The sequence below is a fragment of the Cupressus sempervirens genome, chromosome 6, assembly GCF_028749045.1.
Source record: "Cupressus sempervirens isolate cs-2001-9-10 chromosome 6, ASM2874904v1, whole genome shotgun sequence".
Lineage (NCBI taxonomy): Eukaryota > Viridiplantae > Streptophyta > Pinopsida > Cupressales > Cupressaceae > Cupressus > Cupressus sempervirens.
Window position 1 is genome coordinate 174,536,982 of NC_143123.1, and position 144,179 is coordinate 174,681,160.

Genomic DNA, 144,179 nt, shown 5'->3' on the forward strand with positions numbered 1-144,179 from the left:
ATGAAATCTTTCTTAAAATTTGGATTCATGAGAGTAGGGGCTGAGGCTATGGCTGCCTTGATCTCTTCAAAACTTTCCTTCCCTTCCTTGGTCCATGCAAAGACCATACCTTTCTTGAGCATAGCTGTAAGAGGTTTCACCATGGTAGCAACGTTAGGAATAAATCTTCTCACAAAATTTATCCTACCTAAGAAACTTTGCAGCCTTTTCTTGTGTTTAGGAAGAGGGAGGGCAAGTATTGCTTTTGTTCTCTCTGGATCAATGGTTAAGCCGTCTTTAGATACAATGTGTCCTAATAATTTTCCTTGGTTAGTAGCAAAGATACACTTGCTTGGGTTAAGGGAAACCCCAAACTCTCTGCATCTTAGGAATACCTGTCTTAGATGATCAAAATGATCTTCTACATCCTTTGAATACATAGTGATGTCATCAAGGTAAACTAAGACAAACTTGTCAATCAATCTTTTGAAAGCCATCTCCATTTCCTTTTGAAATGTAGCACCTACAATGGTTAGCCCAAATGACATCTTAGAATAAGCATAGGTACCCCATTTAGTGGCAAAGGAAGTCTTGTACCTATCAGACTCTTTAACCATCACTTGATTATAGCTAGAAAATCCATCAAGAAATTAAAATCTCTTTGAACCACTGACCTTGGACAAAATCTGCTCCATAGAAGGGAGAGGATGGTGATCTTTAAGGGAATCTTGGTTAAGGTCCCTAAAGTCCACACACAATCTAATTTCCCCATTCTTCTTCCTAACAAGGACAAGGTTTGCTACCCATGATGAGTTCTTGATAGGGAAAATTATATTGGCCTTAATCAATTTGGATAGCTCCTTTCTCATTAGGGGTTCAATCTTCAGATTCACTGGCCTCTATTTTTGTCTTCCTAGTTTTACATCATTAATTAAATCTATGGTATTCTGAAACAAATTTGGGTCAAAGCCCTTTAAGTCATCATATGTCCAAGAAAATACATCATTAAATTCTTGACATAGATGAACAAAATTTTCGTGTTCAACTTTAGAACATACCTTCCCCATGTTTAAGGACTTTCCATTAGCAACCATGACTGGAGTGTAGTCACCTTCATCAGCAGCTAGGTTCATGCCTCTGCCTCTCGCTTGGTCATCAGGATTAAAAACACTCTCTAAAGTAATGAAACCCTTAGGAAACTTTTTAGAACTGAGATGAATAATCTGATCACCATACTGATCCTACAGTCTTGACTGATTTCTCTCTAAAAATTCTGCCTCATTTTGCAAGAAGCTCACAATTTTCTCATTAAACTCAAACACTTGCCAATGGATGTTGTTATCAGGGATGGCAAGCCTTACTACCACTCTGATTTGTTGCTTCTTCTCCTCAAAATTCCCTGGTACATCATAAGATGCGCCTATTGCTGCAAGTCTATCAGCATGTCTATTTTTCTTTCTAGGGATACTTTGAATATTAAATGCATTAAAACCTTCAAACAAATCCCATACTCTATGTTTATAAGACTTGAGAAAACCATTCTTGGTGGTACTCTAATTTCTCACTTGGTTAACCACCAACTCACTATCCCCATACACCCTTAAGGCTTGGATTCCTCTTTTTTGAGCAAGTAGGAGACCTTGAATCAAGGATTCATACTCGGTTACATTGTTAGTGCAACTAAATTGGAGCCTAAAGGAGAAGTAGTATCTTACTTGTGCAGGAGAAATCAACATCACACCAGCCCCTGATCCATTTTTATTTCTTGAGCCATCAAAGTACATACTCCATATCCCACTTATATCTTCTTTAGTCTCCACAAGATTGGGAACTAGAACATCTTTCTCCAATATACAATATGTACTGAGACCTGTCTCAAGGATTTTTGAAATAGGGTCAAATTGATACGCATTAGCCCATTCATCCAAGAAAAAAATAGGTATCTCTACTAGGGAAGTGGTGGGCTCATTCACTATGTCATTCTCATCCATTTCTAGAATAGGGCAATTCATGTTGATGGGGTTGGGGGTGTAAGATTTAGTATGATGGAGGGCTTGAGGCTCTGCTCTAATTGAAGCATTGGCTTCATATCTCATTTTAAAAGATATATATGACCAATCAGAAGATATGAAACCACCTATTTGGGCAGTAAAATCTCTTGACAAACAGATGGCAAAATATGGCTTGACTTTAGCAACAAAGATAGCTTGGGTTAAAGTACAACCAAGGCATGCATGTAAGGCCATCTCCACATTCTTAAGGATCCCTACAGTCTTGACAGTACTACTGTAGACACCTAAAAACCTTTAGAAAATAAATTATTTTTATTTTCTGAAAAAGTCCTGATGACATCATCATTTATTAATTAATTAATTATTTAATTAATTAATTTATTTTTATGCCATTAAATCCCTTTATCTTAATTAAAAATATTTAATTAAGGAATCCCTCCCAAAAATGTTTAAATCTTATTTAAACATTATTTCCTTATTTATTAATTATTTAATTAATAAATTGACCAAAAAACCCAAAATAAATAAAAAATTTATTTTTTGCCCAAAATTTGGCCAATTTCCTTAAGACCACTAACCTCTTCCAAAATCTTCTAAATCCTTCTTTAATTTTGATTAAAGGCTAATCCCATCATTTCCTACCCCTAATCCCAACTCAAAATATTTAATTAAGATTAAATATTAATCCTCATGTTTATTAAAAAAGTTTTAATAAATATCTCCTCAACCCAAACCTTTGAAATAAATAAAACTTTATTTATTTCTTAAAAATCTAATTTATCCTCATCCTAAGAAGTTCTAGACTCTTCTAGAAAGTCTTCATCCTCATCCTAGGAAATTCTAGACTATTCTAGAAAGTCTTTATCCTCATCCAAAGTCTAGACTCTTCTAGAAGATGTCTTTAAACCTAATCCTAATCCCCTCCTAACCTTGTCACATTCCCTAAAAATGGGTTAAGACTTACTAACCCAAGCCAAAGTTAACAAATATCTCCTCCTTCATCCACCCTCATTAAATGCCATCCACTTGCCTATCCCTAAGCTAATCCTAAACCATCCTAATCCATCCTCTAATCATTTGCACAAGCCTAAGCAAGCTTAAAACCTTCCTAATCAAGCCCAAGTCAAAATTGCTCTCATCTTCCTCAAAATATCTCAACCATAAAATTTTATGAAGCCCACTAGGCCATAAATGACTCTTCCAAGCCCTTTTATTGCTCTTACAAGTCATTATGAGGGTCTTTATGAAGATTTTATCCCTTGAGCCTCCTTTGTTGACTCATCCTTCCCCTTTCCTCCATCCTCTCACCATGTGACATGTGTCACTCTTTGATTAGCTGTAAGGAAGCACAATCCATGTGCTCTCCTCTCATGCAATCTGAGCCCTCCATGAGCTTTTTCCCATCCTTGCATCTTAGCCCTCAATCCCTCAAGCCTCTTGCCTATAAATTGGATCCTTCCCCTTTTCAAAATAACACAATCCATGAAGTAAAGTCATAATGCCATTTTAAGAAGCCATTTTACATCAAAACCATACACTCACACCCAAATTCCAACTCCATTTGAAGCCCTTTTTGAAGCATAAAGCTTGAGCATACATCCTATCTATTTAGACAAAGCTACTCAACAAGAGAGCTTCTCATTGAGAGAGCCCATTAATGGCTCATATTCTCAATTGAGGGCTCATCTTAGTCTATCTTGAAGTTTATGAATTTTGTTTAGTTTGTAGAAGCTTTATTTAAATTTGGTTTCTATTAGCATACTAACATTGCTCATATACATTTTGGCACGCCCGGTGGGACCCTGCATGGGTCATCTTCATTAGCTTTTTTAGTCAAGTTTTGTATGTCATTTGCTGATTTTGGCTAATTTTGCTTATTTTTGTGATTGGTAGGATTGTATAAATTGGTTTTGTAGGTCCACATGAGCATGAAGAAGACAAAGGAACTCATAGTATATCTCATAGTGTTTGCAGATTTTTCAAGCTTATAGGTGGACAAAGAACTTGAAATTCTTCTTCCTCTTCTTGTCTATATTCTTCTTATTCCATCTACTTCTTCTTCTTCTTCTTGTGGGAGATCTTGGCCATTTTTTTTTTAAGGAAAAAAAATCATACACACTTCTTTTTAGTGCTTAAAATGAACCCCCAAATCATACTTAAATCCATTAAAAAATTAAAAATTTGCAAAAAAAAAAAAATCTTTTAACAAGTGAAACTAAACCAATCTAATCATTTGCATCCTTGCAACATCAAGGTTTTAGATGCATTCATGCAAAGTTAGGGACACTTCATTTTTGGGAATTTAAAAAGAACTTCAAGTTTCCATTTCAAAAGGTTCAAAATCAACACTAAGTGCACACTAAAATCTAAATCAAACTCAAAGCATCAATCAAGGATAAAATGAACCTCATTTGCAAATATTTTAAAGTTGTTTTAAAAATCTCATGAAAACTAAGAGTCGTAAATGGTTGCCAAAAATAGTCCTAAAAGCTTTGTTATTTGTTCCAAACAAATGTCTTGTTGCAAAATCTTGAATGTTTTTTAGGTTTTTCATGCATCAAAACAATCTAGGAATATCATTTTTGGGCTTAAAATATGCAAACTAGAACACAAAATCTTGAATGAAAACCAAAGTCTAAAGATTCATTTTCACTTTTAAGTCCAAAACAATCTTGAATGATCTAAGGTTAAAACAAAACACTTCAAAGTTCTTAAAATAACACACAAAATCTCAATCTTGAATGCTCAAAGGAAAAAATTTGAATGTTTAACCACTTGTCTTTGAATGCATGTTGCTAAAATCACTCTTGAATGCCATGGATTAAAATCAAATTTTCTTTGAATGCATGATTAAAACAACAAAGCCAATCTTGAATGCCAAGGATCAATTAACCATTGCAATATCAAACACTTCATTTGGAGCTTCTAAAATTGAACAAAACAAATCTCTTTTCCATATGCAATTTAGGTAAAGTTTGATTTTTGGACATTTAAAAAACTTTGTTAAGTTAAATACAAATTTGCAAAATCAATTTGAGTAGTTCCTTGGACTCACCTCTTTTCTAATCACCCATCAATTCAACCACTGGTTGCAATCTCAACGCCATTTATGGGGATGGGTCTACTTGAAAAAGGTGTTAAATGTTCCACAATCTAACTCACTCACTTGGTCCTTGAACGTTTGCTTTAACTTTATCAAAAAATTTAAATGACCAAAACTCTAGATTAAATCGATCACACTTCAAGTTTGGGCACTAAAATTGAACAACTATTGACGTGGAGGGCCTCCGAGCGTGCGCTTGACAAATCGAGTCTCACACATCTTTGCTTTGGGCTTAAAACAAAATCACACCAACTCTTGAATGCTTTAAAGGAAATTAATCAAGACTTGACGTGGAGGGCCTCCGGGCGCGCGAGTTTTCTTTTGTTGACCCTAACTCTTCTTCTTGTTTGCATTCTTCGATTGATTTACTTTTTTTGGCGCTTCAAGTTGGAATTGAACATTGTCTCTTAAACATGAGTGCTTGCAAAGTCTAAATTAGCACACATAAGAGTCAGTTGGTAAAAGAACAAGTGTGTTTTTTTAGCCCAAGGTCATCCAAGTCTTCTCTCCCCTTTTCGTCTTTCGAGGCCATCTTGAGTGCATAAGATTAGGATCCAAAACCTTGTTTTTTTTTAGGAGGCCTGCTTGGAGATTTCATCACCCCTTGGATGACCTCAACTCCCACGTTCCGATGGAGTATAAGAACCGGGAGGTGAATCGAAAGAAACCTCTCTTGGGATCAAGATTTCATCACTCAGGCTAAGCCTCAAGGAACTTTATACCCTTGAGAAGTGAAAAAGGAGAAGTGGGTTACCGCTCCTCTCGGTTGTGTGACATCTTTTTGGTTTTATCTATGGATTTGGGCCTCACGTACCTTGGGTATATCGAGGACTCCCTAACTAAACCAACTGTCAGCCTTGTAGACAACCATCTAGGATGTTAATGTGCTTGAAGTGACTGATCAAAACATTTGTAGAACAAACACACTCCTTGGTGCAAGTATCACATTCTGGGAATCAAAACTTCTATTTGGTTGTTTCTATCTCTTGCTTGGTCTTTTACTTATTGAATGAATGTTTTCCAAACTTTGTCAATCCTAGCTTAGGGAACACTTAGCATAGTCACTGCCTATTCTAGAAGTTGAACAAGTTGAAGAAAAATAGCCGAGGTCTCTCAAAGCCAAGCAGATTCAAGAATTCATGTCAGAGCAACCCAAACCCAAACAAAAGTCTCACAAAGTTAAACTCAAGCCATCTCAGGCATACCAAGAACTTTCAGCCAAGAGAAAAGAAATAACACCAAGCCTACGAATTTTAAAACTCCACAAAGTAGAGGACAAAGCTGCTGACGAAGCACTTCAAGAGGCTTGGTTAGAGCGCACCATCAAATTTAGCCAACATCCAGGAGTTAATCCTGCTTATGCCTTACCAACTAGGCATGATTTCTATGATTAAACACCCTTGTTTCTCCACATCTTCTTGGATAAGCTTCACTTTAGAGTCATATTTGTAGAAAAGCCAGCCATCTTAGGTTATCCCCTTAAGCATTATTAGCTCATCCATCTCATTTAGAATCAAACCATCTAGCCAGCAATCCAAAAACTGCACATCTAAGCTTTCAAAATTGTTGTCACCTTGTTAAAAGTTTGCCATTCCTAAAAACTTTCAAAACCACCAATCTCACCAAGGTTATTCCTTTTGTCAAAGCTTTGTCTAGGGTAATCTAGCTTTGCCACTTGTTATCCCTCTTCACTTTGAGCTAAAGGTTGGGATCCAGAAGTGGTCAATCTCGTGTTCTTCCAAAAGGATCATCAGTCTATCCTTAAGTTGACACAATCACCACCAAGCTTGCACATATGAAAGCAAACCTTTTGTGCTTTGGCAACATATCTTTGAAGTTAGAATCCCCAACCCAATCCTCCTTAGGTTTTGTCATATAGCTTTGTCTCAACCTAGGAAATCATTTGCATAGAAAAGCCTTCCTCCCTTTTGCATCCACCAGCATTTCTTGCATCTCATCCCTAGGAGCATTTTTCATGCCACCCATCACTCGCTTAGCCAAGAAGAAAGAAACAATTGAGCCCTATTATTTGGATCGAACAGCCTCACCCCCCTTGAGCACTCAGCCATCCTTCAGCCCAGAGAAAGCTATGCCATCATCTACTGACATTGAAGCTTTCATGAACCAACCAGGAAATGCAGTATTGGTAAATGCCTTTATAGACAAGAACAAAGAGACAATAATGGCTAATTTTCGAAGGGACAATGTAGGAACCTTTGACTTTGGAAGACCCCCTCCATTATCAGATCCATCTCACCTATTGTTTGGGCAACTACCACCACCCATAGGCTCTTATGATCCAAATTATCCTCAATATATGCCAAAAGAAGAGCCTCCGACCAATCCATATGATCCAACAGACCCAAACATACCATCATCCACCCAAGTTGGAATCTCCATGCAGCAAGCTAACCCAGCCACCACCACTCCATCCTTGGTTCATACCTCTCCGCTCCAAACCCCCTTTACCCAAAACACCTCACCGTTCACCCCCTTCACTATTGGTGCTGCTGCTCCCCAACCTAGCCTTCCAAATCCACCCATCTCCCAAATCAGTGCTAGCATCTTTGGCCAACCTCAGCAATATACAATAGGGATGCTGCCCATGGGGCCAAGTAATCAACCTTTCATCACCCCCAGCTTGTTCACCACATCCCAAAGCACAATCCCATCATTTCCATTAGGTCTTGGAAGCTCAGTGCCATCAGCCACAAATCCACAAGCTACTACCCTCACTCCACAAAGCTATCAAACCCCACAAGCTACTACCAATGTTCTGCCTAGCTTTCAAGTGACCCAAGCTCCCACCACCACTCTACCAAGCTTCCAAATCTAGCCACCAAGCTATCAAACCCCATCAATTCCATTTCCTAGCTTTCAATTCCCACCACCTCCACCACCAACTAATCCATTACCTCCTATTACCAACTACTTTTCAATCCCACTTCTAGGAGGTAACCCACCAATCCAGCCAACCACCAATTATTTGCAGGTACCATCCCAAATGGGGGTGCAACCCACATACCTTGGTCGAACCCCACAAGCCCCCTGATCCTTTCCCCAAGCTTCACAACCATCTTATACCTTACCTCCAAAAAGCCATTCATTTATCCCATAGCTAGCTTATGTTCCTCAATCCCAACCTCAAATCCCATATCAATAGCAAGCCTCGCAGCACATGCAACAATATGCGCCACATCCCCCTCAACAACCTGTCACCCACCATGCAGCTACCCAAACAATGTACAATCCCTATCACCAAATCCCTCACAGCCATCCATATTCAATGGCCCCATCTAGCGTATACCTACCTCAAGGCACTCCTACATTGGGGGCACCCCAGCCATCACCTATCAATTCAAAATGGGAGCAAATGAAGACAGCTCTGAAAGCCATCCAAGAAGGGAATGATCTGAAGACATTCAAGTTTGAGAATGTGTGTCCTTACCCATTTGACAGAGCCATTACCATGACACCATTTCCCGAACACTTTGAGGTACCCAAATTTGACAAATTCAGAGGAAAAGGAGACCCTGTCACACATATCAAATAATTTTACATGCACTTCCAAGACGTGGCATACAATGATGTCTTCCTCTTGCATCTTTTTCCCAAAAGCTTGGCTGGACCAGCTCTTGAATGGTTTTACAGAATCCCCTATAGCACAATTAAAAAATTTGTTGAATTATCTGAGGCATTCGTAGCCCAATATGCCCATCTTGTTGAAACAGAGCTATCAATAGTTGACCTTGTCCACACTAAGCAAAAAGGTGGAGAAAGCCTTGCTGAATACCTGCAAAGATGGCAAAACCTTACCACCCGCATATCCTGCACCTTGCCAGAGCGCCATGTGGTGAAAATGTTTATTGATAATTCCCATCCTAGCTTGGCTCACCACATGACCATGAATTGTTTGCATACCTATAAAGATATCAAAGAGAAAGGAATGATCCTTAAGCAAGGACTCATTAAAGATGGTGTGGTCAAGATTTACAAGGAAGCCAACCAAAATCAATCACATTCCAATGACAAGTCTAGGTATTGGAACAAAAACAAGCATGTTGCAACAGATGGCATCACTGACACCAGACATGTGAATATTGTTGGTCCTTCTCACAACCAGTCCAACCCACCCTATCAACCAAAAAATCAGCAAGCTATCAACTACCAACAGCAGAATAACCACAGCTATCAAAACCACAATCCAAGACCAAACTTTCAAGGGTCTAGCAATCAAGCTAATGCCATCAATGTAGCTGCAGGACAAAAGCCTAGATTCCAACCTACACCTAGAAACTATACACCCCTTGGTGAGCCATTGGATGTCATTTTTGAGAAATTAGTCAAGGAAAACCTCATCAAATTTCCTCCTACCCATAAAATTGACCCAAGCCAATCCAAAGCTGCATGGTACAAAGACAATGAGTACTGCAAATTTCATAGGGTAAAAGGTCACACTACCCTCAGATGCATGAAACTGAAAGACTATGTGCATGACCTCATTGATCGGAAGGAAATCACTGTTGGTGCCCAAATCTCTCCCAATACAGGCTTATAGATCTATCAAAATGCTTTTCCTCCTCAAAACAATCAAAATCCAGGAAAAGCACCTATCCAAACCAACAACAACAACACCAACAACCGTCAGCCAAACCAACAGCATGGGAAGAACAATGACCACACTTCATCCTATATAGACTATGGTAGCCTTATATGTTGTATATCCAAGAAAGAGCCTTCTGTTAATGTTATCAATATCCAAGGACCAAACAATGAGTGTGCAGTCACCACTTGAAGAGCCTGATTTAACATCGCAGGCCCACCCATTTCACCAGCACCATTAGCTCCATCAAAAAGCCAGTACAATATCTTGGAACACCTTGGGAACATGCCAGCCCAAATCTCCATTTTAAACCTTCTTCGCACTAGTCCTGTGTACAAGAACATCCTTGACAGTGCTCTCATAGAATCCCGTGTCCCTTCTGATATCAATGCTACCAATTTTCGTAATCTTTTTGGACACCTTTCATCCTCATGTGCCCTATTGTTCAAACCCACCGACATACCCGTGGTCGAGCCAGATCACACCCTTCCACTTCGCATAGCCATCATGGTATCCAATTTTGTCGTGAAAAGAGTAATGATAGATAATGGATCAGCTTTGAATAGTTGCACCCTAAAATTCATAAAACAAGCTGGGTATACTGAGGCAGATATCATCAATGAGGTTCTCACCATCAAAGCTTATGAAAACTTGGAAAGAACCACAGAAGGAACTATTTTGCTGCCAATCAAGGTTGGGCCAGTCATCCAAGAAACACTCTACCATGTTATTGATCTAAACCTACCATTCAACATCCTCCTTGGTCGCCCATGGATTCATGCCATGAAAGCCGTTCCATCCACTTACCATCATTGCATCAAATTTTTGCATCAAGGCACTAAGGTAACCATCCATGCCGATCCAGAACCCTTTGCTTACTGCAATGCGGTTGAAGCTTCATATAAAAACCATTGCCCTGGAATTGATACCAGCACATCCATCGCAAGATGATGAACTACAAGCTTTGGATCAAGTCCTGGCATGTCCTAATATCCCCTCACCTCACATGTACCCAACACCATAACCTCATTCGAAAATCAACCCGCTATGTTATCATAGCCAATACCCTATATCGTCGAGGTTATCACGATACTCTCTCTCGATGTTTAGACCAAAATGAGGTCGCGATGGTGTTAAAGGAAGTACACTCTGGACTTTGCGGTGCCCACACGAGTGGTATTGTCTTAGCACGAAAAATCCTTAGAGCAGGCTACTATTGGCCTACCATTGAAGAAGACTCCTGTGACTTTGTCAAAAAGTGTCTCCCATGTCAGCAGCATGCAAATCTTGTGCATGCTCTAGCACAGGATCTACAGCCTATTGCACCACCTTGGCCTTTCACTTGTTGGGGCCTTGATCTAGTTGGAACTATCACACCCCTCTCATCTGATGGACATAAATGGATAATAACAACTACAGACTATTTCACTAAATGGGTGGAAGTAGTCCCCCTAGTCTCAGCTACAGGAGTTCAGGTCTCCAAGTTCATCTTGTACCACATTGTTTGCCACTTCGGCATCCCATCCACCATCTTCACCGACTACGGAGGTAACTTTGAAAATATCAACATGGAAGAATTATGCACTTCCCTCCACATCCATCACCGCTTTTCTAGCCCATATTTCCCACAAGGTAATGGCCAGGCAGAGGCAACTAACAAAACCCTCCTCAAAATCCTAAAGAAAGTTGTCAATGATTCCGACCGTGATTGGCACCTACAAATAAATCCAGCCCTATGGGCCTATCGAACTTCCTTCCATACATCCACAGGCACAACTCCATACTCCCTAGTCGATGGTGCCGAAGCGGTACTACCTATAGAGGTTGAACTTCCCTCCTTGCGCATATCTTTGCAAGGGCAAATATCAGATGAAGAATACCGAGTAGCTCAGCTCACCCAGCTAGATCTCTTAGACGAGAAGTGATAACAAGCCTATGATCATCTCACAGTCTATCAAACTCATCTCAAAAGGAATTTCAACAAGAAGGTGCTTCCATGAAACTTTCAGCCAGGTGACATGGTCCTCAAAGAAAACATGAAAGTCCAAGCAGATTGAGAAAAGAAAGGCAAGTTTGAACCTACATGGCTTGGTCTTTATGTTGTCACTTCTTCCTTTGGCTCCGGAGCCTATCAGCTATGTACACCAAAAGGATAACTCTTGAATGATCCTACTAACATCATTCATCTCAAGAATTTCTATGCTTGAACATCCTTGGTATACCCAGCTTTTGAAAAATACAAAAAAAAAAAAAAAATAGTAAAGAGAAATAAGCGTCCAATGGTGAAAACTTGGCAATTCAAGCACCTTGGATAGGTACCTTGGTGAAAACCTGGTAATTCAGGCACCTTGTGTACTAAGACTAATCCATTATCTATCACTATCCTATCCCTCATCCATTCACCCACTATCCCATAAAATACCTACTTGTTCCCTTGGTGTTCCAACCAAATATCCAAAATCTAATGGAGCTTGTTAATACCTCTTGTACAGCTTGTAAAATCTTGTACCTCAGCTTGTAAAATCTTGTACCAAAGCTTGTATTATACCTTGTAAATCTTGTACCATACCTTGTATATCTAAATCTTGTCCAAAGTTTGTACCATATTCTAGCCTGTAAATAATCTTGTATCCTAGCTTGTATACTATCACGTGCACACACAAAACCCCATTTTCACTTAAGCTTTTCGCAAACCATCTACCTATCCACCTATCACCTATTATAGACATCCCATCCTTCACAAACATTTCCATCTCACAAAAGAAAAAACATGAACAAACTTGTACATTTGTAACATATCTTGGTCAATCAGCTTGTACATTCTCTTTAGCTTAGTACCATTGTATCTATCCAGCGTTCGTGTCAGTTCATCTTTGATCAGCATTTTGCACCCATCGCACATCTTGGTTAGTTATTCCAATGCATCCTTTAGCTAGATTTCCTGTCACCAAAGTGTTATCTTTCTTAGTTCAGCTTGCCAGACGCATCACTCATCCAAATCCACCAGCTTAGGTGCTCTCCGATAGGTCCTTGCAGGATATAGCTTTCCTCATGTCTGATCTTGGTCTGTTAGTACCTCATCCTACCCATCTTGTTGGCAAATGGTTCTCTTTTGGATTTTTTCTTTCTTTTGATTTGGACTCTTCCCTGTTGGGTCTTGAAATATCTTTTCCAAGAAATCTCCTTGTTCCCTCCTCTGGGATTCATGTCTGATACTGCCTATAAATTGGATCCTTCCCCTTTGCAAAGTAAGACAATCCATGAAGTAAAGTCATAATGCCATTTTAAGAAGCCATTTTACATCAAAACCATACACTCACACCCAAATTCCAACTCCATTTGAAGCCCTTTTTGAAGCATAAAGCTTGAGCATACATCCTATCTATTTAGACAAAGCTACTCAACAAGAGAGCTTCTCATTGAGAGAGCCCATTAATGGCTCATATTCTCAATTGAGAGCTCATCTTAGTCTATCTTGAAGTTTATTAATTTTGTTTAGTTTGTAGAAGCTTTATTTAAATTTGGTTTCTATTAGCATACTAACATTGCTCATATACAACTACCATCCAACTATAATACATCCCTAACAATGGGCTCATATTTCATTCCCAAAGCATCAACAACACTCCTAGGCATCACTGAACTACTAGCCCTTGAATCAATCATGCAATTATGGACTAGTTTTCCCCCTATAATTAGAGAAACATAGAATGGAGGAGGTCTAACCTTCTTACTTGTTTCTACCTCCCTTGACAGTTGTACTAGACTTGTGGCACTTTCCATGTTGAGCATCTAATCCTTTGGTTCAATTCTTTCCAATTCTTGCTGCAGCAACCTCTTTTGCATGGGTATAGTAGGAATAGCATCCCACATGGAGATATTCACATTTATCTTCTTTATTTTCTCTACCACACTAAATGGCATAGCAGGTGTTTTGGTAGGAGCTTTGGGAGTTACAATTGTATGAGGTTGAGATGGAATAACCTGAGGATCACTTGTATCTTTTTTGCCATGGTTTTGCCTTTGCTGCTGAAAGGTACTTGATTGATTATTTTTTGCTTGCTCATGAGATATTGCATTTGAAGTTGAGGCATGATTGGGAGGAGGAGGGACAACATGTTCCATATCTCTTCTTTTGCTTCTAGTGTTATGAGCAATGGAATCCTAGTTTACATTACAATACTCCTCCATCTGATGATTCATAAAAGAGCAACCACCCTGTCTTTGCATATCTGAGGCATCTTTAAATTGGTCCTCTTTGTATGATTGTTTCACTATAGGTTCTTGGACTATAAAAGCCATAAAAGATTCAGCCTTCTAACACATGCAATAGGCATAGCAGTAATTGCAGGATGGACAAAAATCTTGATCTTGAGCCATATTGTTTTGAGGGACTATGGCCCTACTTTAGTTTACATTTGAGGTTGAAGCATGGCCACCCTTTCTACTCTGATTGAAGTAATTGTTCCAATGATTAGGAAGTGGAGGCCTACCATTATTGGGAGCTTGATATTGCAATTGATGAGGCTCACTACCTTGAGCTTGATGTCTTTCTAAAGTCACCACCTTGTTGCTCATTTTCTGCATCATAAAGAAATTATCCTCCAACCTCTTTCCTTGATCTTCTAACTTTTTCCCTTGATCTTGCAATCTTTTATCACGGTTCTTCTCTCTTTTTTTCATGTTTTTCATAATAGATTTCATCATCTCTTTGATTTCATCTATCCCATTTGAAGACATGGAAGCTTGGGGGACTGGGACAAGGGATTGAGATGTAGAAGTTGTGGGAAGGGGAGCCATTGTTGATTGATGATTTGGAACATCAAGAAAGAAGGGCATAGGAGGCCTTGGAGCTAGCTTACCTCATTGTGTCAATATATTTTCTGCCCTTATCAGTATATCATAAGCATTAGGCAAGGTATCTCCTCCCATAGTTTGGATTGTAGTGGCAATATCACTGTTAAAAGCTCTAAGGTAATGCAAGAAGGCATTATTAGGGGTAGGCTTCACTGAAGTAGGTATTCTATCCCATGTCTTTTGAAATCTATAATTAAAATCAGTCATACATTAATGGGGGGCTCTTTTTATAGTAGTCAACTACTCTAAAAGTGACAAATAGTCACTTTTATCCTCAAAATGTTTGCACAATCCTGCTCCTAATCCATCTGAATCTGTTATAGAACCATGAGCTAAACCTCTATACCATTGTAGTGCTTTTCCTTTCAAGGATGAGGCTAGGAGCCTAACTACAACATCATTCTCTGTAATACCATGGATATTGCAGACATTTGCGACTTCTTGAATGTGTTTTAAGGGAGAGATAGAAGTTTCACCAGTAAACTCTGGTAGACTTTTGAGTGTAGCTACTGGTATTCCATGTCTTTGGGCTAATAAGAGACGGCTCCCACCATTAAAGGTGGCAAAAGTATGAGCTCTAGTCAACGCCATATAGACAAGTGATCTATTGATATGTATTGATGGTAGTCTAGGCTAAGATCTAATAGCAGGACGGGTAGAGATAGATCTTGTAGGTGTATTTGTTACTACTGCACTTCTAACTAGTGATAAAGATATTCTAGTCTTCCTTCTTCTAGGGTTTGAAAATGAAAGCTCTTGGTATTGAAACTTACCTCTAGAAGATGCCCTTGTTTCAGCTCTGGGCATGAATCACTGCAACTTTGGTTTGGAACCAGATATGTATTTGAAGCTCAGAGTCGCCAAGTACTTTGAAGAATGAGCCTTTTGAATGCTTAAACACTGAAGCCAATACTATCTCCTTGGTATTGGTCTTGAAATCTTCCCTTTTGACACTAGTAGGCTTGAAATTTTCAAGATTTTTGTCCCATTGGGCGTGCCAAAAACTGTTGTCACTTAGGTTTGCACCCTTGTCCAAAGCCTATGCATGAGGACAACCTAGTTAAACATGAAAACAACCTCCACGCTATAGGACTTGAACTATGAGGTTGAGTCTTCGGAGAAGGCCGGCTTCCTCTTACTATCAGGATGCACCTAACTAATCTTGGAGAGGAAAAGGGAGAAGGAGAGCATGAAAGAAAATCTACCTAATCTAATCTAAAGAGGTTATGCACCAAAATAGAGTGTCCAGACCAATCTCTGCCCATATATGCACTATTGAACCAGAATGAAACTAAAGATATACACATTTAGACTTGTTTTAATCAAATAATCACATGAAGATCAAAAAATCCAAGATGAATGACACAAGGAAAGGGATATTCACTTATATTATCATTCATAGACTAGAACAAATATAGTCATGTAGATTACAGACTTCCACAAAACAATAGCAAAGGCAAAGAGTTCTTGCACTTTCATACCAATGGCTGAAGGAGATAAAGTAGAGAATCATACAGTTTAGAGGCAAAGGGAATTTTACATTAAAATTGCAAAGCAACAACAGAGAACAACAAAGAATGATTGACCCTTACAAAATTTACAAAAAATGCCTTTATAGTTCAGGCATAACTAAGATTTTCCCTCCAAAACTATCTTGCAACCACTGCCATTAAGTCCTACAGAGAATAATCATGGAACAAATCTAAAGAAAATCTGATCTTGCTATCAAATAATGCCTTGAGAAGATAGAAATGGTGCCATTAAGCTATTCTAACTAGGTATATGGATTGGATTGGAGGGGTGGAGTGCTTTCTTGTGTTTAGCATTCATTTCATGGTGGTTGGAATCGATCATGAAGATCAGATTGATGTAAAATCTTGGCTTTCCCCTATTTTTGGTTCATGAATCAACATGATCAACAGGTCAACATAACACTGGCACCAAGATCAGCCACATGGACCAATCAATTTACTTCATTTTGCCACCTCGCAGGTCTCCCCACGGTTGACCATGCCTCAAACTCTAACTCTAACCGTGACGTTATACTAATCGTCAGCCTTAACCATGCTATCTCTATGTTAATACCCTGGCTGGGGCCACCAAGACATGTGGCCTCCACCCACTTTCCCACATTTTTAAATCTCCTCACATCTTTATAATGCGAGAAAGCCTCAATCCTTGATCTAGGGAGATTCGACAGTGATCAAAACATGTGCGTTCTGAACCCTCGCAATCATCCACTGTGACATCACTTGGGACACATGTCACCAAGGCGTTATGTCGCTATGGGAAAACAACATGAAACTTACCATAGCAACATAACACCAACTGTTGATCTTCCTAAAATTTCACGATCGTGAAGACTTGTTGTAAACCACTTGGCATCTGACTTAGCAATTGTACCACACTGGACAAAACCTAGCATCTAACTGGTGACCCACAGAGACATGTGGCAGCAAAGCACATTCTCGCATTATTTAAAGTCTTCACATTTTGATAATGCGGGGAAGCCTTGGCCATGGATTAGATCATATCTGACGGTGAGGGCTCATCGAGTACTTAGCTGCGAGGAGGGCAGGAAAATGATGTCATCTAGGACATGTGCCCTCCACCCACTTTCTCGCATTATTTAAAGATTGTGCATTTGGAAAATGCGAGGAAGTGGGGAACCGTAGATCAACCTACATCAAACGGTACTTATAGATCTGTAGAACTGTATATCTGGTAAGCTAGATGGACCAATGAGATGCCTTCATCGTACTCTGACTCATCTAAAAACTACCATGGAAGACAAGCTATCGATACTTTCTGAGAAAGTGGGCCCATGACGTCAACTGGGATAGGTGTCACCAAATCGTTTCCTCACATTTTTTAATTTCCTTGCATCTTCATAATGTGGGGAAGCACCAGCCCTTAATCTGGGGAGATCTGATGGTGCTCATAACTCATACTTTCTGGATCTTTGCAACCATCCACCATGACATCATCTGGATGCGTGTCAACAACTCGCTTTCCTGCATTGTTAGAAGGTCTGACAAATCTCAGAATGTGGGGAAGCAGGCACCAACCGATCTGCTAGCTCAGCCACCACCTGTTCATCTTGCGACCCACAAGATGAAAACAGACCCACCATCTATTCTTTTACCGGTCGGGTGCTATGTTGCTAACGGCAAGAAGAACCAATTTCCTAATAGCACCATAGCACCCTCTGGTGCCGTAACTTGCCATTGAAACCTGATGAAGACCTTGCGTGACATCATGCTATCCACACATCATAAATGGGCATTCTCGCATTTTTTAAATATCTCACATCTTGAAAATGCAAGAATGCATCGACCATTGATCCTTTGAGATCTGACGATGCGCAAGGTTGTAGGCCAGCGAAAGGAAATTTAGGAAATAAGGAAATAAAATAAGGTTTTTTCCATTAATTTTTAATATTTTTGGGCCATTAAAATAATATAAAAGCTGGGAACTAGCCGTTGGAACCTGGGCATACAAATTTGAAATTTTGGTCGGGGGGGGGGGGGCAAAAATGGGTAACAGTTACTCCTCCTCCTCCTCTTGGTGATGAGGGGGAAGGCTGTAGTTAGGTCCATGCTATCTTTTGTTCCTTTTTGTATGTTTATATTGATCATGAGATTCATTGTATATTTGATGTATCATTTTGAGACTTGAGATATTGATAGTGCTCTGATTAGCACTTAGTTTTGATCTTTTGATTGTATCACCCCTCTGACATGTCAATGATATATATATGACACTGGATGTGAATTGTCCAATCTTAGAAAGCATTAGAATTATTGATTGTAGTTTTCCCAGTAAGATAATGGTGAGCTTCTGTTTACCTAAATGTCTCTATTTGGAAACTGACACTCAACTTCTCGAACATTTTGTAAAAGTGAAATCGATCAGGAAAATCACCTGTTCTAATGATGAAGATTTTGCTAATGTCAAAGTTCTACAATGCTTTCCTTATTTCGAGGAGTTGTGCGTGCATTCTCCATTATTGGTCGTGTCCCCTACAAGTGTAAGCATTTATGTTATTTTAATCTGCATGAAATCATTTGTTTGCAAGCATTTAAAGTTATGAATTTTTTTTTGGAAAACTCTAACCCAAATTTCATTCTTATAAATAATGCTAATAATTTTTGCTATTTATTTCCACTCTATGATATTTACTGTTTCTTAAACTCTTATACCTTATTTATAGGATCAAAATTATGTGGCATTATTAAAGTGAATGGTTTAAACATGATCACATACTAATTTTCTCAATTTCTACAGTAAAAGTGTTAAAGTTGACTTTTTTATTTTTTTCTATCCTTAATTCTTCTTTTACTGTGTGACTTTTAAGAATAGTTGAAGCTTATCTAAATAGTTTTCTATCCAAGTGTCATCTTTGAAATCATTTGTTGTGGATTTAGACTATACGTAACATCCTCCAAATTATGATGTAATGTTTCTGATCTTCTCAAACATTCTGAATGGTGCTTCACTACTAGAAGCAATCAAAATAAACATAGATTAAGACAAGTCTTAAGTCGTGAGTCTTCTGCTGGAACAATGCTAGGTAGTTCCTATTAGTTGCTAGTTATCTTAGCAAATCAGTGGGGATTTTGTTTCATTTACAACCACCATTTATAAAATCAGTTCCATGCAGTGTGGAGGCTAAAGAAGCACTTGATGCACAAAGGTGATGTCTTTTAAATTGAAAACAAAAAAATACTTACTTTTCAGCTATGGGTAAAAAGGAATGCTACTAAAACAATCTAAAATTTGACATTCGCCCTCAAGTTTATACCTGTTGCAGCCTTGGGGATAAAAACACTTTGAGTGTGGAACCTAGGGATAAAAAATTAATCTATAAAATCTACTAGCTATTTCAACTTTTAGCTTATCATTTACTTTGTGTGACAATGGATAATATAGATTGTCGAAATTCATGTGTAATTTTATGGAGAGGCATGTCAGAATATGGATAAATACTTAGCATGAACTCCATGGATAAATAGCATGATTACACATGTCAATTAAAGGTATGATGCTATAATTTCTTCCCTTTTTTCATATTTTTGGTGGAACATGCTACTTTATGCTAAAACCTTCATACAATATAATAATCCACTATTTAGTACAGATCTTTATATCTATATCATCTAACATATTTCAAACTTTTCATAGGTTGCAGGACACATCAAAGGCAACAAAGGTGAGGCTGGAAAAGGTTGGGCAGCATAGACTTGGCTCTGGGGGATATTCGAAAATCAAAGCACACATCGTAAGTAGCAATCAATGAATTGCAAAGAAAAATTATTTATAAAATATAAATAATTTTGTTAATTAATAAAAAAATGCAGGGTGCTGATTTTAATCTGGAGGCCACAGAAGAACACAAAAAAATTGCCTTCAAGCAAGGCTATGCAGTGGTGGCTTAATGCCTACGGTAAACTTCCATTGCCCCAACCGAAAAGTCTCCTGCATCATGTGCACAAGTAAATATTCCAACATATATATTAGAAATTGAATACTTGAGCAACAATTTATTTGATAATAATGTGGATGACATTGCAATGCAGCCTGTTAATCGTGACATAGATCATACGTAGCATCATGAAGTCCCTGATGTGCATTGTACTATTGATGGAGGTGCTCATTTTTTATTTAAAACTAATTATATAATTAATAATACAATTTAACATCTTTAATTGAATTTGGTGTAACCTTTTTGTGTTGAGGATATAGAATCATGTCGTGCTGAACAAGTGTCAGAGGATGTTCAAACTGATTAGCAGGTAGATCATGTCGCACATTCAGGTAAAGAAAATCTATGTTTTGTTCTTTTAAATTAATTTTTTGATTTATAGTTCTTTTACTTGAATAAAAACTCGTAATTCACTAATATAAAATGGTGTGAATTTAACTCATGAAATACTTGTTATTGCAGCGGACCCCCCTTTGGTGCAACGGCCTCATGATGTTCCTGAACGGATGAGGAGGAGACATGTGTTAGAACTAGTAGAGGAGGGGGATGATGAGGATATTGATATTCCTCTTAGAAATTTTATGAAAAAAAGAAATGGCAAGAAAGCAAAAAAGAAATGATTATTCATGAATGACTTACTCTTGAATATTGTTAATGAATATTGTGTTAATGATTATTATTCATTAATGTTGGGTGTTAATGAATTATTTAGGAATGACTTACTCCTGAATGTTGCATGTTTATGAATTTTGTGTTAATGAATTATTCACGAATGTTGTGTGTTTATAAATTTTATGTGTTAATGAATGTTATCATGTGATTATAATGATTGAATGTTATATTTCAAAAATGGATGAATTGAATGTTATTAATGGGGATGACGAGGACATTGATATTCCTCTTAGAAATTTTATGAAAAAAAGAAACGGCAAGGAAGCAAAAAAGATATGATTATTCATGAATGAGTTACTCTTGAATATTATTAATGAATATTATTCATTAATATTGGGTGTTAATGAATATTGTGTTAATGAATTATTCATGAATGACTTACTTTTGAATTATTTATGAATGTTGTGTGTTTATGAATTTTACGTGTTAATGAATGTTATCATGTGATTATAATGATTGAATGCTATATTTCAAAAGTGGATGAATTGAATGTTATTAAATGTTAATGGGGAATTTAGAGTGATGTTAGGGGGGGGGAGGGGCCAAATCAGCTTCCACCTTCACGTGGTTGGCGCTGTTAAGTAGAGAATATTTAACTATTCTCGAAACCAAGTGAAGCTTAAACTTTAAAGATAAGCTTATAGTTAATAGTGACAACCAATTAGCAAGTCGAAATGAAGTTCTTCGTTACAAGTACCTTTTTAGTTTTTAAAGCACAATATCATGTTTTAATATTGTATAGTTTTTTTTCTTAAGTTAAAGTATTCTTTTACTATAAAAACATAATTTATGACCATTTTTGTAACTATTCTAACATCACTTTATGACAAATCCTATTTTGGCAAAGATGGCGATACGTGGTGCTATCTATTCCTTGGGAGATTGGATTGCACAGGTCTGTATCTCAACATCAACATAGAAAATGGTGTGAAATTTTAGTTTCCTTAGTCGTGGTTGCATACCTACTGCACTCTTTCATTTGAAAAATGAATAGAAATACCATATCTAGTAGCTTCTCTATGTTGTATTCATTTATTGGTAATGATTCAATGTCATGCCATTTGATGGTAGCTTCTAGAGTTTCATTTAGTTGTAAGGTGTGTATTATCTTTTCAAGTTTGTATACTCCATTTGGTAGTTTGGTATTAATTGATGATGTCTAGGATCTTCTACCTTCATTGTAGTCTTCATCATCATCCAACTTGTTGTTTGGTATTTTCCATGTTATCCTCTATTTCCATGGTCTTCAGCATGGTTGTGTATTTTATCTATCTAGTTCAAAGACTCTATGCACCTAAGGTGGAAGCCATTTATAACTAATAGTTGGAGAGATTGTGTTTCCCCCCATAAAACTAGAAAATATCATGAGTTTAAGGTCAAGAAGGAAGAAGTCATAACATTTTGAGTAGCAAAATATGCTTAAAATTACAAATTTAGTTGATTCTTTGGTGAAGTTTCATATTTCAATTCAATTGATTTTGGTTGTCAACCAAATTTCTAACTCCAATGTATATTGTATTTTAGTGCTAGATTTTCACAGGGATCTAAGTAAAATGACAGTTGACTATTATTTATATTTGAGAATTTGTGTTGTGCCTTACTATGATCCTCTAATAATAGAGGACAAATCAATCTGAATTTGTTTCTCATGTCCCATGTTCAATGCTTCTTCTTGTGTAACTAACCGCTTTTGATGTGGGTTATGAACTCTGATGCTAGTATGCTATTACACTGCCATTTATTATAGAGTAGATATAATAAGTATCTCTGAATATACTGTAAGGGTCTCTAAACATGAGTAAAGCAGTATTACATAACGTAGATCTAAACTCAAAATTCATGATGTTTTCCACTCTAGAGAAAGAGGGGAACTTAATATACTCCCATCAGAAGAGATCCATTGGATGGTTTTTGTTGGGGTTTGACTCTCCTGGTGTAGCACTAACCTAGGCTTCTAGGTACTAGGATATTTGCTCTTGTTGGTGGTTCTAGACCCGCTGAATGTTGTAGATAATTGTCTATCAAATTTTGGTTAAAGGAGCTATGCTTGGGCTGTCAAGTCTTATGCAAATTTTGTCCTATTTTGTCGTGATAACATGGAATTTTATCAGTGCAGAAGTATGGTCTATAAATTCTTAGAGTCTCTAGTGCCTCTAAAATTTACACCATTGGGTGACTAATTCTTTGAAGTCCCTAATGTTTGCTGACATTGAGCTATACCTATGTGAGTTATGTTTGGGTTTTCCTTCCTCATCTTCATTTCACTTTTGTGAGTTGTTTTTCTCGAGGCCATTGGAAATTCCCTTTGCTAGTTCCTAAAATTGGATGGATCTAGTACAATTTTGGGCTATTCTATGTTTGTATTCTTGTTGAAATAGAGATCTCTCCACTTCAATCATGGTTGATGAGAGGCCATGGGTGAAGCATTGAATATGAGGGTTTTCCATTTTGTTGTAGAGATTGCATCTCTATAGGATACATGCCTAATGATTGCCATTTTGTGTTGGATAGGTGTTGTCATTTGATGGAGGGCCATGAAAAATGACCATTTGACACTTAGAGCTTTTGATTCTGTTTTAGATTTTCCTTTTGAGGACTTGTTTTCTAATGAAGAAGAAACTTTTTTTGATTATATTGATGCCTCTAATGCTGTTGGTTTGAGCTAGACTTCTATCGCTTCCATTCTTGTCACAATTTTGGATGTTAGACCATATTTCAGGTGCGATGCCCGCTAGCCTTGTGGCCTATGTTGTTGAGTTACTGCTCCAACTTTTGTTTTGAACAAAATTCTACTGATAATGCTAACTCTTAAATAATCACTCTTGGGCCTTGTTGACAGGTTGTAGTGGGGTTTCCTTTATTGCAATCCTAACAATAGCATTGCTTAGACTTTTGTCCAAGTGCATAGGAAAAGGTTTATTTTGTTGTGTTGTTGATGCCCTATGTTTATGTTTTCATCCCTTGTTTGTGTAAAGGTTAACAACCCCTTGTTTTGGCTATTATAGAAAAACAACATATCAATATCATCCTTTCAAATTGAACAATACTAGATGAGTAATGATACTGTCTTGAAAAATACAAGAAGCCAAGACTATAATATACACTCGTTTGATGAAGCAAATAAAATCCTTCCAACAATAATAAGTCAGAACTATCAAAGTGAATTTTTAGGATTGTATAAATAAAATTGGAAAATGGATCAAGAAGATTTCATGTCTTTCTCATGGAAACTTTGGTTATTATGTGTAAAATTGGCCTCATTCTTCTAACAATTATTTTCATGTTATCCGTAGAATTTTTTTTTTATCATTTAAGTTTCTTGTTCTTGCAAGATGAACTACAAGATGCAATGTTATTGGTGTTTGCAAATAAGTATGATATTCCCAATGCAATGAATGCTACAGAGATCATGATAAACTTGGGTTGCATTCTCTTAGGTAGCAACACTTGTGAGTATTACATTCTTTATAATTTTCAGTATTAAAAATTGTAGATACTAATCATCTATTATGCTGCACTATTTCTACTTTGCATATAGTTTATCATCACTCTAGTAAACGAGAAAAAAATTGGAATGTTTAGTGTTGCTTGTGAAATAGCTTGTATCATGTCCTAAGGTATATACAAAGCATCTATGATAGTTTGTTAGAAATAAATCCTTTTATTTTAGTTCTTATGGCTTTTATTTTATTTTGTTGGTTTGAAAGATTATAGTGGAATAGGGTTCAAGAATTTTGTATTACAAAAATGTCTTAGTTCTTTATTGATACAAATAGATTGAGGAGGTAAAAATTCAGTTTTGATGCATACTCATATGTAAGATGCAAACTTATTTTGATGTGACATTATGTGTGTTCTCTTTCACATTTTACTATCAATTTTCTATCCAATTTAATGACCTAAAACTACTGAGAAAAATTGTGAAGGTCACAATTGCTATTAAAATCTTGTACTACCTTTTTATGTTTATTGCTTACCTATCTACAACTCCACAATCGATATTGACAGTCTCTTGCCCTCACTGTGCAGTTGAACTACTTTAGTTTTATTGACACAACTAAACTACGAGTGCCTTTTGTGTTCTTGACAAATCGTAAGCTTTCAACTTTTGTGAAGCCATTACGGATGCAAATGAACAACTTGTGAGGTGTCAATTTTAAGGCAATTTTTTGTTTCTATAATGTACAGTTCAATTGCTAGAAATATTTCATCTAGATTGTTAATTGATAGATTGTTAACTTTTCATGTCATTTTCTACTTTGGTTGGGTAGTTCTCCTTGCATTTGCAAATTGTAAATCTTGCTACAGTTTTTAGCCTAATGACAGTTTGGTATTACATCCAAGGCGATAACATAGTTGATTTAAAACTTTGCATTAAAGAAAACATCAAAGGATAATATTTGAATTATGGATATTTGTAAATTATGTTGGTTTTAGACATAGTTATAGTTATATATGTGCTCTTATGATGATGTGATTGGGACTATAAGTTTTTTTTGTCACGTTTATCTGTTTGAAAAATAGATGAAATTATTGGCTTTCATTCCTGATAAATAATTCTTTCCTAATTTTATTCTTCCCTACAGGAACCAAAATTTAGACGCACTGTGCCAATTATTGCAAAGGCCTTGCTCTCATAGGAGCCCTTTAAACTACACAAAATTTGAGTTGTAAAGCATAATTGCTCAGTGAAGACTCGGGATATCGTGCACATTTCTTCCTCCTTCCCATTGTTTTGTATGAAATAAATCATGTGATGAATGAAATAATGGTGTGGAGGTAGAAATGTGCACGATACCCTGACTCTCATGCACTGAGAAATTATGCTTTAGAATCAAGTTTTGTGCAGTTTAGAAGGCTCCTATGAGAGCAAAGATTTTACAATAAATGGGATAGCTCGTCGAAATTTCTACATATCTTGGTCTCAATTTTGATACAAATGCAATATTTTGGTCAAAGTTTTGACCCAATACTGGTCCCCTTTGGCATCGCTTGTATGGCACCGGTGTAGAAAAGTAAATTTCTTTCGTCACAATTTCAACGCCAAATTATGAAGGTTTACGTTGAAATTTCAACCAGTGCCGCTCGCAAATGAGGAAATACCAGTTCAGCTTGGACCAGAGAAATCAACGAAATTCACGTTGGTAAGTCCACCTTTATGTAGTCAAAATTTTGATGCAGAATGTATGTGGCAAAAAATTGACCAAAAAAGATAGACAGCAATCTTGGTCGCCTTATCGACCTACTCTTGTGAAAATTTTGACCTTTTTGCGTCAAAATTTAAGCCTAAATTTACTAGTGATTGTTTCTTAAAAGTAAAATTTTCAAAGACTTGAGCTAAATATCTCAAGATGTATAAGAGAGAGGTATTGAGGTTGAACAACGAACATTTCTTTTTATTGCAAAGAAGGATGAGGTTATATCTATCTGGAATTGGAGACTATGCATAGTATTACTTGGAGAATGACTACACTCTACCACCACTTGGTCCTATATAGTGGAGAAGATGAAGGAAAAGATGGAATACACCACTTTTATGATTGTGAATGCTTCTACCCTAATTGATGGTGAATATGATGATATCCAAAATTGTGATACTGCAAAGGAGAAGTTGGAAAAACTTGCACTTATTTGTTGAGGTGATCAGATTATACTTAGAGTGAAGGTTGAGAATCTCAAAGGAAAGTTTGATGATATGAAAATGGAAGAATTTGTGAACATTGAACAATGCTGCAACATAAACAAGGAACTCGTTAGTGCTATTAGAGGAGTTGGTGGAATCATAAGTGAAGAAGATATGGTCAGAAAAGTTCTCAGATCTCTCCTACCTATCTGTATTGTGGGAAATGCAAGTCAAGGGTAAGAGCCTAAGTTCATCATATAACCACATATACATATCATAATAAGGAGATGGGACTCAAGGAAAAGAGTCCTTTCAATCCAAATTCTAGAGAAATAGGTCTAGAGAGATTAGCACTAAACTAAGAAAAGGAAAACTAATATAAACTAGATCTAGGAAGAATAAGGGAAATGTATACATTTTTTTGAAAACTCTAGATGAATGTAAGAAACTATGGCTAGATATGTGCAAATATGTTGAAAGGCTAAAGAAGATAAAGAACACACCTTTAAAGTTTTTTTATGCTTTTTTTTAATGATTAGAATGAATGGAAATCATTGAGTTTAGGCCTAAAATTGCACAGTGGACAAAACCCAGAAATGTTTTAGTGATATGTCAAGGGAAAACTAGATCTTAGGAGAAAAATGAACCATTAGGGGTGCAATAGGTCCTTGATTGACTATGTGCAATGTTGATTAAGATTTTGTAGTTCTAAAGAAATCCAAAAAGGGTACTAAGATCTACAACCTATTCATTGACTCAATATTCACAACTTGTAATAAAAAAGGGGTTTTGGCTATTGATGGGGGTTTTTCCTCAATCAAACACTAGTTTAGGAATTAATCTTGAATTGAAATAATTGAAATAACATGAATGTAAAGTAAATGTATGAATTCACCTTACAATAGTTAGATCTCTCAAATTGAATGCAATGTGCTTACTTCACCAATTAATTGGACCAAGAAGATAAAGATGAATGGATTTAGAAGATGCAACAAAGGATCTTGAATGGATTGACTAAGATCTTGAATATAAACTCCTTCAATTTCTTGAAATCTTGAATCCTTGACCTTAAATGGAGGAATGCTTGAATGGATGGTTGAAGACTTGAAGGTCTGAAAACTTGAATTCTTGAGTGCTAGAATGCTAGAGTGCTTGAGTATATAAATTTATGATAGAATGCTTGCATATGAATTTTTTGGATTAGAAATGGAGAAAATGGAAGTGTTTATATAGAGCTCAAAATTGACTAACTCCTATAGGCCAACCTTCCTAGGAATTAACACCCTGAATATATCAAGCTACAATTATAGAAGAAGAAACCCAAAATAGGTCCTAATTAGGGGTGAGTTGCAACCCTTATTGTCCCATTAGGGGTACACTACATCCTTGATTGGTCAAGGTCACACTGCACCCCTAACAACCAAGTTCAAGATTCTCCAATATCCCAAAATAGGTTCCAAATCTCAAGAATTAGGTGTAGAGTTTGAGATATGTTAGAGTGGGGTTGTTGTTGTAGGAAAAGATTGATCTATCAATGCCTGATACAACCACTCAACTTATAGTACATAGGAGGTAGTTAAGCCCTTGTCATGAATCCTGAAGGGAGTACTAAACAAATTTATAACAATCTCCCCCTTAGCATTACCCGAGGATATGAGGATTTGAACCTATGACCAAGATCTAATACCATTTGTTAGAGTGGGGTTGTAATTGCACCAAAAGACTGATTTGTCAATTCTTGATACAACCACTCAACTTATAATACATAGGAGGTAGTTAAGCCCTTGTCATGAATGCTGAGGGGAGTGTTGAACAAATTTCCAACAAGATATAGTTCTTAGAGTGCAAGGAGTAGATTCCAAGTGGATACATGAATGAAAGGAAGGACCTAGTAGGATATATCCTACCTCAAGCTCAACACTATGAAAATAGGAGATTTAAAGATGATCTATTAGGTTATACCCCAATTCCACCTAGGAGGAAGGACAAAAAAGGGAAGAAGGAATGAAAGACACAAGGAGATTGATGCTCTTACACTAGATAGGTGATAAAAATTCATTAATTTGGAGTGCATCCATTTTAAGATGGTACACTATCTATGCTATCAGATTTTCTTGTATTCAATAATTGAGATCCATACTTGGTAACATTCTTAATCTTGATTCTTTGATTGGTAGATTGGCTACATATGAGCTTAACAATTATGACAATAGTGTACCTAAGATTGAAACTTCTTTAAAGACATCTTGAGCTATTGATAGTTCAAGAAAATAAAGTGAAAAGAGATTTATAGATTTTAGAAGGAAGTAGCTATGACAACATACTATTCAAGTATAAAAGAACTAGAGGAATTTGAAGCACTATTGGAAAAGAGGTTGACAAGAGAAAAGGAAAGTATAAAGGTAAATTACCTCTAAAATGTTTTGATTGTAATAAAATTTTTCATATTGCTGCTAGATTGATAGAAAGGATAAGGTGGAGAGAAATGAGTTTACATACAAAAATTTTAGAGACAACAAGGACAAAGGATAAAAATCATGCTACCTAGCTGCGGGAGAAAAAAATTGATGACGAATCTGAAGAAGTTGAGGAAGTTTTCTATGTTTCTATGAAGGAAGATTCAAAAGAGGAAAGGTATGGAGATGAAAAATCTCATACTTATCAAGTTGATAATCTGATACATGGATTATTGATAGTGATTGTTTACATCATATGACTAGTGATGCTGACAAATTTGAGAATATTGAAGAGTATGATGGAGGATGTGTTAGACTTGGTAATGATGCACCATGTTTTTCAAAGGAAAATGATCCATTATTCTGAATGAAAAGATTAGACATGATAATTCTTATTGGGTTCTAAGACTAAAATACAATCTATTGAGTGTGATGCAATTGAACAACACAGGTCATAGACATGAATTTCAAGACAAAAAAGTGAAGATCTATGATGTTGTTTTGAAAGTTGATTGGCATTGATGATCAATCTAACTTGGTAACCTATTCTATTTGAATTCTATTGAAAATACATGTCTTATTTAAAAGAGTGAAGCAAAAAATGAAGATTTTAGGTATTGGCATAAAAGGGTTTGTCATCTTGACTTTGATAACCTGATTAAGTTTACTAAGAAACAAAGAGTTATAAGTTTACAACAAAGTGATCTGTGTAAGGAATGCTAAATTAGTAAAATGAAAAATTCAAGTTTATTACGCAAAAAATATTCATCTAATGATGTTCTAGAGTTTGTTCATAGTAATATTTTTGGTCCTATGAAAGTCTAAAGCTATTATGATGACCAATATTTAATTTTATGTGTTGATAACTACTCTAGAATGATGTCTATAATGTTTTTGAAGGAAAAATATTATGTATTCCAAATATTCAAATGGTATAAGGAAAGAGTTGAAAAGGAAATAGGAAACCAACTAAAGTGCTTAAGATCTAATAGAGGAGGTGGATTTATTTCTAATGAATTTTCTGTCTTCTATGATGAGAATGGAATCAAAAGACAATTATCTGTATCGAGGACTCCACAAAAAATGCCATTGCTAAAAGAAGGAAAATATATATAGTTGACTTTACTAGGACAATATTGATTGAGAAGGGAGTTGCACAAAAATTCTAGAGAGAATCCATAAGTACTATTGTTTACACCCTCAATTGAGTATAATTGAAGAAAGGTACAAACAAAACACCTTATCAATTATGGTATGGGTATACACCTAATGTCACTTACTTAAAAATATTAGGAAGTAGGTGTTACATACTGAAAGATGTTAGGAATTGAAAGTTTAATTCCAAGGGAGATAAAGGAATTTTTTTTAGGATACTCCACAAGAAGAAAACCTTATAAATGTTTGAATAAGGCTAATGAAAGTGAAAATGTAAAGATTTATGAGTTGGTAGATAAGAATGCAAAAGAAATAAAAAAGAAACCTGAAGACTATCAAAGATTTGTATATGTTCAGGAAGGAGTTCCTGATACACTACCCAAGTTACAAAAAACTAAAATCAAGCAACCCATTGAACCTCCACTAAGTGAAGAAAATGTTGAACAACAAAGGAACCAAGCCTGTATTAGCAAAGTATGTCAGAAGGAACCATTCATAAAACTAGATAATTGGAAATAAATATGTAGGAGGTATGATAAGAAGTAAGTTGAGAGAAAAAACATGTTTTATTTCTGAATTTGATCCTAGATTAGTCAAGGATGAACTAGATAATGAGGACTGGATTCAACCATTGAAGAAGGAGATTGACCAAATTGAAAAGAACAACACTTGGATATTGTTATAAAGGCCTAAAGATAAAAATGTTATTGGTAGTAAATGATTTTTAAACAACACACTTAATGAGAATGGAGAAGTGACAAGGAGCAAGGCAAGGTTAGTGTACCAAGGATATGCTTGGGAAGAATGAATTTATTATTGTGAGATATTTTCCCCTATTGCTAGACTAGAAGATGTAAGAATTTTACTTGCATATTTTTCTTACAAAGGATTTAAAGTTTATCAAATGGATGTTAAGTCTTTATTTTTAAATGTAATATTGGAAGAAGAAATATACATTGAACAACCTAAAGGATTTGTTGACAAAGATAAAATGAACATGGTATGCAAGCTACATAAGGCATTGTATAGTTTGAAATAACCAAACTAAGCATGGTATGAAAGAATCCACCCTTATCTAATGAGGATTGGTTTCATTAGAATTATAAATAATGGTAATATGTACTATAAAAGTGAATTTGAAGATAGGGCATTATTGGTTGAAATATTTACAGTTGATATCATATTTAGAGGACATGAGTTGATGTGTAGAATTTTTTTGGTAAAATGAGAATGGAATTTGAAATGTTAGTGATTGGTGAGATCAAAATTTTCAAAAGTTTACAAGTACAACAGGTCAATCATGGGATTAATGTTACACAATCTAAGTATATCAAGGAGATTCTAAAAAGTTTTGGGATAGAAGAGTCAAGACTAGTTGGTACACCAATGAAAATTGGATAAAAATAATCAATGAAAGATGACTCTACCAAGGTAAATGAGACCTTGTACAGATAACTGATTTGTAGACTACAATATGTGGTACATATTAGACTCGATATTTCTCATGGTATTGGTATAGTGGCAAGATTTTCTTATAATCCTAAAGAGACACATATGATTGCTATCAAGAGAATCTTTAGATATTTGAAAGCAATTGAAGATTATATTTTATAGTATAGAAAGAGTGGACATTTTTATTTGAAAATATATATTAATGTCGATTAGGTTGGTAATGTAGATGATAGAAAAATAACAAGTGGAGGAGCTTTCTTTTTAGGAGAAAGATTAGTGACATGGATAAGTAAAAGAAAAGTTAGATTTCACAATCTGCTACTAAAGCTAAGTATGTTGTTGATATTCTATAGATCAAATATATATTTGAAGAAATCAAAAAGGAAGTAAATGGTCCCATGACAATTTATTGTGATAATTTACTATGACTATACTAGTGTTATAAAATTTCTATTATTTGGGTGATGCATTAAAAAAAGAACATATCAAACAACTATCATTATTTGAGAGAGAAAGTTTAGGAAAAATAAGTAAAGCTAGAGTATATGAAGTAAAAATAATAGATTGTTGATATCTTAACAATGCCATTACCTAAGGATAGTTTTGAGTACTTAAGAGGTAAACTATGGGTCATTCTCATATTTAATGTTCAATAGAGGAAGATGCATGCTACATCTATTCATGTTTTATTAGAATATCTATATGTGACTTGATGTTGATGTTCACTCTTTAGGAGCGGCCTAAAGTTGTGAAGAAGGTGAAAGTTGTAAAGAAATAGAATGCAATCAATAGAAGCAAGGTATAAGGTATAACTCCACAAAAATAAGTTTTGGAGATACCTTTGAAATTGTTGTCAAAGGGGGAGAATATGAACAAGGGACATGAATAAGAAAAGAGAGAATGTCTAAGGCGGGGTGAAGCATAGTAAGGTTGATGAGAAGAGTAAAGAGGAAGATGAACATGAAGATGAAGATGAATACTACAAAGAGACTAGGAACCTAAGAATGAGAAGAAAATATTGAAGATGATTGAAGAAGGAGAAGCATAATCAAAGGGGGAGACTCAATAACAAAGAAGATTTGTTTATATGTATTCCTAAGGAAGACTATAGTTGATGATGTTGGTATGGGATGTTATATTTTAGATGTGTCACCATCAATTCCAAAGGGGGTGATTGTGACTAAAAATGATGAATTGATGCTGATAATCAAAGTTAGAAAATCTAGCACTAAAAGGAATGTAGAAGAATTGGATTAGTTTTTATTTTTTCATTGATGTCAAGCTTATTGAGTTTACTAATTTATGTAAGTTCCCAAATCATTTGAAGGATGTGGTGTTGAGAAAACAAAAGATATAAAAGTTAAATGATGAAATGATGAAGTAATGTTATATATATGAGTTTCAATGGGTAATGGTGAATCAATATTTGAAAAGGTAATATTGGTTTGATTGTTTTACATGATTTGATTAAGAGCTAAAAAGATGTGCAAGATAGTTATATTGATTGGTAAGAAAGGTTTAAAGTTATGAAGTAAAAAGATAAGGAATAAGTGTGTGATGTCAATTTGGAAGTGGTGGTCACTAAGAAAAGAAGTTGATTGGTGATAGTGTACTAGGCAAAAATTTGTAGGTGTTAACTGAGAAAGGAAGTGTTATCAAGAAAGAAAGTGCTAAGCGAGTGAACAATATTAATCGGACAAATAAGTTTATTCAGTAAAGGAAGAATACAACTCGATAAAGGGGAACAATTTTGGTTAAATCAATTGTGGGATGACATCAAGTGGGAATCTAGATTACTCTACAAAATTCTAAGGAAGATAAGAAGTTTGTTAGTGATATCTATGGAATAAATTGGTTAGGTAAGATTTGATGGAAGAGATTCAAATAAAGGTTTGTGATCCAAGAAAATTTCAAGTTCCAAGGTGAATTACAGCTTGCATGATGCTCAAAATAGTTTACCTAGTGCAAGATACATTGTATGAAGGATGGAATGTGATCTATCAAATGAGATGAATTCAAGGAAAGTATACTGAAGAAGATTAATATGTAAAACAATGCCTATATAAAGGATGAGGAATAGAGTTAAAGTTGTTAAAAATTGCTAATAGAAGATGAAGAATAGAGGGACATATTGAGAATAGGAAAGTGCAAATCAAGTGAAGGAAAGAATTGAACAAAATGTATGTTGATCAACCAATTGAAGAAGAGTATGAAGAAGAGGTTTAAGTAGAAAGGGGGTCTTAATAGGCAAAGGTAGTTTCTATTTGAAACTAATCATTTTACTATTTCAAATTAATGTAAAAATAGGTTTTGAGGGGACCTGAAACCCCATATAGTAATTAACCAAGATAGAGCATTATGTCCAAAATATTAGCATAAATTTTTTTTTTTACAAGGACCAAAAACCTCACAAATAAAATATTATGATTCAAATCAAAATTCCCTAAGAGTAACACCTTACTGCAATTGGAAAGTACAGAGACTAGAAAACATGACTAGAACCAAAAACCATAATAGATCATTACATTATTGCTTTCTAAATATTGTAGCAACCTAAGCTAAGTGGATCTAACAACCTTAAGGTGAATGCATGGATCCATGTCATCTTTGGGGCCAACTTTTCCAATCTAGCCAGACTCAGTCCAGTTGGAAGCAAACTAGCTAGACCAATTTCAGTTGGATCTATGTGGCACCGACTAGGCACCATGGGGTGCGTACGTGCATAGCGGGCTTCTAGCTGGAACACATTCAACCAAACCAAATGTAATCAGATTGATTTTGGTCAGTAACCCCTAAAACTATATACACTCAAAAATGGGCTCATTTGAATGTGAGGGCTTTGAAGATTGCGGAGCACCACGAGGGCTAGAGGAGTGCTTTGGCCTAAATAGGTATGCCAACATATGTTTTTTAATTTTTTAATTTATTTTATATTTTCTTAGTAGCATAATAGTTTTATGGTATTTTAAAAGATATATATATATATATATATATATATATATATATATATATATATATATATATATATATATATATATATATATATATATATATATATATATATATATGAAAAATTAGAAAATGTTTGAAACTTTAGAAGAATTTAGTAAACTTTAGAAGACATTTGAAACTTTATAATTTTTTGGTAAAATTTAGAAAATATTAGTAAAATTAGATAATATTTTAAAATATTATTTCATTGTTGCTAGAAGAATAAGAAAAAAATTGTTCATTATTATTAGAAAAATTTAGAGAAAATAATAGAAAATTTTACTTTGTTAATGTTAGAAAATATGAGAACATTTTAGAAAATACTTTTGAAAATACTACTTAAAATATTAAAAAAACTAAAAAACTGTAGAAATACTAGAAAACTTTATAGGTAACTAAAACCCTAACATTGAACCTAATAAAATTCTAATTGGAACCCTCACATGGAACTAAATTAGACTCTGACTAAAACCCTCACATTGAACCAAATTAAACTCTAACTCTTACATTGCACCTAATTAAACTCTAACTAAAACCCTAACATTGAACTTAATTAAACAGTAACACAGAACCTATTTAAACTCTAACTAAAACCCTAACATTGAACCAAATTTGACTAACTCTTCTTTTGCATTGAACCTAATGAAAATCAAATGTAAACCCTAACATTGACCTAATTAAACTCTAACTAAAACCCTAATATTGAACCTAATAAATTATAGCTAATTGAAACCCTAAGATTTTACCTAATTAAACCCTAGCATTGAACCTAATTAAACTATATCTTTGAACCAAATTAAACTCTAAGACCCTAACATTGATGCTCTAGTGCTTATTATAAACAAGAATTGATTAGTCCAAACCTTTTGGTTATGCCAAATTTTTTGGAGTAGCTGTAGCAGGAGATATAGTCGCAAATAATACACACATAGATGTTTATGAGAGGATTGTGAAGATTGCATCCCATGTGCATGAGATGTCCACTAACCCTGTACATAGATACATAAGATATTCACAGTCAATAGCTATAGGTGGTCACGATGGTACATCATCTTTAGTTAAATATATATATCAAGAGATTGACATACCATATCCACTAGAGGTCTCAATAGAGTATTTATTAGACTGTTTGAGAGATATGAGCACATGTTTTTCTACTGATATTCTTGTATCCTATCAGGCTATTCACTTGATGACCAAATGACTTCTTAGTGCAATGTCATCATATGTGAATGGTATCATTAGTGGTAGATCATAGGTACAGGGTGGTTAGGGCTAGGAGGATATACCTATAGTAGGTATAGGTTCACCACATACCACAATTGAGAAGGGTACAACTCTGCTTACCTAGGAAGCTTTAGATTCCCTTCTTAGTCACCATGATGATCACTATTCACGGACATGCTCACACATCCTATGCTTGACATCTCAAATTTGAGCTTTAGTGATACTGAACTGAGTGACATGGGTAGACATATTATGGCCATGATGATGGAATATGGGGACCTATAGACACCTACTCACCCTGTGCAGCATGAGACACAAATAAGACTTTAGAACATGTGTACTTAATTTTTATTTAATATTTAATGTATTTATATTATAAATTTGAATGCATGTGATATATTTGTGTACTGCCTACCCTAGCTTACTTTTAGTTATTATTACCAAACTCTTTTAGGCCAGTTTATGTTTATGCTTGATGATCAATGACATTGTTTTCTAGATTATTAGATATCGTTTTCATACATACTTGATTATATGATGAGACAACTTTGGTACTAATTATTTCATGTATGCATGATGATACTTTGATGATGATTCTAGTTATTTAATGATGTTAGTTAGATGGATTATTTATACATGTTTTCTATGGATACTTACCCCATATTGCATGTGTATGGTGTGCATGTATTTTTTTTTCTTATGTGACATTTCTGATGGGGTTAAGGAAGGGAGTCATAATCACTTGCTAGTCGGGATCTACATGATGCACCACTTCCTGCCATTACCTATTTAGTTTAGAATATATGTGTTTGTACATGCGTGGATTTTATGTAGATTGCAGGTATTGGGTATTGACTTCCATGAATTGCTAGGATGATTGTACCCTATCACAATATCTCAATGGTAAGAGAGGGGAGATAAATTCTTGAGTCCAAATCCTAACTTTAAAACCAATTGTCCTAGAAATTAGGACACTTGTATATGAGATATTTACCCTTCCAAATTTTTCATATGACGTAAATTCATGATTATGACCCTTGAGTTTGATCTTGTATGTTGTATTTTATGATGGGTTTTCATATTTCGTCTTGTGGGTCTATGGTGGATTTTTTGTTAATTAAGTCAAATTAAAAGAACATTTAATGATTTAACTTAATGAAAAATTATTAAGATAATTTAAATATTTAATTAATTGAGAAATTAATTAAATAGAAAAATTAAATTTATAGTTCTAATTTTAGAGCGTAATAATATTTATTTACTTTAATAATAATATATTTAGGGATCATTTTTAAATGAATGCTAAATATTATTATTACTTAAGTTAATAAATATTTTATCAAAAAATGCTTCAAAAATTAAATAAAGAGAGAAAGAGAAATTAATTTAATAAAGATATTTTAAATTGCAAAAAGTGTGCATGAATATCCAAAAAGTAATTAAAGATTAAAAAGATTGTGATCAATGAGTTCTCTTGCGTGATTGCATTATCAATGCCCTGAATTTTGGGGAGAACTCCTTATCAGAGATTGAGAGTTTATTTTGTAGGGATCGAGGATTTTGGAGAAGGATTTTCAAAAAGAAGGGTTTCAGAGGAAAGAGGAGTTTCTCACTTTCTTCATGTCGTTGCGTATTAGCATCAGATTCAGGTAAAGTCTTGTGTTTTATTTGCACAATAAATTATATTCTTTGAAATTTTTGTCTACATCATGTTTGTTAGATCTATTTTCAGAGTTTCTTCTAAAATGAATCTTCTGTTGTGAATTATATTGCTATTCATATCGAATTCTGTCTATATTATGAGAATTGAGACATTAAAAAATCCTCATTCTGTAGATTTAAAAAGTTAGTATTTTAATCGGGAAGGGTTTTGAAAAGAAATAGAAATTGTAGAATATTAAATTGACTGGTTTATTGGATTTTCTGTATCAAAGTATTTTCATAAATCTCTCTCTCTCTCTCTCTCTCTCTCTCTCTCTCTCTCTCTCTCTCTCTCTCTCTCTCTCTCTCTCTCTCTCTCTCTCTCTATATATATATATATATATATATATATATATATATATATATATATATAATTATGGAAAATATTTATTTTATCTTATTAAAAAGATAAATTTCATTTTTTACTAGGGGGTTGTTTATTTAAAAAAAACTATATAAATTAATTAAGATGGGGGTGGGGCCACCAAACCCCACACCCCACCCCTGCCTGTGACCATTAAAGGCTGTACGCGACAGGTCTTACTGCTGCATGCAACAACAGTACTATGTACTATTACCTATGACCGCAAGGTTTATAGGTCAATGAGCATTTAAAAAGCTATTTTTTTAATAATTGTTTTTTAAATTTAATTTAATTTAAGTTTAATTTATGTTATATTTAATTTATTTAAATCTAAATTTAATTAAAATCTAATCTAGTTAAATTGTAATTTAATTTAAAAGTTAATTTTTGATAGGTTTTATTAATATGCTTATTAATAAATTTCTTAAATTATTAAAATGTGATTACTCATTTAGGGTTTTATTAAATAATTGTTATAAAAAATTAATTTAATTAATTTAGTTAATAATTAATTAATTATTGATGGGATGTTATAAAAAGTAATTGATTATGGGTATTCTCTATTTAAAATTTAATAATATTAAATAATTACCAACTAATTATTTAAAATTTAAGATCTTTATAGAGATAATGTTTGTGTTGTGAGTTTATGGTAATGAGGTATTCATATTTAAATGTGAAAATGGGTTAAGTTATACGAGGAATATAGTTAATTAACTTTATCAGACCAAAAAATGTACAATGAAATAGAAACTTAAACCTTACTATAGACTCAGATCGTGTGTCTTCAAAATCAAACAAAACTATGAATTGCACTATTTGTTGAGTGTTTTCTTGTATGCTGGAATTGGGGGTTAATCCTAGGATGTTTATTAGAGGCCGGGAAGTGTTGTTTTGGTGATTACATATGAGGTTATGTTTTGATTTATGTGTACCTTCTTGGATTAGTCTTATTAGGATGATCATATTAGTAATGTTGTATTTTGACTAAGTAATTTCTATACTTGTCAACTACTTGTGTAGAGAACTAACGTATGAGTTTTGGTCTTTGAGATATTTTTCTTTGCTAAGCTTAGGGTACGCTATCTATGTGTAATATCAAGAAGTGGCTTGCAATAGAGGCATGAGCCGAAAGTGATTGCATAGGTAACCCATTGTAGGTTATTTTAATAAGTGAAAACAATACCCTAAATAAGAGTAAAATGAACCTAATAAGAGTCTTTATCTTTCCTCAACCATGCCTTGAGTGCTAGTATAGACTAGGATGAGAGTAGAGAGGATGCTTGGTTACGACCATGCATTATTAGTATGCCTTGTTAGTACGAAAGGATACTAGTGCCTCATAGAGTCACTAGGGGGCCGAGGTCAAGTCAAATGCTAGGGTATCATTACAGGTGACTCATGCGATGATACTTGCCCACTTGCATAGTAGATTCCCTACGTGTATTTTTTTGCCTCTGGATTTAGATGTCATTTTATCTTGGAACCTCTAAGTTAGATTACTTTCAAGTTTCTTTTTCCTTGACCTAGTTATTACTTTTTCTTTTTAATTGTTATCCTATTTGGGACTTGATATTATCTCCTCATCATGGTGGGAGTGGACCTTTTTGGCTTACCATGAGGTTGGGTGGTAATTCTTTTTACTTTTACCATTGTGATCCGTCCATTGATCATGTGGCTGGAGTTCCTTGTTCTGCATTTCCTTTCATTCTATCTTTGTGTATTATGATGGATGGTTATATCTATATGATGGGTGATTTTACTTATTGTATTTTTTATCCTGGATCATAAAGGGATGATGTGATCTATTTTATATGATGTATATTCTTTGAGCCTTCCATACCTTGTGACATGTATAGTGGATGAATGTGCATTCTAATTATTGCCAAGTGGCATTAAGAAAAAATGTATATTATTTAAATGGATTTGAACTTGTAGTTATTCTTTAACGTGGATGTGTTATTTATTGGACTTAGTATTATTTAGATTAAAATGTGATTCAACATCTTGGGATCCTTAAGGAATGTAATTTGTTATGTGTTGCTTATGTATGATTGTATGTTATTGCTTCTGCTATTTTATAATTGTTGTTATATGTTATCTTTAAATTTTTTTTTTGGAAAACTTAGTAAAACTTTAGGTTAGTTCTTTTGGATCCCTTGGCGGGGCATTACAATTTGTTTCTTTTATTGCATATAGCTTGCATGTGCAAGTTAAGAGGGTGGAGATGTAAAGAGGCATGTCCACCCTAGTCCTCTTGAGTCACAAGAACATTTATTTATGTGCAAGATACTATTTAGAAAGAATCAAGTATATTTCATTTATTTATATTTACATGTACATGATACATTTGGTCTTCTACTGCACATAGGGTTTGAGATCTCATGGTGATTGATCACAAAAGGCTCTTGTTTAATATTTATACATGTCATATACATGACTTTGGATCATTTGTTTTAGATGTTTGATATTCATGTGTCATGAGACCATTTACATTTATCCCACTTGTTTTTGATATTTCATAAAAACACACCTATTATGTGACATTTTACATTTACAATGCACATATTTGACATATTTGATATTTACATTTCAATTGCATATGTTTTAGAATTTTTTATAGAAAATGTTTTAGATATAAAATTACATGTCCTAGAAATTTTTATAGAATATATATTAGATATATTTGCATTTTTTTTAGAAATTTCTATAGAATAATTTTAAGATAAATTTACATGTACTAAAATTTACATGTTATAAACATTTTATAAAAATATATTTTAGATAAATTTACATGTGCTAAATTTACATTTAAGTAAGGTCTTAAATTTATAGTTAAGTAGGGTCAGTAAACATATAACACATGTACATACATAAACAATATGAATTGAAGAAAATGCATTTAATTAATATAAGAAACACACACTTACATATAAATGAAAAATACATAAGAATTGTAAATCTATCTATGAATACACATAAGAAAGGTACACCTATCTATAAATACGCATAAGAAGTGTACATGTCTATAACAACTTCATCTAAAGAAATGTACAAATATATCTATATTTATACACTTAAAGTAATGTAAAATAAATGCATGTATAAAGTAATGACACACATATGCATATTTAAGAATTACATGTATCTAGACACATGTACATATTAAAGAAACACAACATATATTTCAAAATATCTAGACATGTATATAAAATAAATACATCACAAATGAGATATAAAATTTATACACTTATCTAGACATGACAACTAATGAGAATATATATTGAAATATATTAAAAAAATATAGACACACTTATATATTGAAAAAGCAATGAGAACATCATGTATAATGTTTAAAAGCACTTACATGTGTATGTAACCAAGACATGTGTAGATCAAAGTAATATAGATATATAAGGAATATAGAAAAGTAATGAAATATGAATACTTCATCTTAACATAAAGCTCCCGATACATATGGTCGGCATCCTCTCTATCTTTAATTATATACAACAACTTCTCATGCTCTTCAATAGATTATTTCCACTTTGGTTTGCTATGTCATCTTTTTGGCACTGTATCAAATTGAATCTTTGTGGCTATAACCAAGTGGTTGTAATGTAGAAATTTTTGGCCAGTCATGGATTCAATAATTTAAACACCATGTGGTCAATTTCCATTTGCTGATAATAGGTACCTACAAAATAAGATTTACTCCATTAACTATTATTAATAATCTAGATAAGAAACAAATATTTACAATTAATACATTAATTGATTACTTATATAGATGTCATAAGGGGATAGTCTTTACTTTCAATAACAACTTAACCGGTTGGATATGATTGGTTATCATCATTTGTAGTTGGTTAAGTCAACTTGAATTTTTCTTATGTATATTTTCGTACATAGTAATCTACACATTCCACATTTTTAGGACCCGCATACACAAAAAAGATGTCACCTACAGATGTACAAAAGAATGTAAAATATAAATTAATAATATCAAGAGAATTAAATATAAATGAAACATGTTTGTAAAAATGCACCTAGAACAATGAAATCATAAACATGTTCATAATTAGTTGAATACATAGGATTATGAATGTCTATGTCATTGTCATCTTCTCATAAGGAGGACTTCTAATTGTCTTTTTCCACTTCCATTTTGAGACACCTATTTGCAATATTCTTGCATTGACTCATTTCATTGTTTTGAATGTAGCTATCACAAAAACATGATTTTTCTCTTGAATTACTGGATGTTTGTGTTGTCCTTTAGTCATTAGTTGATGAAATCTTCCAATACCAACAATTGGTCGATAATTGTAAGGATTGGATCAATCAATATCTGTAACACATGAAATTTCCAAACTTCTATGTCAATAATCTTACCTTTAATTCTAAATATAAAAGAAATCATATCAAAGTAAAATATAAAGCTTACCTTTCACTTCCCAAAAAAAGTATCTATTATATGTTGTGTATCGAGGAGAAAAAATAGTTTTACACCATTCAACAACTTGATTTACTTTCTCTATATTTGGACCTGTACGGGAAATAAAATGGTATGATTAAAAAAATAATTATAAACTAATTATATAATATGCTTATATACACCAAATTTGACTAGTAAATATAAATTTTATACCTGAAAGTTTATGTTGGTGAAGTGCACACTTTACACATGCTCCTGCTCCATCATGCTCTCCTTTTCCATGACCACTTTCAAAGAAGTTCTAAATATACTTAACATTACATCTGACAAGTTGTGTTGCTATCCAATTCAATGCTTTTGCAAACTTAAATTGCCTGATGAAAAATACATTTATCAAATTTATGAGTAATCAAATTTATGTACCTAATTCTACATTTAAATAAATATATATGAATTTAAAAGTTTAACTTTGAAATACACATACCTACATAACCTAAAGACCAAATCCATTGTTCTAAAGAATTTATCCCATAATTTGCAAGATCATCAAAGAACATTGCAAAACAATGAGCTATGTAGCTCCTATCGTTAACCCTATCATCACTGATATAAAAAAATGGACCTCCTTGATGTTAATGTGTTCATATGGATCAATACTTTCTATCCCATGCATATCAAACTATGCATGCCTATAGGTAACTTGGTCAAATATTGTAACTTGATTAGAGTGATAATATTTAGCTTGAATTTCAGATTAAAGGGAGAGTGTATGGTTTTAAGAAAAATCTACAATTGACAGAATACATCTTGGTGAGAAACAATTTTTTGAATTCCAAAATTGTTTAGCTTACCATCTTGCACCATGACAATGTTGGGTGTGTGGATCAATCATAGTTTTGAATTTGTTCATAAACTCACCATATGACAAGTTTCTCTTCGTCAATGCAATTTATTTAGATTCATTTCCATTCTTTGTTCGATATGTCTCATGCTCAAATCTATTCCACACAACTAGTATTGAAACATCAATTTGTCCATTTCATATGAATTTTTTTGGAAATCTCCAAAATTTGTGCATGCATTGTTTATGCATTGTACATTGAATTCATCTTAATCTTCTAATATATCACATAAAATAGACTTCAAAAATTGTATTTTACTTCTGGGAATGGTCACATAAGGCTTAAGTGTTGCTATAGATTTTCTATAAGATTGTAGATAAAGATGAATCTAAATATGATTTTGACAAAAAGTTTCATGTACCTTATTCATGAGTGCAAAACAAGGGTGCAACCTCTCAAACATTCTTTGAAAAAATTTCGCATTTGAAAAATCTTTTTTGAAAGTTTCAAACAATTCACTTTGGTCGTGTCTACAAAGTTATTTGGATGTGCAATTTTTTATACCCATCTCTTCATCTTTCATCTATATAGTGTCCCTTCTATTAGAAGAAACATGTGAGTGGCTAGTCCAATATTCAACAACCTATCTTCTAACATCTTCATAAATTCTATCTTTTCAAGGAAGCCTACAAATATTAACCCAGTTCTTTTCAATGTTCTCATCTAGAAAATTTCTCCTTTTGATATATCTTTGAATAATTCTTCTAGATAGATTGATCAATTCAGGAATTTCTCAACCTTTCTTTTTCTATGATAATTTGTTTTTGGTAATCATATTCATCAATGCTCTTTGTGCAACACTTAAATCAGCTACTCAACTCATGTTATCAATAGCATTTAATGCATCTATCAAATTTTGAACTAATTGTTATTTTACATGATCTTTGGAGCTTTTCTTATTATTCACACCCAACAACTCCAGAACATGACTCATTTCTCTTTTCTTGAATAGCTTGACAAATAATTGTACTTTACCAGTTAAAGATTTTTTTTCAAAATATAGCTCCCACATGTTTTTGAGATGTAGCTTAATTGTACTTTTAGGCACAATGTGTTTAGATGTATCAATTTCTCTAAAAAGAGATTCTTCGTCCATCTCCATTAAATTATCCAACCCAAAATCAAGATTTATAGATTTCCTACTACTTTCTAGAATGTCAACATGATCTTCTTCAACTTCAATCAATGACTCTTCAATCAGTGGCTCTATAATATGTTTTGTCCATCATTTCTTCTAGTCATCTCTTAATCGACCATATCTTTTTGATCTTTTTGCTTTATTCCTCATTGCACAAAAACTTGAAAGAGAGAGCTTTGAATCACCTACATACAAAAGATGTTCATATTCATGTACATACAAAATACTACACCATCACTAATTTAGAAGAAATGATCAAGTTTAGAAGCTTGTTGTATTTGGTTGCATGAAAAACTAGAAAATCTCAAGATGAATTAGTTGCATTTAGGGGTTACTAAATTTAGATTAAACAAAATGATTAAATACACTAATTAATTTAGATAAAATAATTTAAACACTTATAATCTTTATTTTTAAAATTTAGATGAATTGGTTGCATGGGTTTGTTATAATTTTTAATGCATGACCAAAAACAATGTAATCATTTAGTATATTATAGTTTTTTAAGTTTAAATTGATTTAAAATAAATAATTTTAATAATTCTTTAAAATAATTAAAATAAATAAAATAACTAATTTAAATAAAATAAAATATTTAACTAATTAATTTTAATATAAAAATAATTTGAATAACCTAATTTAGAAGAATTTATATCATATAATTGGTTTAAATCAATAAAATTTAAATAAATATTCAAAATACATGAATTGTTTTTAATTTAATTACAATTTTTTAAAGAAATGCAAATACTAAAAATAATTAAAATAATGTCAAAACTTAAACTTTTAAGTGGTTAGTCATGTGCATGCAACCATGGGTGGTCAGCGGTAGTTTGGTCAAATCTGTTCTAGTCGAGAGGGTTTGATCGGAACTACCTATATATCATCTAATGTGGTACTTTCTCCCAGGATTTTTGTAATTCTATAAAACTTAGACTTCACAAGCCTATTTGAACATCAAAATCAAGGTTTTAGAAGAAAAAAAACCACTGGATAGAGCTTGGAGTTAGAATTATGCACCATTTTTCAGATGGTGAGTACATATCATTTACAATTATTACAAATTATTGCAAATAGGTATTTCAAAGTTGAAGATTATGTGCATTTGAAAAAAAAAAAAAAAAAAATAGTAGATGATTGTTGGTATCTCTAACTATTGTTGTCTATTAGTGTCAAACACTTAGTCATATATAAGGTAGAGTCAGATAATCATCACCATGATCGAGCTACTCTACATAGGCCAAGTCATTGATAGAATTGTATATAGAAATGTATTTATTGAGCTCTGTAGGAGCCAAGTAATATTTTGGTCGCCAAGTATTTTCTATACAAGCCAAGTTCAATACCTACCAAATAGTTCAAACATATTGATGTCGACCTATGTAGAAGGTGTCAAACATTATAGAGACTGAGCATCACAGGTATATATAGTGTGTGTTGAGTGTCAAAAATAGTAAGTGCCAAGCAACATAGAGATTTCATACAAGTCAGGTTTGATACAAACTTTGAGGTAAACCATTTTAAGCTAACGTGGACATGATATTTAATGTTTGTAGAGGTTGTTTCAGAAGAGGTTACAAATTTTATGATGTGGATCATATATCCTTATGTTTCATGATGAATGAATCAAATGAAGAGGATAAATAAGGAAACATCTAGAAAACTCTTTACAAAACTCTTTCAATAGAGAATATCTTAACTTAGATGTAGAACACAGTGTGTCAGACAAAGCAAAGAGAGGAGTAATATGCGTGTGTTGAAGTAAAGGATCAAGATCACGACAAAATCAAGTAGAAGTGTTTTGTTATTTCTTAACAGAGCAAGCAACCTAATCAGAGTAGTTAAGGGACAAAAAACATTTATCAAATTAGAGAGGGGTCAGTTTGCAAAGAGAAGACCCAAAATCATCTTGTAGAGAAAATTGAGGGTCAAGTACTGAATTAGTTCCAGTTAATTGAATCAGGTTAAAACTCTTAACAAAGTGGTCTTAGCAAATGTATGTAAATCTCCTAACATATTCCTTACTTTATTGTAAGTGTAAAATCCTCTAATAGATTGAGACCTAATAGTCTCAAAATCTTTTAACAAGGAAAACCCCTTATAGGGAAGATCATATTTTATGGTCAAACATTGTAACCCTAACATGTTAACTTTATTACTACAACAGTGAAGATTTGTGGGTGTCATCCCCAACCTAGTTTTATCTTCACCTTGGAGGGTTTCTAGCTAATCAAATATTGTGTTATGTGCTTAGTTTTCATGTGTGTGATAGATTAGATCTACATGTTACAAAAAATTTACTTTTAGAAGTTTCACATACATAAACAATTGGTGGATTGTTAAAAAGTACAAGTGTTTAAGATCCCGATTCACCCCCCCAATATATTGGTGTCCATATACTTCCAACAGATGATAATGATTTTTTTAATAAAATTATCAAATTTTCTAGAGGAGAGAGTCCTCTTCGACAATATATAAGTTATTTATTGATTAACATAGATTTGATAGGGAAAAGATGGTGGGAACCAAAAATAGTTAAATTCTAAAAAGTCAAATTGTGAATAGTTATAATAGGCATGAAGAAACATATGGATTGCAAAAATTCTAATGGCATAAAGAAGTGGCAAGGTTCTCAACATTTCACTTACCACTTATTAATCATATATGATTCCACTAGTAGTTCTAATTGAAGCAACCACTTCTTTCAACCTATAACCATATTGAGTATCATTTTCATGTTTTACCATTTTCATGTCATCATATTTTCCTTTCAAACTTTCAACCCTAGCTCATTGAACATTAACAGCTCCACCATAGATAGACATAATCTTATCCAAAACTTCATGACTAATACTAAGTTTAAGAATATCAATAAATTCATCATCAAATGGAGAACTTACAATGGATTTCCAAGCTAATATTCTTTCTATCTCCACCATCAATTAAACTGCATTGAATGTCTCAATATGTCTAGTATATTGGTGCTCAATATTATTCTAGAATTATGGTCTCATTCATTTTATGCAAATCTTCATCCTATTATACCATATGGATAATTTTTCCTTAGAATATGTTGGACCTTCTTACTTCATCATCATGATCTTTTCCTTAACCTATCAAGATTTGCACAAAGAGGACCTACTCTCTAATACCAATTGTTAATATACCTAAGGTCCAATATTACTAGGAGGGTGGGGTATGAATCCATAATCTACTAAATTTAAAAACAAATCACTTATCAAGAAAAGTTCATCTAGATTAGGTCTTAACCATTAAACCATTCACCACATGCATGAATGTAAACTTGTAAAACTATCCATAAGACAACTAATAAAACATCCATACAAGTAACACAAAGACACCTAGATTTTCAATGTGAAAACCCTTGGTTAGAGGAAAAAAACCATAGTGGGAATTAGTACCCATGAGTATTTTGCACTCTTCTGAAATACACAGTTAAAATCTTAGCCATGTTAGGAGCTTACAATAATGCCTTAATAGGAGTAGACCATGTTAGGAGTCATCAAATTAAGGGATTTTCCTTAAGACATATTAGGATTGTATAATCCTAAATTGGAAGAACTTTAATTTAGTGATAGTTTTGTACCCATTTAATTATGTCTTTGCATTTAATATATATTTTCACATCTCCTTTTATTTCTCCTAGATGAAATTTGGGTAGGATCTACTGCATCCTCCTTGGTGTTCCCAGTCAATGGAATAAAGCTTAAGGTAGGAACCGTCCATTGGGTTTCCTCTTTTTTCATATTCCAATAAAAAAATCCCTTTCCACACCAAAACAAGACTTTCTTCAAAATTTGCATCCCTATCCTAGGACTGGGATGCAGTTTGTCCCTATCTCATGACCTATTTTGGGTCTCCTTCTTGGCCCTTGTTTTAGGATTTATTTGAAGCATCATTTTGTTGCCTAGTCGACCTATAGGAGAAATTTTATTTTGAATCATTTATAAGAACCCTCCACTTCTTCATTTGTAATTTATTCACATCTCCATCCACACACATCAAGCGTTCAAGATCCAAAATTGATATCAATTAAGCATTTTAGGTGTTCAAGCGAATTCTCCATTGTAGATCTAGGATTCAAGAAAATAAGAAATTGAAGGAGTTTATACAAGGTCTTCATAGAATTTTCAACATTCAAGATCTCCCTTTATACATTTAAGATCCTTTGTTTCACTTCTACATTCATCACTCTCTAAGATCTACATCGATTCCTAAGGTGAATTTCAAAAAAATTCCCTCATGAAGGTTTTTTATTTACTTTGGTTTATTTTCCTAGGGTTTTTAATTTGATTCAAGGCTATTGCATCAACATATTTGATTACATTCTAAATTGACAAACATATTCATATATTTACATTTATTCATGTTAGATTTATTTTTACTACTTGCTAACATTTCTATTTCTATTTCAATGTTAATTCCTAAACTAAGGCTTGACCAAGGAAAACCCCCATCAAAAAAATAAAACCATTTTACTTGTAGGTTAGAAATCTTGGAAAGTAGAATAGAGCACAGATCTAGATATCCATTTTGCCAAACTTAAAATATTTGAAATTACTTTTGCAATTTGGCACAAAAAGGCATGGAAGCATTTCATCCTCATCCTTGGAATTTGACCCCATCCTAAGTTGACATCATCGTAAAACATTAATTCAATCCTAAGCTCTAACAACTTTTGGGTTTTGTAGATCTCATAGTTTTAAATCTAGAACCCAAGTTTTAGCATATACTGACACCATTTGACAATATATTTATGTGTTTATAGTCCTCAATATGAATTTTTATCTCTTTTCTATTTTGATACATATTTCTATTCCTTTAGATTCATATTTATATTGCATATGTACCTACACAAAACCCTCTCTTTATAGAGGTGGGGGAGAAGTTATTTCAAGTTATTCACACCTTTTGCATAGGCTACAAATTGACACTTTATCTTGTGTAAATTAGTACTATATTAGGATGAAAATCTTGGATTTCACCCTTCATTTTTGTGTAGGATAGTAGATGCATTTCCCCTCTATACATTTTGATAAACCTAAAACTTACCTCCTTTGTGTAATTTTGGATTTAGATATACTTTTATAAGTAGGAGAGATTTTCCACATCAAGTCAAATTATGATATTTCTATTAGGATTTAAATTTGTAGTTTGTGAGTCAAACTTATTGACCCATGTTTGATGAGTAGTGATTCACAGTAAATCCATCTCTCATGAGAACAAATGAAACATGTATCACTCATTGGATCTAGGTGATGTTCATAGAGGTGAGGCACCAAGACTTCTAAGGAGGTCATCCATCATGTTAGAATGTTTACAATATTTGAGAGGGGGGGTGAATTAGTTACTCAAGGTCCTTAAGTACCACTTGAATAATAAAACATTAAACATTTGCAGTTCTTCTTATCTTGTTGTATCTTAGTCTCTACTAAATATTGATAAACAAAATTACTAGTAGTTCATTGTCTTAATATAACAAAATTAGTTGAATGTAAAAAGTTAAATGTAAAAGACCATTAAACATTCAACACAAGTTGACACTAGGATTTAATGTGAAAACCCAATTCGAGAAAACCACTAGCAACATGTCACCATTTGTTTACTCTTTTGAAGTGATCTCTATTAGGAGCCAACCCTATTAAAGGTTACAATACACATTGTTAAATGTGACCTGGTTAGAGGATTTAATCACCCTCTTAGGAGTGGCCTTTTTAGAGGACTTTGATCATTCCAATTAGAATCTCACCTTGCTAAAGGATTTACATAGACTATTAAGTCCTTCAAATGATTGTTATGTCAACCTTCAATTAAAAGGATTTCAATACAAACTATTCACACTGATTAGAAAGAAAATAATAGGTTTTGATTTGTATGATTACAACTCACTTTGCAATTTCATATCATTGTTCGGCTCATGTGTTGATTCCCTGATAAGCTCTCCTTGTCAACTCCATCTCTGATTTTGTTGGCAACCCTCCAAGCAATCGTCATTCTCCTCATATCAAAAATAAGCCTTCTACTCAGATTCACTTATCAACTTTAGCAACATCTACGCAAGGATTTCCTTTCTCTTGCTTCACTCTCACACACACTTTTGTGTATTCACCCTTGTGTTCCTCTATTCTACCTCTCTTTGTGTGTGTATGGAATTAAGATCTATACCTCCTTAAATAGGTAATTCTAATAATTTTTTAATTTTTCATGATCACCTTAGATTTTAGGGTTTATGATCTAACTCATCAGGTTCATTGTATCTGTCCATCTTCTTCTTTTCTAGAAACTTCTCATCCATTGAATTCAATCTTAGATATTATACCTAATACTCTCCTTAAATTAAATGATCCAACTCATTAATCTTATCTTCAACACACTTTCCATATCCCAAGAAATCAACTAAGTCAGTTGGAAATAATGATTCCTTAAATGTATTCAAAATACTATCACTCGACCACCACTAAGTTCTAGCACTCGGTCATCACTAAATTTCTTGGCCACTATAGAGCTTGGCATCAACACTATCACTTAATTGATACTGATGGTTGGTCAAAACTAAATTTTATCACCTTATATTGTGGCTTGGTTGACACTAGCACCACTCAACATTCCTTAATCTTTTACTCTTTTTCTCAGTCAAGCTTTACATAAGTGATATATCTTGACTTGTATTGTAAAGACTTCAACATCAACATGATATAAACAATCACTTCGTCTTATCAAAGTCTAACTAATCAAATGTCCATTGTATCTTCCTTTTCATAAGTCAACCTTTCCTCTAGGTGAATTTGTTATGAGAAAACTCTCAAATCCTCTTCAACATTCAAAAAGATATGACATTTAGATTAGATAGCAAAATGTCTCATCAAAAGAGCTGACATCAATGAAAAAATAACAATTGTTTCAATTGTATTTTCTAACACATCTTAGTACTAAGCTTGAGCATGCTTAACTATGGAGTTTCCTCCAAGGTTAAACCCATTTTTCTTGCAACACCATTTGCAAAACCTTCACTGACTATTGTACATTATGAACCATTCAATAGATCTACTTTATATGCGATTGTTTGCATTGGTGATTTTTAGATTTCCCTTCACATTGTTTGCATATAGATTTTATTTCATATATTTGCATTGTGAAAATACAAAAAAAATGACATCTAATTCATTTTTAGATTGCATCTCTTAAATTCATTATATCTCCTTTCAATGAGGTTTCTATATTAATTTTCAAGTTTCATTTGTGATCTTCAAGATGTTACATTTCATGCATATGATCAGAGCTTAGTTTTTCATTTCATTAATTCTCATCACACTCCAAAGGGTAATATTCTCAAATATGTTGTTGGACAACCTTTAGTGATTCATGACGTTCCTAACCTGATAGTGATACTATTTAGAGTGAGCCCTTGGATTGTAATATTGAATACTATATCCCTTATAAAACTTTTTTGAGTCATAGTTGTTCCTCCTCTAATGTGTTCTTTCTTCCCTCCTTGGATGATTTTACTATTTGGGATGAACCCTTGGATATGGATATAGATTATTATCTTCCTCATGAGGAAACTTTTACACAACTAGATGATAGCATTATTATTTCTTCTAATGATCAATCACTTTGCATGCATCTTATTCCTTCTATACATGAGTCATTTATGAGTTTTGTTTATCCTTCTCTTACAAGTTCCTTGGAAATATAAAAGCACACCCTTGATGCTTCTTCTCATTCCTCTCAAGACATGCCTCGATTCAAATTAGATCTTGTTGAAAAATGATGATCATCATGACCTTATTTTCACAAATCTAACATGATATCATAAGGACCTTAATCACATTGATCTTATTGATGTCTTCTAAAATATTCAAGAGTCAAAAACCATAGATTTCGCACCAACATTCTATACCAAAATATACATCCTTTATTTTGTTAATCAAACATATTTATTTAATGACTATATACATATTGAATATTTCTCTTTAAATTTCCATCTAATTAGCCATGAGATCTTCTTTTTCTATGCTTCATGCTTATTTTAAATATAAAGAATTCATTTCTTATGTTATATTTTGTATGAATTGCAATGATGACTGGTATTATTTTCATGATCATTTTTCTTGATACATCTATCTCTCAATTATGTCTCTCCTGACTATGCGGCATTGTTATCTAATGTAGTGCAAGGTAGGAGAATCCCCAAATAGGATGTCCTAGCCCCCATCAAATAATCACAAAGCAGAATATAAAAAATAACATAGAGTTTTTGATCCACAAAAATGCCAATTCTCATAATAGAATCATAAGATTTACATCCAACATGCCCAACTTTAAGGCCTTTCAAGTTATGGAAAAATACAAAGTAGTTACAATAACAATCCTATGAGACCTCATAAGATCCAAATCCTAGCTATCCCAAACTCACAATCTGGAAGAAAACCTCAAGAAGAATCTAAACTTGTGCTCACAAGACACTAAGAAACCTTTTTGTTTCCCAATCCCACACTTAGCTACTAGCTTTGCTAAAATTTTCTCCTCTTAGCTACATCATGTTGAATTGAATAACTATGAATGAATGACTCTAGACTTCACAAGACCCTCTACTTATACTAAACCAAGTTAGAGGTGAGCCTAGCAAGTTAAATTAAATAAAAAATTACATTAAATAAACCCTCAAGCTACAAGATGACTTGGCAACATGCATTAAATACACATAATTTATAAATACTTAGGACAAGCCCCAAGTTTACAATGCATAACTAAATAATAAGACCAAATAAGAATGTGCACTCTTAGGCATAAGTCCATGTTCCATCTAACGATCCAAATCAAAGAGTCCATAAGCCAACTCCCACAGATCAAAGCTCACAGAAATAGTCTCCAAATTTTTCCTAGGATATCAAGAACACATTACCAGTAGTGTAATGTCCCCACTTTAGTTGTTTTCTAGTTGTGTGATTGTAAGCCTTTTCTTTTATTTTATTTTATTTTATTTATCCCACATTGCTTGTGAAAAGTGGTCGACCCTATGAAGTAGGAATAAAAGGAGAGCTTGTGGGTATTGTTAGGTAGGTTGGATATGAGAAGAAAATGGATGTGTGAGTTACAAATCTATTTTTGGCATTAGTGGATATTATCCTCTCTTGTGACATTCTAGACGTCATCCCCTTGGGGTTTGGCCTTTGGAATTCATTGCTATCATCTTTATTAACAGGCATCTTGGGCACATTTTCAGCTACAGGCAAATTGGGTATTTGCTCATATCATTCATTCCATTGTGGAGGGATGATTTTATGAGGACCTTGGACTGATTGAAGGCAGTTTTTACTATAGTAGTGTTGTAATGTGATAGTGTGACACTATTCATATTACTATAACAGAAAGATGGGAAGTCATTACTCGAATATCATGTTATAATGTTGGAGTAATTAGTAAGTTAAAGAGTTTGCTATGTATTTAGTTTTATTAGTTTGAAAACAAATATTATTTGAATAGTAGCTCAATCTTTAGTTTGCATAAATTCTTTCTTGTTCATGTTATGTGGTTTTAAATCTATGCAAAGACATTAAAATCTCTTTTGGTAGTTGGTTCAGTTCTTGGGCATTTCTAGGATTCCCATTATAGTGGTATTAGAGCTATAAGTCTTTCCATCCTATGGAGATCTTATAGGGAATTTGGAATAGTCAAATAGAGGGAAAAGTGTTTGACAAAATGTCAAAACACTAGAAGCAGAAATTAAAAGGGCTAAGCATTTATGTTTGAGCATGCGACAGGGGCTTTATAATTTTTGCAATACTAGAACAAGACAAAGTAGGAGTTCAAATTTGCAGAGTGAACAGTCTAGTTCATTTGTGTAGAGGGACATAAAATCCAGTCATAGAAACATAGAGGAGATATTCTTTAAACAAGACAATAGTATGGGTGACTAAGATGATAGGTATACCGATCTAGATCAAGAGGAGGTAATGTTCAGATGGTTACTGGGTACATTAGAGGAGGGGCAACATATGCAACAAGAGTAGAATAGGTGAATGGATATGATTTTGTAGCTTATGGCTAGATAGATGGGCATCAATATTAATCCAAGTGATGCCAACAATGGAAACAATAACAATGGGGGAAACAATAACTATCGGGGCAATGATAATAATGGAGGCCAAGGCAACAACAACGGTCCTAAGAATAACATTAATGGTAATAATGGACATGGAAACAATGGGAATGAGGCTAATAAATTTAGATACATTGCATGCCCAACTCAAATAGTGAGCTTGAGACCTCTTCTACCCACCTTCCCACCCAGAGATCCAGTTTAACCAGTAAATGAACAATAGATTATTGAGGTATAGGATCAGTTTAGGAGGGAATGGGAGGCTAGTGGACCTAAGTTTTAGGCAGACATTTTCCTTAGGGATTATATGGACTTGAGGATGAGACACATGCCTAGAGCAGGAGGGAGGAATCAAAACTTTGAGTTCAGAAAGAAAGTTGTAAAATTTTCTTTACCTTATTATGATGCTTCAAGGAAGATGACTGCACAAGCTTGGGTGCGGAAGGGAGATACATGCTTGCAGCTAAATCCTATGCTTGAGAAGGAGGCTATAAAGTATGCATCTATTCATTTGGATGGACTAGCACATGAGTGTAGGCACCATGGTATGGAAACCTTGGGGAATAATTAGATCACATCTTATGAGGGGTTCATTGAGAAGCTCATAGTGAGATTTGATACTAGGGATCTCGAGTTATAGTTTAAGGAGTTGGCACAAATCAAACAGTAGGGATCATTTGAGATATATATCAGCAAATTTCAAAGGTTAGATGTGCTGGTCATAGATATTTTAGAGAGGAGATTAGTAGTGTTTTTTATGGATGGACTCTCATATCCCTTAAGGGGTTGGGTCAAGGGGCATGACCTAGCTACATTGCAAGAGGCTACTAAGAAAGCTCATGACTTAGCACCTTTTTCTTTTGGGAATAGAGTTCAACATAGGGAATCACATATGAAGAAGGACAAAAAATATTTTCACAAGGATACCTAGCCAAAAAGGGATAATAAGTTGGATAATGACAGCCTAAATGAGTTGAGGAGGAAGAAGCTATGTTTTCATTGTAGAGAGCCTTGGGACTTATCTCATAAGTGTCCTCTCAAGGCTAAGGAAAATCAAGTGGAGTATTTCTTCACAGAGGAGTCACAGTTAGAGAAGGAGGATCAACACTTTGATTCAAATAAGTATAATACTACAGAGGAGAGCAACATTCCTGAGGATGAGAATTCATTGGCACAATTAACAGGGGCTTAGAAGGCAATCACATTTAAGGTTAGGGGTACTATCCAGGAGTAGAAAGTGATCCCACTCATTGACACTGGGGCTACACATAATTTCATAGATGCACAATTGGTAGCCAAGAGAGGTTTACAGACCGAGGAGCACACTGGCTTTAGAGTCATGGTAGCTAATGGTGACAAATTATTATGCACTCAAAAGATATCTAATCTTCACATCAAGTTCGGAGATGGCTATGAGCTGGAGGATGAGTTCTATATAGTAGAGATGGGAGACTTTGATGTCATCCTTGACATGACATGGATGGCCTCAATAGTCAAGTTCACACTCAACCTAGCAAAATTGGAGATGAGGTTCCAACATGAGGAAAGAACTATTTTACTTAGAGGACTTTCAAATGGGAGTTGTAGAGTAGTCTCCCTAACAAGAATGTAGCGACTTTTTTGGCATAATGAGAGTTGGCAACAAAATGTTTCACTATGCTAGCTTCGTAGGAGCCATAGGTGAAGAGTCATCCACTAGATATCTAGGAGATACTTGATAGGTACACTAAGGTATTTGGAAAGATTCTACATGGGGTTCCTCCTGATAGGGGGATAGAGCATGTTATTGAGCTCAAGGAGGGAGCCAAACCAGTTATGATTACTCCCTATCATCATCCTAAGAAACACAAGGAGTTGTTGGAGATGGGGCATATTAGGCCTAGTAAGAGCCCCTTACCTTCAGCAATAGTATTGGTAAAGAAGAAGGATGGGATGATGTGCATGTGCATCAATTATAAGGCATTTAATAAGAAGACCATTAAGAACAGATATCCCATCCCATGGATAGATGAGTTGATTGATGAGTGACATGGTGCATGCTTCTTTATGAAAATTGATTTATAGTCAGGGTATCATTAGATTAGGATGAGGGTGGAGCACATGGAGAAGACAGCCTTTCAGTGTCACTATAGCCACTTCAAGTTTTTGGTTATGCCATTTGGGCTAACCAATGCCCTTGCTACATTCCAAAATTGCATGAATCAAGTATTTAGGGGGTACCTTAGGAGATTTGTGCTGATTTTCTTTGATGACATTTTGGTCTTTAGTAATAATTGGGAGGAGCATTTACAATATCTTGAGATGGTGTTGTCCATTTTGGAGAAAAAGTCACTATATGCCAAGGAATCTAAGTGTGAGTTTGGGTTGACTAAGTTACTATATCTTGGGCATATCATTAGTGTAGATGGAGTTCGGGTAGATCCTGAAAAGACTAAAGCTATTGTTGATTGGCCTACTCCTATGAACCTCACACAACTTAAGGGGTTCTTTGGTCTCTATGGGTTTTATAGGAGATTTGTTAAGGGATTTTCATAGACCATTGCACCCTTGACAGACCTTACTAGGAAAGGGGCCTTTTCATGGATAGGGGCAGCTTAGAGATGCTTTGATCATTTCAAGAAGGTGATGTCATCATGTCTAGTATTAGCTTTACCAGAATTCATGAAGCTATTTAAGCTTCATTATAATGCATCAGGTGATGGGATTGGGGTAGTCTTCATGCAGGAGAAGAATCCCATTGCTTTTGAGAGTAGGAAGCTCCATGGAGTGGATAGGAGCTATTCCATCTATGATCAAGAGATGTTGGCTATTATGCATGCATTGGCCAAGTTTTGGTCCTACCTAGTTGGGGAGGAAGTTTGTTATCAAGACTAATCAAAATAGCATCAAATACTTCGTGAGCTAGTGTGATTTGAATGATAAACAACAGAAGTGGATTACAAAGTTGCAGGCCTATGACTTTGACATTGAGTTTATCAAAGGTAAGAAGAATGTGGTGGTAGATGCTTTATCCAAGAGACCTCATATTTTTTCTCTAGCTAATATTACTAGATATTGGAGAAATAAGATTACCATAGAGTATGTGAGGGACACTTGGGCTTTTGAAGTGATTGCAGGCACCATACAAGATGATCGTTATGTGGTGGTGGATAGATTGATCAAGTTCCAGGGTAGGATATATCTAATTTCTTCATCACAGTTTAGGGAGGTAATACTAAAGGCATTTTATGATGCACCTACAACTGGACATCCAGGGATCTTTAAGACCTACAGGTAGATCCATGAGTAGTTCACATGGAAAGGGCTCAAGGATGATGTTTAGAAGCATGTTAGGGAGCGTGTAGTTTGTGAGTAGAATAAGGGAGAGCACACATATCCTAAAGGGTTGTTACAAGATTTACCCATTCTGAATAGGAAATGGCAAATTATTTTTATGGACTTCATCACTAGGTTACCATGAGTACAGGGGAGAGATTGCATCTATGTGATAGTTGACTGGCTGACAAAGTTTGCTCACTTCTTTGTTATTCCATCCACCTACACACTAGCACAGGTGACCAATCTTTTCTTCAGAGAGATATTCAAGTTACATGGGCTACCTAGTTTCATTGTTAGTGATTAGGATAGTAAATTTATGAGTACTTTTTGGTAGGAATTTTTTGGGTTGTGTGGTACAGATCTTACACCTAGCACTAGTTATCATCTGCAGATAGATGGGCAGATAAAGATTATGAATAAATGGGTGGAAGGATATCTGAGGAACTATGTGAGTACACAACAAAGGGCTTGGGTCAAGTGGCTAGATATGGAAGAGTACTATTATAACACCACTTATCATATATCCATCAAGATGAATCCATTCATGGCATTATATGGTTATGAAGAACCTAGTGTCATGGATTTGGTTTTGGGGGATAGTAGAGTGCCCAAAGAAAAAAAATTCTTGTAGGATAGTCAGGATATTTTGAGGGTGCTCAAAGAGAATATACAACAAGCCCAAAATCAGCAAAAATTGTATGCTGACTAGCATTGGATAGAGTGTAGCTTTGAGGTTGGGGATATGGTTTACTTGAGGCTACAACCATATAGACAGTCAGCACTCAAGAAGAGTAGAGCAAAGAAGTTGAAACCTAGGTTTTATGGTCCCTACAGAGTGATTCATAGGGTGGGTGAGGTTTCCTATGAGATTGAGCTTCTAGAGGACAGTTAGGTGCATAATGTGTTTCATTTTTTGAGGCTTAAGAAAGCCATTAGTCAAAGAGTTGTGCCTTCTATAGATTTTTCACTATTAGATGAGGAGGGGAAGCTCATGTTGATTTTTAAGGCTATTCTGGATACTAGGGAGATGACTCTATAGAACAGGGTGATTAAAGAATATTTTGTTAGATGGAGAGACCTACTAGAGGAATATGCTACTTGGGAGAGTGAGCAGGTGTTACAAAAAATTGAAATAAGATTGCTTGAGGATAAGCAATTTCAAGGGGGGAAAACTATAATGTCCCCACTTTAGTAGTTGTCCAGTTGTGTGACTGTTAGCCTTTTATTTTATTTATACCACATTGCTTGTGAAAAGTGGTCAACCCTATGAAGTATGAATAAAAGGAGAGCTTGTGGCTATTGTTAGGTAGGTTGGATATGAGAAGAAAATGGATGTGTGAGTTATAGATCAATTTTTGGCATTAGAGGATGTTTATCCTCTCTTGTGACATTCTAGACACCATTCCCTTGGGGTTTGGCCTTTGGAATTCATTGCTCTCAATGTTATTAATAGGTAGCTTGGGTGCATTTCTAGCTACAAGCAGATTGGATGTTTTCTTATATCATTCATGCCATTGTGGAGGGATGATTTTATGAGGATCTTAGACTAATTGAAGGTAGTTTTTACTATAGCATCACTATAGTGTGACACTATTCATATTACTATAGCAGCAAGATGGGAAGTCATTACTGGAATATCATGTTATAATGTTGGAGTAATTAGTGAGTTGAAGAGTTTGCTATGTATTTAATTTTTTTAGTTTGAAAATCAATACTATTTCAATAGTAGCTCAATCTTTAGTTTTCATAAATTCCTTCTTGTTCATGTTATGTGGTTTTAAATCTATGTAAAGACATTAAAATCTCTTTCAGTAGTTGGTTTAGTTCTTGGGCATTTCTAGGATGCCCATTACAAGCAGCCACCAAAATGGCTCTAACTCCAACAAGACCACTCAAAACTTCATGTTCACTTAGGAAATGGTTCCCCAATGTACCTCAAATAGATCCCCAACTACATAAACCATAGGTCCACAAATCCAAGCTCGACACTCCTATATACAAGATTGTTGACTACCCTAGGATTCTCTTGCATCAGACACCCCAACTGAGAAGGAAAGATGTGCTAAATAGCTAGAAGAACATCTTTTAGGGTTCAAAACATAAACCTTGAACTGGCTCTTCACATACATTCCCTCCAATTTATTGACTTGTATACTCTTTCCTTTGTTCCACTTCTATAAATCCTTTCTAGAAACAAGTATCTTCACATATATCTTTGGTGTGCCATAGGTATTTTGTCCACATATATCTCTAACCATTTGAGAATCCTTCTTCTCAACTCAACTACTAAGACTCGGGTTCCTCCTTGCAAGCTATGCATTTTGCAAAGGAATCAGGGAATTCTTCATGTCACCCTTCTCAACAGTAAATAGATTCTTGACACAATTCTGCACTTTCATGCAATTATATTTTCAAGGTCTACCAAACAATATGTGACAACTACTCATGTCCACAACATTACACAATACTTTATCCAAATATTGCTCAATTTGAAAATTAACAAGGTACTACTCCCTCACCTCCAAAACATGTCCATCTTGCAACCAACTAATCCTATAGGGACAAGGATGTATCACTCTCTTCAAACTAAGTTTCTAAACCGTCTCCTCAACAACTAGGTTATCAATACTACACCATCCACAATCACACTCCAACATTCACCTCTAGACTTACAATGAGTCTTGAATAAATTCCTCCTTTGACAAGGTTCCAACTTGGTTTTTTTGACTATGCACAACTATCAGAAGACATTTCCACAATAGTTCTATAACTATGAATTTCATATTTATTTAGTATTTGTTTAGCTACTACAAATGTATTTTCATTTCTCATCTCCCTTTATCACAATAATTATTGAACTATGGATTTTATTCATAGATTAGTAAAACTAAGCCACAATCTTTTAACAAATCATAGCTAATTGATAGCAAAGAAGACACTGTGAACCCATATTTGTGCACAATTTTTTAAATATGATTGTTATTAAAACACTCATCGAACTAGCAATTTCTTATCCCCCTTCTCATGCTCATTGACTAAATCCATATTGTCATTCACAACAACTCTTTCATCATTAGGCTTCTGGGAACATTCAAAAGCTCTATGTCCTTCCACTCCACACTTGAAACAAGTACCTTTAAATTCACATCTACCTATTCTCTTCCTATGTTCAGTAGGTTATTGTTCATCCTCAATAATCTATTTTTTCTTTGCCAAGTGATCCTACTTCTCCTTCCCTCAAGAATTACATTGATGTCTTCTCTTCAACTTTTCTTCCACCCTTAGAGTGTACTAATAAGAATCCTTAATTGAATCAATCTTCAGCATACCAATCTCATCATGAATATTGAATCTCAAACTATTAATATATTTAGCAACCTTTTCTTTATGAAGGTTCTCTATGTCCATACTAAATTATTAACTTATAGAACTTCTTGGTATAATCCTTTATAGCCATATTCTTCTACTTAAATTCTACAATATCTTAAACAACTCAAGTTCAAAATTAGTAGAAATGAACTTGGCATTCAATTTAGTTATTATCAATCTCCACCTAGTGATCTTCATTTCACCTTCCTCTTCTCTATCTCTTTGCAATTCTTTCCACCATAAAGAAGCATGTCCTTTGAACTTAGTCTATGCCAACCTCACTTAGAGAAGATCTCCAATATCCTCTAATTCAAAGTAGTCTTTGTAATGCCCCGCCAAGGGACCCAAAAGAAAAGACCTAAAGTTTTACTAAGTTTTCCAACATTTTTTTTTTGAAGTAAGAAACAATAACATACACATCAAACTCATAGTAGCGGAAGCAATAACATACAATCAACTGAAACATACATAATAGGTTACATTCCTTAAGGATCCCATGACGTTGAATTACATTTAAATTTTAATTAATACTAAGTCTAACAACTACCAAATCCACATGAAAGAATAATTAAAAGTCCAAAGTCCATAATATACATTTGTTCTGAATGCCTCTTGGCAAATTAATTCAGAATGCTCAATCATCCATTGTACATGTCACAGGGTATGAAAGGCTAAAAGAATATACATATGTAAATATAGAAATACATCATCCTCTTCAGATCCATGATACAAAGGACAGTAAAATAAATGAAACCATCCACCATACATGATACACAAACATCCCAAGAAGCTCCAGCCATGGTGACTACAGATGGATCTCAATGGTAAGAGTGAAAAAGCACTACCACCCGACCGTGTGGAACCTAAATGGTCCACTCCCACCATGCTGAGGAGATAGTATCAAGTCCCAAATAGGATATCAAATCACATAACACCAAAACTCTCTAATTCCAAGAAATCCTAAAAGTATACTAACTCAAAGGTTTCAACACATAGATCGACATCTAGACCCAGAGGCTCACAAAGACACGTAGGAGACCTACTCTGTAAGCGGGCAAGTGTCATCACATGCATCATGTAGAAGTTACCTTGGTAGCTCCCTTGGGACTCCAGGGTCCCTAGTGATTCCCATGCGGCCACTAGTATCCTCTCATACTAACAAGGCATACTATAGAATGCAAGGTCACAACCAAGCATTCTCTCTACTCTCATCTTAGTTTGTACTAACACTCGAGTCATGGGTGAGAACATACAATTATCTTATTAGGTTCATTTTAATCCCCACTTAGTGTAATGTTTTCACTTATTAAAACAACTTACAATGAGTTACCCTGGCAGCCACTTAGGGCCACGACCCCCATTGCAAGCCACTTCTCGATACTACAAGTAGATAACCTACCTTAGGTTCATAAAAGCACAAATCCATAATCACATAAGATCACCTCAGTCCTACACAAGTGACTGGAAAGCATCAAAAGATAATCCACAATAATCACATCAATTCTCCACGAGCAACTAGAAAGCATCCAAAAGATCATCATCATAACCACAACAATTCTCTATGAGCAACTGAAGGACATCAAATGATAAATCACAATATCCATCGGTTCTCAACAAGAAATCGGAAAGTATCCCAAAGTAAATCACAATATAACTGATCAATGACTCAAAAATGGTTAAGTCAGGTATCTCATAAACATACACCTCAACTTCACACAAGGAAACTGGAAAGCAATAACAATCAATAAATACAAACACATCATAGGGCATACTTAATCACATTACCATGGTTGGGATGAAAAGATCGAGATCAACCAACATAGCATCACAATCACACAACCCTCGAGCCTCTGGTAACAACCTAAACTAGTCAACATCTAATCAACCCCAAAACCCCTAAAGCATAGAGAATAAACAAACAACTGTGTTGGTCATATTTTGGTTTAGTCTTGAATACACATAGTGTCAGTTCACAGTAAAGTTCCAATTTTCATTTCAGTGTGAGTTTTCAAATTTAAAGGGGTTCATCTTAATCCATATAGTTTAATCCCATTTCCCATATTTGAATAAGAGTCTAATTACCCCACTTGATCAATTTTTGAAATTATTTCAAGGGTAAATTATAATTATTTAAATTATTAGAATAATGCTTGTTGATTTTCAAAGAGAATAATCTAAGAATTTATCAAAATCAATATTATAATAATTTAATAAATTTAAAACCCAAGTTAAACAACTTCCCTTCTTAATCAAATTTCATCTAATTAAATTAATATATATAACTTCACAATCTAAGACCCCAAATCATTTTAATAATAACTTAATTAAATATTATTAAAATTTAATTTACTTAATTAAACCATTAATAATAATTGTCTATTTAAATATATAATTTAAATCATTACTAAACAACTATTAATTTAATATAATATCTAAAATTATTTATTGACATTTATAAATTAAAAACTTGTTTAAATATTTAATATAGATTAAATAACATTTAATATACATTAAATGTCATATAATAAAATTAATAATATATATTAATAAATAAATTTTATATAAACTAAATTACATATAACTTTAAAACTTTATTAAAATAATAATAAACAATTTATATAAAAAACAAATTTAAAACAAACTTTAAAAAAAAAATGCCTAAAGTAAAGCGTTTAGGGCCTGTCGGCCTGTCAAGCCGTGCGGCCCACTTTACTGCCCACGCATTACATTGCGATTCCTCAGTGCAATTGTACATGGACGCCGCCGAAATTAAAGGGGTAAGTGGAGGTTAGTTTATTTATTTTATTTTTAAAATTTTTTTTTAATAAAACGTTTTCCAAAGTAATATATATTATTATTTTTATTTAAAAACTTTAAAAAATGTTACCCCAATTTAGTAAATAATATATATTATTTTTTTAAGTTCTTTTAAAATCAATGCCATCTCCTTTTTAACATATACATTTTCAATTTAAGTTTTATTAAAAATTAATAGAAATTAAATTCAAACACTATTATATTTATATATCTATTTTATTTTATTTTTATTTTTATTTTTACTTATTTAAGATTTTAAAGAAAACCTTAAAACCAATCCACTGCCAATAGCATGAACATGTAATTTATTTTATTTTAGATTTCTAATAATAATATTTTAAATAAATAAATAAATTTTATTTTATTTTTAATTAATTAATTAATTTATTTATTTTTTATAACATTTACAATTATAATCTGGTAGAGAAAATTCCATTAACCATTCAAACTTTTCAATCTAAAATCTTCATTTTTTAAAAATTCAAACCCTTCCCAAATTAAAATTCTAATTTCTTTAATCTAGAAAAATGAGGGTTTTCTGATTTCTTTTCTAATCTTCACGTTTGTAGAAGATATTGACAAGCATTTAATAATTTATAATATTGAAATATTTAAGTGTTCATCACAGAGAATTTGAATCTACAATCCACAGGCACGAAGAAGATAGGAAAGGGAATTTGCATAATTAATTAGTGATCAAAACACTAGACCCTACCTGAACCTGATGCTTATACGAAACCACCCGAAGATCATGAGAGAATTCGCTTCTATCCAAAACTTCTCTTTGAAACTTTTTCCAAAATTCTCCTTATGAAATTCGCTTCTAAAATTTGCGTCCAAATTCCTCTCTCTCTCAAAAATGAACCCTCAATTGGTGATAAGGAGTTCTCTCCTCAAATCGAGGCACTAATTGTGCATTCACCCAAGAGGACTCATTGCTCACAAGACTCAACTCAAAATTAACCTTTATTAATCTTTCTTTTTTATCTTTTCATGCATGTTAAATGAGTTATTAAATAACTTTATTAAATTTCCACTTGACTTCTTTTTAATTTAATTTATTGAATTTAATCCCATGCGCACATTATGCAACTCTTATTAAATTCACTTATTTATCTTTTTAATTAATTTCTTATATTTTAATCTCATGCATAAATCATGCGAACTTAAAACTTTTTCATAATTTAATATCTTTTTCACTTTTAATTTATTTTCGAACGTTTAATTTGATAGATATTTATTAACTTAAATAACAATAATATTTAGCATTTATTTAAAAATGAACTCTAAATATATTATTATTAAATTAAATAAATATTATGACGTTCTAAATTTATCCTTATAACTTTTATCTCCAAATTTAATTCTTTTTATTTAATTAATTTCTCAATTTAATTAAATATAATTAGATATTAAACTATCATAATAATTTTTTCATTAAATTAAATCATTAATTTAATCTTTTAATTAGACTTAATTAATAGAAAACTCACCAAAGACTCATAAAACAACATACGAAAACCCATCATAAAAAAATACATACAAAATCAAACTAAAGGGATAAAATCATGAATTAACGTCATCCGATGCATTCAGAGGGTACATGACTCAGATACTTGTCCTAATTATCAATTAGGACAAATGGCTTAAGGGTTTAGGATTTGGACTTGAGAATTTATCTCCCCTCTCTTACCATTGAGCTAATGCGATAGGGTACGCTCATCCTAGCAATTCAGGAAAGTTGATACCCAGTACCTGCAACCTGCATAAAATCCATGCATGTACAAACACAATATTCTAAGCTAAACAGGCAATGGCAGGAAGTGGTGCATCGTGTAGATCCCGACTAGCAAGTGACTACGACTCCCTTCCTTAACCACATCAGAAACACCATACATAAAGAAAACAAACACGCACACCATACACATGCAAGTATGGGGTAAGTATCCATAAGAAAACACATAGGATAATAAACCATCTAACTAATCATCATCAATAACTGAAAACACTATAATAATCATCGTGCATACATGAAATATAGAATACCAAGTAATCTCATCATTTAATCAACTGAATGCAAAACAATATTTGATAATCTCTAATCAGTGCTACTAATCTTCAAACATGAAATTGGCCTGAAAGAGTATGACAATAATAACAAAAATGCGAACTAAGGGTAGGCACTATAGTCTTCTAATTCACCAATCTAATCAATTAGGTATTCAAGATTTAAAGTACCTAAGAAATTAGAAACATCCATCTTATGCTTCAATTTCAACTAAGCTCTAAATCTATCCAATTGGCTATTTTTGTCTTCCACAAGTCTCTCCATCTAGTTATCTTTGTCTTCATTGCTAGATCCAACAACCTCAAAGTCTTCAATAAATTTCTCATAACCATCTTCAGTACCCACATTCTTAGGTACAATAGTTATGGCTCTCATGATCTCAGTGACCATATCATTCTTCATCAATTCCATCTCAAATATGAAATCTTCTTTGACCATCTCTAAAACCTTAGTCTCCATCCCATCACATAAATCTTCAATTTCCCTAGGATCCAATCTTCTTGGAGGCATCTTCTAATATTTCACAAAACCAAAGTAACAAATCCACACAATCAACCAAGACCTCAAGATCAAGTAGCTCCACAAGATCAACCGGCTTTGCAAGATCAACCAACTCCGTAAGATGAATGAACTCTAATACCACTTGATGCAGTGAAAGGTAGGAGATCCCCCAAAATAGATGTCCTAGCCCCAAAAAAATAACCACATAGTGGAATATGAACAATAAAGAAGAGATTTAGATCCATAATAATAACAATTCTCATAATAGAATCATAGGACTTACATCCAACATGCTCAACTGTAAGGCCTTCCAAGTTATGACCAAACATAAAGAAATTACAATAAAATTTCTACAAGACCTTTCAAGATCCAAATCCTAGCTAGCCTAGACTCACAATCTAGTAGAAAACCTCAAGAAGAATCTAAACTTGTTCTTGCGAACACCAAGAATACTTCTTGTTTCCTAAGGCCAAATTTAGCTACTAGTTGTGATAAACTTTGCTCCTCCCAACTACTCCATACTAAACTGAATACTTATGAATGAATGACTCTAGACTTCACAAGACCCTATGGTTATACTAAACCATGGTAGAGGTTGTCCTAGAAAGTTACATTAAATAAACACTCACATTAAATAAACCCTCAAGCTACAAGTCAGCTTGACAACAAACATTAAATGCATGAAATATTTAAACACTTAGGACGAGCCCCATGTTTACATTGCATAAATAACTCATAAGACCAAATAAGAATATTCACTCTTAGGCATATGTCCATGTACCATCCAATGATCCAAATCCAAGAGAACATAGTCCAATTCCCACATATTGAAGCTCATAGAAACAATCTCCAAAGTTTATCTAGGAAATTGGGAACACATTACTCGTAGCCACCAAAATGACTCTAACTTTGACATGACCAATCCAAAAGGTTCCCCAGAGTTCGTTGAATACATCCCCAATTGTGCAAACCATAGGTTCACATATCCAAGCTTGATGCTCCTCCATATAGGATTTGTAACTACCCTAGGATGCTCCTGCATCATTATCCCATCCTTTGTAGGCTCATTGCTCTACTTTGTGAGTGAAATAATAGTAATTTCCATTGTATCCTCCATTAAGGGAAAGGGCCCTATTTCCTTTTTCTATCTATATCATAGGATCCATTTTTTACTCCCTTTTCTATGATGACATCTTTCCTTGCATTCATTTATTGTGTTACTTACAAAGCAACATATGGAGTGCAATCTTGTATTTTCTTGAATTCACATGTCTAGTATAAATTGGAACCACTTAGGGAGACATAATGCATCTTTTCTTTTAGTGTCATTGTGAATTTGCATTCTTTTATAATTTGATATTTTCTCTTCTAAAAATTTATGGTGTTATGTAGGGATTAACATCCTGAGTGCAATCTTATGCTTGTAAGTGCATTTTTATTATAAAGAATCTATCATTTAGGACATATATTAAATTTTATTTCCCTCTTCTCACAAGGACATACTATCCATTTATTGTTCATTTCATGATAACCAAGTAGGTATAATATGCTATCCTTTCATCTCCTTATTTTATTTCTCTATACATTTGTATTATGTTATGGTACATTTTTGTCTGTGCGTATGCAATGCTTTATTTCATGCACAATGTGATTGTTGCTTTCTAATAATTTATTTTCATGCCTTGGATTTTAATTCTTCTCATTAAATAATCACCTATATTTTACTTCATATGTGATATATTTTCTATCATCTTATGTTTTTTGGAATTCCATATCCTATGATGTCTTTTGCTTTAATTTTCTCTATGGTGTTGCATTTTTCTACGATACTTCTAATTGGAGATAGGCATTTTTTTTATGGATGGATTCATTATACTTTCTACTTATAATTCATCTTTATATCTTAAAATATTTTGTTATATGATCCACCATAGACTTCTCTTTCTTGCCTAATACTTGGGAGGCAAGGTTTTTTGTACATTCATTATCTCTTTTAATTAAGGATATACTTTCCTTAGTATAGTGGCATTTGTTTATCATGTGACATTATTTCCATATGAAGAATTGTGTCTTGGTCACGAGTCTCTCTTACATACAAAAGGTGAATGTATTCAATCATCACCTCTTGTTATTTGGAAACTGTGTTCATTATAAATATTTTTCCTTACTATGGGTTATACTATTTTTTGTCCTTGATCCAATTATTCCTATCCCACTTGTAGGAAGGGGGTTGAATAGGTACAATCTATTTTTTCTTCCCCTCTGTCTTGAATTTTTATCTATGTTTATACTCTTATCTTGAAGATAAATATTGTTACTAAAACTAATAAATTGATGATGATGAACACAATTAGAAAATTGGGTACTAAAAAGAATGTAAGAGAATTGGATTAGTAATTATTTTTTCATTGATGTCAAATCTATTAAAGTGAAGGATATTAGTTAATCAATAAGATAGATATTGATTTATGTAAGATGCTTAGAAGGAAAATTTTAAAAGACTTGACCTAAAGATCCAAAGATGTATAAAACAGAGGAACCTAAGTTGAACAAGGAACACTTATTATCATGGAAAAGAACAATGAGGTTGTATCTATATAGAATTTGAGACTATGTGTTGTACTACTTGGATAATCGTTATACTTTACCACCACTTAGACCTATGAAAATAAGAATATGAAGGAAAATATGGAACACAATAACTTGATAATTGAGATAGCTTCTATACTAACCAATGTTGAATATGATGATATCAAGAACTATGTTATATCAAAGGAGATGTGGAAAAAACTTATAGTTTTTTATGGAGGTAATTAGAATGTATTGAGAGTGAAGGCTGAGAGTCTCAAAGGAAAGTTTTATGATATGAAAATGCAAGAGGGTGAGAACATTATACAATAGTGCAATAGAATCAAGGAAGTGGTTAGTGCTATCAGAAGAGTTGGTGGAATCATAAGTGAATAATATGTGGTAATTAAAACTCTTATATATCTCCCACTTGTATATGCTATTAGATTTACTACTATTTAAGAACTCAGATCTATACCTTTTAATATTCCTATTCTTGATGCTTTGATCGGTAGACTAACTACATATGAGCTTGATAATTATGATAATAGTGTACTTAATATTGAAACTAATTTTAAGACATCTCTAACCATTGGTAGTTCAAGGTAAAAAATAAAAATGGTTTACTAGAGTTTAGGTGGAAGTAGCTATGACAACATGCTATCCGAGGAGAAATAACTAGAAGAATTTAAAGCGCTTTTGGAAAAGAGGTTAACGAGAGGAAAATGAAAGCATAAAGGTAAATTTCCTATGAAATATCTTAATAGAAACAAAAAAATTCATATTGCATATAGGTGTCCTAACAATAATAAGAATGATAAGAAGGACATAATGGAGATAGATACAAAAAGTTCAGAGACAACAAGGATAAAAGAAAGGAATCATGTTACCTAGTTGAGGAAGGTCAAACTGATGATGAATCTGATAACCTAGAAGAAGGTGATGTCTATATTTATATGAATGATGATTCAGAAGTGGAAAGGTATGAAGATGAAAAATCCCTTATTTCTCAAGTTGATAAATATGATACATGGATTATTGATAGTGGTTATTCACATCATATGTTTGGTGATGTTGATCAATTTGAAAACAAAAAAGAATATGATGGAGAATGCATTAGACTTGGTGATGATGCTCCATGTTTTGTCAAAGGAAAATGATTCATTATTCTGAATGAAAAGTTAAATTTTATAATTATTATTGGGTTCTAGGACTAAAATACAATTTTTTTAATGTGGCACAATTGAACAACATAGATCACCGACTAGAATTTCAAGACTGAAAGGTGAAAATCTATGATGCTGCTAAAAAGTTTATTGGTACTAGTGATCAATCTAAAGCTAACCCATTCTACCTAAATTCTACCGCAAATACATGTCTTATTGCAATAAATGAAGAAAACAATGATGAAATCTGGTTATGGCATAAAAGGTTATGTCATGTAAACTTTGATAATCTGATCATGAGTATTAGTATGCAAAGTGTTAGAGATTTATCAAGATTAAGCAAGCTTTAAAAAGTGATGTGTACCAAATGTCCTATAGGTAAGATGGAAAAGTCAAGTTTTTCAAGAAAAATTTATTCATCTAATGATATACTAGAGTTGGTTCATAATGAGAATTGTGGTCCTATGAAAGTACATAGCTATTATGGTGATCGATATTTCATTTTGTTTATTGATGACCACTCTAGAATGATGTGTGTAATGTTTTTAAAGGATAAATCATATGCATTCCAAATTTTTAAATGGTATAAGGGAAGAGTTGAAAAGGAAATAAGTAAGCAACTAAAATTCTTAAGATCTAATAGAGGAGGTGAATTTATTTTTGATGAATTTACTATCTTCTACAATGAGAATGGAATCAAAAGACAACTATCTACACCAAGTACTCCATAATAGAATGCAATAGTTGAAAGAAGGAATGGATCTATAGTTGACTATGACAGAATATTATTGATTGAGAAGGGATTTTTAGAAACATTTTGTAGAGAATCCATTAGTATTGTTGTTTACACCCTCAATCAAGTACAATTGAAGAAAGATACAAACAAGACTCCTTATGAACTATGGTATGGGCATACACCTAATGTTAGTTACTTTAAAATATTTGGATGATAATGTTACATATTGAAATATTTATTTATGGAAAGTTTGACTTTAAAGAAGATAAAAATGAATATAGGATACTCCAAAAGAAAAAAAGCTTATAAATTTTTAAATAAGGCTATTGGTAAAATTATGAAAAGTAAAAATGGAAGGATTGATGAGTTTTTGGATAAGAATGAAGAAGATAGAAAAAAGGAAATTGAGAAAAATCAAATATTTATATATGCTTAGGAAGGAGTTCTTAACACTGTATCCAAGCCATAACATGTGGAAACTTAGAAACTAATTAAACCCCCATCGAGTGAAGAAAATATTGAACAACATAGAACTAATCCTATATTAGCAAAGTATGTCATAAGGGATCATTCCCCAAAATATATACTTGGAAATAAAGATATAGGAGTGATGAAAATAAGAAATTTAAGAGAAAATGCATGTTTCATTTCTAAATTTGAGCCCAAATCAGTCAAGGATGCATTAGATAATGAAGATTGGATTCAAGAAATGAAGGAAGAGATTGGCCAGATGGTAAAGAATGTCACCTAGATATTGGTACCAAGACCTAAGGATAATTTTTTTATTGATGCTAAATGTATTTTTAGGAATAAGATAAATGAGAATGGAGAAGTGACAAGAAACAAAAAAGATTAGTGTGCAAAGGATATACTCAAGAGGAAGGCATTGATTATGGTGAGATATTTTCTCTTCTTGCTAGAATAGAAGGTTTGAGAGTTCTACTTACATATGTTTCCTATAAAGGATTCAAGGTATATTGAATGGATGTTAAGTCTACATTTTGAAATGGAATACTAGAAGAAGCAATATACATTGAACAATATTTATTGACAAAGACGAGAAGAACATAGTATGCAAGCCCCAAAAAGCATGTTATGGTTTGAGATGGGAACCTTGACCATGGTATGAAAGACTCTACTCATATCTAATGAGGATTGGTCTCATTAGAATCAGTGAGAACACTAATCTATACTTGAAGAGTGAACTTGAAGATAAGGTATTATTGGCTGAAATATTTGTCCATGATACCATATTTGGAGGAAATGAGCTAATATGTAGATCATTTGTTGATGAAATGAGGAAGGAATTTGAAATGTCAATGATTGGTGAGATAAAATTATTCATTTGCTTAAAATTTCAACAAACCAAGGAAGGAATATACATTACATAGTCAAAGTATTTTAAGGAGATCATAAAAACTTGTGGGATGGAAAACTCAAGACTAGTTGCAACATTGGTAATAATTAGATGCAAATTATTAGAGGAAAATGACTGTACCAAGGTAAATGTGACTTAAAAAATATCAATAATTAGTAAGATATAGTATGTGGTACATAATAGACCTGATATTGCTTATGTTGTTAGTATTGTGGAAATATTTTCTTCTAATCCTAAAGAGACACATATGACTATTGTGAAGAGAATCTTTAGATATCTAAAAGGAACCAAGGCTTATGCCTATGGCATAGAAAGAATGAAAATTTTGAACTGGAAGTGTATACTAATACTAATTGGGCAAGTAATGTGGATGATAGAAACATAAAAAATGGAGGAGATTTATTTTTAGAAGAAATATTGGTGACATGGATACAAAAAAAGTAAAGTTGTACTTCACAATCTATTGTTGAGATTAAATATGCTAATGCTATAATAAATTGTTCAAACATTGCATGGATCAAAAAATTATTTGAAGGAATAAAAGAAGTAAATGGCCTTGTGACAATTTACGATGATAATACTAGTTGATTTAGGTTTGTTTCAATAGTAACCCCTTTTGTGTCTTCGTCTTGGTTTTTTGGATTTGTTTTATTTTTATTTTTCTTTCTTATTCCCTTGATCATGGATTTGGAGTTAGGACCCTTTGTCTACGGGGATCATGCCCTTTGACTAAGTGATGTTCTATCTCATCATGATCATCAAACTCTTTATTATCTCTTTTATTGTGAGTATGTTGAAGTCCCATACTCCTACTAAAGTGGGGGCTAAATATATCATCCTAAATTGGAAGAACTTAAATTTAGTGGTGGTTTGCCACCCACTAAATTTTATTTAATGATAAATTTTCATTTAATATGTATTTGCACATCTCTTTTCATTTCTCCTAGATAGAACTAGGGTAGGATCTAACATATCCTACTTGATATTTCTATTCTTTGGTGAAAACCTCAAGGTAGAACCTATTCACTTGGTGTCCTCATTTTTCATCTTCTAATAACAAAAATCCCTTTCCATGCTTAAATAGGTCTTTCTTCAAAATGTGCATCAAATCCCTCAAAATTACCACTTATTTTGGGACCTCGAGGGAATCACAAAGCTTTAAGGGCCTTAAGACTAGGACATACTATGTCCCTATCCTAGGATTGGAATATAGTGTATTCCTATCCCAAGACAAGGACATAGTAGATACCTATCCCAAGACCTATTTTGGATCCCTTTCTTGGCCCTTGTGTCAAGGTTGATCGAAGGCACCATTTCATTGCCCAATGGACTGAAGGGAGAAAGTTCATTTTGAATCCTATATAAGAACACTTTATTTCTTTATTTGGAATTCATTTCCATCTCCATACACACACATCAAGTGTTAAATATCCATAATTGATAATATTCAAGAATTTAAGTATTCAAGTGTTTTAGGTGTTCAAGAAGATTCTCCATTGAAGACCAAGGATTCAAGAAATTGAAGGAGTATATGCAAGGTCTTTCATACCCTTTTCAACATTCAAGATTTCCCATCATACTCTCAAGATCTCTTTGTTACATCTTCTACATTTATCTCTCTCTAAGATATGCATCCATTCCTAGGGAGAATTTCAAGCACATTCATTCATGAAGTTTTTAATTTATTTTGATTTCCTTTCCTAGGGTTTTAAAGTTGAGTCAATCCTATTTCATCAACATATTTGATTATATTCAAGAGAATGTTCATATATCTGCACTGCTTCATGTTAGATTTATTTCTACTATATTCTAGCATGTATATTTCAGTTTCAAGGTTAATTCCTAAACTAGGGTTTGATCAAGGCAAACCCAACTAGGGTCTGATCAAGGCAAACCCCCATCAAAATAACAAAACCTTTTTTCTTGCATGTTATTGATCTTAAAAAGATGAACAAAGTACAAATCTAGATACCCATTTCACCAAACTTCAGAGATCCAAAATCAATTTTGTGATTGGGTGCAAAAGGATAAGGACACATTTCTTCCCTATCCTTGCAAGTTGACCTAGTCCTAGTCCTAATAGATTCCTTTCTAAATCATCTTGATCACCAATTTGAATCACATATCGATGTAGAAAATAACATCTAGCCATTTGCACTTTTTCCAATGAACATGTTAGACTTTAAGAAAATTTGTCACTATTATTAAGTTATCATAGCCCATAAGTGTCACATCATTTCCACATCTTCATTTGACTTTCCATCTCAAGATATCTACTAGAGTTGACACAAATCCTACCATTTTAGGATCAAACTTAAACTGTTATTAGTATTCTTGTATTTTGTCTTGGACACACTTCAATGAATCTAAAACATCTCTTTAGGTAAAATAAATTGCACAATTTAACTATTATCACATAACGAAGTATATGTCATAAATCTTGAATTATAACATTTGGATCATAATTTTTTTGATAAACTAATCAAATCAGTCATTATCTATCATAAACTGATTATCTTGGTTGCTCTCTCATACTTCAATCAATTAGAATCTCAACACTTGTGTGCAATACATTAAATTTTGCATAAAACATATAGAGACATATTTGAGTCTCCCATATCAACCATGCATTCTAAATAAACTCAAAAATTAACCACAAACTTGATTTGTACTTTGCACAGTCAAGAATTATGTTCCCCGATAAATAGTTAGCTAATAACCTTCAAGTTGACATTAATGAAAACATAATAACTAATAACCTAACATTCAAACATGTATTGTACCATCTCTTTAATATAATTTGCATCAATTTTTGTAACAAAAAAATTCTTACAAACTACTCTCTAAGGATGATGTTTCCTCTAACAACTAGGGTAAGATCTAGAAACCCATTTAATTCCTAATATAATTTTTTCTAATAGAAAACCCTCCACAAAAAATATATTTCCTCAGATAATCTCATAGGATAGTGATTCCAAATGATGAGGATACACAGGGGCTAAATGATCTTTCACCTTAAAATCTTCCCCCAATAGCTTCTCTTTGTCAATTATTTACCCACCTAGGCCTCCTACTCTTACAACAAGGTTTTCAACACTTTCATTCCCCCTTTAGAACAAATCCTATTGGAGACTATAATTGGAACAATTTTTATGTTGTCATTTATTTCATACCTACTAGAGAGACATTTACTAATAGTGTTGAGTGTCATATCAGTCGATTGATGAAGAGAATTTTAAAAGAGAGACAACTAGATGAACTACTAAAGTTTTTGAGTGAAGAGGAGAAAGTATGTTGGAAATACAATGGGCACTTGATCACTTAGTATTTGATAAGATAATGTGTTTTTTAACCATTATATGAAGTGAAGAAGATAATTGAGTTGATGTGTAGAAGAGAAGACAAGAAGTTAAGTAAAATACTAAGCTTGATTGAGTGATAATTTCACTAGGTCAACTAAAGGAGTTGAAGCAGAAGATTAAGGAGCTTAAGAGTTGGCTGAGTAAACAGTATTAGTCAAGTGTTAGTTATGGGTGAGAAAGATGAAGAATAAAATGTAGTACTAGAAACCAAGCATAGTGAAGGAGTGAGCTAGTGTAAGTCAATCGAGATAAAACACTAGCAAACAAGCTACACAGTGTTGACCAAGTAGAAGAGCACAATTATGACTGCGTGTCAATAAATTAATAGTTTGTGAAAGAATTGAGTTTGAGGCTGACATAGTTAAATTTTTAGTTTATTAAAATGCATGGATGATAAGGGTTCATGAGATAGTGTATTAAAATAGATTAATTGAGTTATTTTGATCAAAGGAAAGGATTTAAGGAGAATTTTCTAAAAGTATCAAGAAAGGATTAGTAGAAGGACAAAATGATGGATAGATTTATTAAATCTAACCAAGCCCTAAGATCTACTATGATTTTTAAGTGTAAAAAGATCAAAGCTACATATTTAAGGAGCCATAAGGGATTTTTCTAAGGTTGGTTCATTAGTGATTGGCTATTTTATGGAGAACATGTGAAGAAACAAGTAGTAGAGGAAAAGTGAGAAGATTGGTTAAGTTTGATTTCTTGAAGGGTTGCCAAGAAAATTAGAGAAGGAGATGATAATGAATTTGACTCAATGAACCAAAAAAATGAGCCAAATGGAGATCTAAAATTGCAAAGTGAGTTGTATTTGAATAGATCAAACCTAGTTGTTACTTTCTAACTATTGTGTTAGTAAAAATCCTTTAATAAAGTTTCACCTAACAATCATTTTGTAAATCCTTTAATCAAGGTGTCATTCTAATGGAATTATCCAAAGTCCTTTGACCATGTCACTCCTAATAGGGTGACTAAATCCTTTAAAAGGGTCACACCTAATAGTGTGTTTCCTAACCTTTAGCAAGGTTGTCTCTTAACCGAGCTCACTTCAAAAGAGTGAAAAGTGGTAGCATGTTGCTTGGTGGTTTTTCCCAAATTGGGTATCTATATTAAATCCCAATGTCATATATGTGTGAATGTTATATATGTGATGCATTTATTTACTTTTTTTTATTTACTATTAGTTGGCATATATGAAACAAAGAGTTAAGTGGTGATTGAATATGTTAAGTTGTTGATCAGTTTCTATATGGACCAAGTAGTTTTCTCAGATTGTTTAAGTTGTTCAAAGTTAGTAAAATTTAAATTGGTACATCTGAACCTAAGGATAATTGATCCACCCACCAGCCCCCCACCCCCCCAACCCCCTCAATTATTCTAAATATTCTAACAATTGGTATCAGAGCTTTGGTGTTTGTAAGGAAAGTTTGAAGGACTTAAGGAAGACCAAGATGTACAAAAGAGAGGTGCCTAAGTTGAACAATGAGAACTTCCCAACATGGAAATGACTGATGAAATTGCATCTATAGTTGGAGATTATACACTATATTACATGGAAAATGGTTACATTGAAGTTCCTATCCTAGTTAATGTTGAACAAAAGAAGGAGAAGCAGGAGCATAATTAAATGATGATAGATCAGACATCTTCCTTGAGTTATGTTGAATTTGATAATGTGAAGGAATATACTACTATAAAGAAAATATTGTACAAGTTGGTACAAATCCACAGAGGAGACAAAAATGTGTTGAGAGCTAAAGCTAAAAGTTTGAGAGGCAAATTTTAAGACATTAGAATAAAAGGAGGAGAAATTTTTGCACAGTTGTGTGCTGGAAAAATGTACAAATTGTTGGAAGCCTAAGGAATCAAGCTAATTTAAAAGAAATTCACAAAAGCAACCAAAAAACCAAAATTCCAACCACCTCTACTACTTAATAAGGGCAGCTATGTGTAGCCATTGTTGGTGTATCTTTGATGGAGGGTGTGTTTGGTATGCTCTCACAAACACAACAAATAAGTAAATCCCTTGTGTGGAAGTGCAAATGTGAGTGTAAGTGCAAAGTAAATGTGCAATATGATCCTAGACTATATGAAAAGATGAATACTTTCAAGATATGACTAGGGAGGAAGTCACACTCAAAGGTACTCTATGATGCAATGTACATGAAATGATGAAAACTATCTATGAATGCAAGCTAATAACTAGAATGAAAACTAAAACTAGAATGTAAACTAAATATGGATGCACAACAAAAACTAAGATGCAATATAAAATATAAATCTTACCAACTATCAAATCACTAATATGCAGCCTATGAACTCCATGTGGAAATGTAGCAATAATGCAAGCTCTCAATGTGGTGATTCTAGACTCAAAGTGACGGCGTGTCAATGCAATTCAATAATCCTCTATATGCAATGCTTGAGACAAGGCTTCTATTTAAAGACTCTCAAGAAACATCTAGAGGGTGTCTAAAAGATAAGGATAAGAATTAACAATTAAGCACCTTATCTCATATCCTTAGTTGGAAGGATAAAATGATGAGGTGGCACATGTGTGTAGAAAGTTCTTAAGTTGTAGACACCATGTGCTTAAAAAGAAATGTAAACTCTTATGAGGACAACTCATAAGAGTACACATACTCTTAGGCTTATAGATTAGGATAAAAATTAAATTAAATAAATTTTAATTTAATTTAGGTCTAGAAGAAATTAATAGGATATGGAGGATTTAAATAAATAAAATTTATTTTAAAAAGGGACTAAATGGAGAATCATGTGTTAAATTAAATTTAACACATTAAGGCTAGGAAGTATTTAAATTAAATTTAAATACTTAGGCCAAAAATGAACTTATTTAATTAAAATAATTTTAATTAAATAAGTAGAAGAATGTGACCATTATTAATTAAATTAATAAAGTCATTCGGGACAATTTCTAGTGTCTACATTTTGCCCCTCTTTGATATGGTGTCGGCATGACATCATATCAAAGAAAATAAAATGCAGGTTGCCCCAGAGAAGGAAGGATAATCCTGATGCCCCCTCATTGAAATTGCGCAAGAAATACAAATTTGGGAAATTTTCATAAAAAAAGTCTTGGAATGGAAAGAAGGGAAAGAAGAAATGAGAAAAACAAAATGAAAATATGGAGGAATCATGGGACAGACACAGCTCAGAGCAGAGAAGGGCGCAAACGGGGTCCACAAGACCTACATAAGCTTCCAAGGGACCCATAGGAAGGTCATTGTCACACCACGAGAAGAGCATCCAGAGCAGCTATGGACCCAATCGAGAGATTACAGCTTGGTGAGCACGTTTGAGAGCACAAAAGACCAGCCGCGATGGGGGCACTGGTGAGTCATTTGATCCTCTTGGTAATTTGATAGCTAGACTAGGTTAGAGGCATTTATGATGCCCTAAATGCGACGAAAACTGATCCTGGGCGGAGACGACAGTCTCCATCTTGTCGTCTGCGAAGACGACAAAGAAGGGATACCAGCGCTTGCAGAGATGACAAGGAACATCCTGTCATCTGCGCAGATGCTAAGGCTGCAACAAAACTAACGAAGATGATAGACCATAGTCTTTCGTCTACACGTTAGGGATAGCAGCGTCGGAGATGACAGACCGTGCCATGTCGTCTTCGAGAGCAGAGCGGAGACGAAATACACATTTTGCATAAGCGCAGACCAGCGTCTCTATGGATGTATGTCTGCGCAGATCAGCGTCTCCACCTGACGCAACAGAAATGAGAAATGGTGAGCATGAAATGCGCCATTCTGGAAATAAAATGACTGACTTACTGTATGTCCATGCTGTAGGAGGGCACGGTGCTTTTTAGGTCACGGGAGCACTATCCACCGACCATGGTTATACAGGAGAGACTGACAGATGCGGATTGGGGACATGTGTAGTTGTGTGAACTAAAGCATGTCCACAAGTGGCCAGACTTAAGAGCTCACACAGCATAGCTATCGGCTCTCATAGAGCGATGGCATACGCCCACAGGGAGCTTCCATCTACTGACAGGGGAGGCTACCGTCACTCTCTTGGATGTATGGTAGATCCTTAGAGTGCCTATCAGAGGCACATATCCAGAGTATGTAGGTGAGGGAGCTGATCCCTTCCTGAGAGAGTGCTTTGGTAGGCGATGACAGAGACTACCAGTACAACGATCCTGGCTATCCTGGCGGGGAGACTTGGAGCAGAGACTACCGAGACTGGCAGTATTCCTAGCCTCTTTGATATGGCAAATGCTACCAGATCATGCAGGACATGGGTGGCCTATTGGCTAGGCACGGGTGTTGAGCACCCTATTATAGGAGGATGGCGAGGTTTACTACTGGGGACATACCATCTTAGCAGAGTTATATCATGATCTACATATGTGTGTATACTGAACACAGCGCACGATGGGACCAGGACTAACACTACTGATGGTCTGGTCTTGGGAGCACATTGGGGTTACTCGACCCATCACACGGAGAGAGACCAGGCCGCCTGGAGAGCCATATGCATGCAGCTATCGGCCTCCTATCCAATATACATTGACAGAGTCAGTGGGATTCTAGCGCAGGTGCTTTGATGAGATTATCATGTTTGACTGGACTCCTTATGATGGAGTGGAGCACTGGGGGAGAGTACAGGCAGCAGGAGGTGAGGATGATACAAAGGATCAGATGTATCTCCCATTTACACAGATCGATTATTGGATTATTGGTCGATCCGCTCACGTGATCATGCGATATATGCCTTCTCAGGTGCGATGACAGTTTGGGCATATCCAGGATGTGGTTCTAGATAGATTCCTGTATCCTGTAGTGACTCGCGAGTATGGTCAGCTATGGGGTCGGGGGACGACGCTACGAGTTGCCCAAGCATCATGGTTACCGATGGATAGAGTGCCATGGGTTCATGGTCAGGACAAAGGAGATGCTGGTATGACACCGACATATGCGCAGTGGTGGGCAACACACTAGCTAGTCAGACTGACAATGCCTGGAGTAGTTCCACCAGTAGAGCAGGCACAGGGAGAGGGAGATGGTGCAGGAGATGGGGGACAGGCTACTATTGTAGCAGTGCCAACTCAGGGGGCACAACATGGATCACATGGTCACAAGGCAGTTGCTAGGAGGGGTGTCGTAGCAGCACAGGTGCCACCATAGAGGGGACCTCAGATATAGGCACAGGCACATGCACCTCCACAGGTACCACCACAGGCGCCTCCACAGAGACAGGTACCGAGAGAGGAGCCAGACATAGTCAGGGCTGAGCGGGATAGCCTATGGGCAGAGGTTGCTAGGCTACAGGCAGAGGTACAACTGCAGAGAGTTAGAGCAGATAGCACACAAGAGGCACTAGCAGCTTTACAGGCACGAGTGGATGCAGGGGATTTTGTGGGTATGGTAGTGCGTGTTGATGCTAAGGAGCTAGCGAGGTTACAGGGAGAGGTGTCTACCTTGCATGCCGAGCGAGTGACATATCAGGCTCAGGTCGATGAGTATCACAGGCAGCGTGACATAGCGAGACAGATGGTTACGCCAGGGGCCAGTGTGAAAGTGATGCAGGAGGCCATCTCAGCCAGGCGATCTGAGGCACAGGTAGTACGAGAGGCAGCCTATTACAGGTTACTGTATCATGATGCCGTACTTGCCGACCAGCGGCAGCCTAATTTTGAGAGAGGGGCTAGTTCCTGGACCACGGGTGGCAAAGCTAGATCAGAGCAGTCCGTAGGGCAGAGCCGACCACCTCGAGGGGGTGACACAGGAGGAGCAGGACCCTCATAGCATGGCTCCTAGATTTTGTATAGAGATCCGATATTTTGACAGATATGTGTAGATGATGCATTTGTACTATATGATTCTATATGTATTTGGACTATACAGACATTGATTCTTTTGTGATATATATACATGACATGAGTCGATGATTCTATATGTGTATGAATGTTTATGATGCATATGTATGGATTTTATGTGATGCTTATGAGACTGACATTTATTGATGCAGGATGTGATGTAACTTTTCTATATACTATATGATGCTTAACATGTGTGATGTAGATTGGCTAGCGATTATGAGACTTATGCATTATGATATGTATGTGCCCCTAAATGTAATGCTAATGCTAAAATGAATTAAACTATCTAATGAGCACTAAGAAATGTAATTTGACGAGTAGACTAATGCAATCTATATTGAACAATTAATGTAACTTAAAAGGATGAAAAATGATCACTCCACCTAAAGATGCAACCTAATGAATATCTGTCAAAATCATCGCCCATAAAGATCCAGGAGCATAGCATAGGAGGAGGACATAAATAGAACCTTGTCTCAAGCACGACTCGAATGAAACCCTATATTACATGGACCCTAACTAAGTGAAATCAAGGGATTCTGTTGTGTTTATGTGGAGAGCACACCATTATTTTTATTTTGCAAAAGAGTGTATGCATTATATGCTATAGAAGCATAAATGTTAAAAGCTCCTTTGCGTAATTGCCCCCATTGCGGCAGGCATTAATATCCAAGACAGACACACAGTAAAACCATAAAAGACATAAAGAAAATATGACAAACCAAACAAAAGAGACCTCATGACCAAGTAGTCATTTATCTCATAGTTCTTGCCAAGAGCCTTAAGTCTGGAAAAGTGAAAGTCCCCATATCGCCTACAGGAAGGACTCAACCTACGCGGAAATGTTGAATCAAGTGTTTTGTGATAATATGATTGTGTGATTCCGGCAAGGATTTGTGAAACGAACAAACTTCTCGAATCATTAAGCCTCGAAAAGGTGATTTTATGTGTATTCAAGTGTGGTCACTATCGTAAGAGTGTGCAACAGAGCGCGATTAAACAACCATTTGACAGGAAACAACAAGAATGGAAATGAAAATGAGGCCTCACAGACAAGAGGTCTTTTATTGGATTGAGCAACAAGCGAAAGACTAAGTACTACTCTGCACAAATCGAAAAAAGGAATAATGGTAGGACATGAAAGGAATGGTTTGGATAGACAATGGATTGGTATTTTATTTTTTTTTTGGTTTTTTCAGGACTTTTAAAGACTGTACAAGATCTAAAAATGCTCAAGCATAGAAGCGCTTGAGATGCTGAATATTTATAGGTTCAGGGAGTGGATCCCCCTCAGGTGTAGCAATCTGATATGCCCCAGAACCATATTTGGCTGTAACAACGAATGGACCTAGCCAATTTGCCTCAAATTTTCCTTTCTTTTCACGGTTCTGGAGATTCCTCATATTATGTTGTAGCACTAGATCACCCACTTCAAATTCTCTCGGCTGGACCCTCTTATTATATTGTAGTTGGAGGCGATGTTGATACACGTGGAGGTGGTTAAGGGCGCGGAGGCGTCTCTCATCAAGGAGTGCCAACTCTTGCAAGCGAGCAACTTGGTATTCTTCATTGGATATGAGGTTTTGTAGAGAGACTCTAAGGGAGGGTAACTCAATCTCAATGGGTAAAATGGCTTCAGAACCATAGACGAGGGAAAATGGAGTGGCTCCTGTGGGGTGTGAATGGAGGTTCGATAGGCCCAAAGTGCGGGAGCAATCTGGAGATGCCAATTACGGCCAGCTGCATCAACAATTTTCTTTAGGATTTTCAAGAGGGTTTTATTTGTGGCTTTAGCTTGGCCATTGCCTTGAGGGTAGTATCTAGTGGAGAAATGATGGGTTATTCCAAATTTTTGGCATAACGTGGCTACCTCTTGGTTTTTAAATAGGGTTCCATTATCAGTGATAATATCTTGAGGTATACCAAAGTGGCAAATAATATAGTTTAGGATAAATTTAGAAATTTGCTTGCTAGTGATGTAGGTTAAGGGAATAGCTTCAACCTATTTCGTGAAATACTCAGTTGCGGCAATAATATACTTGTGGCCATTAGAGGAATTAGGATACACTTGACCAACAAGATCAAATCCCCAGCAGGAAAAGGGCCATGGTGTGATGGTAGGTTGTAAGTCTTGGGTGGGAGCGTGTATCAAATCGCCATGCTGCTGACAAGGGATACATCTTTTCACAAAATGATATGCATCTGCTTCCATAGTGGGCCAATAATAACCTATCCTAAGATGCTTTTTCGCTAACGTAAAGCCACTAGAGTGGGCACCACAAATCCCTTGGTGAACCTCTTCTAACACTGTTTGACTTCATTTGAATTGAGTCATCGGAGGAGGGTTCCATCAAAGTGTTTCTGGAAAAGGGTATCACCTATAATGGTATAGCGAGCGGTTCGGCGAATAAAGGTCTTTCTTTGGTTTGGAGTGAGGGTTATGGGAATAGTTTTATGACGTAGATAGGCAAAAATGTCGGCATACCATGGAGACTCAGGACCAATGATTTCACACACCACTTTAGAATCATTTTGCTCATAAGCAGGAGTAACAAGATTCTCAACAAGAAACTCACATTTTGGACTATATTTTGGCATGGAAATCATAGAAGCAATAGTGGCCATGGCATCTGCTACTTTATTGTTAGCCCTTGGAACTTGTTGAATGACAATTTTTGTAAAGTGTTGCTTAAGATTCTCAACTATTCCGTGGTAGGGCAACAATTTCTCATCTTTGGTGTGATATTCATCAGTCACTTGTTTGATAACCAGTTGTGAGTCTCCAAAGACAAGAAGATTCTTAATATTCCATTTAATGGCTTGACGCATTCCTGTCACTAATGCTTCATACTCAACTATGTTATTTTTGCAAGGGAATGAAATTTTGTATGACTTAGGAATTAAATCCCCTTGTGGTGTTACAAACAAAACTCCTGCCCCCGATCCCTTTTGTGTAAAGGATCCATCAAAAAATAGTTTCCATGATATACTAGGGGCTATAGTCATAATGGTATCATCTGGAAAGTCTGCCACAATAGGTTGACTGCCTGTAAGAGGTGCTTCAACTAACTGATCTGCGATTACTTGTCCCTTAATAGCTTTACGATCCTTATACACAATGTCGAATTCACTTAGGATTAAGACCCACTTTGTTGCTCGACCAGTGAGGGTGACTCTTGGCAATAGGTATTTGAGTGGATCAATTTTGGCAATGAGAAATGTAGTATGATTAAGCATATAATGGCGTTGTTTTTGTGTACAAAAGACCACAGCCAAACATGCTTTTTCAATAGCAGTGTAATTCAACTCATAACCAACTAGTGTTCGACTGAGGTAATATATGGCTTGTTCATTTCCATTATCATCTAATTGTGCCAGGAGTGCTCCTAAGGCAACTAAAGTAGCTGAAATGTAAAAGATCAATGGTCGTCCTACTACTAGAGGGACTAAGACTGGAGGATTAGTCAAATATGCCTTGATTTGTTCAAATGCTTTTTGGCACAAGCAATCCCATTGAAACTGATTTCCTTTACGAAGCAAATGTTGAAGGGGATGAACTTTATCAGCTAGCTGTGACACAAATCTTCTAATTGATTGTAATCTTCCTTGAAAATTGTGAAGCTCTCTTAATGTGGAAGGAGGAGGCATATCCATGATGGCCTTTACTTTTGCAGGGTCTACTTCAATTCCTCTTCTGGATACAATGTAACCTAATAATTTACCAGATTTGACCCCAAATACACATTTATTTGGATTAAGGCGCACTTTGTACTTCTCCAATCTTTCAAAAATAGTAGTAAGGACATCAATGTGGGCTTCTCTAGTCTTGGATTTTCCTAAGATGTCATCAACATAGTCCTCCATTATGATGTGTAGAAGATCATGGAATATAGTAGTCATCGCGCGTTGATATGTGGCACCAAAATTTTTCAAACCAAAGGGTATGACTTGATAACAAAAGGTTCCCCAAGGCATGATAAATGCCGTCTTACGTTGATCTTCTTCTGCAATCTTTATTTGGTTATAACCGAAAAATCCATCCATCAAAGACAACATCTCATGTCCAGCTGTCAGATCCACTATGATGTCTATGTTGGGTAGTGGAAAATCATCCTTAGGACATGCGAGATTTAAGTCTCAAAAATCAGAACAAACATGAATGCCCCTAGACGCTTTTCCTACAGGAACAATATTGGAGATCCACTCAAGATAGTCAATGGGTTGAATGAACTTTGCTTCTAGCATCTTTTGTAATTCTGCCTTGACTAGAAGTGCTACCTTAGGATGCATTTTATGAAACTTTTTTTTTACTGGCTTGATTTTGGGATCAACTATCAAATGATGTACCACTAAATCTGTATCCAATCCAGGCATATCCTTATAGGTCCAAGCAAAGTTGATCTTTCCTTTTTTCAAGAATATTGTCATAGCTTTTTGTTCTTCAGGACTCAAGGTGGCAGCAATGTAGGTAATCTGTGGATTATCTTCTGTTCCCAAGTTTATTGCAATAGTATCTTCATTCAAAATGGATGACCTTTCTAGCGGCAAGGATCTGAATGGTAAATTCAACTCTCCCTCTTCTGGTGCCTCTATGAGGTTTTCACCAGAAGATGCATCCTTTATTTTATCTTTTTCATCATCCAAAAGTGCCCTAGAAGGGTTTTCACTAGAGGATGTTTCTTTGATTTTTGTTTTCCTTTTCATTTTTGTGACTAAGAGAGTTGATTTGGCTACCAAAGTAGGCTTTTTCATCATATTGGATCTCATGCTCATAATCTTGAAGATTCTTAAGGCCAAAGAGTGCCATCATTGCCTCATCAGACTTACAAATGTCCACACTTGGTGGTGTATCTTGAAGGTCCCAGTCTATCATGTCAGGGTTAGTGAGAGGTAGATAAACGGATGAAAGGTCATTTACAGTAATGGTATGGACACGATTGTTTAGGTCATCTTCAATGTATTGGAAAGGCACTTCAAAGAATTCCTCCTCTTCAGTCTCAGATTCAGGTTCGACCAAATGGTTGTCAGCAAAGGAAACCTTAGGTTTGAGGGAACCCAAACCACGTCTTTTAGGATAGCTATTAGCTTCTAGGGGTTGTCTAATTCCATTTTCATTTGGGCCAAGACCAGTACCATGATATCCCATGCTTTCAACAATGGGTAATGCTTTGACATATTTGTCCTTAGGAAACTCCACAGGTTCGTCTTTGCCATCATAATATAACCAATCCAAAATATTATCTTCCATGTGTTCATCACTAAGGGAACCCCAATGTTCAAATGTCATTTTGTTAACTTGCACGGTTTCCTTATTAGTAGATTATGGCAATTGTGAAGGCTTTCCAAGGGAACGAGGGGAGAGTGGTAATTGTCTGATACACAAGGCATTTTCAAACTTATACTCTCCCATTCCAAAGTTAGTAAAGGTAGTCTTTTTCCCTGTAGTGCTAACTTTAGCATCCTCAACTTTCTCTTTTCCTTTACGGGAATTTGAACTCTCATGGGCTGCTTCTGGTACTGTAGGGGAAGTAGTTTCTTTAATGATAAGAGGCTTAGGTATAACTGCAGAAAACTCACTTATGGGACAAAGATTTGCCGGAGTACCTTCCAATCTTTTACAAAATTCAAAAGGTGTAGGATCCCCTGGAATTGTAACTTCTTGTCCTTGGTGCGAGAATTTCAAACATTGGTGGTATGTGGAAGGCACTGCTTTGAGAGCGTGTATCCATGGTCTACCAAGCAAGATGTTATATGGAAAATCTAAATCTAGGACATGACATTTAGTATTGATAATGGCTGGTCCAACTTTGAGAGGCAACATAATAACTCCTTTTGATTCCCTTTCTCTTTCATCATATGCCTTTATAGTAATTCTTTTTCTAGAATCAAGGAGATCCTCTAGAAGTCCCAGGAAATGAATCATCTTTAATGTACAAAGATTTAGATCGGATCCATTGTCTATGAGGACTCTTTTTATTTTATTCCATTGTATGAGGACTTCAATATGGAGCGACATATTATAGTTGGGATTGGGAGCTTGGAAATCTTTATCTGTGAAGACCAAATGTTGTTGAGCGGCAAGGTTTCCAATCATGGCAGTGAATTGGGCAGCATTAATATTATCAGGGACACGGGACTCTAAAAGGGCCTTTTCCAAGATTTCCTTATGTACAGGCGAGGTGGTAAGAAGCTCAAGGATGGATATTTGTGTAGGAGTCTTACCTAGTTGGGATAATACATCATAGCATGAAGTGGGCCTTTGTGGAGTGGACGACGCATCAGGCGCGTGTGGAGTTGGTAAATTACTATTATTAGGAGTAGCTTCTTGCAAAGTGAGTCTTCCACGTCGAGTGGTTGCATCACAATCAGCTGCTTGTAAGACAAGGGTATTCACATGAGTGTCTACCCTTTCGATGTGACCACACAAGGAGTCAAAACCACATATATCGTTGGTATCTATTTTACCACACAAGGAGTCAAACCCTGATATGTGGTTAGTAGAGTAATCATAAGGTACAACATTTGATGTGGAGGCTTGATTCGTATTATTGTTACCATCATTGTGATCGGGAAATGGCTTTTGAAATATTTTCAACTTAGCATTCTTAGAGGAAGGACCTCCTTCTACTTCAATTTCTCCATTATCAACAAGGTTTTGGATAAACACATTGAGTTTGAAACACTTATTGGTATCATGTCCTTTGACGCGATGGTATTTGCAATATTCATTTTCTTGATACCACCTAGGTTTTGGTTGATTTTCATCAAAAGGACATGTATTAGGAAACACCATCAAATTATGATCTACTACCTTTTGAAAGATGGCTTCCAATGGTTCACAGAAGTTGGTGAATGTCCTATTTCGATCATAATCACGATTGTAATTGTTACGCGGAAAGAATCGAGTTTGTTGATTACCCTGGTTGTCTTGATTTTAGTTATTGTTGTTACAGTTGTGGTAATTGTTGTTGCTACTTCCTTGAAGGCTTTTGACATCCGTAACACCATCGTGCGTAACACCCCTATTCTTAGACCATGATCTAGGCTTGTTATCATTGTTCGATTCATTATGGGAAGATGAAGAACTATAATGTTTGATGGTGCCTTTTTCTAAAAGTCCACTTTCAATGTTTTTATCCTTTTTGATTAGAGTAGGAAAGTCCTCAGGACTTGCCATTTTCAAGTGAAAGGACATTTCAGGTATCAAATTTTTGATGAACATATCTACAAGATGAGAGTCCTCAATTTTGTATGGCATACAGCTAACAAGATGTCTCCATCTTTACAAGAAATTGGAAAAAGTTTCTCCATTTCGTTGCTTAGTATTACACAAGTCACTTAATGACACCTGATTTTCCATGTTGTAAGAGTATTGTGCTATGAAATTATTTGCCAATTCATCGAAGGTAGTATGAGACTCCTTAGGCAGATTTATGAACCACTCAAATGCAGGGCCTCCAAGACTTTTTGGAAAGAGTCTCTTAAGGTAATCATCACTGTATGCCACCTCTTGACACAAAATATAGAACTCCCTTACATGTGTGACAGGCAATGTTTTTCCCATATATTTGTCAAACTTTGGAATCTCAAAACCAACCGAGAATGGAGTAACAGGAACAGATTTATCAAAAGGACAAATCTCATCAAGAGACAAGTGTTTTACCCCTTTATTGTTTGTGCTGCGCACCTCATTTCGTAGTTCATGAAACATTTGAGTGAGATGTGTTACTTCATAGTTTGTTTGTGTTGGTGATTGTTGGGGTGGTGGAGTTGCTCCATTTGAACCACCCTGTCGATATGCACTCATTGCGTTTGGCACCGATGTTGTTACCATGGTCGTAGGCACATGCAACTGAGGTGAAGGTGTAGGCTGTGTAGAAATAACCATTGGTTGAGTTGATGCTTGACTAATACTAAGTCCTCCTACATTTGAAGTTGTTGAGATGTTTTATGGAGCATTAGGATATGTGGCAAGATTTGATAGAGCATTGATGAATTGTTGAAAGATTTCAAGGTTGGTTTGAAGCGTTGGTTGTGGTAAAGTGCTAGATGTGGGCATTGCACTAGTTGTCACTGTAGGTCCTTTTCCTTTGCTTGATGTTGGCATTGCACTTGAACTAGGTGCTAAGGGAGCACCACCTTTCTTGACTTGAGTAAATAGGATGTTCTCATCAAAACTTGTAGGAACGTTAACACCATCCTTGATTAGATTTAAGAATATGTCGATCTTGTTTTCCTTAATGGATTTCTCCATCATTTCTACATTGTAAGGGTCTGCAAGGAAGGTCTTAACCTCACTAGAAATATCACCAAAATCAATAGGGTCTTCATCTTGGTATACTTCCTCATCATTATCACCTGGATTGCTATTGTGAAAAGGTTGTTGTGGCTCTTGGATACTAGGCATACCAAGATTCAGATTAGAGGGAAGCACATCCCCTAATGAAGTTGCAGTTGAGGGAGGAAGATTCTCCATTTCTGATTGCTTTGTTGATTCCCACAAATGTGTTTTGGGGTTGAATGTAAAACTTCCTGATCGTGTGTTTACCATACAAGAATGGCCAAATGATGAATAAAGGCTTATGAGAGAAATAGAAAATGAAAATGAGAGCTCTTAACCTTAGATGATCAGTGGGTCAACTACCCAAATTTGAACAAGAGACCTTAGTTTAGCAAACAAAATGATATTGAAAGATAATAGTATCCTTTTCTTACCAAAGATAGTCAAATATGATCTTGTAGGCAAGATAAGACATAAAATGGATCACTTACTATTTGGAGACTGACTTGTGGTCCCAAATAAGCAAGGTAAGGTATTGAGTGGACTACTTACTATTTGGAGATTGACTTGTGATCCCAAATAAATAAGACTTGAGTATCTTTCTCTTACCAAAGATAGTCAAATATGATCTTATAGGCAAGATAGGACACTAAATGGATTGCTTTCTATTTGGAGACTGACTTGTGGTCCCAAATAAGAGAATGTGATTAAGATATGGTGTTTGCTTATGGATGTAAGGTCTAATGTCACGATAAAAAGATGTTTTTAGGTTTTTAGCTCTCTTAGAAGAAAGTTTGAAGATGGAAGAAATGGAAATGAATAAGAAAGATGAATGTATGATGGCCACTTATACAGTTGATTCAATTTTCATTTACGGGAAATAAGAACCTTGGGTTTACACCTGGGAAAGCAGACCAGTTCTGAAGTTTTCCGTTATAGGTGATTCTATCGTAGCGATCTTGCCTAGCTTCTTCTTTTTGAATGTCCTTGATCACGTAGCTGAATTGTTTGTCACCGTGTGTTAGTCTCTTCCTTTCTTTGTAGACAGGTGGTTTGGACAGTTTCACTTTCTTATGCTTGGTTTGGTTAACTTTTTTTGTCATGGCAAGAACAAAACAAGACTCAAACCTTTTGACATCCAAAAATAAACTCAACCAAAACTCCAAACGTGACTCTAATGCAAAAAAAAAAATTCCAAAAGATAACTGTGAGTCAAAGAGACATCACCTAACCTATCTTATTGCAAAGGTTCCCTCACAATTTCACTCATTTTTTGGCTTGTTTGAAGTTTTTGATTTGTTTTTTTTTTTTTTTTTTTTTTTTTTTTAAATTTTTTTTTTGATTATTTTGATTATTTGAACAAACACACCAAACACAACAAAAATCCTAATAAGGCTGATACTAGGCTGTACAAGGCTTAGCTAAAGGGCGTCCTTGATATACACTAGGTACGTGAGGCCCAATTCTGTAGATGAAAGGAAATATTGCCACACAGCCGGGGGGAGACGGTAACCTAAATCTCCTCCTTCACTTCCAAAAGGTATAAAGTTCTTTGGAGCTTAGGCAAGAGTGACAATATTTACACTTCCAAGAGAGGTGTCTTTCGATTCACCTCCCGATTCTTATACTCCGTCAGAACGCTGGAGTTGAGGTTGTCCCAAGGGGTGATGAAATCCCCAAGCAAGCCTCCTAATAAAATGAAAAAACAAATCCACTTATTTCTTGTGCACCCAAGGTCGCCCAAAGGCGCGAGGGGAGAGAATACATAAGTGGACTTGGGGTTTAAAAGACACTTGTTCGTTATCCACAAAAATTTAAGTTTTCTACTTCTAACTGAAGACACGCGTGTTTAGAGCATACAAGGTTCTTTCCAACTTTAAATAGCAAAAAATAAAATACTAAAAGAAAATGCTGAAAAAGAAAATGCTGAAATGAAGTTAATTTTCCTTAAGGCTTTAGATGTGATTTCATTTTAAGGCCCAAATCCAAATGTGCTCTATACTAAATGTACCCATTTAAAATGCTCCAATTTCAAATGTGACCAGGCCTTTTTCACTCTAGTTCCTCCTCTAACATAAATCCTCGACTTGCAAACTCACAAAATGCTCAAGAAACAGTTAACTGTTAGTTTAAACCTCAACAATCACAGACGCTAATAGTCGAAGATGCTAAAACATGAAGATGACAAAGTGTAGATCGCAGATGCCAAAATGTAGATCACAGACGCCAAAGTGCAGAGCGCAGACGCCAAAATGCAGAGTGCAGATGCTAGAATACAAATCGGAGATGCCAATTGCAGATCGCAGACGACAGATCACAGTGCGCAAATGACAGAGAAATCTGCGCAGATGATAAAACGCTAACTTAGCCAACAGAATAAATTAGACGGAGACAATAAAAAAAAAAAAAGGAACCTAATTTTTTTTGCGGCGGTGGAGACGCTTGTTCTCGGAGACGTTGATCTACGGAGATGCTGATATGCGTAGATGCGCAACGTAGACGACACTGTGATTATCAGAGATGACAAAATGCTAATCTGAACTGTAGAAAATTTTATTAGCGGACTTCTGAAACGAGATCAGAGACGTGGGTCCCACCGGGCGTGCCAAAATGTGTGCTGGAAAAATGTACAAATTGCTGGAAGCCTAAGGAATCAAGCTAATTTAAAAGAAATTCACAAAAGCAACCAACAAACCAAAATTCCAACCACCTCTACTACTCAACAAGGGCAGCTATGTGTAGCCATTGTTGGTGTATCTTTGATGGAGGGTGTGTTTGGTATGCTCTCACAAACACAACAAATAAGTAAATCCCTTGTGTGGAAGTGCAAATGTGAGTGTAAGTGCAAAGTGAATGTGCAATATGATCCTAAACTATATGAAAACATGAATACTTTCAAGATATGACTATGGAGGAAGTCACACTCAAAGGTAATCTATGATGCAATGTACATGAAATGATGAAAACTATCTATGAATGCAAGCTAATAACTAGAATGAAAACTAAAACTAGAATGTAAACTAAATATGGATGCACAACAAAAACTAAGATGCAATATAAAATGTAAATCTTACCAACTATCAAATCACTAATATGCAGCCTATGAACTCCATGTGGAAATGTAGCTATAATGCAAGCTCTCAATGTGGTGATTCTAGACTCAAAGCGACGGCGTGTCAATGCAATCCAATAATCTTCTATATGCAATGCTTGAGACAAGGTTTCTATTTAAAGACTCTCAGGAAACATCTAGAGGGTGTCTAAAAGATAAGGATAAGAATTAATAATTAAGCACCTTATCTCATATCCTTAGTTGGAAGGATAAAATGATGAGGTGGCACATGTGTGTAGAAAGTTCTTAAGTTGTAGACACCATGTGGTTAAAAAGAAATGTAAACCCTTATGATGACAACTCATAAGAGTACACATACTCGTAGGCTTATAGATTAGGATAAAAATTAAATTAAATAAAATTTAATTTAATTTAGGTCTAGAAGAAATTAATAGGATATGGAGGATTTAAATAAATAAAATTTATTTAAAAAAGGGAATAAATGGAGAATCATGTGTTAAATTAAATTTAACACATTAAGGCTAGGAAGTATTTAAATTAAATTTAAATACTTAGGCCAAAAATGAACCTATTTAATTAAAATAATTTTAATTAAATAAGTAGAAGAATGTGACCATTATTAATTAAATTAATAAAGTCATTTGGAACAATTTTTAGTGTCTACAACAGTATTTGTGTTGAATCAAGAGGCTATGAATGTTATTAGAGGATCTAGAGTTATCATATATGATGAGACTATGATAAGTGAGGTATTGAGGACTTTACTTCACATCTATTCAATTAGAATATCTATAATTCAAGAAGTGAGATGTAAGCTTGGTAATGATCTAACCTTGGAGAGTCTAATCGATAGACTCATTGCATTTGAATTGTCAAATTTTGATAACTAGACACCATCTAGTATTGAATGTGCTTCAAGTCTAAACTAACCCTTGATGGATCTAAGAGAAAGAAGAAGAGAAAACATGTGGATAGTGATAGTGAATTAGATGATGATCTTGATAATCTTGAAGCATTACTGGTAAGAAGACTACCAAGAGAAAAAGGAAAATTTAAAGGTAAACTCCCTATTATGTGTTTTACATGTAATAAAGTTGGTCATATTGTTGCAATATGTCTTGACATATTAGATGAGAAGGAAGAAAGGAAGGACAAAAAATAAAAAGGAAGGAGAGACAATAGAGATAGTTGAGGTAACAAAGACTACAAAGTAAAAACCTAAGAAATCATATTACATTGCTAAAGAAGATGGTTATGATGACGATTCTGATGAAAATAATGAAAAAGTTATTTATGTTGAAATGAAAGATCAATTTGATGAAGATGATAAAACTGCATTATTTCCACATGTGAATAATAATGACAAATGGATAGTTGATAGTGGTTATTCACATCATATGACTAGTGATATGAGTAAGTTTGAGAAGCTAGAACTTTACAATGGAAGTAGTGTTAAGTTTGGAAATGATGCACCATGTTATGTAAAAGGTAAAGGGTCTATTCTATTGAATGATAAGATCATATGTGACAATGCATATTGGGTTGATGGTTTAAAATATAACTTGTTGAGTGCGACATAGTTGAATAGTTCAGATTATCGACCTAAGTTCCAAAACAAGAAGACAAAGATTTATGATACTACTAGTGAATTAGTTGGATGTGATGATCAAAAAAGACGTAACTTGTTCTATCTAGACCTATATGAAGATATTTGTCAATTTGCATAGTTTGAAGATGTATAGTTATGGCATAAGAGGCTATGTCATGTTAACTTTGATAATTTGGTAGGCATTAGTAAGATGTAAAGAGTAAAAGGATTACCAAGAATGAAAAAACTTGATAAATTGATGTGAAAACAATGTTTAATGGGAAAAATAAAGAAAGTCTAGCTGCAAGAGAAAAACCTAGTCTTTTGATGATATTATGGAGTTAGTTCATACTGATTTATGTGGTCCTATTGGAGCGCAAAGCTATTATGGTGAAAAGTACTTCATTTTATTTTTTTTATGATTTCTCTAGAATGATGACTATGATGTTTCTTAAAGAAAATGCCAATATATTTCAAATGTTTAAGTGGTATTTGGTTAGATTTGAAAAAGAAAGGAAAGAGTATGAAGTGTTTGAGATTAGATAGAGGAGGTGAATTCATATCAAATAAGCTCAACATATTCTACAATGACAAAGATATCAAGAGACAAATGAGTGCACTAAGGACTCCACCACATAATGGGACATAATAAAGGAGTAGATCAATCATGGACTATGAAAGGACACTGATGACGCAGAAGAATGTTTCACTAAAGTATTGGAGAGAATTTGTAAGTACTACAGTCTATACTCTAAACCAAGTTCAAGTTAAGAAAATTACAAAAAAGCACCTTTTTAACTTTGGTAAGGCTTGTTGATCTCTAAGTCATGTTGCCTATTAGTGTTAAACACTTAGTCATTTCGTAGGTAGTGTTGGCCAGTCATCACTATGACCAAACTATCCAATATAGGTCGAGAAATGTATGATAGACTTGTTCACATTTTAGTTTGAGCCGAGTAGGTCTTTGGTTACCAAGTACTTTAGTTTTAATCTAGTGACATGGTATGTCGAGTGTTTCAAAAGTAAGTAAACACCGAGCAAAGAATAGACAATTTATATCGTGTGAAATAGTTATTGTCAAGCATTCAAATGCTGAGAGACAACATGAATATCATTATGGACCAAGTGTCAGGATATTTAACTGTCGAGTAAACCAATTTTGACATATATGTTTGTGAGGGCACAAACACCTATGTAAACCATTTTTGGCTGACTTCTACTAGGGTATCTTTTAGTGGTGAATATTCGTAATTTTGCAAATTTTAGAATATTGTTTTGCTAGTAATTTGGCTAATAATTTAAGATTTAATGTAACCTAAATCGCCACATTTTTATTAAATTTAGTTCTAAAATATTTAAAATCGCTCAATAATTTATTTTATTAAAATATTTAAACTCAAAGATTCGCTACAATATTTGATACATGATTAGATTTTATTCACCTAAATATTATATATTATTGAAGAAATTAAAATTAATTCACCAATAATTGTCATAATTATTAGTTACTTTAGGGATATATTACCAATATTTAGTTTTTACTATTGATTTAAAATATAATCTAATTATCCTCATAATTTTTATGAGATAAAACATGTTCAATTTTGATTTGTAATATTCTATTATGATTAGCGAACTTCCTATTACTATTGAGATTCACCAATATTTTATACTCAAAAATTATGATTCCAAAATAATTGCCAATGTAAATAATATTTAAAATACAAAAGAAAATTACGAGACTCGCCGATAAAAATAATTTGGTTTTTTAAAATAATGAAAGATTCACCAATAATTTATATGTTTTTTTGGAGGGGGGCTTCTTAAAGTTTACTTTGACTTCTACACTCAGTTTATGGATTATAGAGACAACTAAGAAAATAATTACATATTTTTCTAGAGATTGTTTATTCCTATGTGAGGTCATCAACCAATGAAAAAAGTGGAAGGACTAAATAGAAAAAGGGATGAATCTAGATCATTGATCTTGATCTAGAAGGTTCATCGGTAATTTATTTAAAGAGGGATACAAACCCTAAACCATAAGGATGGGATAAGGATGTGAGAAGAGATGAAGTGATAGCAAAGGAGGCTATGTTTGTGTGAAGTAAAGAGATCAAATAGAGTAGCTGAATAGAGCAGTGAAGGGCATAATAGAGTATATCGATCAGATAAGGAGATCAAATCAATATTGGAAAGAGAAGCTCCATAATCTAGCAATAAGGTGCTAACTGAAGGATCATGTACTGAAACATTCTAACTAGTGTATCAGGTTAAATCTCTTAACATAGTAGTCTTAAAAAGCCTATTCAAATATCCTAAAATAGTGGTTACATAGTTGTAAGTTAAAATCCTTTAATCAAGGTGGATTGAATAAGTCTTGTAAGCTCCTAATAGGCATACCCCTCATAGGGTGGATCATCAAAAGTGGTCAAATATTGTAGCCTTAATAGGAACACTTTATTGTAGTTATAGTGATGATTTATGGGTCTCATCCCCACCCTAGTTTTATCTTCACCATGGAGGGTTTCTAGGTAATCAAATTCCTTGTTTTATGTGTGTACATTTACTTTCATGTTTATGGATGTGATACATACTTACATCTATTACAACATAATAGTTGTATGTTTAGTGATTTAAAAATGATATGGTTAAATGGTGAATGTGTTTGATTTGTTTGAAGAAGTTAAAATTTTTATAGATCCTGGTTCATCAACCCCCCTCCCTCTCAGTATATCACTTACTAATAAGTATTCCAACAATTGGTATCCAAGCTTTGTTCTCTTAGAAGAAGTCTGATAGCTTGAGAGTTAAGATCTTGAAGATGGAGACTTACAAATTGGTAAAGATCATTAAGAATCAGAAACTTGAGATCTAAATCATACTGCATCAATAAGAGAGGAGTTAAAGAGATCCTTAAAGAAAAGAAAAGTGTTGACTATTCAACAAAATGATACATTTTATCAAGAAGGGGACATTGAGGGACTATTTGAAAATGGGAACTCTACTGAAAATGATGCATCTATAACAAACCTATTGGAAATGAACAACATTCTAAATGAAGAAGTCAGAGGATTGAAGAGAGAACTTGAAATCCAATTAGTGAGGTTATGTGAAGTGACTGAACAAAAAAGAATGTTGAGGAAGATAAATTCATGGAAAAAAAAGAAAATAGACAAATGACTACTAAACTTGATGAAAGAACATCTGATATGTAGAAGCTCACAAACATTCAACTTGACATGATGACTCAATTGCTACTTGAAAATCAAGAATCGAACAAAAAGGATATAGAGATTGAAAATCTGAGATGACAAAATGATCAACTAAGGGATGAGTTAAGATCTAAGAAGGAACTAGTGAAAAGGATGAAAACAACTAATAAGCTATAAGATACTTTGAAGAACTAATGAGATCACCAAGAACACCTAGTGACACCTTTGGACTAGGATATTTCAAGCATATTTCATCCACTAAAGAAGCAATGTCATCAAAGAGTGTAGAATAGAGTAATGCAAAGGAAAAGCACAACAAACCTACATGTCATCACTTTGGGAAGCTTGGACACATAACCAATATCTACAAAAGAAAGAATGGTAAGAAAAATCTTAAGCTTAAATTTAATGAACATTGTCTTAACTGCAAGAAAAAAGGACACCAAGCACATGAATGTAGGTCAAAGGCTAGCAATACACATGTTGCACCTAGATTTGAAGGTCATTACTAAAATTGTCAAAAATATGGACATAGAGCTCATGAATGTAGATCCAAAGAAAAATTCAATTGGACAACCAAGAAGCATGGGAATGCATCTAAGAAAGGTAATTTCTACAATGGGGACTATAACACTAGGTATAGTTTTCATTATTGTGGCAAATATGGTCATATTTCAAAAAACTATATCAAGGCATATTTTAAAAGAAGATACAAGAGTTGGCCAAATGGAAGCTTAGTTTACTTAAGTTGTCACAAGATTGGACATGTAAGCAAGAACTAGAGGACCCAAGCACCAGTACCAAGCAATGAACATAAAAAAGGAAAAGACAAAGTTAATGCAAAACAAACATGAAAGGAGATGAAAAAAACCTAGAGAAAGAAGGAAACATGAGGTAGTAGTGAAACCAGTGAAGTTGAGGTCACCCAATCCAATGGATCGGGCAATCACACCACCTCAAACTAAGAAAAGAAGGTATGTAAGGAGTTGTATATTTGAATGTAACATCTTATGTTAGCTCCTAACATAAGATATGTTAAAGTCCATATCTACATAAATCAAGATGCACTAGGACAAACTTAAGGCAAGAATTGAAAAAAAAAATCATATGCATAATTGATGTTGAGTATTAGTGTTAATGTCTATAGTCACCAAGTATCACTATATGTACTAAGCTCCTATACAAACTGAGTTGGCATGCTAAGAATGGAAATTATAATTGTGACCAAGTGATGGTATTAACCAAGCAATGAAAGAAAGATATTGTGGAGACTGAAGGACACTTGTAATGCACCTACCCATGTATGAAGAATTTATTGCAAACCTATTTCAATTGATTGAAAGTATATATTGAGTTGTGAAGTTCATTTTCATTCACTAGGAAATTTCAAACTTATAGAGTGATTCAAAAGAGATCAATGGAAAATTTGTACGAAAGATTGTGTGATTCTATAGTGTGTCATCGACAAATTGCAAAAGTGAAGTAAGGCTTGTGAACCAAGTTGAGTTATTTTGTGAAACTGTTGAATTTTTTTTAAAACCCTAGTTCAAAAATGGCATCATCTATATCTAGTACTAGGAAGGAAATTCTTAAAGAGAGTAATGCACAGATTATAAGGAATTATCAATGCCCCAACCAAAATTTAGGGCATACCGTAATATTGCATTGATTGGACAAACATTATGGTGCTTTATCTTTCATTCCTCCCAAAGTCATTATGGTGTATGATATTCACTCATGCTACATGTGAAAGATAGGGGAGATTGGAGATTTTAAACTTAGAAATGTGTATGAAAGACTGTGTGAAAATAGAGTGTTGAAGGATGATAATAAGGTTGTTGTCAAAAAAGGGCTTACTCATGCCCTAGCTTTTCCTAAAGTTTTTTAAGTGGAGTGGATAAAAACAATTCTAAGTAGGGTTCATGATATGAAATTGTGGCTGGCAAGTGGGCTAGTGAAAATCGATAAGGTGATAATTCATCGTGTGATAGGGTATCCTACCCTAGATTGAGTGAAGAAATTTCTTTGCTTAGCAAGGAATGTTAATAAAGAACAAACTAAGGTGAAGTGGAATGGTCGAGGCATGTCTATAGATGGCATTGAATATAGTGTTGTTGAATTTGTTATACGTGTGATTGCACACACATTCTCCCAATCAAGTCGACTGAATAGTGTTTCTTGCATTGCAGTTGACTTAGGGAATTTTTTCAAAAAGAAAAATCATAGCTATAATCTAGCCAAGTTGCAATTGCAAGTTATTCAAGAGTCTTGGAGCTATCAGGAAAGAGAAAAATGTACCATGTAAGTTTGGGTCGCTTCTAATGTGCATATATTTCTACGTGGAAAATTCATTTCTAATAGTAGGTACTCTAATGTGGGACAAGACAAGACCAGTGCCCGAGAAAATCAATTATTGTATTGAATAATTAGGAGAAAATTTTGAGACAATTATGGATGAGTACTTTGAAGAGTTTAAAGGAAAAATGAGGAATATATTGATAATTCCCCAGTTAGTCATTGATCACTACATTGATGATATTTGTTTCATGGTGAACATTGACTATACATATGCACAAGTTGTACTACCAAGGATTGCATGGATAAAGGCTATACAATATAAGATAAATTTATATGAAATAACTATAGCTATGACAACCTTTTTGTTTGAAGGGATTCACATGAATGTTGGTCCATTCAACACATATGAGACAACAAAGATAAAAATGATGATATGAACTAAAGTATTGAAGATGGACATAAAGTGGAAGAAGATGATTTCTAATCTTGAGAGAAAATTTGGTGAAGGACACTTGCAGATTACTAAAGGCAAAGGGGAAGATGAAGAATCTAAAGAAGAAGAAGAAGAATAAAAAGGAAAATAATTAGTAGTTGACACGCCTAAGGAAATAATACAAAATACAATTGTGGCAATAGATCTTAAGGTCAAGAGGGATTTGAAGAAAAATGTTATACCTCCTACCTCTGCACCTCAAAGAAGGATAACAAGAAAAGGATCTAAAGAAACATCACATAAAGCTGCACTAAAGAAAGGCATATAAAAGATAGCCAAGCCAATTAAGGGGAAAGACACACCAAAGAGAAAACAAGAGACCAAGTTGGGTCAACAAAAGAAACCAAGGAGGAAGTTAGTTTCCATGCTCTATAATGAAGAAGATGAAGGAGAGAAAACCAAGTTCGATGATTTTAGAAAAATGCAAATTATTCCCAAGCTACCTCCTAAGAGTGTTGACCAAGTATGTGAAAGTATATGAAATTTTGCAAGAATTTTTGGTTTTAAAGATATTGATTATTATTCTTTAGATAAAGAAAATAAAGAAAATATTGAACAAGAAATTATAGATATGATGGCAAAGTTCAAATACATGTCTATAGACCTAGGTAAAGGTATAACAAAAGAGTTGTATAACAAATTATATGCATAATGGCAATGGGAATTTTTTGCAAAAAGACAAATAAGGGAGACAACTGTAGCCCAATCCATGCCAAATTTAGGGAAGAATCACATATCTATTGCCCTAAAATATTTGTTAAATAAAGTTGTGACCAAAAAAAGAGCCTATAATATTTTGAAGGATTAGGTAGAAGAAGTTGTGAAAGAAAGCATAGTTTTGTGAAAAAGGGTGTTTGGGTTGTTGACTTTACTTGTAATAGGAGAAGAGGAAAAAGAAATAGAAATAATGGAGTCAATTAATCTAAAAGAGTAGATAGGAAGAATGGAAGAGGAGAGTAGGCAACAAGATGTTATCACCAATAAATATATTCATGATGAAACACAAAAAAAATCCAAATGTCTTGACTGAGGAAGAAATTAAAATTTTTGCATTGATAAGTGCAATCTCAAATACTCCTCTACTATGCACCAATCCTATGTTGATACGAATCAAGGATTACCCAAGGATTAAGAGCGCACCAACTATGACCTCTACAATTAATGGTTTTCAAATTACATTAGTCATAGTTGATGAAAAAATGTCAACAAGATGTAAGCATTGAGGAATAAGGCAAAGCTCTCATTGTGAGTCAATATCTAACCCCTATGACTACTCTTGTTATTAACAAGGAAGAAGAAGAAGAGAAAGAGAAAATATATAAATTTGCAAATAATGTCTTAGGACCTCATATTGAGGGAGCAAAGGAGGTTGAGCAACAATAGACTAGAGTGTATTAGAAGCAGAAAGAGGCAATACAAGCTCTAGTACAACTACCAAGTGTTATGCATGCATCTACTAAAACATTTATTTATACTATAGAACAAAAGATATAAGGACCAAGTGTTGAAGCTACACCATTGTAGATTACATTGTCTAATGTCAACACACCAAGGTCTAAAAAGATAAAGAAAGAGGCTAAGTGACTAGGGAAGCCGGTGATACTGGACAAGGTCATTGTTATTCCAAAGTATGACCCAGACACAATTTATTTTGATAAAATGAAAATTTTGCAAGAACTCTTGAAGAGAAAGACAAAAAAATGAAGAGTTGAGAAGAGAACATCAAGAACAACATGTATTGCATGAAATAAAAGACATTTTTGTAGATGCATTTGAAATTCATACTATGAATGAGAAAAAACCAATGATTGATAAACTAATTCATATTGTTGAGAAAGTAAATAATGAAGACATTGAGTCTAATGAGAAATTGATGAGATGGTTTGAAAAGAAATTTGAGCAAAAAGTTATGGAGAAAGTTTCAACAAAAAAGGCAATAAAATAGGTCGAACTTTCAAATCTTGTAAATACAATAGAAGGAGTTTTGCAAAGTATATTTCTTTTTGTATAAAAAACGTATTGATGTTGATTTTTTCACCTTGGAGAATCAATTGACTATTGTTAAAATTCAATCAGACTTGAAAACTTCAGCAAATTGTTTGAGCATGGGCGCAAGTTCAAGCTCTATTCCTTTGAATAGAATAACTTTTGCACAAGGAAGGTTAGCCAAGTTATAGGCTAAAGATTACAACTTGAGAGCCAAATTGAACTCCATAAAATCCATACTAGTACCTTATGTGGAGTTGATGCAAAAGGAAATTTTAGTTGCACAAATATTTGTTAAGAGAGATCATCATCTCTCTACAGAAAATAATTTGGTTGATCTAGCTGCTCAGCTAGAAGTAAAGATTTGAGTTTTGGAATCAGTCAAATTTAGTTGGGATCATGCATTTGTAATGATTTTTCAGGTCTATAAAACATTTATGGACAAATATAATTTTCCCCTAGTAGCCATAAGTGTAAAAAACAAGGGGAAAATTGAAAGATTAAAATGAAAAGGGGGGAAAATATAAAGGAAACAAGATACATACCATAGATCATAAAAAGGGGGAAATAACCTTAAAATCATAGGGGGAGTACTTATTTTGTAATTTTGGATGTAATGATAAGTCATGAGAAAGTGTTTTTGCCACCAATGTCAAAGGGGGAGATTGTTGATCTCTAAGCCATGTTTCCTATTAGTGTTAAAAAATTAGTCACTTCCTAGGTAATGTTGGTTGGTCATCACTGTGATCGAGCCATCCAATATGAGCTGAGAAATGTATTATAGACTTGTTCACATTTCAGTTTGAGCTAAGCAAGTCTTTGGTTATAGAGTACTTCCAGTTTTGACCGAGTGATAGTGGATATAAAGCATGTTAGAAGTTAGTTAATCTTGAGGGAAGAAGAGATAGTTTATGCCTAATGACATAGTTATTGCCAAGCATTCAAAATCCAAGGGAAAACATAAATATTAGTATGGAATAAGCATCATGATATTTAAGTGTCGAGTAAACTAGTTTTGACATATGTGTTTGTGAGGTCACAAACACTTATCTAAACCATATTTGGTCAACTTCTACACTTAGTTTATAGATTATAGAGACAACTAAGAAGGTAATTACATATTTTGTTAGAGATCATTGATCCCTATGTGAGGTATTCAACCAATTAGAAAAATGGAAGGACTAAATGAAAGAAGGGATGAATCTAGATCGTTGATCTTGATCTAGAAGGTTCATCAATTATTTATTTAAAGAGGGATACAAACCCTAAACCATAAGGATGGGATAAGGATGCGAGAAAAGATGAAGTGATAGTGAAGGAGGCTATGTTTGTGTGAAGTAAAGAGATTAGACATAGTAGCTGAATAGAGTAGTGAAGGGTAGAACACAGTATATTAGATAAGGAGATCAAAGCAAGATTGGAAAGAGAAGGTCCATAATCTAGCAACAGGGTGCTAACTAAAGGATTAGGTACTGAAACATTCTGAATAGTGTATCAGGGTAAATCTCTTAATAGAGTGGTCCTAATAACCCTATTCAAATCTCCTAATAGAGTTCTTACTTAGTTGTAAGTTAAAATCCTTTAATCAAGGTAGACTAAATAAGTCTTGTAAGCTCCTAATAGGGTAGACCCCTCATAGGGTAGACCACCAAAAGTGATCAAACATTGTAGCCTTAATAGAAACACTTTATTATAGTTTTAGTGAAGATTTGTGGGTCTCATACCCACCCTAATTTTACCTTAACCTTGGAGGGTTTCTGGGTAACAAAATTTCTTGTTTTATGTGTGTACATTTCCTTTCATGTTTATGGATGTGATGCATACTTAGATCTATTACAACATAACAATTAAATTTTTAGTGATTTAGATATGAGATGGGTAAATGATGAATGTGGTTGATTTGTTTGAAGAAGTTAAAAGTTTTATATATGCTAATTCACCCCCCTCCCCCCTCGCTCTCTCAGTATGTCACTTCCCGATAAGACTTAGAACATGGCTATGCACCAAATGTTAATTACTGCAAGTTTTTTGGTAGCAAGTGTTACATATTGAAAGATGCAAGAAAATAAAAACTTGATGGAAAAGTGATGAAGGTATATTCCTAGGATATTCCACTAAATGTAAGGTATATAAATATTTGAATTCTAATACTAACAAAATTATGGAAAGTGCAACTGTTAGAGTTGTTGAATTTGCAGAGATGAATGATGAGGAACACAAGAAAGAACTTGAAGACTACAAAAACTTTGTCTACATCTATAATGAGAACCTAGTAATTTATGTAAGCCACAGAAAAAGGTTGTTGAGCATTAGCAGCAAGGCACTATTGAGGTTCAACAAAATAATATGTCAAGTATTAGCATATTGTGGAGCATCAAGATGTAGGAGCCGAGTCATAGGTAGAAGAAGCCAAAAATCAAAGAGAGGAAACTAAAAACTAGATAGATCATGCTGAGTTGAAGACAAAGATACCTAAAGGAGATGAAAAAGTAGAACCAAGAGAAATACATGAAGAAGAAAGAAGCCCTAAACTAGTCTTAGTAAAGTATGTAAGGAGAAACCATTCATCTGAACAAATCATTAGAAGAAAAGATTCAGGAGTCATGACAAGAAATATGTTGAAGAATGATACATATTTGTTATATGAGGTTGAACCTAAATAAGTTAAAGATGATTTGGAGAATAAATATTGGATTAAGGAAATGAATGATGAAATTGATCAAATAGAGGAGAACAACATATGGGAATTAGTGCACAGGCCAAAGGATAAGAATGTGATTGGAACCAAGTGGGTATTCAGAAACAAGCTGAATGAGAAAGGTGAAATAACAAAGAATAAAGAAAGATTGGTTTGTAAGGGATACACACCAGAGGAAGGAATCAACTATGGAGAGACATTTTCCCCATTTGCAGGGTTAGAAGTAGTGAGAACTTTTCTTGCATATTTTTCTTACAACGGTTACAAGGTATATAAAATGGATGTCAAATCTGCACTTTTGAATGGAATCTTACAAAAGAAGTCTACATTGATCATCATGAAGGATTTTTTGACCTTGACAAGAGGAAAATGGTATGCAAATTACAAAAATAATTATATGGTTTGAAACAAGCCCCTAGAGCATGGTATGAAAGGTTACACCCTTATTTGGTAAAAATTGGTTTCATAGGAACTAATGACAATTAAAATTTGCACTTTAAAAGTGAATCTAAGAACAAGATATTGCTAACTAATTTTTTTGTTATAGATATCATATTTGGAGTACATGATATGCTATGTGAATCATTTGCTAATGAGAGGAAGAAAGAATTTGAGATGTTAATGTTTGGAGAGATCAAGTTCTTTGTTGGTTTGCAAGTTTATTAAATGAAGAAGGGTATCTACATTACACAATAAAATTATATCAAGGAGATATTGAAGACATTTGGAATGGAAGATTAAGGACCAGTTGGAACACCTATGGTTACTGGTCATAAAATTTCAAAGAATGATGATTTGGCTAAAGTGAATCAAACATTATATAGGTCAATGATTGGAAAATTGTAATATGTTATACTAGCATACCTAGCATTGCATTAGTAGTTGGAATTCTTGCTATATTTTTTGCTAATCCTAAGGAAAATCATATGATGGATATGAAAAGGGTACTGAGATATCTGAAAGGAACTAAAGACTATAGATAATGGTACAAGAAGAGTGATAAGTTTGAGCTAAAAGTTTACATAGATGATGATTGGATAGGAAACATTGATGATATAAAGTGTACAAGTGAAGGTTCTTTCTTTCTAGGTAGGAGACTAGTTTCATGGATAAGTAAGAATATAAACTATATTTCTCAATCCATAGAAGAGGCTGAGTATGTCTTTGTAACAATTAATTATTCTGATATTGTGTGGATCAAGAAATTGTTAAAAGGTAAGAAGGAAGATATTACTGAACCAATTGTAATATATTGTGATAACAGAAGTGCTATAAATATATCTAAGAATCTACCAAGCACATTGTAACCAAGAATCATTACTTGAGAGAGGTAGTACAAGATAAAGAAGTGAGATTGGAGTATGTGAATACAAAGGATAAAAAAGCTATTATATTTACTAAGGCATTACTAAAGGATGCATTTGAGTATCTAAGAGGTAAGTTAGGTGTCATTCCTCTATCTAAAGCAAGTTAAGAAGAGATACAAATTTTCATCAAATATTATTATCATAATATCTTACACATTGATGTAGGAGGTCATACTTTAAGAACTTCCTAAAGCTGTGGAAAGATGGACTGAAGCATGAGAAGATGAGACTGTAAGGAGTCAAGTCAAACATAAAAGAGAAAGTGACTATTGCAATATTAGTCAAAAAATGACACTAAGAGGATGATGAGTATGTAATGGTTGATGTCTTTGGTATTGTTTTCAAAGAGGGAGAATATGTATGAAGTTCCATACAAGTTATTAGATAAAGAAGGAGAGTATGTTATCAAGTTACCATATCAAAGGGATGATGTGTGATCAGAGTTACCATCCATCCAGTAATGGAGGGAGAAGCTAAATTACAAGAAGAGATTTATATTACAACTGGTGTCAAAATGAAGAATCTACAATTGGTATCATAGAGGGAGAAGTGTAAGAGAGTGATAAAGATGAGAATTAGAATGAAACTAAATATGAGAATCAAAATGAAACTAAGGATGTTAAAGATAAATCATGAGAAAGTATTTTGCATTTTCATGGTGACTAGAGGTGTTGCCATCAATTCCAAAGAGGGAATTTTTTGGAAACTATAATTGAAACAATTGTTATCTTTTCATTTATGTCAAACCTTACTAGTGAGATATTTACTAACAATGTAGAGTGTCATATAAGTTAATTGATGAAGAAGGATTCAAAAGAGAGATAACTAGGTGAACTAGTGAAGTTGTTGAGTAATGAGGAGAAAGTATTTTGGAATTGCAATGGGCACTTGATTAGTTAGTCTTCAATAAGATAATGTATTTGTTAATAATTCTATGAAGTGAAGCAGATAGTTGAGTTGATGTGTAGAAGAGAAAACAATAAGTTGAGTAAAACACTAAGCTTAACTGAGTGATAAATTTACTAGGCTAATGAAGCAGAAGATTAAGGAACTTAAGAGTTATCCAAGCAAAAAATATTATCCAAGTGTTAGTTATGGTTGAGAAAGATGAAGAAAAAAATGTAAGAGCAACTAAGCGTAGTGAAGATCGCACGAACTAGTGTAAGTTGAGTGAGATATAATAGTAGAGACTGAGCTACATAGTGATGACTGAGTAGAAGATCATAGTGATGGCTGAGTTTCAACATTTTTATAGTTTGTAAAAAATCAAGTTTTGAGGCTGACATAGTTAAATTTTTGAATTGGTCAAAATGCATAAATGATAACGATTGATGAGTTGGCATATTTAATTCATGAATTGAGTTTGTTATGTGATCAAAGGAAAATATTTAAAGAAAATTTTCTAGAAGTATCAAGAAAGGAGTAGAAGAACAAAATGATGGATGGATTCATTGAAAATAATCAAACCCTAAGATCTAGAATGATGTTTAAGTGGAAAAAGATCATAGCTACCTATTTAAGGAGTTATAAGAGATGTTTTCTAAGGTTAGTTCATTGTTTATTGGCATTTTTTTAAGGAGAAAATCTAAAGTACAGAGTAGCAGAGGAAGAGTGAGAAGATTGGTGAAGTGTGATTGCTTGAAGGGTTCCAAGTAGATCATAGTAGGAGATGTTAATGAAGTCTAGCCAATGAACCAACAAATGAGTTGAATGGAGATTTGAATTTGCAAAGTGAGTTACATCTTGACAAATAAAACCTAGTTGTTACTTTTTAACCATTGTGGTAGTCAAAATCCTTTAATGAACGTTGACCTAACAATCATGTAAATCCTTTAATCAAGGTGACATTCTAATGGAATGATCCAAAGTCCTCTAACCATGCCACTCCTCATAGGGTGATTAAATCCTTTAACAGGGTCACACCTAATAGTGTGTTTTGTAACCTTTAACAAGGTTGGGTCTTAACCAAACTCAGTTTAGAAGAGTGAAAAGTGGTAGCATGTTACTTGGTATTTATTCCCAAATTGGGCATACACATTAAATATTGGTGTCATATATGTCTAAATTTCTTTTTGTGATGCATGCTATGTATCGTTGTTTATTATACTAAACTGAGAGCTAGTGATGAATAAATAAGTTAAGTTACTGATAAGTTTATATACGGACCAAGTGATTTTATGAGATTGAATAAGTTGGTTGAAGTTATTAAAAATTGAATCGGTACATCTGGACCTAAGGATAATAGATTCACTCTCCCTCTTAGTTATTCTAAATATATTAACAACTTCTTGCATGATATCTATTCTAGACACTTCAAATACAACAAACCTCTAATCATCGATCTATACATACTCATATCTATTTTCGATGAGTCATCATTCTTAGTGAACTTGTAGCTAGTTAAAATAGGAGTACTTACTAGCTTTCATTTTTTTAAGACAAATTTCTTAAGTAATTCCTTCACATAGCTATATTTAGAGATTAATATAAATTTTTCTTTGTGCTCACTTGCAATCCAAGGAATAAATTCATCTTACGAATCATATAAATCTCATTTTCCTTCCACACATCCTCAACAACATTTTTGCACGATCATATTTTCTACAAAACATAATATCATCCACATAAAATACAGCAATTAGAATTAGGTCAATATATTCTATGAAGTACATATTCTTGTCTATCCAACCTTTTAAAAAACCTTGGTTGATTAAATGTCTATCTAATTTACAATATCAGGCTCTAGGTGCCTTTTTCCAATCCATAAATGATTGTCTTCAACCTAAAACCACATATGGATTTGCCTCTAATCTTAAACCTTTTGATTGTTCAATGAGGAATTTGTATTTAGCTCAACATTCCAAATATTGACTTGACATCCATCTAATGAACCTAAAATTTACTACAATCTATAAATTCCAAGAATGTCCTAATAGCCCCCATCTAAGAAATAGGTGCATATGTCTCACCAAAGTCAACTCCTTCAATCTGAGAGTAACCTTTATAGAAAAGTCCAACCTCGTTTCTCACAACTTTACCATTTTAATCCAACTTTTTCTTGAAAATCCATTCAATTCCAATCATTTTCTTTATTTTCATTTTTGGAAGAAGCTCCCAAGTATGATTATTCTCAATATTATTTAGCTTTTCTTCCATTTACTTGATCCAACTCTAATTATTGCAAGCTTTTGTCACTGATTTAGGTTCAAATTCTAAAAGTAAATTATATTAAGCTTGATTTCTCACTACCTTTCTTTTATCAATAACATTTTTATTCTTATCATTGATAATTCACTTCTCAAAATGATGATTTGGAATGTACCTTAGAGTTTTACCAATAGAAGAAGGTGTTGGACTGGTCTTTGTCAACTTCTTCCTCGTTTTTGTCATTTTCTTTCTTCACCTCGACATCAAATTCATAATCAAAAATTTTATTTGGTTTCTTCTAAAAGCATTCATCAACACTCATATTCACACTTTTCACAACTTTATTTGGCCTTTATTTAAAACAATGATACTTATGCTTCTAATAGAGTATCCTAGAAATACCCCTTCATTAGATTTTATGTCAAATTTCTTAAATTATCTTTGTCTTTGTAAATATAACACAAAACTAAAAATATCTTGAAACATTTCATAGTAGGTTTCCTTCCATGCCAAAGCTCATATGAAGTCTTATAGTCTATTTTTGGGTCTAAACCTCTATTCAAAGTTTATAGAGCATTGTCTTTTGCTTCCTTCCAATAAAATTTTGGTATATTTGCTTCTAATCATCCTTGCTATCTCTTCAATTTTTTTATTGATAATTTAAATAATACCATTCTATTGTGAAGTCTTGGCCACAAAAGGTTGTCTCTTCATTTAGTGCTTCTTACAATACCTTTCAAATTCATTAGAAGTAAATTCACTACCTCTATCAAATATTACACATTTGATTTTCCTCTTGAATATCTTAAACTTCTCAAATGATTCATACTTATCTCTTATGAATACAACCTTTTTGGAAACTACAATTAGAACAATTGGTGTGTTGTCATTGATGTCAAACCTAACTGGTGAGATAGTTTCTACTTGAGTAGAATGCCATATCAAGATGATTGATGAAGAGGATTTGAAAAGAAGAGATAACAAGAAGACCTAGTGGAAAGGTTGAATTATGTGGAACTACAATGGACACTTGATCAATTGGACCTTGACAAGAGAATGTAAAAATTAATCATAACACTCAATGGAGAAGATAGTTGTGTTGAATCCTAGAAGAGATGATAAATGAAGGACCAAATGCATAGGCCAAACGAGGCTTCAAAGAAAAAGATTAAAGAACTTATAGTGGTAGCCGAGTTGTTCTAGTGTCGACTAAGTGAATAGTAGAAGCCAATAAAATATAGTGTCAATCAAGCATTGGTAAAGAATAAGTATCATAAAAGTTGGATTGAGAAAAGACCATTAAAGTTAAGCAAGATAATTAGTATTGACCAAGTTATCTAGTGATGATTGAGGTCGAGGAGGACAATTTTGATGAAGTGATAGAATTTTTTTATTTTGTGAAGCAATTTAGATTCCTAAGCAACATAGTTAAAATTTTGATTTGTTCAAATTGTGTAAAGGATAACTATTGATGAGATGGAGTATTTAATGCAAGATAAATTGTGTTTGAGCATCTCTAGACATGGATTCAAAGAGAAGTTTTGACAAGTATGTAGAAGGTGAAGAGAGAAACTAAATGATGGAAGGATTCAATGAATCTGACCTAACCCTAATATCAATGGTGATATTTAAGTAGAAACAGATCAAAGTTACTTATCTAAGGAGGCATAAGGATTAACCTAAAATGGTTAGTAGATGTTAATTGTGTTGACTAGAAAACTATAGTAGAAGGTTGAGAAGAAGGAGCAAAGTGGAGATGGAGATTGGTTGCTTGAAGTATTTTGCAAGCATATCAAAGAAAGTGATGGAGACATGAATGGAGTTCAGACAATGACTTAGAAGATGAGCTATATTGTGATTTATATTTGCAAAGTGAGTTGTATTTATCAAATCAACCTGTTGTTACTTTCTAACCATTGCATTAGTTAAAATTCTTTAATCAAGGTTGACCTAACATTTATTTGTAAATCCTTTAATCAAGGTGACATTCTAATGGAATGTTCTCAAGTCCTCTAACAAGGCCACTCCTAATAGGGTGATTAAATCCTTTAACAGAGTCACACCTAGCATTGTGTATTATAGTATTTAATAGGGTTGGCTCCTAATGTTAGAAATAGATTATACTAAGGGGGGTGGGGGTGAATAAGTATCCTACAAACTTTTGCCCATAATTGAATATTGTTAATTACTTTATAACTTGCATATAAAAGTAAACCAACAAATTTGAACAGTAAATATAACCATGCACATAGAGAACTCATAACACCACTATTTATTAATTAGCAAAACCCTGGCCAAGTGAAAACCCCTATGGAGATGATACCAACTAGATGATTCACTAAACAATAGGATCTTGTTAAGGGTATTGACCCTATTAGGAGTCTATGAAGTACGTATAGTGTCTTGAGTCCTTATTAGAGGACTAGGCCTTGTTAGAATCCCCAATCCTATTAGGAGTTACTTTAGCCTTGTTAGGAGTTGGTGGATCAAATACCATGTATGCAAGAAGAGCCCACTACCATAACATGCAATTATACAATTCAATTCTTCACAAGAATAGATATACATACAATACTTTCTATCTATTGTATTTTGCACTTAATCTAATCATACATCAGATGTAGCTTACATATCATCTCATCAATCAAAAATCTCACATAGATCATATATATGTCACATAGATCATCATATATCACACACACTTATCTTTGCAATATAAGATCTTTACTTATACCTCTCATATTCATAATTCACTGCTTAGTCAGCATACATGCTTTCACATGCTTGACATAATATAAAATAACTTATGGAATAATATCCACATAGTCATCTCATCATGATTTAGTAATTATTTTGTCACCAAAATAATCCCTGAAGTCATACAATCCAATTCTCTGCTATGCTCTATTAAATACTCGTACTAGTATTTCAATCATATCTCTTGCCGTACTATTTGTACACACCTGCATACTGGTATACATCACCATAACAATGTCATAGGACTTTCTTCAACTTCACATGAGTTGACTCTCAATGAGTCATCTATACACATCACATATGTTTTATGTACTACTGCAAAGTATCTAAGACTTAGACAATTTTCTATCTCTAAATGCATAAATGAAATTTTGAATACATGTTGCCATAAATGAAAACAATTGATACACCTATCTAACCATATTGCCAAAAATCTCCCCCTTTGGCATTGATGGCAACATTTGGGAAATTGGCTAAGTCCCAAAATGATGTCATACATAACAAAAACAAATAAAAAAGTAACTACACAAAAATTGCCTTGAAAACATAATAAATTTTTTCATGTTTTGATGGATCATTACATTCCTTATATCTCCTTTACATTGATACAAGTATACTCCCCCTTACATATAAAATACATACAATTTTCCTTCTACATATTACTCCCCCTTTGACATTAATGGAAAGGGTATCAAAAACTACATCCAAAACTTGGTAGCCTGCTACTGGTCAACTTGTTAACTTGGAAAAAAAATCTACATAAACAAGTTTTATCTTGTCTACTTCCTTCTTCTAGTTATCTTTTACTATATTAGAAATATTGATTAGTGCGCATAATGCATAGGATGCCACTTCAACTGCACTCAAGTTAGTATATGCAAACTTGTCATAGGAAGTCTTTGCTACAAGACATTCCTCCAGATACCTCTATAAAGTACTCAAATTAGTTGACAAAATTTCTCTAAGAATAGAGAATCTCTTTTTTGCCTTCTCCTTGTTAGATTCTAAGCCTTTGATCACACTATGGATCTTCTCCACTTCTATTCTGCAATCTTCAATACTGGTCTTTGGTAGTAGTAACTTCAGAGTGAGTGATTAAAGTTCACTCATCTTGCCCTTAATTTGACTCTCAAAGTCAGTCATGTATTTGTATGATAGTGTGCACTATTCATACAATCTCTTCCCTTTAGCAATGCATTTTCTCAATTGCTTGATCCTTCCATCAAATGCTTTCAAGTCATTCCTCACATTAGTGCATACTGTATCAAACAGTGATGCATCATGCTTTGCATGTGCTTGTGTTGAAGCTACTTCTACTAGAATTGTGAATTCGTCATCAAAGATCTTCACCAACTCCTTAGCCTTTACCTGAAGTCTGGATTGGCTTCAATTGTAGTAACTGTCTTTTACATTCTATCTAAGACTTCATTCAACATCTTCTCCAAAGACTTTACAGATTTTTTCTTTTCAAACAACTTGCTCAGTGAGCTCTTTAAAACTTTTTGTTCATCATCTAATTTCATTGATATTATTGCTGCTATGATTGGAGTTATAGTAGGAATAGGTGTAACTATTTTTAGTTCTATGTTCTTCTTCTCTTCCTTAGCTTTCTTCTTCTCTTCCTTAGCTTTCTTCTTCTCTTCTTCCAATCTTTATGCTTATTTCCTAACATCTTTTTCAACTTTCTTCCTTTACTCTTCTTCTTTCATCTTCTTGTCTTCTTCTACTTTCTTTTTCTTCTCCTCTTCTTTCTTTTTCTTATCCTCTTCTTCTATCCTCTTTACCTCAGCTAACCTCTCTATTTCTTTCATCTTCACTAGAGCTAGAGTAAGTTGTTATATTTCTAATATTGCCAACAATATTTTTTCCATATGTGGTGGTGAGGATGCATGTTGTTGCTCTTCTAATTCTCCCTCATCACTAGATGGTGTATGTTTTTCCACATACACTGGGCTATTAGGCTTTGCATGCACACTCACCTTAGGCACTATAGTCATGAATTTAATGATTGCCTCTTCTATCTCCTTCCTAAAATCCTCATAATTTCCTCCCATTAGAAGAATTTCTCTTCCTTTGTTCCTAAGCAAGGGATTAGTACCCTTCAAAATTTTGTTTGAGTCCTCCTTAAAGTCAACTTCACAGAGTCTATTTATCGTAGTGATCCTCAAATTCAGATCTTCTTCTAATACTCTCTTCTTCCTATTTATTATCCTATTATATAGGTCTTTAGGTATCTTATTTTGAATGTTCTCAAACTTCTTATTCCTGAAAATCATGGTCCTTACAATAGCATTTTATAACTACCTTCTATCCATATTACTATATAGATTGTAATATTTATTTAATTGTATAAAATTGTCATCATTAATTATTTTCATGTTTGGGTTTTCTACTTTTGGTTTCCATGCCATCTTTCCAACTATTATTTTTCCTTCCTACACATCTTGCACTACTAGTCTATCTTCAACTTCATGCTTAGAACTTTAAAATTCATTGATCTGCATTGATTTCCTTCTCTTGCCTGGTCCACTAGTGGTCTTCTTGACCCTTTTCTTTGATGAAGCTGTAGGTTCTTGCTTAACCTTCACCAATCACTCTGATTTCCTCTGCATTGTAGGTTCTTCCACCTCGTCTTGCCTCCCTAGCTGATCACATCTTGCTCTCATAGGTTGCACTTGTGAAACTATTGCATATGATGCAATAGGGGCATGTGCACATGGTTGTGCTACTATCACATCTTCTAAAGGTCCTACAACAACAATAGGAGTTGTTACAAACACTTTAGACTATTTGCTTGCTTTCATTTCCATCACAATGCCTTTGACTTCATTAAATTCCTCTCTGGTCATGTCAGATTCCTTGAGGATAGAATCTATCACCTTTTCCATTTTCTTCTTTCTTTCCTTGCTATGTAGTTTAGAGTGAAGTATTCTCATTTTCTCCTCATAGGATCCCCATCTAGGGCACTCTATTTCCTTCTCATATTGGAGTATGATCTATGCATATCCTTCTATGAGCTCAACACTTGTCTCATATCCCATGGGTTCAATGAATTTAATCCTTGGTACTATAGCTTCCATACAGGTGTTATCTATCTCCCCTACAAGCATATCTCATCCTTATATTTTTCTACCATTGAGGCAGGTATCCTATACCTTTGTTTCATCTTGGACTGGAAACTTTTCAACATTTTATCAATGTCATCATCTCTAATATTCTCCAACTTTGATTTGTAGCATTGGGTCACCATCTTTATTACACATGCATTGCTATCCTAATTTGTTACTCCAAGAAACTTCCTTGTAGCATAGAAAATAAAATGAGTCAGTAGGGACTCAAATCTAAAAACCGCGCTCTTTGATTTCTTCACTTTAGCAATCTTATCCAACAATTGGAGTTTGATAATCTCATATAGATTAACTTTTCTCATTTGAATTGTCATTACATAAGCTACATGTAAAAATCTAGGTGATATCGAGCTAACCTTTGATCCATGGTTGAACTTGTACCCTAATGTTTTTCTTAATAACTTTACTCCTTTGTCTTGAATGGAGTCTACCTTCATATTTTTTTCCATCAAACCTAGTTTTCAGGTTTGTCTCAACAATTATTCTTACATTCTTCTCATTGACAGGGTTACATCCCTCATTATTTAATCCCATGACCTTATGAATTAGGTCATTGTCAATAATTATTTGTGCATCACCTAGCCATAACAAATCATCATGTACTATACTTGGAATAATTCAGGTCCAATCATGATTATCAAACTCCGTATAAAACAAATACTTCACTAGATTCAATTCGCATAGGTGTGCATACTCAGATTTCAAAGATAAATCGCTATTACACATGGTTCCCAAATCTTTGTGAATATCTTCATCTCCTATTCTCTCAATCCTACAGTGGATATAACTTCTAATGTCCTCAACATGAAGAACATTCTTTGGAACTTGCAAAAATGCACCCAATCGGTCATCCAAAAATGATACAAACAGATATTTCTTGAATACACACTGTGGTCTATCACTTTCATCATAGACAATTTTACTGCCCATTGTAGTTCTACTATATTCATTGAAAAACTTAGTTTTAGCTCTATTAAATACCTTAAAAATTTAATTTTAGGGCTTCTACAACTTTGCATTTCACAAAGTTCTCTTTGGACTTCAATTCACTCAAGACACTCTGCATGAACAAATGGTACACACAATCTTGCTTGCAATCCTTAAATCATTTCAAATCACATTGCACATTAAATTTGTATCTACCACAAATTCAAATACTATCTTTGTTTACCAATAAGCTTGTTTTTTGAATTCCTACTTGTTGATATCATATCTATGCTTGTGCACTAGACCACAGCTTTCTCTTTATGTCCTTAACCTTCTGTTAATTATGCAACTTCAAACTCTCTCTAATAGGGTAAAATTTAAGAAACTCCCCTTTAGAAAAAGATATAAATTATTGGTGAATCTTTCATTATTTTGAAAAACCAAATTATTTTTATCGGCAAATCTCTGATTTTTTAATTCTAAATATTATCTACATTCGCGATTATTTTGGAATCATAATTTTTGAGTAGAAAATATTGGTGAATCTCAATAATAATAGGAAGTTCACTAATCTTTATGGAATATTACAAATCAAAATTAAACATGTTTTATATCATAAAAATTCTGAGGGTGATTACATAATTTTTTAAATTAATAGTGAAAACTAAATATTGGCAATATATCCCTAAAGTAACTAGTAATTATGATAATTATTGGTGAATTAATTTTAATTTCTTTGATAATATATAATATTTAGGTGAATCAAATATAATCATGTATTGAGTATTATGGCAAATATTTGAGTTTAAATTTTTTAATAAAAATAAATCATTGAGTGATTTTAAATATTTTAGAACTAAATTTAATAAAAATGTGGTGATTTAGGTTGCATTAAATCTTAAATTATTCACCAAATTACTAGCAAAAAAATTTTAGAATTCGCAAAATTATGAATATTCACCACTAAAAAACACCTTGCTCTCTAACATCAGTTTTGACCAACTAATGCACTACCTCTTCTAAAACTGCTTAAGTCAAGTAGGATGAGTCACAAACAATCTATGACTTCAATGTCTTATCAAGTGCATCAAAATATCGTTCCTCCAAAACTATAGAACAACTTTTTGGATCTTTAGTTGTCACAAATGCTTCTTTAAATTCATCAATATATTCCTTAATTGCTTCCTTTTGACTATTTTCATTGCCATTATTATTCCTTCTATCATTTATGTTGTTGTTCCTTCTTTCATTAGGATGCCTGTTAAAATTTCTTCTATCCATTCTGCAATATCTCGTTGTGTTTCCAAAGTTATTACATAATTGACATATAGGTGCATTTATTCTTAGATTAGTTCCATTTTAATTCTTAGGTGCTCTGCAATTCCTTGCAATGTGTCCAAGATTGTTACACTTGTAACACACAATTTGGTTCTTCTCTCCATTAGATTTATCTCCATCATTGGATCTTTTTTGTGATCTTCCTCCTTCATTACCTACAAGGTTAGTGTTCCTAAACATTCTACTATTTGCATTATTACCATCAAACTTAGGTTCTTACATTCTACTTCTTTATGTCCATAACCATGAAAATTATAACAATAGAAATTAGTAATGGGTTTAAAAGACTTACCTGTGCAATCTCTTTTCATGTGTCCAACTTCATTCCATATGAAGCATCTACCTTTGAACTCATGTGTCTTACTTCTTTGGGTGGTTCATCTTGCTTAGTTAATCAACTTGCTCTATTTTCTTAAGTTCATCATTTTTTGCTGATAAATCAATTAAATCTACTTCCTTTGATACTTTAGTAGATGTGCTTGATTCAACCTTACTATGATCAGATTCCTTAGGGGATTCAATAGCTAGATCTGGTTCTTTTCTGATTTCAATTTTCTTTGTTGATTTCTCTCCAATCAGATATCCAAGTCTTGTCTTATCATAAGAAGTTCTTTGGTGAAATATCTATTGATCTATCTTGTCACTACTAGAATAAAGTTTCTCTAACTATTACTTAGCTTGTGTCAATTCTCCTTTCACAATGATATTGTACTTTTCTAATTTTTCATGCTCAATCTGGATAGTATTTAGTTCAGATGTAACTTGATTTAACTGGGATCTAAGGTCTACATTCTCAGTTATCAGTTTAGGTTCATTCTTGTCACCATTTTTCTTAAGACTCAACTTAAGTTCAACAATTTTCAATTCATATTTCAAAATTTTATTTTATTTCTAGAGATTTCTTACTTCATCATTGTCACAAGACTCTACAATTGATTCCTTGCTAGATTTTAGATCATCAATCTTGTCTTTTAGTTTACCAATGAAGACTTTTGCATCTTCATATCTATCTTTAAAGTTATCTCTTTCTTCAGTAAGAAGGTCAATCTTCTCAAGAGCTTCTTCAAGGTTAATACTGAGAGGGGAGTAAATCTGTATTCTACAATTTTTTTCCCACAATTGAATATTGTTAATTACTTTATAACTTGCATATGGAATTAAACCAATAATGTTGAATAGTAACTATAACAATGCACATAGAGAACTCATAACACTATTATTTGTTAACTAGGGAAACCCTAGCCAAGGGAAAACCCCAGCGGGGATGATACCCACTAGATGATTCACTAAACAATAGGATCCTATTAAGGATATTGACCCAATTAAGAGTATAAAGTACATATAGCGTCTCAAGTCCTTGTTAGAAGCCTCAACCCTGTTAGGAGTTACTTCAACCCTATTAGGAGTTGGTGGAACAAATACAATGTATGTAAGAAGAGCCCACTACCCTAAAATGCAATTATACAATTCAGTTCTTCACAAGAATAGATATACATACAATACTTTCTGTCTATTTTATTTTGCACTTGCTCTGATCATACATCAGATGTAGTTTTCATATAATCTCATCAATCACAAATATCACATAGATCATCATATATAACACACACTTATCTTTGCAAGATAAGATCTTTACTTATATCTCTCATATTCATAATTCACTGCTTAGTCGGCCTACATTCTTTCACATGCTTGGAATAATATAAAAAAACTTATGGAATAATATCCACATAATTGGCTCATCATGATTTAGTAATTATTTTGTCACCAAAAAAATTCTTCAATTCATACAATCCAGTTCTCTACTATGCTTTGTTTTGCTTTGTTAAATACTAATACTGGTATTTAATATCACACCATACTATCCGTACACACCTGTGCACTAGTATACATCATCATGAAAATCCCATATTAATTTCCTCAACTGCACATGAGCTAACTCCCAATGAGTCATTTGTACACATCACATATGTTCTCTGTGTTGTTGCAAACTATCTAACACTTAGACAATTTTCTATCTCTAAATGCATAAATGAAATGATGAATACATGGTTTCATAAATGACATCACTTAATACATCTATCTGACTATATTGCCATCACCTAATAGAGCTCACTTTAGAAGAGTGAAAAATTGTTGACATGTTACTGGTGGTTTTTCCCAAATTGATTTTTCACATAAAATACTAATGTCTTGTGTGGATTTTACTTGAGATGTTTTCATGTTTAATGTTTTACATTCTGTAAGTAGGTGATTTTTGGGATAGTGGACTACAAGTTTATGTTACTAATAAGTTGCTATAGAGACCGAGCCACTTAATGAATAGATCTAAGTTGTTTGAAGTATTATCTAGACCTAAGGATAACTTATTCACCCCCCCTCTCAACTATTATAATCATTATAATAATTGGTATTAGACCTTGTGGTACTTATAAGGAAAATTTTGAAGGGATTTAAAGCTAAAGATCATGATTTATAGAAAGGAAGTACCCAAGTTTAACAAGGAAAATTTCCTTGCATGGAAAATCTTGATGAGGCTACATATTTCTAGAATTGGAGACTTAGTAGTATATTGTTTGGATCATGAATATGTAGCAGTACCTACACCTAAGAAAACACAAGAGATAAAGGAGAAACAAGAGAAAAATTGTGCAATGTTAGAGGTTGTGTTTGTCTTAAGCTACTCAGAATTTGATGACATAAAGGACTGCAATACTGCATAGAAGATGTGGGAGAAGTTGGAAAAATCTATGGAGGAGACATTAATGTAGTAAGATCCAAATTAGAAAGCTTAAGAGGAAATTTCAATGACATGAAGATGGTAGAAGGTGAGAATATTGCTCAATATGTTGGAAGAGTCAAAGAAGTTCTGAATGTTATCAGAGGAGTAGAAGGAAAGATTAGTGATGAAACTTTAATTGTCAAGGTATTGAGAACCTTAATTCCTATTTATGCTATTAGATTTTATGCAATACAAGATATGAGATGTACTCTTTGTAATTATTTAACCTTGGATAGTCTAGTTGGTAGACTTAGTACTTTTGAATTGTCAAATTTTGATAATTCTACTACCCCTTCTATTGAATCTGCTTTCAAGTGACAATTGGTTTTATATAAGTCTAAGATGAAGAAGAAAGGAAAGTATGAGGATAGTGAGAGCGAATCTTCTTATGATGATCTTGAGGATCTTGAAGCATTAATGGCTAGGAGACTACCAAGAGGCAAAGGAAAATTCAAAGGTAAACTTCCTATAATCTACTTTCATGCAATAACGTTAGTCATATTACTATAAGACGTCCTGGTAGGGATGGAAAGGATGATAGGAAGGACATCAAGTTTAAAGGAAGAAGAGATGGACAAGACAATAGAGGATACAAAGAATACAAGGGAAAAGGTAAGAAGTCTTTTTATATTCTAATAGGCATGATGAAGAAGTTGTTTATAATTCTATGAAAGATGATTCTGATGAAGATGAGAAAACTACACTTATTTCATATGTGAGTAAAGGTGATAGATGGATAACTAATAGTGGTTTCTCACATCACATGAATGGTGATAAAACTAAGTTTGAAACCTTAGAACATTATAAAGGAGATAGTGTTAATATTGGTAATGATGCACCATGTCTTGTGAAAGGTAAAGGATTAATAAGATTGATTAGTAAGATCAAATGTGATAATGCTCATTCGGTTGAAGGAATTAACTAAAAAAAATTGAGTGTGGCATAGTTGAATATTTTAGGCTACAAATTTGAATTTTGACACAAGAAGGCTAAGATGTATAATGATTCTGCTGAATTGATTGGAAGTGGAGGTTGAGAAAGAGGTAACTTGTTCTATCTAGACCTATCTGACGATACATGCTTGTTTACACAATGTGATGATATATGGCAATGGAACAAGAGGCTATGTCATGTGAATTTTAAAAATTTGGTAAGCATTAATAATATGAAGAAATTAAGATGATTACCAAGATTGAAGAAACTAGATAATGTGATGTGTAAACAATGTTAATTGGGGAAAATGACAAAGTCTAGTTTCAAGAGAATGACCTATATTTCTGATGTTACTTTGAAATTGATTCATACTAATCTTTGTGGACCTATTGGAGTGCAAAGCTATTGTGATGACAAATATTTTATTCTATTTTTTGATCACTACTTTAGAATGATGACTATGATGTTTCTTAAAAGAAAATCTAATGCATTTAAAATGTTTAAGTGGTATTTGGATAGAGTTTAAAGAGAAATAGGTAAAAGCTTGAAGTGTTTGAGATACGATAGAGGTGAATTTGTATTTGAGGAATTCAACACATTTTGTAACGATAGAGGAATTAAGAGACATGTGTCTTCAATGAGGACCCCTTCACAAAATGGTATAGCTGAAAGGAGGAATAGGTTGATCATGAATTGTGCTAGGACATTGATGATGGAGAAGAATATCACACCTAAGTACTAGAAATAAGCTATAAGTACAACACTTTATACCTTGAATAGAGTACAATTAAATAAAGGTACACATATCACACCTTTTGATTTATGGTGTGGTTATGCACCTAATGTGAAATATTTCCAATTTTTTGGAAGAAAATGCTATATACTGAAAGATAATAGACATGGGAAACTTGATGCAAATAAAGATGAAGGTATATTCCAAGGATATTCTAGTAGGAGAAACACATACAATTAAAGAGGGAGATATTATAGATGAGAAGAGTCATACAACAAGAGGGAGATCAAGAATTAGATACCATATAAGAGTGAGGTGTTGTATATTAGATCTACATGAAATGAGAATTAGAATTAAACTAAAAGATGAGAACATGGATGGGAATCATAATGAAACTAAGGATGTCAATGAAGATCTGCTAATAAACATAGAGGGATTTAATTGAAGTATGCAAAGAGATTTGGATTGCATGGTAACTAAAGTGAGGTGTTGTCATCAATGCCAAAGAGGGAAATTGTTGGAAACTATAGTTGGAATAATTGTTATATTTTCATTGATGTCAAACCTAACTGGTGAGACAATTTCTATTTGAGTAGAGTTCCATATCAAGATGATTGATGAAGAAGAGATAACAAGAAGACCTAGCGAAAAGGTTGAGTTATGTGGAACTACAATGGGCACTTGATTAGTTTGACCTTGACAAGATAATGTGTTGTTTAATCATAACACTTAGTGTAGAAGATAGTTGTGTTGAATCCTAGAAGAGATGATAAATGAAGGACCAAATGCACAGGCTAAACAAGGCTCCAAAGAAGAAGATTAAGGAATTTATAGTGGAAGACAAGTTGTGCTAGTATCAACTGAGTGAATAGTAGAAGCCAAGAAAATATAGTGTCAATTGAGCACCGGTAAAGACTAAGTATTTAAAAATTTGGTTTGAGAGAAGACAGTTAAAGTCAGACAAGACAGTTAGTATTGATTGAGTTATCTAGTGATGAACAAGGCTGAGGAACACTATTTTGATTGAGTGACAACATTTATTATTTTGTGAAGGAATTGAGATTCTTAGGCGACATAGTTGAAACTTTGGATTGGTCAAAGTGCGTGAAGGATAAGTATTGATGAATTGGAGCATTTAATGCTAGAGAAACCATGTTTGATAATTTCTAGAGATGGATTCAAAGAGAATTTTTAGAAGCATCTAGAAGGATAAGAGAGAAATGAAATCATGGAAGGATTAAATGAATATGACCTAACTCTAAGATCAACAATGATGTTTAATTAACAAAATATTAAAGCTTCCTATTTAAGGAGGTATAAGGATTAAGTTAAAATGGTTAGCAGTTGCTAATTTTTTGACTAGAGAATTAGAGTAGAAGGCTGAGAAGAAAGAGCATAACAGAGGTGGAAAGTGATTTCTTGAAGTATTTTCCAAGAAGATCAGAGATAGTGATAGAGACATGAAATCACTGTATTTATCAAATCATCTTGTTTTTAGTTTCTAACCATTGTATTAGTTAAAATCCTTTAATCAAGGTTGACCTAACAATCATTTGTAAATCCTTTAATCTTGATGTGACATTCTAATGCAATATTCTTAAATACTCTAACAAGGCCACTCCTAATAGGGTGATTAAATCCTTTAACAGGGTCACACCTAATAGTGTGTATTGTAACCTTTAACAAGGTTTTCTCCTAATAGAGCTCAATTTGAAAGAGTGAAAAATTTGTGACATGTTACTAGTGGTTTTTCCCGAATTGGGTTTCCACTTAAAATCCTATTGTCTTACTTGTGTGGATGTTATTTGATATGTTTTACTATTTAATGTTTTACATTCTACAAGTAGGTGATTATTGGGATAGTGGACTACAAGTTTATGTTACTAATAAGTTGCTATAGAGACCGACGATAACTAATTCACCCCTCTCCCCACCCTCTCAATTATTCTAAATCATTCTAACAAGCCTATGTATATCTAGAATAATCATCAATAAAATTGAAAAAAGTACCTTTTACCTAGTAGACCTCTTGTTATTGTAGGACCAAAAATATTGATGTGCACAAGATCCGTTACATTTGTAGATGGGGATCATTAGCTTTGAACATTTCTCTTCTCTACTTCCTTCTTGACATCCTTTGCAAATCACATTGTCTTTCTTGCTAAGCTTTGGTAAGTGTTTATTCATACTAATCCTTACCAAATCATCAATATTTATGTCACACATTCTTTGGTGTTAGTTCCAAATGTCATAAAGTAAAAAATTTTAAAAAATAAAATCTTTCTATAACTCCTTCCAATTGTTACATATTTCTATTTTTTATCTTATTAGCCATAATCAATACTCCTAATCTCTTCCTAGTTTCACAAGATCCATTCTTGAAAATAACATCATATCCAATCTCACAAATTTGTCCAACACTAAACAAATTATGCTACAAAACATAATAAGTAGTGTTACTATAATTCTTTCCATCAAAATTATTTGATCCTTTCCCAACAATATATGTTGTTTTTTCGTCACTAAATCTAGTAGGACCACTATCATACTTGTCAAGTAAAAAAAATTTACTTTTATCTCCAATTATGTGATCATAACAACCACTATCTATCAACCATTCAATACTTTTCCTTCTAACATAAAAAGAAGTTTCAAGATCATCTATCTTAGCACTAATGTTAGATATATCAATTTTGGATATCTTGACCTCTTCCTTATCTTCTTCAGTATAAAATAGTCATCACCTTATGATTCATCAATAAAAATAATTGCATCTTCATTCAAATAATATGACTTTTTATTGAATATTTTAAGCATTTTTTGAGTACCTCTCTCGTGAAATCTAGTATCCAAATGATCAACTTTACCACTTCTAAAACATTTCAAAGGTAACATACCTTTATACTTGTTGGTACGTTTCTTCAATCTTCTAGAAAATCTAGCTCCATCTCTTCTTCATCATCCCTTTTAAGTTCTTAAAATTGTGTTTCTTTGAAATCTATTTTAGATTTTATCTTTTTATTGTAAAGATTTATCAACTCAAATACTATCAAAGTTCCAAATGATTTCTCCTTGGTAGAATTCTTCACATCATAAAATTTTTTAATAGCAAAAACTTTGTCAATGTAATTGTCAAGAAATGTCATTAAATTCTTCTCCATAAAGTCTCCATTAGTTATGTTGCTACCTTTATTTTTTATTTCATTCATCACACTTTGAAATCCCTAAAAGTAGCTATTGATACCTCCACCATATCCCATTCTAGGATTATCATAAATGACTCTTTGCAATCAATTTCTTAGAAAGCTTCACCTTATCATTTTCTTCATATTTTTCTCTCAATTTTTTCCAAACCCCATTACTAGTTTTCAAAGAAATAACTTAGAAATTTATAATTTAGATAAAATGTCAGTAGTTGTATATCTTTCCTTCTCATTCTCCTCACATGCTTCAATGCCATTTATAATTTGTTAGCCATCCTTAGGGAATGCATACATAGTCTGTACTTTTTTCAAATTCTCTTAACTACCAATCGATACCAAATAACCTTTCATCTAATCTTTTATGAGTTGTAGTTTGATGCCTCAAACATAGGGATATAAGTAAATTTTATCATCATATGATCTTTCTTATGTGGTTAGGCTTAACACTGAGGAACCAAGACCCTATACCAATTGTTCAACATGTTGAATAACTGAGAGGGGAGTGAATTATTTATTCTCACACTTATTAAAAATTTTGATCTATTGGTAAATAATTAACAATCAAGAACCACCACTTAATATATGTTAGTCATAGAGTAGTAAATTACCAATATAAAGATAAGAATATATGCACAAAAACACCAACACAATCAACACCATGATATACATGGAAAATCTAAATTGGGGAAAACCAAAAAGAAGTTAACTCTCAAGAAATGAAAAATGTTGGTTATTGTGATTGTGTACAATAAGGATAACTACCTAAAAAAAATCACTATAATATGAAAGTTTTTTTAAGCATGAATTTTGAAGGCATTCTTATGGGTGAGTATCCTAGCATTGTTGGATACATGATTCAGAGGTTGTGTTGCATTCATGATAGAGTTTTTCATTGATGTCAACATACTAGTTATTCTATGAAGATTGGTTGGGTAAAAGATAGAGTTTGGTTTCATGCAATTCAAGGAATGTAGATGAGCTTATGTGGATTTGGGATTATTTTCTATAGAGTTTCTACATGTAACAATTAAGATCTCATATGGAAATACAAATACTAGAGAGAGATATGATGGATTTAATGAGGGCATCATTCAACTAGAGTTTTTGTGCTACAATTACTATTATTTGGATTGTATCTCCGAAAAAATATGGATTCTAGTCAAGAAGTATTGGATAGAGTTAAATAACATAATGAAGATGTTGTGATTAATCATGCACATCCACATGAGTGGGGCATGAAGAGTTATGAAGACTGCGAGCTTATAGTTTTTTTTTTAAATTGTGAAAAGTGTAAAGATGTAATGTAACATGTAAATGTAATATATTAAGTTGGTCCTATATCATTATTGTAAATTGGGAAAGCCTCGATCTAAACTCAATAATTTTTTTTAGGACTTGGTATGAAGGAAATATAATTTACTTTTTTGAAATCATCTAGTGTGGATATTTGAACTACAAGTATGTGAGATCCAGTGAACCTAATAACAAATATCTTTTGATAAAAGAAGTGTTTGGTGCAGTGAGGCATGGTGAGATGAAAACAAATTGTATCTAGAAAATAAGTTTCTATTGGACAATGTTGATGTACAATTGTATTATTCAGTGAGGATAATACAAAGGCTATTTGGATATTGGGTTTAGTGGTATTCCTAATCAACTCCCAACAAGGTTGGAATCTCCTAACAGTGATTCAAAGTCTCCTAACATGGACTGATATGTACTAAATGTATTTCATTAAATCCTAATAAGGTCCATCCTCTAACAAGGAACATTTATATTAGTATATCATTTTGTGGGTACCATCCCCACCAAGTTTTTCCCTCTGATCAAGGGTTTCCCTAGTTAACATATCTGGTCTTATTGTGTATGGTTATTTTTGTGTGGTTGTTCTATCTACTATTTACATGTTTTGGAATTAATAAGGATGTTGTGATTTCTTTTAATTGCATAACTGATTCACCCCACCCCCCTGCTCTCAGTTATCTTGGTGGACTTTACTTTCTAACAAGTGTTTTTTCAATAGTATTATTTTCTAGGATGAATACACTTTAGAAATAAAAAAGGCTCATTGGAAATGGGCTTATAGCTAGTACATGAAATATGAAGTATGAACTACCATAAAGTAAAGTTTTCAAGCCACCATAATTCCAATCTACAATTGTCTACACCTCCTTAAATCAACTAGCCAAGTAAATTTGCACTACCACCACATATAACTACAAGATTTCATGAATCAACAAACAATCTTGAATTCATGAACTTGTATACATCCCTCTTGAAATTATCTTTTATTTATACTATATGTATTCAAAAAATATGTTGGATAAAATGAATTTGAGATAAGATACACCACTACGAGTATAAAAATAAGATACAATGATCATTGGTACCAATGGTTATGATTAAATATTATAATAATTATTTCAAGGACAAAATTGAACCACACACATCATAGATGATCAATCAAATAGGATCCACAAGAACGATAAGTACCATCACTAAGTTATGAAATGATACAATAATTAATGCTCAATTAATGGTAATATACATCACCCAATATAGCTAATCAAAGAGGAAATGTATCCAATATGAAACCATGATACACCACATAAGAACCAAGCTACTAGTACACAACTATCTACACACCAAATGTTGAGATAAGGATGTTAACATCAATGAAATCCATTAACCTCATGTTCTAAAAATTATTTTTCTATCACTTTTGCACAATTAAGAGGCTTACTAATCTCAACATTAACAAGAAAAAAGTTTTAATGATTTTGATGGATTTTACCTTTGTGGAAAATAATGGTGTTATAAGAAATATATCCTAAAAAGATATAAATTTCTTTGGGGAATGCAGAGTAACTATTACTATTTTTGACAGAGATTTTTGAGGAGATTTTTCATTTATTCTTCCGTAGTGTGCTTTCTTATATCGTGGGTTTCTTTTTCTTTTTTCTTATGATGGGTGGAGACCCGATGAGAATCAAGCCCAACAGGATGAATGTTTATAAAATGATGTCATAATTTATCATATCTTCAAGGAGGGTAGTGTGTCTCAATTCTTGGAGAATATAATAGGCTATGATAAAAATGTATCTACCCATTTTTCCATTTTATGGTTAGAAAGAAAGGTTAAAATGTGTAAAATTAGTTTTAAAGTCAATGAATATGCTATTGCATAGAAAAATGGCCTCTTGATGATTAGAATAAAATGATAATATAGAGTAGAGTTTCAAATGTAAAGATCCTAAATCAATTATCCTCTCTAGGCGAGTCCTTATTTAGATACATAGAAACTATGAGAGGGACAAGATTTTGAAACCTCAAGGCTAGGAATGCCTTATGGTTATAGAATATTTCACTCTAGAAGATAGTATCACGGTCTCTCACTATTATCATGTATCCCTTTTGAATCATTTTTGCAATGGGACTTTAATTTCCTTCACATTCTTTCTATTGATCTCTCTTGAGAACTCTATTAAAGAAATTATCGATTTTTTTCAAAATATATGGTAAAAGGCCAACTCTACTCCACCAAAGGCTTATTTTATGTCCTACAATGTCCACCTTGTTGTCTAATCTCCATGTCAAATTATGGCCCATCAAGTCTCTCAACTTCAATCTCCACTCTCTGTGAGCATCCTTGATTTTCTTGAACCTAGTAGGAAGAAATGCCTATGAAACCCTAGCCTAAAGGATGGCTCCCATCAACCTAGCCTAGAAACCCCTACCTACTTCACCATTAAAATGTGACCCATTATTAAGATTGAACCTCTAGACAAAAGAAGATGAATCCCTTCCAAGTTGAAAGAAAGGGATGGGAATAAGAAAGTCAACCATATCATCTAGGAAGTGGTTTTGATGATGATGTGGTCAACAAAAAGAGCACTCATAGGTTCTCTTACAAGAATACTACTCATTATATAGGTAAAGGAAAATACAAGGAGGTAGATGATTTTATGCTAAAGATCTAATGAAGACCTTAAGGAGGAGAATGGAGAGAAAAAGATAGCCTAGTGATGATGGAAAAATACTACAAGGATGAGACTGAGAAATATGGAATACACAGGTCAAGGGTTTAGAGCATAATTTATCTACCCATGTCTCAAACAATGTGAAATTGGCACCTATTGACATACCAATAATATGATGTCAAAGGAAGAGGTTGGGGGCACAGGGACCTATAAGGATATTACTACTAGGACATGTATAAATTATAAGTTGCTAAAAGAGGACATGGAAAAGTTGAAGACCAAAGTTGTGGACTTTGATCGTAAGGTTAATTAATAGTATTTTGAGATTTAGCCTTGGAGTGATGCACAACTTAGGTACCTCCATCTGTATATTGTAAAAGAATATGTTGGGGCCCAATGTTGAGAAGGAAGGTGACTGCAAGGAAATTTTTTAGTTCCTTATTTATTACCCAAACAAGATACAAAATTAAGTAGTTTGGTCTATGATGTTCTCTTAATTTTTTGGGTCAAGAATTTGTAAGGTTGATGTCGCCTTTAGTACTTTTATTATTATATTGTTTTAAAAAAAAATGCTATCAAAGACTAGTTTTAGTATAATGTTGTTGGATACCTTGGAAATTTTATTTTTTTATAGTTTTATTCATGTGACTATTTATATAGTTTATATGATGGTGGATACTAGATGGGTATTGAACTCTTACCACTATACAATTAAGGGTTTCAGTACTCTTGGTGTGTTGTTAATGTCTTGTTAACATGCTCCTATAGTCCTCTTTTTTACAATTAAGGGTTTCGGTACTCTTGGTGTGTTGTTAATGTCTTGTTAACATGCTCCTATAGTCCTCTTTTTCTATCTTCTAGGCTTGTTTTGTAGGGACAATACCCTTGATTTTGTTGCTTATATGTATCAAAAAAAACTATTTTCATCTATATATTATGATAAGTAAGCACAATGAGTGTAAAATTTATTTTTTGAATTTATATTAAAGTTTTAGACTTACTATTTATGATAAATTTAACTATCTCATGTCTATTTACTACTAGAAAGAATACATACAACTGCATTTGAATAGTGGAATAGACATATTAACATGACACAACTCATGTAATGAATCATTACAAAAAATAGATCAATCATTCATTTATACATAGATATTACTTGCACTTTCATTGATATGAATATTTAATTGCATTTTTCAATCAAATAATACAAGATTTCATATAAGATTTTATAATTATAAAAAATATTTCAAAACACAAGACACTTTCAATTAATTTTATAGAATAAGCTATTAATTTCTAAATATCTATAAAGTGTTGCTCATAAAATGCAAAGAACAATTAAAGATCAACAATTACTTGAATCCCTTTGTGTGGCTTTCTTATTGGTAAGATGTGATGATAGAATATCTAAACTTTGAAGTTATGATTTTTTAAACTTTAATTTGTACCTCTTGGGAGAAATTATAGACATGTTATGATAGAATGAAGATTTTGAATAAGTTTTAGAAATGTGACTAATAATTGGGAGCAGAGAGGTCTAATAATTATTATGTCCTCAAGTAAGCTTATGGAAAAGATTAAGCAGATCTTGTTAGAGCTAACTAAATTAATATATGGGGATTTCAAATGAAGAAAATTTTGCACGATCTTTAGTGAAGGCTTGTATTTATGATTGATCAAAGGGGTGATAGTTCACATGTGGCTACATTGTGGAGAAGGGATGGAACATTTAAGACCACACATTGCAATGATTACAACAACTTATGCCTTTTTAGGAATGAAAGATACATAAATTTATTTCATCATATTGAAGATTTAACGTGCTATCTTGGCTTCTACAAAAATTGTCTTAAGTCTACAAATATGGAGTTCTTGGTTAGTGTTGGCTCAGAGGAAAATATGAGTGGATACTTGGCGAGAATTGAGCCCACCAACATTGAGGATGGTGTGAGAAAGCCATGCATGCCTGGATTATGCTAAAAGAGGGAGGTATGGTTCCCCTAACGAAAGCCACAGAAGGCTATGATGATAAATTCTCTCATTAATTTTTGAATTCTTGGATGGATAGGAGAGTGACAATTAATGGGATATCCTTCCAAGCTAATAAAGAGATCATTTCTATGGCGACAAGACTTTCGATGGAAGGAAGAAAATGGCAAAAGGTGACTAAAGTTTCATACAAGACAAGACTTAAAATATTTTTCAAAGATGGTAAGGAGTCAGTCTAACATAGGGGTGGGTTTCTACATGAAGAACTATTGGAACCATTGAATGGGGTATGCTTAGTTATCATGAAATACTTCACCCTGGAGAGTACAATTGGGGTTTTCTACTATTATCACTTTCCTTTGTTGAATTATTTTCATAATCATGACATTCTTTTAGTTCCTTTTTTCCTATTTCATGAGATTGAAGATATTTTTTTAGAAGTTAGAAAGAAAAAAATAAAGGGCATGTATTATACGATCCTCCATCGAGGTCTTATTCCCTACCTGTATAATCTTAACCTTTCTCTCTATCCACCTAGGTGTGTCATTGTTGAGAATATTTTGGCCCCATGGAATCCCCTAAGAATTGGTTGTTGTAGAGGGTCTAGGGTCCCCACCCCCCAGCCCTCATCTATCCCTACCCATCAAGAAACTCTAAGAAAAAATAACTTTTTATTGTCGGGAGTCAAGTTGTAGGTAAAAAGCCTAAAATTGAAAAAAATGTTGATGTTGATCTTGAGGATTCAAAAGAGGAGACTAGGGGGGTCATAGGAGGTTAATTAGGTTAGCCAAAAGTCAAGCTAGATAGAAGAAGGCACATAGGTATCTGGACATGGAGTGGAGGTGTTGGGCTCTAGAGAAAGTGAAAAGAAATATCCTCAAATAAAAGAGGTGGATAGGAGCAATTTGGAGGAAGGGGGCGAGAAAGAGAGAGAGGTGGATATTGGAGTGGAGACCTTGAATTATATGGAAGGGAAGTTGAAAATGAAGGAGGAAATGAGTAATGACCCCTCCCATGTCTCTCTTAGCTTCTCCATGAAGCCTTATAACTTCAACCATGATACCTACCCAAGCACCTAGACCTCTAAAGACATTTTACCTTTGATTACCTCCTCCCCTAGGAGGAATGATAAAATGAAAAAGATTCATTTTTTGTAGCCCCCCTGGGTTGCAGATTAAGGAAAAAGACCCCTCGCATGGAATTGCTGTCTTCCTTACTCTAGCTGAGAATGTGGAAAATACTAGTAGTGAGCTAAATGAGCTCAAAGTGAGGCTCTCACCTCTAGATGAGAGCTTCAAAACCCTTTCAAGGCTTGCTGTGAAAGTGATTCATGTTGTGGCCACTACCCTTCAACTTTTATTATAACAGAAAGAGGAGGAAAGCCTTGGGATTGAGGACTCTAAGTTGTTCTATAAGTTCATTGATGAAGATTAGGTGAATGTGTTGTTGGCTAGGAAGGGAAAAGGGAAGGTTTAAATTTAGCCTTTCTATTGTTACTGGTTTTTTTTTTTTTAAAATTTGTTATGCTAGGGTGTTCCATCTTTGATACTTTTTATTGGCCTTGTATGACTTTAAATTTTATGTTTTTGTACTATATATGTTAAAGTAGGTTTAGGTGGTATAATTACTCCTATAATTGTGGTTTTTTTATAACTGCAATATAGATGGTGGTAGTAGTATTGTTATGGTTATGAAGATTTCTATGCTAGGAGATCTTAGGGGTTTTTTTTTTTTTGTGTTATTAAGGATTAAGGGTGGTGTGGTAATGTGCTTTAATTGTTCATAGTATGTTGTTTGGCTGCCATTATTTTCTAGAAGTGCCAACTCCTTAGTTTTGGTTGCTTTAATATAAAAAACAATTACTTGGATAGAATCAAGTTCCAACTACTTCATCTTCATAACTACGATTCTTTATACTCAAACCAACTTTAGAAAATATTAAAATTAAGATTATGATGGATTATTATAAGTTCTTATTGAGTTGCCTTAAATTTTTAAGAGCTTAGTTATCAACTGTAACTTTATTTGTTCATATTGTTGCAACAATAATTAGAATAAGACTTGTTATTAGTTTTTATATGCCATTATTTACAACATATGTATTGATTATGTCTATTAGTCTATAACATTTAATTAGTTTAACACTAATCTTGTCTACATAATTTATGTTGTGATATTTCTATCAGGATATTATCAATTGATGAGCTTAAGGGGCTTGCTAATGAATGGTTCATAAGGCACAACAGTTGGTGAAGGTTTTGCAAATGGGGTTAAAAGCTTTGGATTTAACCATGGAGGAAACTCCATAGTTAAGTGCACTTAGGCTGGAGTATTACTAGGATGGGTGACCTCCTAGGAAGTCTCGGTGCTTCACCCCTGTGAGCATCACCTAGATCCAATGAGTCTAGGGGTTCCATTTATTCTCATGAGAGATGGATTCATGTTGAATCACTACTCATGAAAGATGGGTCAATGAGTTTGACTCAAAATCACATATTTAAATCCTGATATATCACAATTTGACTTACTATGGAAATTATCTCCTACTTATCAATTGATGAGCTTAAGGAGCTTGCTAATGAATGGTTCATAAGGCACAACACTTGGTGAATTTTTTCCAAATGGGGTTGAAAGCTTTGGGTTTAACCATGAAGGAAACTCTGTAGTTAAGCACACTTAGGCTAGAGTGGTATTGGGATGGGTGACCTCCTGGGAAGTCCTTGTGCTTCACTCTTGTGAGCATCACCTAGATCCAATTAGTGCTAAGTGTTCCATTTATTCTCATGAGAGATGTATTCATGTTGAATCACTACTCATGAAACATAGGTCAATGAGTTTGACTCAAAATCACACAGTTAAATCCTGATAGCAATATCACAATTTGATTTACTGTGGAAATTATCTCTTACTTATAATTTATGTTGTTATCTTATTTTGACAACTGTTTTAATATCTCCTTATATAATGTATTTTTAATTTCTTCAATAAAAAAATATAATCCATAACATTTTCACATCAATAATATTTGGTCACAATGAATGAGTGTACTTCGACGTAGAACATCCTACCAGTTAGTATATGGGGAAAGTGTTTTGTCCCTCCTATTTAGTTTTGTATGCCCAACTAGAAATATATGGAGCACTTGTTTTTAAATGCTCTAATTCAGTTTTGTACCAATGGTCATAGTATGCACATGGACCTTGACCATGAGACTTAACCACACAAAGGAGTACCTAACCTAGGAATTTTTAACTAAAGTGAAACAATGATATGGTCTCTTAAATGAAGTTTTGGCTATTGTTCATATTGTAAAAAAAAAAATTATTTTTTATATTTTTATGATGATAGAGGTAGATTATGAGAATCAAATGATTGAAAAATTATGCACACAAATAATTGTAATATGTGAACTTCAATTTTTTACATTCATATAGTCATTTTTCTTAAAACTGTCTAAATTAGAATGTAGAAATGAATGGATTAGGGGAGTGAACTTAGTAGTTGAGCACTCTACTTTATGTTTTTCATAAGCTTATTGGAATTTTATTGGGAAAGTAAGATACTAGAGAGGGGGTGAATTAAGATCTATAAAAAAATTATCCTTCAAAGAACTTGATTGCATTCACCACATTAACCATCCAATAACTAGCTTATGCATAACATAACTTGAAATATCAAATGCTAAAATAAATCTAGCTAAGTATCACATCCATGAAATGTAAACACATAACACAAAAGATTTTGGTTACATCCTCCAAGGTGAAGGTAAAACTAGGGTGGGGATGACACCCACAAATCTTCACTATTGCAGTAATAAAGTTAGCCTATTAGGACTACAATTTTGATCACTTCTGATGGTCTACCCTATGAGGGGTCTACTATGTTAAAACATTTACAAGACTGTTAGGTCTTATCTTGATTAAATGATTTACACTTACAATGAAGTAAGTAGTTGGTTAAGAGATTTACAAAGGTCTGCTAAAACCACTTCATTAAGAGATTTTCCCTAATTCAATCTGTCAAAATTGATTCAATACCTAATCCTTTGGTCTACATTTACAATGTTGATTAATGATCTCCTCCTTCCAATCTTTGATCTGATCTCTTATCTTATACAGCCTTACATTTTCCTCCAGTGCTTCATTAGGTCACTAACTCTATTTGCTACACAACTTTCTCTTGTAGCATCCAAAAACTTAACTCCTTCACATCCTTTGCACAATTCACACTATCATCTGTGATATCTCACTCCATATATAAAAATAGGGTTTGTATCTACCTATTTAAAGACATCTATAGAGTCTTCTAGACATTTCCTTTTGCTTGTTTCATTTGATTGGTTGTGCTCTCTTCATAGAGATCGGTGATTCATGTCAAAATATGTAACAACCTGTGTAACAAACTCTATAATCATTAAATATAATTTACATGTCAGCTCGAAATGGTTTACCTCAAATTGTGTACCATTCTAGACATTTTTGTACATTTTGTGTTACTCGACACATAATGTCTCTGATGCTCGGTCTGAACCGTTCTTCATGCTTTTGCTTAGTCCTAACTGACTCGACTCCTTCTGCATGACTTGGCATCTATGTGCTCTATTTTCTTGATGTAAATTGTACTCGGCTTATATTGAAAGTACTTAGCGAAAAAAGACTTGCTTAGCTCCTATAGAGCTCATCTTATACATGATTATTTACAAGTCTTTACATGACTTGGCCTATATAGAGTAACTTGGTCACAGTGATGGCCGAATGACTTTGGCTTATTTATGATTACATATTTGACACCAATAGACAACAAAACGTAGAGAGACCAACAAATCCTACACCTAAATTTCAAATAATTCGTAGTTTTTTTATGGTAGTTGGCAAGTCTCCCACTTAAGATTATAAGGAAAAATCATCATATGATGCCACATTGGCAAGATTTTTGTCAAGGCATTAAAAAAGGCCCAAAAGAAAAGTGAGAGTGATACTTGTACTTTGAGACATGTTTTATTGGTGGGCTAATGTGACAATCACCTTTTTTATTGCTTAGTAGATCTACGTAATATATTTCATTTAATTATTAATGGTTATCATTAACAACTTTAAGATTAGAACTATTGGTATAATATTGTCAAAAATATTAGCTTTAACGAAAAAGAGAAGAATTTTAATGTTTATGAAGTCAAATTAGTCTAGATCTAGTTGAAATCATTTTTTTTTTTTAAATATCAATCCAAACAATAACCATGGTTAGTCAGATAGGCTATGAAGATCTCTTCCATTGGTCTTAATTAGAATGCAGGGATGAATAGAATAGAATAGAATAAAATTGAATTTTGATACCTGTGAAAATAAAAATATTCATGGGATGACAAACCCCAACTTTCTAATTTTAGACTATTGAATTGACTACTAAGAAGCTTGATAACAAGCTCCCTTATTTTCCCAACCTTGTCCTCTTTGACCTCACCTTGTACCTAGTTAAATTTATGCATACTTGATCCAAATCTCATAATAATATTATTGTGTAGTCCAAAATACATATGGTATAAGAGGGTCTCTTAAACTAGTCTTAAATGCGACACAAAATTGAATAAAAAAGAAGAGAAATTTTTGACTAAAAAAATTGCTGAATCAAACCAACGATGACCAATTAGATGGGTATTAAGGCTTTTAAAACCAATCTTAAATGGAATGTAAACTTGAATAAAGGACAAGGAATGGAACATAAACTTGAATAAAGAAAAATGATTTTAGTATTAACAAGGTCCCATAGATCTATTTGTTGAAAATAATTTGAATTTTTGTCTTGAATTCAACCAACAACAACAATGGTCAATGAAATAGGCATCAGGCTTGATGTAGCACAAACCCCTTTCAAAATAATACTTAGAAAATAATAACACAACACAGATTTTCAAAATACCATATTCTTCATTCAACTTCTCCACCTCTATTCTACCTTACAATGAAAGAAAACACCTACTTATTACAATTATGAAAATTACCATATTTGGTAGATTTTCGAAAAAAATGGAATTTTCCATTTTTGGTATTTCCAAAATCCATCCTATGAATCCAAATTTTTTCGAAGAAAATCCCCTAACTAAGGCAAGATGAATTGACAACTAATCTACAAAATCAAGAGTATGATTTCAGAATTATTAAAAAAACAACTTTCTAAAAAATTGGAAAAAATATAAAAAAATTCGGAGGTCAAGACAGAATTTTAGGCTCCCAGAAAAATGTCAAAATAGCCACCTATCGAGCTAAGCTCAATAAACAATCCAAAAAACTCCTCCTCACATGACTGTCTATAAAATTTCAACCAAAACCCATATTCAAGTCAAAAGTTATGACTCCTGGAAGTTGATGCATCGAGGATCCCTTCAACAATCTTAAATTTAATGCAGATTTGAATAGGGGAGAGCATTCAATAGTTAAGCTTGTTCTAATAGTTTTTACAATACTTGTTAATTTAGTAATCAATATTTTTAACAAATTCAATCAATCACCATCACTTCAAAGTTGTTAGAATTGATGATGACTACTCATCATTTAATGAGTTGCATTTAGATCCAAAGAGCAGTAGATCATGTGATGTCACATTGGTGTACCATTAAATCGTGACTTAGTGATAAGTATGGGTCTCACTTTTCTTTTTTTCTTTTTTTTTTGGGGGGGTGGGGGGGTGCTTTTCGACACTTGGCAAGTGTACAAATATGGGTCTCACTTTTGGTAGTGGCTAGTTGGACATCTTATCATTTGTACCTTTTGTCAGTAGTACTATTTACCATGCCTTCTTGTCCCTTTTCTAATAGTTTACAACTGATGTTGGTTTTAGCCATATGGACATTGTTTTTTATTTTCTAATAGATAATAAAGAATTTATTAGTAAGTTTTTATTTTTCACTTGAATATATTATATAATCTTAAAAGATATGTGTTATATAATTTTAAAAGATTATTTTTCAAAGATATAAATATAAATATTAAATATAAATTTTAATGTTATAAAATGTTAAAAATGTGTATGTTGATATGTTTAACAATTTTAATAGTATTTTCATATTTATTTAAAAAAATCTATATTTATATAATTAATTTATTAAAATAAAACTTATATATATATATCAATATGAGATAATATCAAGATATAAATCATTTAGTCATATAAACTCTTTTTTTTTTGACAAGACAACAAAATCTTCAAAAACAATAGTAAGTGCATTCCAAATAATTTAATTTTGATAAGTAGGAGGTACTTTCCACACCAAGTCAAATTGTGATATTGCTATCAAATTTAATATTTATGTGAATAAATATAAACTATATTAAATTATATTTAAAAATGTAATAAATTTAATAATATATTTACATATACTATAATATATTTAATAAATTTATTGTACAAAGAAATTATAACATCTAAAATTCTTATTAATATTTATAAATAAATACAAATTATTTTGTAAATAATGTTTGAAGTTTTATATAAATGATATTACAATACTTTTAATTATATTATATTATAATTAATATAGTAATAAAATATTAAATAATCACATCACATGATTTTCTAACTTTTTAATAGATTTAATTTTTAAAATTATCTTTAATGTTTTAAATATTTTTTTAAAATTTTATAAATTTATTACTATAATATTAAAATATATATATATATTTTTCAAAAATAATATTATAATTCTAAAAATAAATTTATAAATTTATAAATTTTTATGGGTATATATTAAATTTGTAAGAAATAAAATATTGAGAATAATTATTAATTTTTAAAAACTTAATATTAAATTTTTATTAACATTTAAAAATCTTAAAATATAAATTGAGATTTAATTTATATTAAGAACCCATTTATTATTTTTAAAGTAAAAAGCTAAAAAAATTGTATTAAAACTATGTACAAAGGGATAAAGACACAGTAAATAGTAGTTAGTAAAAAACTATTTACAAAAGGGATAAAGACACAAAGGGACATTAGGCATCCAACCATAAATTTCAAAAAAAAATGCTGACATGGCATCATATTCGATGACATGACCATGAAACCTTACTTATAAGTAGGGGACTTGCCAAATAAGCCACTGCTAAACATTAGGAATAACTTAAAAAAAAATCCATAAGATTTTGAGAAGGGCAGAGTCATATTGCTCATCTTCTGATTCCTTTCAAACAAGAATAAGATAGAATTTGAACATCTATAAATGGTATATTTTCAATGAAGACTAGGGAATTTTCCCTTTGTTGGCATGATGTGATCCTCTCCAAGGCTGCGGCTTTTCTTTGGCTAGCACTTCATAAGCGTATTCTCACTGGAGATAGACTCCAAAGACTGTGTATTTTAGACAATTTTATGTGTCTTGTGTGGAAAAGTTAGAGAAGACGCAGATCACCTCCTTCTCACTTGTGATTTTGCCTATGAATGTTGGTGTAGAGTTATGGACAGACTTGGTTGGACTAGCCCAATTCATAGGACACTTCCTCAATGGTTGATTGGCTAGCCTTTGCTACATAAGAGCTCCTTTTTTGTAGCAATTTGGAGGGTTGTTCCTACACTAGTTGTTTGGGGGCTATGGTGGGAACATAATAAGAGGATTTTCAGGAAAGAGTCTTTGGAGGTGGATAAAGTGTGTGAATTGATGGAATGCTCAATATTTAAGTGTTAATTCTTATGTCATGAGGACAAAAAACTTATCTTCTACATTCACTTTGTTTGACTCTCATGTCCTAAATAACTGGGAACAAATTTATATCCCATTCTGGGGAGTTTTAGTGGGTAAAAGGTCCAAGAAGGATATTAGAAGCGAAATCAAGTGGCAACCACCATCTAGTTCTTTTGTGAAGCTCAACTTTGATGGGGCCTCCAAAGGTAATCCAGGTAGAGCAGGAGTAGGTTGTGTTATTAGGGACTATACTGGTAAAATACTAAGGGCTTCTTATTCCAAAATCCCTAATGCTTCTGATAATATTGTTGAGGCACAAGCCCTTTTGGAGGGCATTAAAATGTCTTTGGATATGGGTTTCAGGTTGCTTCATATTGAAGGTGATTCTCAACTTGTGACATCTACTCTTTCCTCTTACTCCTTAGTGTCTTGGGATCTTCAGTATGTCATTAAAGAAGTTTGGTGTAGTGCCTACCCCTAGGTCACATTTTTGCTATCATTGTCAAGCTCTTTTGGGGCTAGTTTCATGTTGATGGTTAGCAACATTGTTTTGAGGCTATTAGATATTGTGCTATGGATTCAATTTATCATGTGATGAGATCACTTAGACTTTATATTTCATGTATGCATGATAATTATTTTCAGTGATTTCAGTTATTGATGGTTATTAGCTAGATGGTTTTTATTATCATATGTGTTTTCTTGTGGATACTTACCCCATACTTGCATGTGTATGGTGTGCACGTTTGCTTTTGTATGACGTGTCTGATGTGGTTATGCTTTTGTATGACGTGTCTAATGTGGTTAAGAAAGAGAGTCGTAGTCACTTGCTAGTCGGGATCTATGCGATGCACCACTTCCTGCCATTGCCTGTTTAGTTTAGAATATATATATTGTATGTACATGCATGATTTTTATGCAGGTTGTAGGTACCAGGTATCAACTTTCTTGAATTGCCAAGATGAGCGTACCCTATCACATTATCTCAATGATAAGAGAGGGGAGATAATACTCAAGTCCAAATCTCAACTTTTTAAGCCATTTGTTCTAATTGAAAATTATGACAAGTATCTGAGTTGAGTACCATCCGAATACGTTGGATAATGTAATTCGTGATATTAACCCTTGGTTTGATTTTGTATGTATTTTGGCTATGATGGATTTTCATATTTTATCCTTGAGAGTCTTTGATGTATTTTCTATTAATTAAGCCTAATTAAAAAATTTAATTAATGGTTTAATTTAATAGAAAATTAATATCATATTTTAATATTTATTTTATTTAATTAATTAGAAAATTAATTAAATTAAATAATTAAATTTGGAAATAAGTTATAAGTTCAAATTTGGAATGTGACAATATTTATTTTAATAATAATATATTTGAAGTTCATTTTTAAATAAATGACTAAATAATATTATTATTAAAAATAATAAATATTTTAGCAATTAAATTTTGGAAAATGCAATTTAAAAGTGAAAAATATATTAAAATTATTAAAAGATTCTAGATCTCATATGATTAAAATATAAATATATTAAGATAAGAATAAGTGAAATTATTAAAAGTTAGTGCATGAGATTTAATAAATAAATAAATTAAATTGGAAAGAATAAAGTAAATATTATATTAGTTAATGTAATGTTTGCTCACATAGGAGTTTGCAAATTCTTGAGAGTTGTCATGTAGACAACACAGGAGTTTGCACTCTAAGAATGCATAAGTTATCTACACTTAGAAGTTAGCATTTTATTTAAGCACATGGTGTCTACAACCTTAAGACTCATCTAGAAGGTTGGAGAAGACCCATGCTTGGTTGTCATGCTTATCATCTAGTTGTTTCTAGAGACACTCTAGATGCATCTTTGAGGCCTTTAAATAGAGGCTCTCCTAGTGTGTTTGGACAAGCTTAATGGAAGCTACAAGCTACAAGCTTCAAACTTAAATGGAAGTTTCAAAAGCTTACATACATTTGAGAAGCTCATATGCCTCTACATGCTAATATGTTTCTATATGTTTGTATGCTTCTTCTAGCACTTCTAGTCACTTGGAGGATTCGGTTGACTTAGATTTTGGAGGAATTACGAATGATGGAGAAGGAAAGAATTTTCTATGAACTTCTGAAACATGGCAGATTAGCATCAGTGTCGAGGTGCACTCGTGATATTCGCATATTCTTTTTGCACTATTTCTCTTCCTATCTTCATCGTGTATGTTATTTGTGTCTGAATACTCTTTGTGGTTGAATCTACAATTTGAATTGGAATCTAGATATTGTATTTGGTTGCAAAGAAAATAATAGAAAACCCTAGATCCAATTTAGGAAAGAAATTAGATCTAAATCGAGTTTGGGTGTGAATTTATATTAAATTAAAAAGACAAGATTTGGAATTAAAATATAAATTTTATGGTGAAAATTCGAATGATTAGATGTAATCTTTCTATCAATTATATTTTTAGATGCGTATGAACAAACCCTTTTATGGTTAAATTTAAAGAACAATTATTTTAAAAGAAAATTCTTAATTCATCACAAATCGTCCTGTCACTGCCCCTTGGATAGATCCGAACTCAGTCATTCATAACTTTTTATCGTGATCAAATTTATTCAACCGCTCTGGTTAGAATTGGTGCAACTTGACCCTCTCTAACATATTTCAATTTCAGCCTGATCCAATGGTTCATTAGGGAGATATGGCCTTCGTACTGGGACTGTTTTATTCAAAGACAGATATTTCTCCATTTTCTATAACCAAGAGTTCTTTATGCTTAAACTTCACAAAAATAATATATCAAAACATGAAATGAATTAAAGATATTATTGCAATCTTCCCTTATTAGAATCTTATTAATATGCATTAGTTTTATAAGGTTTATTATCTAATCTAATTAAATTAAATTTAATTAAGATTAGTTAATAGTAGAAGAAGTGTAATTAATTATTAGTCAATCTAAGTAAATAGATTTTTAAATGAGAGAAATTAAAAGAAAAGAGATTTTAATATAATTTATATAGTGGACTTTTTATAATGTATATTAAATACTATTTAATATATATTAAATAATTTAGAGATGGTAATTTTATATTACGTTTTTAAATGAGGAGACTTTAATGATAATGGATTAAGATTTAATTGACATCGAGTCACTGTGATAACATTGTTATAATTTGAATTACTATAGTATTATTAATACGTTATATATTATTAACTAAATTATTGATATACTTTAATGGTATTCAGAGTTAGCTAATGAAGCTTATGTAAAGTTCTCTAGATCGATTAATAATAGTTTTGATGAGTTTATTATTTATTAATGTTTGTTGGGTCTAACAAACTATTAATAAATAATAGTATAAATAGTTTAAATAGTTATCAATTAATACGACCAGAGTTAATCTAGAGGAGATTAGTTAATGATTGAAGTACTGTAAAAGTTATTAATCAAATTGAATTGGTTAATAATTTGGAGGAGTATCAATTAACTGAATCAACGTACATAGGGAAAACTTATTTGAGATAATAATACTTGGTATTGGAGATTTATTATAACTTGTTATTATTAAAATATAAATGGGAACATTGTTGCAGAGTGACGAATGTGGTCATTATAGATTTATTAATAAAATTTTCAATATAACTTTTTATTAAATATTAACAAGTTATTATTATTGAATTATTAATATGATCATTTGAGTACTGAATTATAGTTGCTTTTTTATCTTACAGAATTCTAGTTAGTTAATGGTCAACTGATATTCTTTAGGTTGATGGTGTGGTTGTGCAATTATTAATTAAATCAATTAACTAGGGTTGATTGGATTTAATTAATAATTATATAATAGAGATTTAATTGATATAATTCTTTTAATGAGATTGTAAAAAAAAATATTGATATCAAAGTTGATAAGTCTTATTCTAATGACTTGAACAATGACCTTAAATATTTTAATGGTGAGACTTAGTAATATTTAATTGAGAACTATTAGAAGGTTAAAAGGTCATGGATTGTGTACTTGTGTTAATTAATTGAGATAAATAAAGTTATAATCTTCTTATTTGAAGATTGATAAATTGGTTATCTTATAATATAACGAATAATGATCTTTTGATTATGTTGAAAAGTTGAAGTAACATTAAAGAAGAGTTAATCAAT